The 121044-nt window shown below is 42.0% G+C and overlaps 3 protein-coding genes across 4 annotated transcripts; 2 read left to right on the forward strand and 1 right to left on the reverse strand.

The window, feature by feature from the left end:
* Positions 1–4997: 4997 nt before the first annotated feature.
* Positions 4998–5668, reverse strand: H2AJ (H2A.J histone). 2 transcript variants are annotated; one of them, XM_068970662.1, is made up of 2 exons: positions 5465–5668; positions 4998–5359 (listed from the first exon to the last, which is right to left on the reverse strand). In XM_068970662.1, exons 1-2 carry the CDS (start codon positions 5543–5545, stop codon positions 5156–5158), a joined length of 285 nt encoding a protein of 94 aa, XP_068826763.1. In that variant the 5' UTR covers positions 5546–5668; the 3' UTR covers positions 4998–5155. The 2 variants fall into 2 exon arrangements, with proteins under 2 accessions (XP_068826763.1, XP_068826762.1); XM_068970661.1 differs by having other exon boundaries at positions 4998–5659.
* A 2034-nt stretch (positions 5669–7702) lies between these two features.
* On the forward strand, positions 7703–8014 carry H4C16 (H4 histone 16). The gene has a single exon (XM_068971612.1). It carries the CDS (start codon positions 7703–7705, stop codon positions 8012–8014), a length of 312 nt encoding a protein of 103 aa, XP_068827713.1.
* A 32602-nt stretch (positions 8015–40616) lies between these two features.
* On the forward strand, positions 40617–106820 carry GUCY2C (guanylate cyclase 2C). Its single transcript, XM_068971041.1, has 27 exons — positions 40617–40833; positions 44972–45084; positions 46777–46841; positions 50225–50437; positions 51965–52086; positions 54537–54633; positions 57781–57898; positions 59907–60042; positions 64319–64404; positions 65754–65865; positions 73190–73271; positions 74276–74381; positions 78716–78778; positions 79406–79477; positions 79940–80044; positions 83087–83173; positions 84327–84459; positions 87084–87221; positions 88470–88558; positions 91731–91822; positions 96062–96220; positions 98033–98225; positions 99833–100007; positions 102162–102260; positions 103254–103348; positions 104854–104930; positions 106240–106820. The coding sequence occupies exons 1-27, from the start codon at positions 40617–40619 to the stop codon at positions 106412–106414; spliced, it is 3219 nt and encodes a 1072-aa protein (XP_068827142.1). The 3' UTR covers positions 106415–106820.
* The last annotated feature ends 14224 nt before the right edge of the window (positions 106821–121044 follow it).

A 121044-nucleotide genomic window follows, 5' to 3' on the forward strand; every position in this document is an offset into this window, starting at 1 on the left:
CAGGAGGAGCAGGGGACGACAGAGGATGAGATGGCTGGATGGCATCACCAACTCAATGGACATGAGTTTGAGTGAACCCTGGGAGATGGTGACGGACAGGGAGGCCTGGCGTGCTGTGAATCATGGGGTCGCAAAGAGTCGGACACAATTGAGCGACTGAATTGAACTAAGCTAGTTTTTATGGTGAGATATCTGAAAAATCACAGAATTACTAGAATACCAGATGTTTACTAACTTCAATAGGTCCCATCACAACTGCCACTTGCTCTAAATCCAGTTTCACATACTGTTACTTAGTATTCGTTGAGTGCATTTCTATATGACAAATTCAGTGCCTTCGTTCACATTAGCTCTAATCTTCCTCCAAACTCACCGATGTAACTCTACTATTATGCCCAGTTAATAGATGAAACTGACATTTAAAAAAATTGAGTAGCATTTCCAAAATCATTCAGCTACTGAGAAGATGAGTGGATTTGAAGCTAAATCTCATTCCCAGAGAGTAAGTTCTTAAATGTTGTTGTATATGACCTTTCAACCATTGGAAAGAAATTTGTGAAGAGTTTGCATATAGTCATCACCAATTATGGGGCCAGACTAAACCTTTTGATTCCAGGCAGATAAAACTAAGCAGACCAGTTCTCAGAGACACAAAGACTGGTCCTGCAGGAAAAACAAAGAAGGAACAAATCCTGGCCAAGTCACAACGTGCCACACTGAATGGCTTATCTCCATGGGAAAGCAAATGTGTGTCTACATACACGGCTATGGATTAGAAAACTACTAAAGACCAGAATTCAGGTCTCACCAGTTTCTATCCTAAATCTTTTTCCACTGGGTCTCATGCTTGAAAAAAACATGGGCCTTTTAAGTTAATAATCACACGCTGGCAAGAACTGTTGGTGCATAGAAGATTCACAAGCTGAATTGATTTGGCAAGGGGTATCCTCCTCAGAGGATGAGATGGCTGGATGGCATCACTAATGAAATGGACATGAACCTGGCCAAGCTCCAGGAGATGGTGAGGGACAGGGAGGCCTGGCGCACATCAGTCCATGGGTCCAAAAGAGCCAGACATGACTGGGCAACTGAAGAACAACAACAAATGCATTTTTAACAGCTAATAAAGTATTCAGGTTTAAAAAGCTCTCAAAAACAGAAATGGTGAGGTTAAAATGGACTAACTGAATCTTGCCACAGGGGAAGTATCTGAGGGGAGCCTATGAATCTCTGGGACAGTGGTGGTTGAGATAGGGTGAGAATGGGGTCGTCAGTGTACTGACATCTGTGAATATTGCCTGTTTTTATCTTCAGGTAACAGGGTTAGACTCCTGTGAAACTTTAGAGAGAAAAGCTTTTGTTTTTTTTCATAAATGCCATACCCTTATTTCTTTACCATTTGGTTTTAATTTTCAAGATGCCTCAAATTTTTTAGGAAATTAAGACGTAAATGTCAAAACCAGCAACCCATACTCTTTTTTATTCTCCACTGCTCATCATGCCACAAGGCAGTAATAACGAGAACAATTCCCAACAACTGGACATTAAAAATAACGAAATATTCATTAGTTACCTCTGCTTTAACCTATAAAGCCCATATCCCTGAAGATACTGGTACTTCTATTTATTGAGCATACAATAGCTGGCATCGAAAAAGCAAGAGAGTTCCAGAAAAACATCTATTTCTGATTTATTGACTATTCCAAAGCCTTTGACTGTGTGGATCACAATAAACTATGGAAAATTCTGAAAGAGATGGGAATACCAGACCACTTGACCTGCCTCTTGAGAAACCTGTATGCAGGTCAGGAAGCAACAGTTAAAACGGGACAGTGAACAACACACTGGTTCCAAATAGGTAAAGCAGTTTGTCAAGGCTGTATACTGTCAGCCTGCTTATTTAACTTATATGCAGAGTACATCATGAGAACCACTGGGCTGGATGAAGCACAAGCTGGAATCAAGATTGCCAGGAGAAATATCAATAACCTCAGATATGCAGATGACACCACCCTTATGGCAGAAAGTGAAGAACTAAAGACCCTCTTGATGAAAGTGAAAGCGGAGAGTGTAAAAGTTGGCTTAAAGCTCAACATTCAGGAATCTAAGATCATGGCATCTGGTCCCATCACTTCATGGCAAATAGAAACAGTGGAAACAGTGGCTGACTTTATTCTTCTGGGCTCCAAAATCACTGCAGATGGTGACTGCAGCCATGAAATTAAGACGCTTACTTCTTGGAAGGAAAGTTAGGACCAACCTAGACAGCATATTCAAAAGCAGAGACATTACTTTGCCAACAAAGATCTATCTAGCTAAGGCTATGGTTTTTCCAGTGGTCATGTATGGATGTGAGAGTTGGATTATAAAGAAAGCTGAGCACAGAAGAATTGATTCTTTTGAAGTGTGGTGTTGGAGAAGACTCTTGAGAGTCCCTTGGACTGCTAGGAGATCCAACCAGTCCATCCTAAAGGAGATCAGTCCTGGGTGTTCATTGGAAGGACTGATGTTGAAGCTGAAACTCCAATAGTTTGGCCACCTGATGCGAAGAGCTGACTCATTGGAAAAGACCCTGATGCTGGGAAAGATTAAGGGCAGGAGGAGAAGGGGACGACAGAGGATGAGATGGTTGGATGGCATCACCGACTCAATGGACATGGTTTGGGTAGATTCCAGGAGTGGGTGATGGACAGGGAGGCCTGGTGTGCTGTGGTTCATGGGGGTTGCAAAGAGTCGGACACGACTGACCGACTGAACTGAACAATAGCTGGCATGGAATAAAGGAACAATCTCGGTCATCAAAATAGCTATTGTGACTATTTTACACAAGGAAGTCTGAAGAGGCGGGAAGTGGAATGAACAGTTGGACGTCTTGGAAACTGCCCAAGGTATGTACCCTTGGGGTCTATTCTCTTTAGGACACAGGGGGCAATAATCTGCCTCCTAAAAGGGGTACGTGTGGCCTGACCTTTGTATATACTTCAAACTTGATCACATGGGAGAAGTAATCCCAACATCCATTCCACAAGCAATAGAGACACAAGTAGTAGCAGAAGCTGAAAGGGAATCCTTTCTTTGATGGTCACTTATTTGGTTATTGTCCAGTTTTCAGTTACCCAGAAAAAAAAAGTGAGCTTCAGGAGTGGAAATTTAGTTGGTCTCATAGACCAGGGTATCCTCATCACCTGCTGCAGGGGTTAATAGCCACCTACTGCTCTGGCTAAGCCATGAGAAAATCACCATGGGAAAAGAATAAAAGCAAAATATAGCAATGCAGCATAACCTAAATAAAGGTACATCGGGTTGATCAGCTGGGGTTGTCATGCCCTGCTAAGCTAAGGAAAAACATAGTGTGGACCTTGGAACACTGGGTCAGCGCGAGTTCAGAACGCTGCTTGTGCACACACTAAGATGTTTTCCCAAGGCATACACGGGTCTATGACCTCCAGCTAGGTGACAGCCCTTGTACAAGAAAATAACAAAGATAGTTTAAAGTAATCAATAAAATGGGAGACATGACTGGGGACACAGGAGGCTGACTTCATCGTAGCACAACAGATACTTTCTGCTTGCCAAGACACTAAATAAAAGTGATGTGGCTCTGAGGAACAGGGTTCTTGACCCAAGAAGTCTTGAGTCCCCTGGTCCTATTTTTAAAACTTTAACTCTGTCTCTAGTTTCTTTTTCCCAAACTGTGCAGTTGACCACTTTCGATCCCTACTTGCTGTGCTGGCTGCAGCAACCCATTACGCAGTACTGTGCATAGCGTAGAGAGGTTCTCAGTAAATACTGGGGAAGAAATAAAAGTCCATGCCAAGAAAACAGGCCAACTACTACCACTGATGGTGGAAGACATCTCCTTTTCTTTTCCCCAGAACGACACCAACTCTGACTTAAGGAAAAGATGAATCCAAATATGTGAAATCTAAATAAATGATCTTTTTTGTAGGCCAAGAAGAAGCTTGTAGAAAAGGGGGAAATGGAAGGGTCAATCTAGGACAGACCAGGGTTGTTACTGTGTAACTTTTAAATGTAAATTCCCGAGCAGAAATGTTTCTCTCCATACCATCTGTCCTTGTCTTTTCTCACATTTCACATATTTATGAAAGCCTTACTGTGCCATTAAGCAACACAAACACAACAGGTGTTGTTGGAATGAGGTCATTACGTCAGGCCCAGTGGTAAAACATAAGGGACCTTAAGAGGGGGATTTGTTGTTATAAAGCAAAATCAAATCAATTACCTTTCCAAAGGGATATGATATTGTGGAGATAAGACCACTATGAAGCTAGAAACTTGAGAAAGTCATTTAAAAAGCTCCACAAGTATAGGTAACTCATGACTTAAGGCGCTGCACTATTACACAACAGGAGTGTTAGAGTAACAAATTTCCAACTTCATGACTCAGGCTTCTGCACTACACGTATTACTGGATGGTTCCTTCATTTTAAAGAAATGTGAACATAAGCGTGCACACAAAAATATCTGACACCCCAAACAAGAAAACACAACAGCTGTCAGGCCCAGAAAAATCTGTTAAATTGACACTGTGTCGTCAAAGCTACTCTTCCAAGATCCAAAGTTATTCTCCCTTCTGAAAAGTGTGGCCGGACAGACAACCTCCTTCCCAAGACCACATCTTCATCACTCTCTCTTTCCTAGAACTGGTTCCGGAACTGCCCTAACAGGGAGCACAGGCCTTGGGAGGCGGATGTAAAAACAACTGGCCCAGCCTCATCTGCACCTACTCGGCGTCGCCTCTGCCTCCGGGCGAGCAGGGAAAGCCCCCAACTCTGCCCACCTCCACGCCAGTGGGTCCCTTCTGGTCTCCCTTGATCCGCCCGTAGCGCCTCGAGGGTGGCTGCGGAACAAAGCTGCCCAGAAAGTGGCTCAAGCCGACCCACCAGTACCTCTTCCAAAGGTCTCCCGGTCGCCCCTGGGTCTCCCGGCAGGGCCCCGCGACTACACAGCTCTCTCGACCAGACGATTTTCACCGACTTTATTGGGCCCCCGACCCAGTTGGTCTCGCCGCCCACCTCCCCACTAGATGGCTCCGGCTCTCCATAACATCAAGCATATTCAAAAACACTGCGGGCGGGGCGACTCTGGAGAGAGCCCTTGCTGGGAAGCCGGCTCCCCTGTGGCGGCATCAGGGTCACTTGCTCTTCGTCTTCTGACTCTCCGTCTTCTTGGGCAGCAGCACGGCCTGGATGTTGGGCAGGACGCCGCCCTGAGCGATGGTCACTTTCCCCAGAAGCTTGTTTAGCTCTTCGTCGTTGCGGATGGCGAGCTGCAGGTGGCGAGGGATTATCCTGGTCTTCTTGTTGTCCCGCGCGGCGTTGCCAGCCAATTCCAGGATCTCCGCCGTCAGGTATTCCAACACCGCAGCCAGGTACACCGGCGCCCCGGCGCCCACTCGCTCCGCGTAATTACCCTTGCGCAGCAGTCTGTGGACTCGGCCCACTGGGAACTGCAGGCCCGCGCGAGAGGACCTGGACTTGGCCTTTGCCCGCACTTTGCCGCCCTGCTTTCCGCGACCGGACATATTTGTCTCTCGCCTAAAACTCCAGCGAGAGGAAAAAACCCAGCGATCCGGTTCCTAGTACAAAAATGCAACGTACCACACCGGAACTGCCTCTACCAACACTTTGCTGACACTAGGCAGCGCCTTCCCATTGGGCTCAGCAGCTTCCTTGGCTCCGGTGACCAATGACAGGCAGGCTCTGCTCCCAATTAGGACGCTGGCAGAAGGACCACCTTCTCCACCTTTCTCCAATCAAAAGAGCAAACTGCTCAGTCCTCATTTACATAACCGCTGATATAAATACCTAGGTCCGCTTGCTCCACGGTTGGGGTTCCATTGAATTTATTGAGTTTGGCTGAATTTAGCGGATTCTGAGGTTTCAACCTCCTCCGTCGCTCTCAGGAAAAGAATGTCTTAAAAATTAAGGAACCGTGGTAAGAAACAGAAAAATCAGGAAGGAGAGTTACTCCTTAGTTAACTTAGTCAACAAATACTAAGCACTCAAGCAAGAAATGCCTCTAGCAGTTCGGGCTGAGTATGCCCGCAATTTTTGACACATTACCTTTATTATTATTGACACTGAAAAAAAATCCTTGTAAGCAAAAGAGATCTCTAACTTGAAAATGTTCTAAGCTTGATTTTTTAGTAAATACTAAAAACAAAACAAAACAACAACAACAAAAAAACCCCCTTTGTTGCCATTACAAGAATCCTGACTCTGCCAAACTTTTCCTTCTTTTGAATCAAGCATTAAAATCATGCTGTTCAATTTGACTATTTAGGACTCCCCACCCCACCCCCACCCCCCAGCCATCCAGTGTTCTGAGGGTTCTTTTATTTCTGCTGTAACAACAATAACACTATATTTTTTGTGCTACAGAGATGGGTGAGGATAGGTACATAATAAGCAAATATTTGCCATAAAGCTTTCCTACTGGAAAGGCTTATTCGTCAGGACTAGGTACACGGAGCACAATTTACCAAAATATTCATTCCTCATGGTGTTAAGTCCTGGGAAAGAGTTATGAATCATACTTAAATACTGCTGCCTTTTTTCACAGTATGAGCCTTTTGGGAAAACAGTCCTGTCTCCTAGAGTGGTGACACTACTCAAAGTTCCGTTTTTCTCAAGGGATTTCTTAAGAAATGAGAACCTCCTGATTTAAAGCCATGATCATGGCATCCACTATTTCGCAAGAACGTCGAGTTTTAATGAAATAAGAGCGTTACATTATTTTAGCTAATCACAGAAACTGTCATTTGACTGGGAATCAAAACCCCGTGCTTGGGCTGGGGGTGGGGAACGGAGGAAGCAGTAAAAGCTGCAAATTGTGCAGAAGCAGCTGCAAGAGAAAAGTCGGCGGTGGGGGTGGGGAGGAAAGGGTAAGGTTAGACTTCTTCGGAAAAGATTTTAATTTTTTCTGCAGGGGGCCACAAAAGAGAAAACGATTGAAAGATTTCCTCTACCCCAACTGATGACTTTAAAAGACCCACAGGTGTAAAGCAACTGCTTTGGGTAGTGGCTCAGACGGTGAAGCGTCTGCCCACAATGCGGGTGACCTGGGTTCAATCCCTGGGCTGGGAAGATCCCCTGGAGAAGGAAATGGCAACCCACTCCAGTATTCTTGCCTGGAAAATCCCATGGATGGAAGAGCCTGGTAGGCTACAGTCCATGGGGTAGCAAAGAGTCGGACACAACTGAGCGAATTCACTCACTCAAAGCATTCCCAGTTCCTACTGAGTTTCAAATTAGTCTAAGAATAGTATTATAAAAGTGTGCGTTTCCTTTGAAAACTATAAAATTAGAATTCCCGCGCGCTAGAGATAGGCGGGGGCATACGAGGTGGAGGAAAGAGACAAGGGAAACCCAGCGCTCACTGGATCTGGCCTACCGTTTTTTAAGTATGGAGAAACGGCAATATAATTCCTGCCGACTCTTTCCTCAATTTCACGGCAAAAATAACAAAAACTTTTCCCAACTAAGCAACCGAAAAATTTTGTAGAGAAGGGATTTTTAAAAAAAACAAAACGAAACAAAAACCTCTTGAAGACTTAGCTCCGCCCACTATCTTGAGGTTTTCAACTAGGTCCGCTATAAGGATATATTAGCCCAGGTTCTTCGTTCTCCGAACTGTTGCGAGCTTGTTTTATGCGATTGTGGTTGGTTTCGTGTTGAAAATGTCTGGCAGGGGCAAAGGGGGGAAAGGGCTGGGTAAAGGAGGTGCGAAGCGTCACCGGAAGGTCTTACGGGACAACATCCAGGGCATTACGAAGCCCGCAATTCGCCGTCTTGCCCGCCGTGGTGGTGTCAAGCGCATCTCAGGGCTCATCTACGAGGAGACCCGTGGAGTGCTCAAAGTGTTCTTGGAAAACGTGATCCGCGATGCAGTGACGTACACGGAACACGCCAAGCGCAAGACGGTCACGGCCATGGATGTGGTGTATGCACTGAAACGCCAGGGCCGCACCCTCTACGGTTTCGGTGGCTGAGCTGTGCTTGCGGCTTATCAGATTCCAAAAGGCCCTTTTTAGGGCCACCAAAACCTCAAAAAAAGGGTTGATAATGCTTATGTTCCCTAGTGACTGTGCTAATAGGTGCTTCAGAAGCTTTACGATTGCAGTTGTTCGGACGGATGTTTCGGGGTTAGGCTTGAGGCTGGGGGAGGTGTGAGCAGCAAAGCTCGAAGTGGGGGGCCCGGGGCCCGCGCTAGGGACGTAGCCTCGGAAATGCATCGCAGGGCAGTAAGTGATCTTCCCCTTTGTTTCAGACGCTGAAGTGCTGAGTTTGGACTCCGTTTGGCAAACAGGTATCGTCAACTTAGAAATAGGTGTTTTGGGAACGAATGCCTCGGGATCTGAGCTTATGTAGAGTAACTTGTATGCAAATAAGGCAAGTGCGGCTCTCTGCCTGCGATTGGACGGGAGGTATCAGGGAGTGGTTCTCACCGATGGGGCCGGCCCCAACCTCTGAGACCTATTGTAGTGTCCAATAGGAAAGCGCGAGGTGCAGGCCTAGAATTGCGCCCAGGGGTCCTGCCAAACATTAATATTTTATATATTGACGGACTGTTTGAGTGAGAGGTAATCCAACTCCGAGGCGGAATGCAGGGCGGCCGCTTGTGGGCGAAGTGCAAGGCCGGGCCTAAACCGTCGGCCCCTGCGCTACTCGTGGGTCAGCTGCACAAAGGTGGTCGCGCCGAGCAGGTGAGCATCCCAACCCCCGACTGCCCAGCGGCGGTGCTCAAGCCCCGGGGCGTGAGAATCCAGGAGTTAGCCGGCAGCGCTGCCGGGGCGCAGGCAGTACTGTTGCCCGGGAGAGAGAGGGTCTTGTGACCCGGTCTCACCTAGGAGATAAACCCTGGCTTTCTAAGTGACCGTCCTGTTCAGAACCGTCCGGCCCGGGGCTGCGGGAAGGAGTGGGGCGGCTGGTTGTAGTCTAAAGAGTTCGGTGAAAATGATGTAGCGAGATAGCTGTATAGTCGTGGAGTCCTACCCATTTGTCCTGCCCGGGAGACCGAGTAAGGAGGGCCGGTTTGCGGGCGCTTCCTGGGGTCAAAGGCGGGAACTGAAGACCGGGCTCCGCCTGCGTGCTGCCGGCAAGGACGAGGCTGAAACTGAAGTCCTTTAAGGGCTTTGCTCGACTTCTGGCTGTGTCCTTCCTCACCAACTTGTCTGTGTGTTGGAAATTGGGAAGGGGCTTAGAACCCTAAAATGCAGTGTGATCTCATGCACCTTGACTAATCTCCCCTAGCTCTGGCTTGTCTGGACATCGTGAAATCACTTAGCTTCCTGGACTGGTTGTCTGGATTGGCTGTGGGGTAGTTTCCCAGCCTTGACAGTGATATATGTACATTTCATTTTAAGCCATGTATATCCGAGATGTACTCTAGCCAGGAAAACATTTTCCTTGTTCCCATAGCAGAGGCTGGCATCATACCGTTTAATGAATATCAGCCACTTTGGAACACATTGTATTCCATTTTTGCATTCGATTCTCCAGCAAATCTATGAATTATTTATTATTAATTACCATTTTACAGACGAGATAACGGATACAGGGGGAAAGTACTGGAATCAGGATTTGCCAGCCGGGTTCTTAACCCCTTTGTGCCACTGCCGCTTCCATGGAGCCCCCAGCCCCCATTTGCTGGCATTTCACTTAGTACTTTCTTCTCCATACTCAAACGCATCTGTGGTGCTGGTTATGTATTAAATTTCTAGGCAGTGAGACGGTTCCAGAACCTCAACTTTCTTTACTTCAAGTGAAGAAAACCCCTAAGTTACTTAAATAGAAGCATCCGGGTATGGCACACTTGAGTATGTTTATATTTGTTGAGGGAGTGAATGAGTGAATTTGAGTAGATAGTTAATGTACCTATTAAACGCCCAATTTAGTGTGAATCAGGTTATTGAGGATGAAGGTGGGACTGCAGTGGAGCATGAAAATAAGTATTCATATGATAATTTAAAATATCTATTTCTTAAGTATTTAAGTTACTTGGGATTATTTTTTGTTTATAATTTTGATGGTAGCCTCAATATTTTTTGAACCTGTCTAGTAGAACTTTTGAACTGTGGTGTTGGAGAAGGCCCTTGAGAGTCCGTTGGACTGCAAGGAGATCCAACCAGTCCATTCTAAAGGAGATCAGTCCTGGGTGTTCTTTGGAAGGACTGATGATAAAGCTGAAACTCCAGTACTTTGGCCACCTCATGTGAAGAGTTGACTCACTGGAAAAGACCCTGATGCTGGGAGGAATTGGGGGCAGGAGGAGAAGGGGACGACAGAGGATGAGATGGCTGGATGGCATCACTGACTCGATGGACGTGAGTCTGAGTGAACTCCGGGAGATGGTGATGGACAGGGATGCCTGGCTGCTGCGATTCATGGGGTCGCAAAGAGTCGGACATGACCGAGTGACTGAACTGAACTGAATAGAACTTAATTTTCCCTTGTTGCACAGCATACTGTTGTTCATGTTTTATGTACTTTATAAAATAATACCAATTATTTGAACATGAGAAGTCTGTTTCTGTTTGAGTCCCATGGTAGTATCCGGTCCTGAAGAAATGATTTTCCAAACCAAAAGGGTGTCACATAGTTTGAGAACACAAGTTATCTGAAATTACAACTGAGATTTTCGGGAGTTAACTTCAGAAAATGTAGAATGCATTATTACACATTTGTTAAATAAAGAATTTAAAGCGCTTCCAAAATGCTTTTCTTGCAATGTGGAATGAAGTCCTGTTGAAATTAGATCCTGTAGAAACTAGATCTCTTCTAGTTTGAACATTTACCTCTTTTATCCCAAGATCTGTTAACTTTTGAAGATTCAGAGATAAATAAGCCATCAGTTGACTTCAGTTGCTCAGTTATGTCTGACTCTTCACAACCCCATGGACTGCAGCATGCCAGGCCTCCCTGTCCATCACCAACTCCCGGAATTTACTGAAATTCATGTCAGGCGGTGATGCCATCCAACCATCTCATCCTCTGTTGTCCCCTTCTCCCTCCTTCAGTCTTTCCCAGCATCAAGGTCTTTTCAAATGAGTCAGTTCTTCGCATCAGGTGGCCAAAGTATTGGAGTTTCAGTTTCAACATCAGACCTTCTGATGAATATTCAGGACTGTTTTCCTTTAGGATGTACTGCTTGGATCTCTTTGCAGTCCAAGGGACTCTCAAGAGTCTTCTCCAACACCACAGTTCAAAAGCATCAATTCTTCGGCGCTCAGCTTTCTTTATAGTCCAACTCTCACATCCATACATGACTACTGAAAAAACCATAGCCTTGATGAGACGGACCTTTGTTGGCAAAGTAGTGTCTCTGCTTTTTAATATACTGTCTAGTTTGGTCATAACTTTCCTTCCTAGGAGTAAGCCTCTTTTAATTTCATGGCTGCAGTCACCATCTGCAGTGATTTTGGAGCCCCAAAAAATAAAGTCAGCCACTGTTTCCACTGTTTCCCCATCTATTTCCCATGAAGTGATGGGACCGGATACCATGATATTAGTTTTTTGAACGTTGAGCTTTAAGCCAACTTTTTCGCTCTCCTCTTTCACTTTCATCAAGAGGCTCTTTAGTGCTTTACTTTCTGCCATAAGGGTGGTGTCATCTGCATATCTGAGGTTATTGATACTTCTCCCAGTAATCTTGATTCCAGCTTGTGCTTCCTCCAGCTCAGCATTTCCCATGTTGTACTCTTCATATAAGTTAAACAAACAGGGTAACAATATACAGCCTTGTTGTACTCCTTTCCTTATTTGGAACCAGTCTGTTGTTCCAGGTCCAGTTCCAGCTGTTGCTTCTTGACCTGCATACAGATTTCTCAAGAGACATGTCAGGTGGTCTGGTATTCCCATCTCTTGAAGAAGTTTCCACAGTATGTTGTGATCCATACAGTCAAAGGCTTTGGCATAGTCAACAAAGCAGAAATAGATGTTTTTCTGGAACTCTCTTGCTTTTTCCATGATCCAGCGGATGTTGGCAATTTGATCTCTGGTTCCTCTGTCTTTTCTAAAACCAGCTTGAACATCTGGAAGTTCATGGTTCACGTATTGCTGAAGCCTGGCTTGAAGAATTTTGAGCATTACTTTACTAGCGTGTGAGATGAGTGCAATTGTTCGGTAGTTTGAGCATTCTTTGGCATTGCCTTTCTTTGGGATTGGAATGAAAACTGACCTTTTCCAGTCCTGAGGCCACTGCTGAGTTTTCCAAATTTGCTGGCATGTTGAGTGCAGCACTTTTCACAGCATCATCTTTGAGGATTTGAAATAGCTTAACTGTAACTCTATCACCTCCACTAGCTTTGTTCATAGTGATGCTTCGTAAGGCCCACTTGATTTCATATTCCAGGATGTCTGGCTCTAGGTGAGTGATCATACCATCATGATTATCTGGGTTGGGAAGATCTTTTTTGTATAGTTCTTCTGTGTATTCTTGCCACCTCTTCTTAACATCTTCTGCTGCTTTTAGGTCGATACCTTTCTGTCCTTAATTGTGCCCATCTTTGCATGAAATGTTTCCTTATCTCAATTTCTTGAGATCTCTTGTCTTTCCCAGTCTATTATTTTCCTCTATTTCTTTTCACTGATCACTGAGGAAAGCTTTCTGATTTCTCCTTGTTATTCTTTGGAACTGTGCATTCAAATGGGTATATCTTTCCTTTTCTCCTTTGCCTTTAGCTTCTCTTCTTTTCTCAGCTATTTGTAAAGTGAAAGAGTGAAAGTGAAGTCGCTCAGTCGTGTCCAACTCTTTGCAACTTCATGGACTATAGCCCACCAGGCTCCTCTGTCCGTGGGATTCTCCAGGCTCGAATACTGGAGTGGGTTGCCATTTCCTTTTCCAGGGGATCTTCCCGACCCAGGGATTGAACCCAGGTCTTCTGCATTGCAAGTAGACACTTTAACCTCTGAGCCACCAGGGAAGCCCCAACTATTTGTAAGGGCTCCTCAGATAATCATTTTGCCTTTTTGCATTTGTTTTCCTTGGGGATGATCTTGATCACTGCCTCCTGTATAATGTCATGAACCTCTCTCCATAGATTTTCAGGCACATTATCAGATCTAATCCCTTGAATCTATTTGTCACTTCCACTGTATAATTGTAAGGGATTTGATTTAGGTCATATATGAATGATCTAGTGGTTTTCCCTACTTTCTTCAATTTAAGTCTGAATTTGGCAATAAGGAGTTCATGATCTGAGCCACAGTCAGCTCCCGGTCTTGTTTTTGCTGACTGTATAGAGCTTCTCCATCTTTGGCTGCAAAGAATATAATCAATCTGATTTTCCTGTTGACCATCTGGTGATGTCCACGTGTAGAGTCTTCTCTTGTGTTGTTGGAAGAGGGTGTTTGCTATGACGAGTGCTTTCTCTAAGCAAAACTCTATTAGTCTTTGACCTGCTTCATTTTGTATTCCGAGGCCAAATTTCCCTGTTACTCCAGGTATCTCTTGATTTCCTACTTTTGGATTCCAGTCTCCTATAATGAAGAGGACATCTTTTTTTGGCATTAGCTCTAGAAGGTCTTGTAGGTCTTCATAGAGGCGTTCAATTTTAGCTTCTTCAGCATTACTGGTCGTGACATAGACTTGGATTACTGTGATATTGCATGGTTTGCCTTGGAAATGAACAGAGATCATTCTGTCGTTTTTGAGCTTGCATCCAAGTACTGCATTTCAGACTCTTGTTGACTGTGATGGCTACTTCACTTCTTCTAAGGGATTCCTGCCCACAGTAGTAGATATAATGGTCATCTGAGTTAAATTCACCCATTCCAGTTCGTTTTAGTTCACTGATTCCTAAAATGTCAACGTTCACTCTTGCCATCTCCTGTTTGACCTCCCAATTTGCCTTGATTTGTGGACCTAACATTCCAGGTTCCTATGCAATACTGCTCTTTACAGCATCAGACTTTACTTCCATCACTGTCATATCTACAACTGGGTGTTGTTTTTGCTTTGGCTCCATCTCTTCAGTCTTTCTGGAGTTATTTCTCCACTCTTTCACAGTAGCATATTGGGCACCTACCAACCTGGGGAGTTCATCTTTCAGTGTGATATCTTTTTGCCTTTTCATACTGTTCATGGGGTTCTCAAGGCAAGAATACTTTCCTCCCACTGAGACCAAAAGTCTATTATGTCTCCTTTGCTGCCCTGTATGTAAAGTTGTCAGTACCATCTTTCTAGATTCCATATATATGCATTAATATATGATATTTGTCTTTCTCTTTCTGACTTATCTGTATAACAAGCTCTAGGGCCATCGACCTCGTTAGAACTGACTCAAATGGGTTTGTTTTTGTTGCTGAGTAATATTCCATTGTGTATAGGTACCACAACTTCCTTATCCATTCATCTGTCAATGGCCATCTAGGTTTCTTCCATGTCCTAGCTGTTGTAACTAGCTCTGAAGTGGACCTTAAGTTACATGTGTCTTCCCAAGATAATGGAGGAATAGGCAGGGAGACCACTTCATTTTAAAGTCAACACATTCATGTTAGAATCAACACATTGACTTTGTGTTATCTTTTTTCTGATATTTTTCAGAAATCTGTTTATTGTTATCTTCAAAAATAATTTATCTTTTTAAAAACTTTAAACGGCTTTTACTTATATTATGTTTTATCTTATAATTTCCTTAATATCATTTTTTACCACTTCTCCAAAACCTGTTATCCCCAGTGCATTTTAGATTTTTTATTTTTAAAATAAAGGTGTAAGTTATGACTTTGGATTTATTTCTGTTACAGCTTTGGACAAATATCAAACTTTTGAAATGTTATAGTGTATTTTATTATTTGTCATAATAATAAAGTTTTACTTTTATTTCATCTCATCCTAACCTAATTATTAAAGAGGTTAAAATTTTACCCATAGTTGTAATGTTTTCTTGTTTTAGTTATCAATATTAATTTCTAGTTATTAATTTGGGCTAGAAATTTTTGAGCTCTATAATTTCTTCTTTTTGGAAATTATTGAAATTTCATATATGACCAGTTTTGAAAATGTCTTCTGGATCTTGGATAAGGAGGCATAACATGTGGTTTAAAATATGACAACTCAATTTATATCTATTTATTCAATATTGCTAATTACTGTATTTTCAAAATAGACTCTATCGCTGTTTTTATCTACTCAATACATATTGCTCCTGATAGTATCTTGTTGTTAACCTATGTTTCTGTTTCTGTCAGTTTATCCTCATATTTTGAATAGTATTTATTTTACAGAATTCTTTTTTCTGATTTGGTATTTAAACTTCATGACTGCCCTACCTTCTTTATAGGTTGTTACCTTTTATCACTCTGAGTAACTCTTTTGGTTTAATTTTATTTTTTTGGCCTTTGGGTATCCATTAACTTGAATTCCATTTATTTATTATTATTTTGCCTCCTCTGATGTGCTGTTTTGTCACCTGCAATTCTTAATACACCAGCGACCTAGTTTCTTTTTCTAGGTTCTTGAGCTTTCAAGTTAGGTTGTTGACTTGAGATATTGCTTTTCTTTTAATGTAAGCATATTGCCATGATCTTCATTCAAGCTTTTCCTTCTTGTTTCTGATCATTCACTTGTCTTTTTATTTTTGTTAAAAATTATACCAGCCTGTTCTGTGTGTTAGTTGCTCAGTTGTGCCTGACTCTTTGCAACCCCACGAACTGTAGCCCACCAGGATCCTCTCTCCATGGGATTCTCCAGGCAAAAATACTGAAGTGGGCTACGGTGTTCTCCACCAGGGGATCTTCCCCACCCAAGGATCGTCTCCTGCATTGCAGTCAGATTCTTTACCAGTGAACCACTGAGGAAGCCCTTTCTCAAATTTGAGTGAAGGGAAAACTGTCTTACGGACTTCTTGTATTAGTTTAAGACGTTTTGATTTTTATGTTACTTAAACGTCAAAGTAGAGCAGGTGCTTACTCTTTATGCTTACAGTTCATATTAAAAATACTGTGAAAGCAGACTGTATAAATTACTTGAAGTGAAGTGAAGTCGCTCAGTCATGTCCGACTCTTTGCAACCCCATGGACTGTAGCCTACCAGGCTTCTCCGTCCATGGGATTTTCCAGGCAAGAATACTGGAGTGGGTTACCATTTCCTTTTCCAGGGGATCTTCCTGACCCAGGGATCGAACCTGGGTCTGCCGCATTGGAGGCAGGCACTTTAACCTCTGAGCCACCAGAAAACTATAAATCAATGTTATTATAAAACCTAATATAATTGATAATGATGTTTTGCTTAAACTATGTCTTAAAAAGCAAAAGTATATTTTGCTTATTGTTAACTATTTGGCTTTCCTTGAAACATTTTTTGAGTCATTATCATTGTTATCTTCCTTTTTTAAATTATGAACTTGTTTTTAACACAGATCCATTAGTTTGGCAAGCCAGTTAATTTACTAGTACACTTCAAAATGATCTAAAATACCGTCTTCGTTTATTGTGTTTATGTATCAGTCACTCAGTCATGTCTGACTCTTTGTGACCCCATGAACTGCAGTCCACCAGATTCCTCCATCCATAGGATTTTCCAGACAAGAATACTGGAGTGGGTTTCCATTCCCTTCTCCAGGGCATCTTCCCAATCCAGGGATAGAACCCAGGTCTCCTGCATTGCAGGCAGATTTTTTACCATCTGAGCCACCGGAGAAACCTATATATACGTGTCATTTATGTGTATATGACACTACTACGGCTAGGTAACTTGAGTATTTTTTGTTTTATGCAAAGGTAGCATCCATCTAACACATCTGCTTGCCACGTAAATATGCTATCAGGGCTTTAGATATGATATTGTTCCTTCTGGGAAGAAAAGTTTCTTGGCATAATTAGATGAAAAGAAATTAAAGGTAGAAAAGGGAAATAAGGACAATAGGAAACATATAAATATAAAAAGGTCTGAAAGAATTAAACTGCCAGTCATTATTTTGGGAGAGCAGTGTTAGGAGTAAAACATGCACAAAAGTCATTTTTACTTTTTAATCCATAAATGCTGTGTTTTTATAATAATTTTAATTTAAAATTATGGAAAGTTTAAAAAATTAATTAACTCATTTTTGTCTTACTTGCATGAAAGGTCTCACTTCTTTTCCTAGCAAGATCCAAACCTCTCATCTGGTAATTGACTTCTTTTGTCTCTTCCATTTCTTATTCCTAGAGATCCAAAATTGTTTTAGGATTAAAAAAAAATACTCAGTGAAGTAACTTCCTTTTTAACGTAATAATTTTGTTCCTTTCACTAAATTAAATAATCTTTGATTTTGTGGTAGAGATCAGAAAAAATATATGTGAGGAAGATGACAGCAATAAAGATTACACAAAACATCCTCTTTTTCTCCTTTGCTTATGCTATAGCTATAAATAGGACACAGTCAAAAGCAGTGAAAATAACCATTAAAATTGTCATTCATTCCAGACCATATCCTGACAACAGAATTAATTTAAAACTTGGAACCTAAATGTGAATCATTACAGATTGACTCTTTTGCATGAAGCCATTTGTAGAGAATCAGCAGGCAATTGGTGGTTTGAATTCTTAATAGTAAAATGGTACATTTTAGCTATTTAGTACTTAGCTATTTAGTAGATATGAGATGTAGTTTTTATATAAACACTTCAAGGAATGAGAAAACTTTCTCTACTACTGCCCATAAAAAATCAGCTTCCCATTCTGCACTTTGTTTTGCCCAGCTCACTTTGACCATCGTTTAATTTGGTGTTTCAGGTCAGGTACTGTTCAGGAGAAAAACATCCACATGATCACATGATCCAATATCCATGATCTGATATGTCCTGACTGAGATACCAATGGATCTTTAGTGAAGGACTTTGATAAAGACTTTTGTATTCAACCCCCCAAAGGTAATGACCCCTTGTGAATCATGGATCTGGGTTACCCATGGACTGTGGATGTTGTTATGTCACCAACCGACCAAGAAGACTGTTGTCATGCACAGATAGATGGAGCTGTGGTTCTGACTGGGTACTTATCTGCTCAGGGTGGCAAGACAAATACCAGGTGAGGACTGAAACTTTTAGCTTTAAAAACAACTGCTAAATAACTCATTAAGCTTTTATATTTTTTATATTTCTTTTTTATATTAAGCCTTTATATTAAGCTAATATATTTCTTTTATATTTCTTTGCCCCAGTGTGATCATTGCTATCTCCATTTTAGTTGTATAATTAACTGTAGACAATTTCTTGATATTTATATCATCTAGACATGTAGATGGACATGAGTTTTGAGTAAACTCTGGGAGTTGGTAATGGACAGGGAGGCCTGGTGTGCTGCAGTCCATGGGGTCACAAAGAGTCGGACACAACTGAGTGACTGAACTGAACTGAGACATGTAGAAATACTTCTTTTATTCTCAGATGAACATTTAATATGTTTATCAAGTTGGTCTTTTAATTTGCTAAAATGGAACCTACTCTTTGCAGTGAAACAATCAAGTTAACATGGGCATTTAAAAAAATGTACTGGTAATTTGATTTAAATAATTAATCAATTCAGTCAAAATCATCTTGCAGTTGATACCCTGCTATTAAATAATGTATCTTTTTCTGAAATTATGAAATAAATATGTAATACCAGCTGTAGGTGTAAGCTATATATTGACAACTCCATTTAGTTTTATCAACCATAGAATTTACCTTTTCATGTATCTTGGACTCTGTAACAGTGTCTAGTCTAATAGGAATGTGTTGTTGTTGTATAGTCGCTAAGTTGTGTCCAACTCTTTTGTGACCCCATGGACTGTAGCCTGCTAGGCTCCACTGTCCATGGGATTTCCCAGGCAAGAATACTGGAATGGGTTGCCATTCCTTCTCCAGGGGATCTTCCTGACTCAGAGGATCGAGCAGATTCTTTACCTCTGAGTTACCAGGAAAGCCTTTATAAGAATGTAGCTAATTAAAATTATTTTCATAAGGTAGATGGTTTCATGAGACATGAAGAGCAAACCTAGATTCTTATGCTAGTAACAAGGCAGGCTGTTTTTGCTTTGTCTTTGCAGAGTAGAAAGTAAATGTTAGCAATCTGGCAATAAAACTTTTACACTGTTGGAGTGAAAGATACGCAGGAACCATAGAGGCCATGATAGAAGCAATAATATTCAAACTTACAAAACAAGGAGTCAGACTTAAAATTTCCTATGCGAAGTGAGGCTGACATATCTGTAGGGACATGATAAGATTTTTTTTCTATTTGATTTGATATCATACACTTATATTACTTTTTAAACTTATTTTAAAGATTCATTTTGAGAAACAGCAGTTGATAATTTGAGTGAGATTAATATTGTAATTACCCTGAAGCATTAACATCTCCCTTTTATTGTCTGTAAACTGTTGACAAGGAATTGTAATTTCTTCTTGGTCATTTAATTATGTCTACCAGTGCATATTAATATTTCAGTATCCTTGTGTCTCAGCTGGTAAAGAATCTGCTGCAATGCAGGAGACCTGGGTTCAGTCCCTGGGTTGGAAAGATCCCCTGAAGAAGGGAGCAGCTATCCACCCCAGTATTCTGACCTGGAGAATTCCATGGACTGTGTACTCCATGGGGTCACAAAGAGTTGGACATGACTGAGCAACTTTCCCATTTTATCTCCAGTGGGAGAGACACAACCCAGTACAGAAACTTCAGTCTGTTTAAATCTTTTCAGAAAGCCCTTGTCTCTGGTTAAGCCATATTTATTCAGACCCACACTAATTCCTGGTGTATGGTAGGTTTGGGATTTTTAGTAAAATTTGTTGTCGTCACCAACCAAAGAGTTTGTTGCCAGGAAAAATCAATGGAGCTATGGTTGTAGTTGGAGGTTAATTTCAAAATCATACCACACTAAATCCCAAGTATAAATCATGTACAGATTACCCACTGGAGCAATATTTGTAGCCAAGGATTGGGAAAAATTCATGTTCAATAAAATAAGACTGCCTAAATAAACAATAGAAAACAGCTGCATGATGAAATATTGTGCAGCTATTTGAAAAATAAGAATGAAGATCTCTGTACAGATGTGAGCATAGTTCTAGGGACTTTGCCTTTAAATGATGTCAGTAGGCAAGAAAGAAGGTAAGAAAATATATATTCCTCTATACTTTTAAAAAGCTGGAATGATTTAAAGTGAAATTAATAAGAACTGTTACCTACGTATGGTTGGGAGAACAGGATACAGGAGACAGTGATTAGAATGAAATTACATGCATCATTTTTACATTTGATTGTTTCTTACTGACTTGTAGATGTCTTACTGTAATATGTGCATATTAACCCTTTGGTGTTGTTCATACTACAAGTTTCTCTTTGTTGTATTTTCACTCCTTCTAGTGCACTTGATAAATAGAAGTTCGTAATTCTAATGTAGGAGAAAAAAAACCTAGCTATTCCTTTGTGATTTTCACTTTTTCTCATTCTCTTAAAACATCTCACCCTCCCTGAATATTCAGCAGATTATTCTAATCTTATACAAACTCTTCCAAAGAATAGAAAAAAGAAACAATGCTCCCCAACATATATTATGAGATTGGCATAACCTTGACCCCAAAACCTGACATAGGCAGTACTTTCTCATGGTATAAATGTACATGACAGATAAATATCACTCAAGACATAGATGTACAAGTCCAAATAAAATAATAGCAAACCAAATCTAGCAATGTATACATAAGAAAGTAAGTATATATCATGACCAAGTGGAGTTTATTTCAGGATGCAACTATTCTAGCAATAGTTCAGTATGACAAATAAATTGATATCATTTCCTCATGAAAAAATAAAAGTAGAAAAAACATTTGATCATATCAATAGGTAGAGAAAACAATACAACTAAAACATTGTTTATGTTTAGAAACTTGGAACCTACAAATAGAAGCAAATGTCATTAACATGATAAAATAATCTGAAAAAATAGAAACTGAATTCCTACAGTGAATTTCATGGTGAAATGTTAAATATCATTATCTTTAAAATAGGAAATACAGCAAGATATATACTGTTAGGTGAAAGCAGTACGTTAGAAAGGAGGGAAAATAAGGATATCAAAACAATCTTACCAACCCATCTAGGCAGATTAAGATGCGTAGTCTCCTGATTTCTATTTGGAGCAATATAATGAAAAAAAAATCATTTAGTAAATGATGTGCTTTTATATACCAAAAACCTTTCATTTACCAATTATTAGTATGCAGTAAAAGAGCTTAGCAAGATTTCCAGATACAAGATCAATACAAAAAGTTTTGAATTTTTATACATAAACAGTAAGATTTTAAAAGTACAACTTACAATTGACTTACAATAACAACAAAAGTATATAATACATAGTAGTTATGAATAATTCTAATAAATAATACACAGTATACTTATATAGAAAATAGTAAAACCCCGTTTAGATGCATCAATAAAGACATGAGTAAAGGGACAGAACATGTTCCTGAATAAGAAAACTCAAAATACCAAAGATGTCAAATATCCCAGATTGATCATGCTCATAAATGTTAACCTTTACATACACTATACTCTAAAAATAGATTAGAAAAAATTACTTTTTTTTAAGTAGAAGGATATTTTACGTGCCTTTCCAGCTTTGTCTATGCCTTAAAGTATTTTACATTCCATCCAAGTGTAGTAATGGGAAATGGAAAACAGAACAATGCAAGTTCTATACTGGTGTGGAGAGAATATTAAAGTTGATTATAAACAATGAAAAAAATGTCATGAGATAGTAGTCCTTGGAAGATTAATACTGAAAACTGTAATAAACTGCCTTATTAGGCTTTGTGCTTTTCAAATTGCTGCAGTATCTGCTTTTTCTTTTAATTCCTCAAGGTGTTTTAAAATATTTATTGAATTTTGACTGCACTCTTCTAGGAGCTGGAGGTACAAAAATGAGTAAGACAACTCAATTCCTTGAATTACCACACTTAAATTCTAATAGGGGAGGCATATTAATTAACAAACAAGATAGTATCAAATGATGATAACTTTCATAAAGAAAGTAATGTGAAGTAACATAATAGAGAGTGACTAGGGGAGAGAGGTGTTCTTTAAACTGGTTAAGCACAACAGGTGTCTCTAGGAGGTGCCATTGAGTTGAAATCTGATAACAATAAAGATACCACTGGCAGAGAGTTCCCAGCCAAGGGAGCAGTTCATGCAAACATCCTTAAGTGAGTGCAGTTTAGCAAGGCAGAGAAGAATAGGTGAGGAGACCTACAACGTGATAAGATAACCACCATGTAAAGTAGTGGTTCTCAAAGCATGGTCTGTAGACTCCTTGGGTGAAGGTCCTCAAGACACTTTAGAGGGTCAGCAGAGTTAAACTATTTTCAGAATACCAACATGATATTTGCCTTTACAAATAGATGAGAAAAGAGAAGCAAAAGTCAAGGGAGAAAGGGAAAAATATACCTGACTGAATGCAAAGTTCCAGAGAATAGCGAGGAGAGATAAGACAGCCTTCTTACTTGAACAACACAAAGAATAGAGGAATGGGAAAGACTACAAATCTCTTCAAGAAAATTGTAGATATTAAGGGAACATTTCGTGCAAAGATGGACATGATAAAGGACAAAATGGTAAGGACCTAACAGAAGCAGGGGCATCCCTTGTGGCTCAGATGGTAAAGAAAGTGGAAAAGTGAAAGTCACTCAGTCGTGTCCAACTCTTTGCAACCCCGTGGACTATACAGTCCATGGAATTCTCCAGGCCAGAATACTGGAGTGGGTAGCCTTTCCCTTCTCCAGGGAATCTTCCCAACCCAGGGATTGAACCTAGGTCAACCTCAGTGCAGGCAGATTCTTTACCAGCTGAGCCTCAAGGGAAGCTCCAGAAGGTAAAGAATCTGCCTGCAATGCAGGAGACATTGGTTTGATCCCTGGGTCGGGAAGATCCCGTGGAAAAGGGAGTGACTACCCACTCTAATATTTTTGCCTGGAATATTCCATGGATAGATGAGCGTGGCAGGCTACAGTCCATGAGGTTGCAAAGAGTCAGACATGACTGAGTGACTATGTGTGTATAACAGAAGCAGAAGAGATTAAGAAAGAGGTGGCAAGAAAACACAGAACTATACAAAAAAAGGTCTTAATGACCTGGAAAACCACGATAATGTGGTTGGTCACTCACCTAAAGCCAGACATTTTTGGAGTGTGAAGTCAAGTGGGCCTTAGGAACCATCACTACAAAGGTAATGGAGGTGATGGAGTTCCAGCTGACCTTTTTCAAATCCTAAAAGATGATGCTGTGAAAGTGCTGCACTCAATATGTCAGCAAATTTGGAAAACTCAGCAGTGGTCACAGGACTGGAAAAGGTCAGTTTTCATTCCATTCCCAAAGAAGGGCAATGCTGAAGAATGTTGAGGATTTTTGCATCTATATTCATCAGTGATATTGTCATGTAGTTTTCTTTTTTTGTGCTTTCTTTGTCTGATTTTGGTATCTGGGTGATGGTGGCCTCATAGAATCAGTTTGGAAGTGTTCCTTCCTGTTCAATTTTTTGAAAGAGTTTTAGAAGGACAGACATTCAGTTCAGTTCAGCTCAGTTCAGTTCATTCGCTCAGTCGTGTCCAACTCTTTGCAACCCCATGGACTGCAGCATGCCAGGCCTCCCTGTCCATCGCCAGCTCATAGAGTTTACCCAAACTCATATCCATTGAGTCAGTGATGCCATCCAGCCATCTCATCCTCTGTTGTCCCCTTCTCCTCCTGCCTTCAATATTTCCCAGCATCAGGGTCTTTTCAAATGAGTCAGCTCTTCGCATCAGGTGGCCAAAGTATCGGAGTTCCAGCTTCAGCATCAGTCCTTCCAATGAACACTCAGGACTGATCTCCTTTAGGATGGACTGGTTGGATCTCCTTGCAGTCCAAGGGACTCTCAAAAGTCTTCTCCAACACCACAGTTCAAAAGCATCAATTCTTTGGTGCTCAGCTTTCTTCACAGTCCAACTCTCACATCCATTCATGACTACTGGAAAAACCATAGCTTTGACTAGATGGACCTTTGTTGGCAAAGTAATGTCTCTGCTTTTGAATATGCTGTCTAGGTTGGTCATAATTTTCTTTCCAAGGAGTAAGCATCTTTTGATTTCATGGCTGCAGTCACCATCTGCAGTGATTTTGGAGCCCCCAAAATAAAGTCTTCCATTGTTTCCCCATCTATTTGCCTTGAAATGATGGGAGTGGATGCCATGATCTTCGTTTTCTGAATGTTGACCTTTAAGCCAACTTTCTCATCTCCTCTTTCACTTTCATCAAGAGGCTCTTTAAGTTTTCTTCACTTTCTGCCATAAGGGCGGTGTCTTCTGCATATCTGAGGTTATTGTTCTCCCAGTAATCTTGATTCCAGCTTGTGCTTCATCCAGCCCAGTGGTTCTCATGATGTACTCTGCATATAAGTTAACTAAGCAGGGTGACAATATACAGCCTTGGTGTACTCCTTTTCCTATTTGGAAACAGTCTGTTCCATGTCCAGTTCTAACTGTTGCTTCTTGACCTGCATACAGGTTTCTCAAGAGGCAGGTCTGGTGGTCTGGTACTCCCATCTCTTTCAGAATTTTCCACAGTTTATTGTGATCCACACAGTCAAAGGCTTTGGCATAGTCAGTAAGGCAGAAATAGATGTTTTTCTGGAATTCTCTTGCTTTTTTGATGATCCAGCAGATGTTGGCAATTTGATCTCTGGTTTCTCTGTCTTTTCTAAAACCAGCTTGAACATCTGGAATTTCACGGTTCACATTTTGCTGGAGGATAGACATTAGCTCTTCTCTAAATATTTGATAGAATTCTCCTATGAAGCCCTCAGGTCCTGGGTTTTAGTTTTTTGGGAGTTTTTTGATTGCAGTTTCAATTTCAGTGCTTGTAATGGGGTTGTTCATAATTTCTATTTTTTCCTGATTCCGTCTTGGAAGATTGAACTTTTCTATGAATCTGTCCAATTCTTTCAGGTTATCTATTTTATTGTCATGTAGTTCATAATAGTATCTTATAATCCTTTGTATTTCTGCATTGTCTGTTGTAACCTCTTCTTTTTTATTTCTAATTTTGTTGATTTGATTCTTCTCTCTTTTTTTCTTGATGGGTCTGGCTAAAGGCTTGTCGATTTTGTTTATATTCTCAAAGAACCAGCTTTTAGTTTTATTAATCTTTACTATTGTTTCTTTCATTTCTTTTTCATTTATCTCTGCTCTGATGTTTATGATTTCTTTCCTTCTACTAATTTTGGGGGTTTTTTGTTCTCTTTTTCCAGCTGTTTCATGTGTAAAGTTAGGTTGTCTATTCAATGTTTTTTTTGTTTCTTGAGGTAGGATCGTATTGGTATAAACTTACCTCTAAGAACTGCTTTTGCTGCATTGCATAGGTTTTGAGTTGTCGTGTTTTCATTGTCATTTGTTTCTAGAAATTTTTTGATTTCCCTTTTGATTTCTTCAGTAACCTGTTGGTTATTTAGAAATGTATTGTTTAATCTCCATGTGTTTGTGTTTTTTGCAGTTTTTTTCTTGTAGTTGATATCTAGTCTTATAGCATTGTGGTCAGAGAAGATGCTTGATATGATTTCAATTTTGTTAAATTTACTAAGGTTTTATTTGTGACCCAAGATGTGGTCTATCCTGGAGAATATTCCATGTTTACTTGAGAAAAAGGTATATTCTTCTGCATTTGGATGGAATGTCCTGAAGATATCAATGAGATCTCTCTCATCTAGTGTATCATTTAAGACTTGTGTTTCCTTATTAACTTTCTGTTTTGATGATCTTTCCATTGGTGTGAGTGGGTTGTTAAAGTCCCCTACTATTATTGTGTTGCTATCCATTTCTCCTTTTATGTCTGTTAGCATTTGTCTTATGAAATGAGGTGTTCTTATGTTGGGTGCATAGATATTTACAATTGTTATGTCTTCCTCTTGGACTCATCCCTTGCTCATTATGTAGTGTCCTTCCTTATCTCTTGTAATATTCTTTATTTTAAGGTCTATTTTGTCTGATATGAGGATTGCTACTCCAGCTTTCTTTTGCTTCCCATTTGCATGGAATATACTTTTCCATCCTCTCACTTTCAGTCTCTATGTGTCTTTAGGTCTGAAGTGGATTTCTTGTAGACAGCATATATGGTACTTTTTTTTTTTTTTTTAATCCATTCAGTCAGTGTGTGTCTTTTGGGTGGAACATTTAATCCATGTACATTTAAAGTAATTATTGATACACATGTTCTAATTGCTATTTTCTTAATTGTTTGGAGTTGATTTTGTAGATCTTTTTTCTTCTCTTGTATTTCTTGACTATATAAGTCCCTTTACCATCTGTTATAAAGCTGGTTTGGTGGTACTGAATTCTCTTAACTTTTGCTTGTCTGAAATGCTTTTTATTTCTCCATCAATTTTGAATGAGATCCTTATCAGGTACAGTAATCTTGGTTATAGATTTTTCCCTTTCAGTACTTTAAATATATCCTTCCACTCCCCTCTGGCCTGCAGAGTTTCTGCTGAAAGATCAGCTGTTAAGCATATGGGGTTTCGCTTGTATGTTACTTGTTGCTTTTCCCTTGCTACTTTTAATATTCTTTCTTTGTGTTTAGTCTTTGTTAGTTTGAATAGTATGTGTCTTGGCGTGTTTCTTCTTGGGTTTATCCTGTATGGGATGCTTTGCACCTCTTGGACTTGATTGACTATTTCCTTTTCCATGTTGGGGAAATTTTCAACTATAATCTCTTCAAAAATTTTCTCATACCCTTTATTTTTCTCTTCCTCTTCTGGGACCCCTATAATTCGAATGTTGGTGCATTTGATATTGTCCCAGAGGTCTCTGAGACTATCCTCAGCTCTTTTCATTTTTACTTTTTTCTGATCGTCAGAAGTTATCTGTATCTTCCATTGTATCTTCCAGCTCACTGATTCATTCCTCTGTTTCAGATATTCTGCTATTGATTCCTTCTAGAGGATTTTTAATTTCAGTAACTGTGTTGTTTTTATGTTTATTCTTTAATTCTTCTAAGTCTTTAATTTATTCTTGCATTTTCTCCATTTTGTTTTCAGTGTTTTTAATCATCTTTACTATCATTATTCTGATTTTTTTTCATGTAGTTTAACTATTTCCTGTTCATTGATTTTGATTTTTGTGTTTCTAGTTTGTTCCTTCATTTGTACAGTATTTCTCTGCCTTAAAAAAATTTTTTTTAACTTATTGTGTTTGAGGTCACCTTTCCCCAGGCTTCAAGGCTGAAATATACCTTCCTTTCTGCCCTCCTAAGTTTAGTCCAGTGGTTTGTATAAGTTTCCTATAGGGTGAGATTTGTGCTGAGTTTTTTGTTTGTTTGTTTTCCCTCTGATGGGCAAGGCTGAGTGAGGTGGTAATCCTGTCTGCTGATGATTTGGTTTGCATTTTTGTTTCGTTTATTTTTTAGATGAGGCATCCTGTACAGGGTGCTACTGGTGGTTGGGTGATGCCCGGTCTTGTATTCATGTGGTTTCCTTTTTGTGAGTTCTCACTATTTGATACTTCCTGAGGTTAGTTCTCTGGTAGTCTAGGGTCTTGGAGTCAGTGCTCCCACTCCAAAGGCTCAGGGCTTGATCTCTGGAACAAGCAAACCTTGACACTGGTAAGAGGAATTCAGCTGGAACTGTGCATGAACTGTCAAAGCCAAACATAGGCTGGCAATATGTAGAGTCCTTTGGCCCATTTGGAAGGGACCTCTCAGGACCAAGAGGAGAGTCATGCCGACTTTTTTGCAGCATCTCTTGGCAATCTTGATTCCAGCTTGTGAGTCATCCAGTCCAGCATTTCTCATGATGTACTCTGCATGTGAGCTAAGTAGTAAGCAGGGTGAAAATACACAACCTTGTCCAACTCCTTTCCCAGTTTTGAACCAGTCTATTGTTCCTTGCTTCTTGCATGTTCTGATTAGGGATTGTTTTCTCTTCATCTGAGGATACCTTTTCTAGAAGTCCTCCACTTGAAAGAGGGAATTTGAAATTTATCTCAATTTTTGTCTACTTTGTCCTACTTTCTTCAACTTAAAACCAAGCTGTGAAAATGTTTTGTTATTCCTAACCATCTGTCTTAACCATCCATCTTTCAGGAGGAAACACATAGCCTGTTTTTTTTGTTTGTTTGTTTGTTTGTTTTTTAAGCCTCTAGTTCTTCTTTAGTCATGCAGAGATTCTCCATCAGTAGCACTGTATACCCTGAGTAGCAACCATAAACTGCAGGAGGAAATGGCAACCCACTCCAGTATTCTTGCCTGGAGAACCCCATGGACAGAGGAGCCTGGCAGGCTACACAGTCTGTGGGGTCGCAAAGGTTGGACACGACTGAGTGACTAAGCATGCATAGCAACCATACACAAGAAATCTGATACCAGGACTTTCTTGATCCAACTTCCTCCATTTTTTCATGATAAAGCTGTAACATAGCAGGACCCTATGGAGCCATCCAGGGACGGACCCCTTCCCCAGGTCCTCTGCTCTAGCTCCTCTGTGAAGTACCTAGCTAACAGTATCTGATGCACATTTCCTGAGTTGTTTTACAGAAGCTAAAATCCCCACCAAATGGAAGAAATGAACTATTTGATGACCATGAGCTGTTGGACATAGGGGAGCCTGAGCCTTGATGGTGTTAACCCCTGTGATACTGCACTGTCACCTCATCACCAGCCAATTAGAGGACTGCAGGAGCTGGTCACATACCCTGGGACTCCTCTGCCTCACTTGGTCTTTAAGAATGCCTCCCTGAAACCCATTGGGAATCTGGGTTTTTAGAGCCTTAGCTGTCCCAAACTTTTTGTCTGGTGCTTGTAATAAAAACTGCACTTTCCTTCATCACAACCCAGTCAGTGGCCTTATGTGGGGGTGGGTGGACCCGAGTTTGGTTCAATAGCAAAATTCAAACCTCTGGCATCATTATCATTCCTGCTGATTTCACGTTTGTGTCTCAGACTGCTCATGGAGCTTGCTCTTGAAACTTATGCCAGAAATTCTTACTCCTCCCTACAGTCACATCCTCATATAACTATATTTTCTTCCCTGACAGATTTACAGTTTTGTACTCTGTCTTGTTGGCTCTTGGCCTCCATTTCTCTGACAAACACCTTAATTTAAATACTGTCCTTCTATTTCACAGGGATGTTATGCGTGCCAGCTGTAAATGGGTTTGGTTTCTTTCTCACAGTCTGTTTTTACATCCTTACTTGTTAGGGACAGTCTATCACTGTCTAGATCTCAAAAGTCTGTAAAAGTGTTTGAGACCTAAAAGAAAGAAGTCTTGGCTCCAAATACAAAAAAAAAAAAAAAAACAAAACACAAAAAATAAAAAACTGGTATATTATTCCAACTTGTCGCCGTTTAGTTGCTAATTTATCTGACCTTTTGCGACCCCATGGACTACAGTACATGCCAGGCTCCTCTGTCCTCCACTATCTCCCAGAGTTTGCTCAAATCCAGTAGCAAAACTGTAAGACTCCTTTTAATTTTTACAGACTTTTTTTTTTAAACAGAATGTATTAAATGTAGCCATGTCTGATACATTTGATATGATATGTCTTTAGGCAACCAGTTTCTTCAGTCTTGAAGGATTAATAAGTTTTCTCCCTTTGACTTTCTTATCCCTTTACATCTAATCCTGATTCACCAGGCACTTGCTCCTTCTTCAAATAATTTTGCCAAGTTTTAAACATTCGACAGATTTGCTTTTCCTAATCTGATACATAACATGAAAAGGAATATCTGCCATTCTACATTTCAGAATTTCTGTTCTTTCTCTCAAATATATCCTGCTAATGCAGTGTAAATATATTTCAAATAATAAAAAAGTTTATCTAAATAAACGTAGTTTAAACTTTTGTTCCTATGGTAGATTCCAAGTATTTGTTTTTGGGATAATGTTTTAATCACATCTAGTTACACAGTTGGAGAAGGCAATGGCAACCCACTCCAGTACTCTTGCCTAGAAAATCCCATGGATGGAGGAGCCTGGTAGGCTGCAGTCCATGGGGTCACGAAGAGTCGGACATGACTGAGCGACTTCCCTTTCACTTTTCACTTTCATGCATTGGAGAAGGAAATGGCAACCCACTCCAGTGTTCTTGCCTGGAGAATCCCAGGGATGGGGGAGCGTGGTGGGCTGCCTGTCTATGGGGTCGCACAGAGTCAGACATGACTGAAGCAACTTAGCAGCAGCAGCAGCAGCAGCAATTACACAGTTATTTCTTGAATGCAACTGAAATTTCTTTCCACTACCACTCTTTTCTAATAAAGTGAAGTTGTCATATACTTAGCTTTTTCAGTTCAGTTAAATTCAGTTAAAATTAGAGAAGATATACCTACTATACACAAAATAGCACAAAGGAAGAAGCAGTTGATCCTGCCGTTTAGAGAATGGCATCCAGGAATACCAACCACTAACTAGGTTACCCTCTGAGTCATAGGGAGGCTCAAGAATACTGGAGTGGGTAGCCTATCCCTTCTCCAGGGAACCTTCCCAACCCAGGAACTGAACTGGGGTCTCCTGCACTGCAGGCAGATTCCTGACCAGCTGAGCCACCAGGGAAGCCAACGAGGTGCCAAGAACTTCATAACATCATTTTCTGCTTTAGTTAAACCAAACTTCCCCATACAAGACTCTGCAAAGTTCATAATAACACTAGTTACTAGAAACTTAACAGAATAGTTAGTAGAAACTTAATTTTCATTTGTTGGAGCTCTTGTGAGTATTTCTGGAACTTGCCAGGCATGTCCTGAATATTGTCCAGTAAGTCTGTTTGTCCTATGGACATGAGGGTCTGCAGCGGATTCTGCCCTTGTGGCTACAGTCTGCTCATGCACTGAAGTCCCCCAGTGGGTGCAGCAACAGCTCCCATAACTCCAGGCATTTGGTGAGGACTCTCAAAGCTCCGGAACAGGCTGCCAACTTTTGATCAAGTGAAGAACAACATTCCTCTGCTTTGTGTGAGGGAGCCTGTTAGAGAGCCCCTGGGCAGTTATATCTGTGACTCAGTATTCTACTGAGCTGTGTATCAGGTGGTTTTAGTTTTTTATTCCAGGTCTTTTTCTCTTCTGAACTAAGGTCTGCATGTATGGACTGGATTGGAGATGGGCCTGAATAATCTGGCAACTGTTGTTTGGCTGTTTCCCTGAGAATGAATCACCTATGGTGTGACTGTTGAACTCCAGGTGAGTGAATATTGTCTGGACAAATCCCATCCATCACCTGGCACACCTATCCACGTCCAGACGCCACCAAGGGTCACAGCTCATCCTTCTTGGCTAGAATAGAAATTAAATTTACCTTATAATAAAACTGAAGATCAGCAAATGTAGGTAATCTGCCCAAGTTCATATGCTTAACAAAGGTCTGAGACATGATTCAAATCCAGCTTCAAGTTTTGTGGGTTTGGTTTTTTTGTTTAAGAATATCAGACTGCCTCCTGAGACTCAAAGAAGCTCTTCTTTACCTCTAGATACACAATTCTGTTGTTTAAATGCTTGCCTGACATTTCCTACTACCTAGAGAAGCATCAGTAAACAAAACTGGCAATTACTCTATTTGTAAGAAGTTTACACTTCAAGGAACTGATCAGTTTTTTTTTTTCCCTTCTTTCCCAAGCTATTATTTTAACCCATATAATTATGAGGAAGTAATTCTTCAGCTGCCCTTGAAGGGAGGGAATAGGGGGTGGGTAGGGGTGGGGAAGAGTAACCTCTGACTTCTCTACAGGAGAATACAGAGTTCCTTTTTCAGAATTGACTTGTCAACCCAATATCCACTCTTTGGCAGCCTAGGGTCTGTTTCCTTCCGTGTGTTGGAGGTAAGAGAAAACAAACAAAGTTATTTCCAGAGCACGGGGATCTTTATGACAATTGAGATGCATTACTGCTGTCTCCAACGCATATTTCCCTTAGTATGTAAACATAGCCACCTGGACCCAGGAGGTAATGCAAGAGTCGCTAGGAAACTGAACAGAATTCCAGCTGCCCCTGCAAGTATATAACAGCCATCTACTCCAGCCTTTCCTGAGCACATAAGAAGACTATACAAAATGGGCTGGGGAAGGAGGGAAAAGAAGACTGTGTGTGCTAAGTCGCTCAGTCGTGTCTGACTCTTTGTGACCCTGTGGACTGTAGCCCACCAGGCTCCTCTGTCCCTGGGATTCTCCAGGCAAGAATACTGGAGAGGGTTGCCATGCCCTCCTCCAGGAGATCTTCCCGACCCAGGGATGGAACTAGCGTCTCTTACGTCTGCCTGCAATTGGCAGATGGGCACTTTACCACTAGCACCACCTGGGAAGCCCCGAAGGAAAACATTGCTCAAGGATTAAATAGCGTTCCTTTTGGAATGGGAACCAGGAAAAGAAACAAACTTGTCAGCCTGAAGCGCCCAGGTGCTGGTGCTGAATCTAGCTATTCAGCCCTAGTGTACAGTAGTGATTCGAGTGTCAGTTGGGTTACCTGACCTGGAAATCTACATAAGATGACTTTGACTCTTATCTCCTCCTTGTAGAAAGTCCAAAAACACTCCCCAGTATTTCATCAAGCCCTGAAGACTTAAACTACCATGTTCATCTCTGACTTGAGACTACTACTTCTGAGAATCATTTAGCCATCCCATTCCTGTTCTTGCCCCATCCATCTAGACACAGATGTGAGCACTTGTCCATAATTCCCAGAGGTTAGGCAAGTGGTGTCTGCCACAGATTTGACTGAAGGTTTGGGAAGAGTTACACAGTGGGCTTGCCTGGTGGCTCAGATGGTAAAGAATCTGCCTACAGTGTGGGAGACCTGAGTTCGATCCCTGGGTTGGGAAGTCCCCTGGAAGAGGGCATGGCAAACCACTCCAGTATTCTTGCCTGGAAAATCCCACGGACAGAGAAGCCTGGCAGGCTACAGCCCGTGGGGTTCCAAAGAGTCAGACACAACTGAGGAACTTTCACCCAGTTTTACCAGTTTTATTTTATTTTTTATTTGTTTTAATTGGAGGCTAATTACTTTACAATATTGTAGTGGTTTTTGCTATACATTGACATGAATCAGCCATGGGTGTACATGTGTTCCCAATCCTGAACCCCCCTCCCACCTTCCTCCCCATCCCATTCCTCAGGGTCATCCCAGTGCACCAGCCCTGAGCACCCTGTCTCATGCTTACCAGTTTTAAATTCCCGCTAGAATACAATTATCATGAAGGCAGAAAGGGGTTCATTTGTGTAACTCCAATGCTGAGACGGTTTAGGGGGCTCAATAAATAATCTATTGTATGGATGGAGTTAAGCATCTTTTCCTTAAGGAAAAGACAAGCAACCTGCAACCTCTTATGTATTTTATATATCCTCGTTCTCAAGAGTCTTCAGTCCCATCACGTTGGCCATTTCTTTCTATTGGGTTGACCAAAAATTTCGTTCAGATTTTTCTGTACAGTGTTACTTAAAACCCAAACGAACTTTTTGGCCAACCCAATACATAACTCCGTTTCTTTCATTTTAACTTTGCATCTCTCCTCATTCCCTTGTTCCTGGGTTAGCCCTGGGAACTTCACATTCCCTCATATTATATCAAGCCGTTTACGTTTCTCTGTGCCTAACTCAGAAGGTTTGCATAACCAAGCACACTTAAGTGAAAATGTTAGTCTCTCTATCATGTCCGACTCTTTTCGACCCCATGAACTGTAGCCTGTCAAGCTCCTCTGTCCATGGAATTCTCCAGGCAAGAATACTGGAGTGGGTTGCCATTCCCTTCTCCAAGGTATCTTATGAAACCAGGGATCAAACCCAGGTCTCCTGCACTGCAGGCAGATCCTTTACCATCTGAGCTATCTTAACTCTTGAGTGCTCAACAAAACCATGTAGACTTTTAGTTACCTGAACCCATCCGGCATCACGTTATCCTGTGTGAATAGGACCAGTAAGTATTTCCTCCACAGGAAAAGACAGTAAAGTAGAAATCATTTAAAATTTTTTATTTATACCTTAAAAGTTGTTGTTTTTTAAATCTCAAAACGTATTCATGTTTGTTTATTCTCTTACTGGTTGATATCAGGCCAGGTAATTTTCTTTGAACCATAGTCCTTAGATTGAACCTCTGTATCAGCTTTCTTTCTTCTTTTTTTTAATTAAAGTATAGTTTCTTTGCAGAAAAGTGATTCAGTTATGTGTGTGAATATATATCTTTTTCAGATTCTTTTCCATTATGTTATTGTAAGATATTGAGTATAGTTCCCTGTTCTATACAGTAGGTCCTTGTTGTTTTATTTCATATATAATAGTATGTATCTGTTAATCTCAAATTCCCAATTTTTCCCTCCCCGCTATATCAGATTTCTTAAGCAAAATGCATCTTAATACTACTTTTGGTATTACATGTTTTAAGGTAATTGACAAGCTCTTCGAGGACAAAGTGTTTGTTAGGTTTCTTTGTTATTTTCCTGTGTTTTATAAGCAGTCTTTCCACAGCTATTTTCTTAGTAATTTGCCTTTGTTTAAAATTTTCAACAGTTTTTAAATTGTTTTATCAGGTTTGTTGTTGTCGATAGGTCACATCCCACTGTTTTGCAACCCCATGGACTGTAACCTGCCAGGCTCCTCTGTCCGTGGGATTTCCCAGGCAAGAATACTGGAGTGGGTTGCCATTTCCTACTCCAGGAGATCTTCCTGACCCAGGGATCGAACCCGTGTCTCCTTCATTAGCAGGGGGAGTCTTTATCACTTTGGCAAATTTGGGCACGGACACAACAGACCCTTGGTAAACAAATGACTTGATTGGAGGAAGCAGAAGTACTCACATCCAGTGGGTTGCAGGCATTCAGGGTGTATTTCAGCTAATCTGGTGAGTCTATTAAATCATAGGTTCAGAAGTACTCACGGCTGACACTGCTGTATTGATGGAAGGCTGTTAAGAGAGTAAATTCTAAGGGTTCTCATCACAAGGAGAATGTTTTCATTTTTTCCCTCTTTTCATTGTCTGTATATGACAAGATGGGTATTAGTTGAACCTATGATAATCATTTCACAACAAACATAAAGCAAACCATCATGCTGTATGCCTTAAACTTACAGAGTGATGTATGTGAAATATTTCTCAATAACACTGGAAAAAAGAGAAGTATTTTACTATAGCCAGTTTTCCTCAACAAGTTCAAATCAGAATGTTTACCTTTATGCTTATTTTTAAAAAGCTTTCATGTTTTAGTTTCATCAGTTACATTAGTTCATAAAATCCTTTTTGAACAACTCACTTTCGCATCTCCACTTCAATAAGGGACAGAGGAAGCCTAGGACTGCTACGGAATGTAGAGATGCTAAGGGTTTCAATAGTGAGCTGGGGATCTTAATGGGAAACATACAAAAGAGACCCAAAGTGTTGTCGGAAATGAAAGAGTGGCACATGCAGGTGACCTGCTCAGCTGCTCTTTCCCACGTGAAATAGTTTCCCTTTTTTTTTTTTCTTCTCATATCTTTAGGGCTTTTGTGTTTTATTGTAAAGTGCACCTCATAAATCTGCCAACTCGGTGTTCAATATTTGCTTTTGACCCTTGAAACTTTCCCAGCAGAACCTCCCTCCCTTTAATCATGATCTACATGCCAATAGTTTTGCAATGTAAAGAAGATGTATGATTTTTACCTTAAAGGATCCAGGAAGAAATGTTATCTTGTTCCTTCCCTGTTGAGAATGTTTTCCTGGTTTCATGCTCTAATCAGAGGATTCCCAGAACTGCATCTGCCTTTTGTCTTCACATCTGAATTAAAAGCACCTGACAGTTACTATTTCCTCCATCCCTTGACATGACTTTTTTTCGTATTTGCAGTTTGCGGATGAAATAGAAAAAAACAGTCTACTTTTTCTCCTACCCCAGGAAATGGGAATAGCGACATATTAACAGTTAGACAACCAGGTTTGAGTCCATGCTTGGCCACCCAATGTGCAACACATAAAATTGTTACCTGTAGCAAAGGTTAATCAGCCTTGTGATGGCCATGTGCCTCTCTGCAGCCTCCTGTTCCATTCTTCCTGATGTCCACTAAAAGTCTCCAGGGGTGCCTACTCCTAACCACTGTCAGTCACTCATTACCACCTACTCCACCCACCTTGTAAAATAACCCCAGTGCCTTCCTTCTGAATCAAAGCTGACTCCTCTGAAGTCTGAGCATCTGCCATTCTCCCTCCAGGAGACGCTAGGATTGAACCCACCTTATTCCACATCAGTCATCCCCTCAAACGTGGACACCTGGTGTTGCATCTTAACTTTCATGTGTTTAGTTATTTTGGCTGCACTGGGTCTTCGTTGCTGCATGCAGGCTTCCTCTAGTTGCAGCAAGCGGGGGCTTCTCACTGCGGTGGCCTCTCTTGTTAAAGAGCACGGGCTCTAAGCACTCGGGCTTCAGTACTTGCACACGTGGGCTCAGATGCAGGATCTTCCAGGACCAGGAATAGAACCAGGGTCCCTTGCATTGCAAGGCAGACTCGTAACCACTGGACCACCAGGGAAGCCCTCGTGTCCTACCTCCTAGCATTTTGTCTTCCCCATATTGCTACACCATAATCAATAAGCGCCTCAGTACCCTTTATCGCTTCATAAACTCTTCTGTACACGTCCAGGCTAGATTGAGAGAAGGAGGGTAATGTGTTAGGAATGGGGTGCAGAGTGGTACAAAGACTCTAGTAATGTTTTATAGGCTATAATGTATATAAGTGAGTGTTCATTTTATTGTTCTTTTAATTGGTGTATGTTTATTGCAGATATGCCTTAACGTGTATGATATACCTCATAATTTAAAATTAAAAAAAATAAAACCTACCTCTGTTCCCTTGAGGCCCGTATCATCAGCCATAATACACACTCTCCCTTTTTGTCAACCACTGTCATTACTGAAGTCCTGGTTGTTCTCCCTAGAGGATTCCTCTCCAGTAAGGGCCTGCCATCAGTCTGGTTGATTTTCATACCCAGGAGGTGACTGTCTAACAGGCTGGACTCTGAGTTCCTTGAGCTCCTCTGTTTAGAGACATTTTCCCTCCCTGCTCTCAGCCACCTTGAACTGCTCAAATCAGTAATGCAGAAAGCCCACTGTTTAATGTAGAAAATCCGCCCTTTAATGGCAGACTGTACCCTTCCAGATGTTTGTTTGTTTCAGTTGTCCCCTTTCCACCTGTTCTGCCTCACTACTGTACCCTTCAAGCCCCTTCTCTCTCTCTCTCTCTCTGTTGCTGGTTTTTTTTTTTTTTTTTTTTGGCTTTGCCTCATGGCATGCCAGAGAAGGCGCTAGCACCCCACTCCAGTACTCTTGCCTGGAGAATCCCATGGATTGAGGAGCCTGGTGGGCTGCCGTCTATGGGGTTGCACAGAGTCAGACATGACTGAAGCGACTTAGCAGCAGCAGCAGCATGGCATGCGGGATCTTAGTTCCCTGACCAAGAATTGAGCGCTCCCTCCCTGTAGTGAAAGCCCTAACCACTGGATCACCAGGGAATTCCCTCAAGCCTCTTCTTTCTGGCTTTCCCTCACTCCCCTCCTGCATGCACTTCAGTCTTTAAATTCAGTTTACGTCTTGTAGTCCATCTCCCCACTATTTTGCCTTTCTTCATTTCTTTTTTAATCCCTTTATTCTTTCACTGCACGTCCCTAGAAAAACTGCAGGTTAAGCCCCGCCTTTCCCTTTGCTATACCTGTTCTAGAGCAGCTCAGAATGCCTGGAGAAAATCATAAATCAAGGCTGAGTAGGACCACCATAGATTTGGTCACTCATCTCCTTGTCTCCCTACTCACCACCACCAAACAACCTTAGGACACACCTCTTATCAGTCCCTTCTCTCACTCATCGTGGTAGCTTTTCAAGTCCCTCCCTTCTCAAGCCTCGGACTAGCCCAGCTCTCCTTTCATTCTCAGCCGATGAGTCACCTCCTTCAGAATTATTAAACAATCATACATAAACAATCTCATCTTCCAGACACAAGTCTAGAAATATACTTGTATATATGAATCTGAGCAGAGCCCTGCAGCGCCTTCCTCATTGCAGACCCTTCTGTGTTCCCCTTTCCTCCCTTTAGGAAAAAAAAAAAAAAACAACCTTAGTTTCCCTGGCCTGTTTCAGAAAACAGACTCAAGCAACTAATCATTGAAGAAGGGGAGAAACGGGAACTAAGAAGAATCAGTCAAGCGAGGAAGGTGATAACAACTTGAGCAATAAGTAAAACTGAAGCATGGAATCATAAAGTCCTAGTTCTCCTCGAGAAAAACATATAACAGTGTCTGACACACGTCCTTAAGTTATTTTTTAGAGAAACCAGACCACCCCCCGACTTAGGTGGAAACTGCTGGCCCTAAACATGTAGATCCTAGCCTGGTTGGAGCTGGAAAATGCGTGATTGAGATTCCTGAAATGCCACCATGTCAACCTTCTACCCGTCAGAAAAGTGTCCATGAGCTAATCACACACCCTGCGACCCTCACCCCAACACTGTCGTTAAAATCCTTTCCCGGAAGACCATCGGGAAGTTTTGGTCTTTGAGCATTAGCTGCTTGTTGTTCTTGCCTGGCGCCTGTAATAAACACTGTATTTCCCTTCACCACAACCCACTGTCTGTAGACTGGCTTTGCTGCCTGTCTTCCCTCCTTGGTATCCATATGTTTGTTTTCTACGTCTGGGTCTGTTTCTCCTTTGCAAATAAGTTCATCTGTATTGTTTTTCTCAAGCTTCCCAGGTGGAGTTACTGGTAAAGAACCCGCCTGCCAATGCAGGAAATGCAAGAGATTAGAGTTTGTGCCCTGGGTCAGGAAGATCCCCTGGAGGAAGAAATGGCAACCCACTCCAGTATTCTTGCCTGGAGAATCCCATGGACAGAGGAGCCTGGTGGGCTACAGTCCATAGGGTCACAAAGAGTTGGACACGGCTGAAACAACTGAGTACATACCATTTTTCTAGATTCTGCATGTATGCATTAATATATGATATTTGTGTTTCTCTTTCTGACTTACTTCACTCTGTATGACAGACTCTGGGTTCATCCATGTTTCTGCAAATGGAACAATTTCATTTCTTTTTATGGCTGAGTAACATTCCATTGTGTATATGTACCACCTCTTTTTTATCCATTCCCTTGTTGATTAAAGTTCCAAAGTCTTAATGATTTATAGAAAACTCCCCGGCTTACCCTTGCTTACTCCTCTGGCATTCCTTATTGCATGGGACTAGCTTTCTTCACTCCAGTCATACTGTATTTCTTTCAGTTCCTCAAACATCCATGCCACATCTTGCTTCTGGGTCTTTGTACAAGCTCTGCCCCTGCCCACATTCTCTCCTTCTCTTGCATTCAGCTAACTCCTGTTCATCCTTCAAGGCTCAGCTCAAAGGACACCTCCTCAGGGAAGCATGCTTGACTCTCCAGAATAGGTTAGGTTAATCTGTCATGCAGCCATGAAATTAAAAGATGCTCCTTGGAAGGAAACCTATGACAAACCTAGACAGTGTATTAAAAGCAGAGATATCACTTTGCCAACAAAGGTCCATCCAGTCAAAGCTATGGTTTTTCCAGTAGTCTTGTACTACTTGTGAGAGTTGGACCATAAAGAAGGCTGAGCACCAAGGAATTGATGCTTTCAAACTGAATCTTCTTCAAGAGAAGATTCTTGAGAGTCCTTTGGACACCAGGGAGATCAATCAAGTAATCCTAAAGGAAATCAACCATGAATATTGATTGGAGGGACTGATGCTGAAGCTGAAGCTCAGTACTTTGACCACCTGATTCAAAGAGCTGACTCATTGGAAGACTCCGATGCTGGGAAAGATTGAGGTCAGGAGGAGAAGGGTGTGACAGAAGATGAGTTGGTTGGGTGGCATCACCAACTCAATGGACATGAGTTTGAGCAAACTCCAGGATATAGTGAAGGACAGGGAAGCCTGGCAGGGGGATGGAAAAAGTCAGACAGGACTTAGGGACTGAATAACATCAACAACAACTGGTCATGTGCTCCCGTGGCACTCTGCACTGTTTTTGATTATTGAGTTTAGTTATTCATAATGACTTGTTTAATCTTTGTCTTCCCCACCAGAATGCAGGTTCCATGAAGACATTAATGTATCCATATCATTCATGGCTGCCAATGCCTCACAGAGAGTCAGGTCTCAATAATAGTTGCTGACTTGGGTGACTGAAACACAGATCGTCCTAGTTTGGTTTCAGTGTGCAGCTGTAAGCTAAAAGCTAATAACCCTTCATATTTGTGCTTGCCTTAAACACTTTGACCTTTATTTTCCATTTCCAAAGCGTTTCTGGTGTGTGCAATACCGCCCTCTTCCTCTTTTCCCCTTTTCTCAGTGATGTGTCACCAATTGATGTTTTTTAATTGGGTGAGGCACAGGTAATCTCCCTGTTTATAACTCTGACCTTTCTGTGAGCAAACACACAGAGTGAACTTTGGTTTATCTCCCACTATAATGTAGCTGCTGATTGCCGGCAGGCGGGCTGTCTCCTATGGTCCACGTGACTGGTGGGGTGACCAGAGAGAAGCGTGGGGAAGAGTGGACTGAGGGACCCAGCGACAGGCTGTCGGGCTGGAGCTCCTGCCTCCTTGAGAGCCCCGAGTGAAGCCAGCGAGCCCGAGGAGCATGGTGCTGAGGTGAGGGAGGTCATGAAGACGCCACTGTTGGCCTTGGCTTTGTGGTCACTGCTCCTCCGGCCGGGGCTGCCGTTCTGGACCTCCCACGTGAGTCGGAACTGCCAGGATGGCAGCTACGAGATCAGCGTCCTGATGATGAACAACTCGGCCTTCCCAGAGTCCCTGGGCAGCTTGGAAGAGGTGGTGAAGGAGGGAGTGAAAATCGTGAGGCAGCGTCTGCTTGAAGCCGGTAAGAATACGGTAACAGAACTCTCCCTGTTACCTCCTCTGGAGACAGAGTGCTACTAAGTGAAGACCTCGCGTTCTTGGCCTGATCACCCAGCCTCCTCTAAGGGCCCTTCTCTCTTTCAAGGCAGTAGATCTTCAGAAAGAAGGATTTGAGCCCTACCTCAGTGAGTTCACTCATGACACACTCTGCTCTAATAATGGGTCCAACCCAGGTGTTTGCAGCAGTGAAATGCCCCCAAATAAAACTGGATTTACTACTGAGTGTCAGGGCCTTGTGATTCCTTCTGCATCATCTCAGAGACAGGATTTGGTCTGGACTTGAGATTTCACAGGGTTGTCTGTCAAGAAGATGAATCAAGTAAAATTCCTACAGATGCTGAGTCTTTGATGAAGATTTTTAATTCATCTATTCTCTCTTTGCATCTCTGGTGGTGATTCTTATAAGATGCAGTTGATGTGATAAATTTACAATCAAAGTCAGTATATGCATGGCTAAATCCCTTCAGTTGTGTCTGACTGGTGTGACCCCATGGACTGTAGCCTTCCAGGCTCCTCTGTCCATGGGGATTCTCCAGGCAAGAATACTGAAGTGGGTTTCCAGGCCCTTCTCCAGGGGATCTTCCCCACCCAGGGACTGAAGCTGTCTCCTGCATTGTAGGCATATTCTTTATTATCTGAGCCACCAGGGAAGCCCCAAATTCAGTGTAGCAGTCCTTTATTTTACTCCTGTTTTAGGGGGATGTGAAAATTATTTTTTATGTTTTATTGAAGTATAATTGACTTACAGTGTTGTATTAATTTCTGGTGTACAGCAGAATGATTCAGTTGTTTATATATATATTTTTTTTCTCCTCTTCTTTTCCGTTGTGGTTTGTCAGAGCATATTGAATATAGTTCCTTGTGCTTACAGCAGGACCTTGTCATTAATCCATCCTATCTATACTAGTTTGTGTATATCTCTTAATTATTAAAATAAATTATAACATTAGGTAAAACATGTATGATAAAGAGAAAGTTATCACCCCTGATAATTTCCAGTCACCTGGATATTTCCAGATTCTTTTCATGTGCTTCCAAGTTTCTTGTTGTTAAGAACATCACTGGAGTCACTAGAGCACAGAAACACTTTTCTGACCTTCTTCATTTCACATTATCCTACAAGTGGCTTTCTTGGAGTTGCTTAATCTTCATCATGTGAATGGATGTCCTGTATCTCTTAGATACCCTTCCAGATCATCTGGTGATTCCCTACAGTGGAATATTCCCTTGTTTTTCAGTTTCTCGTGATTATTTAAAAGCTGCTGCAATAACTTCCCAGGTGGCTCAGTGGTAAAGAAACCACCTGCCAATGCAGGAGATGTAAGAGATGCGGGTTCAATCCCTGGGTCGGGAGGATCCCCTGGAGGAAGGCATGGCAATGCACTCCAGTTGGAGAATTCCACAGACCAAGGAGCCTGGCGGGCTGCAGTCCATAAGGTCACACAGAGTTGGACACAGCTGAAGCAACTTAGCACCCACAACAATAAACATTTTCACATACATTGTTTCACCATCCTCCCATGCTTTGAGAGGAGGTTGCCATAATTGTGATTACTGAAACAGTTACTGTTTCATACAACTTAATAGTTATTTATGGATGAGGATACATCCTCTAAGGAGAGAATGTCTCAATTTTCTTTATTTAAAATTCTGTGTCAATAGCAGCAGTAGTTGTCATGCATCATGGATGTGTGATAACTGTCTTCTGTACAATACACACTTCTTCAACCCTGTCTGAGACCAGATTCAGATGTAAACAGATGGATCTGATCTAGAGCCGTAACGTAACTAGGAGGTCACTCAATAAAACCCCCTTCTATGGGCAGTGTGGTGTAGTAGAAAGAACATTTGATCTGAAGTCCGAGGACCCAAATTGGTGTCCGTTTTCCAGAGCTTTCTCTCTTTGTGCCCTATTTCTCTTGATCTAGCTGAGCTCGGTGTTCTTGTTTTTTGAGTACCTGTCAGGTGCTTGGTGGGGCTTCCCAGGTGGCTCTAGTGGTAAAGAACCCGTCTGCCAAAGCAGGAGATGTAAGAGATGTGGGTTCGATCCCTGGGTCGGGAGGATCCCCGGAGGAGGGCATCCAGCGCACGCCAATATTCTTGCCTGGAGAATTCCACGGACAGAGGAGCCTGGCGGGCTACAGTCCATGGGGTCTCAAAGAGTCAGACAGGACTGAAGCAACTTAGCACACACACACGGGTGCTAGGTAAGATATATCTTCTCTTGACTCACCACAGCTCTGTGCAGTCAGCATTGCTGACACTGTTTCACAGCAGAGGCTTAATAACTTTCCTGAAGTCATACAAGTTGTCTCTTTGAAGTAGGAGTCAAATCTATCTGTCTGATTCCACAGAGTGTATCGTGTCACCACTGTAAGAGCTTTACCCACCATGAACTAACTCGCTCATTAAAATAAAGTGGTGGAACATTGTGGTTAGAAGCAGAGGTTTGGAGTCAGACAGAGGCTGATCACGTTCCAGCCTTTTATCCAACCGTTTATCACCTGTGACCTTGAGCAAGTTATACTTAAATTTTCCGAGCTTCAATTCCTTCACCTATAAAATCATAGTAAATAGTTTCCTCCGGTGAGTATGGTGTGAATTAAATGAGGAGATTCACGTAAAGTACTTAATTCGCCGACTGATCCGTACTGTGTACTCACTAAATGGCTGTTGTTTTTATTGTGGGCACTCTTACTGTTGTTCTTGTCAAGGACGTTGAATGATGTTGTTGCTGCGCTCTTGCTGCTGTTAGCAGAACAAGTTACCCTGCACATAAAATAAACAGCGCAGTGTGTTGCTCAGATATTGACCTCTGAACTCACATTACCCGAATTTGCACTCTGCTCCATCATTTACTAGTTGAGTGACACCGAGCGAGTCGTTGATTGTAAGTTCAGTCATCTCATTTGTAAAATAGAGTTAATAATGGTGAGAGGCCTTTGCATGGACTCAGTAAGAGGAGGATCAGAAGGTGGGGGCGGTGAAAGAGTAAACTGAGGCCCAGATTTCTGCATCTGATGATGCATTGTCAGATGGATGGTCATGCATAGTAAACTCAAGAAATGCAGCTTGTGAAGGAAAGATGGATTCATGGTCTAAGCTTATTAAGTGCTGATGTTCAGGAAAATTTAAGACCATATACTTAAGGGCTAACTTGAGCAATAGAAAGAGTTCACATGTTGGTGATGTCCAAGTGGAAGAGAGCAATATTTTCCCCGAGTACTTAGGAAAGCTTTGTGGGTTTGGAAGAATACACAGGACTTGGTGGAAAACTTTAAAACAAGATTCCTTCAGTCTTAGGAAATCAACTTCCCAAGGTTGTATGTGCCATGGCCTCAACCTGGTCCATACCCCCCACCTGGTCCATACCCCCCACCTGGTCCATACCCCCCACCTGGTCCATACCCTCCACCTGGTCCATACCCCCCACCTGATCCATACCCCCCACCTGATCCATACCCTCCACCTGGTCCATACCCTCCACATGCTCTCATGTGCTGAGAGGGTCCCTTTCCTAGACTCCAGAGCCCATATCCAAATACACTTTGGTCCCATCCCATCCTCAAAGCTCTCTATAGAAGAGAAAGCATCTGGTATCACCCTGTATTCTATAACATCCCCCTCACCCTCCCAGCACTGAGATCTCATGGTATGGTGTGCAGATGGCAAGCAGGATAGGGTTGAAACGACACCTGAGGAACTGCTTATAAGTTAAGCTTTAATTTGAAGTCCCCATCCCATTGTCTAAAAAGTGTTCATTGGAGGCCTCCCTTGTGGTCCATGGTTAAAGGCTCCACACTTCCACTGAAGGGGGTGTAAGTTCGATCCTTGGTCAGGGTACTAAGATCCCACATGTTACACAGCGTGGCCCCAAAATAAAAATAAAAACAATATGCTAAAGTCATTAAAGTAATAATAAGAAAGAAGTGACAGGGAGTGACATAAGAACTCAGAACTCAAATATTTCTAGGCTTAAAACTGGATATACAATTCCACCCCCCTCCCCATATCAGTTGGCAAAAGATAAATCTCACAGCCAGGATAAACTTACTGAGAAATAACACTAGTCTTCTCTTTTCCCTCACTCTGCATAACAGGCCTCAATGTGACCGTGAATGCTTCCTTCGTCTATTCAGAAGGTGTGATTTATAAGTCCAGTGACTGCCGGAGCAGTACCTGTGAAGGCCTCGACCTCCTCAGGACTATTTCAGTGAGTGCCTGCCTCTGTGGGGTCAGCTTTCACCCTCCTGCCCTGGGGGAATGGTGGCTGGGCTCTCTGACCTGTCTGCCAGCATCCCACCTGTCCGCCAGCATCCCACCTGTCCACCAGCTTCTCCGCTGTCCAACAGCATCTCCCCTGTCCACAGGCATCTCCCCTGTCCGCCAGCATCCCACCTGTCCGCCGGCATCCCACCTGTCCGCCGGCATCCCACCTGTCCACCGGCATCTCCCTTGCCCACCAGCATCTCCCCCGTTGCCTCCAGCTACCCAGCTGAGTGATTTGGAGATGGGGTGCTCTGACTCTCTCCCCATCTATTTTCCAAGTGAGAGGGCCCTCCAGGAACCCAGGAGGGTAGGGCGCACCTTAGCTATGTTGTCTGTACACAGTCAGTGGTATGGAGGGGGATTATTTTGTTTTCAGTTGTTTATAAAAGTTTAAAAAAAATTTAAGTGTTGGTATTAACTGATCTGCCTTTGTGTCCCCTCAAGAAATACCCGAGGTGCCCTGTTACAAAAATATGTTCCAAAGCCCTATGTGCATGTGTCCCCAGTCATGTCCAACTCTCTGGGGCCCTGTGGGATTCTCCAGACAAGAATACTGGACTGGGTTGCCGTGCCCTCCTCCAGGGGATCTTCCCAACCCAGGGACTGAACATGTGGCTCCTGCCTTGCAAGCGAATTCTTTACTGCTGAGCGACTGGGGAGGCCCCCAAAACTCTACACCAGAGACCTATTGCAAGTCATCACCGTATACATGGTCACAGGTTGATTAAGAGCAGAATCTGAAACCTAACTTTAAAGTAGTAACTGTAATGTCAAAACCTAGAAATAGGAAGAGAGAGATCCTTGCCTACTTCCTCCTCCCAACCCCAGCCCTAACCCCAACCAGAGCTTTACGGAGCTGAAGAGTGTTCCAAGCTCTCTAGAGGCAAGAAGGCTGTGAGATGCCCCTCTACGACAGAAACTTAAGGAAAAGCCCTTCATAAAGCAGAGTGCTGGGCACAGAGCATGGCTCTGAAGCTCTAATTAATAACATAGAATCAACCTGATAGGCCACACTCATGTCAGGAGGCGTGGTTCATTACAGTCGCCGTTTTAAATCGTGGAGGGTGCGGAGTGAGCAAGAATTGAATACATTCCACTTTGCAGTTCTGCGAAGGTGTGTCTCCTCTTTGTACCTCTCCAGAGGTAGATGTAACCTGGTTCTCCAACACCGTCGATGGAATATTCCTAGTCGAGTGCCCCTTGAGAAAGGGTGGATTATGAGATCCATAGTCTTCAAAGCAGTTACACTGCATTTTGTTCTCTGCAGCCCTGCTTGTCGCTTCCCCTAAAACCGGAACTTGCCCTCTCTCTCCACAGCCCCTCCAAATCTAGTCTGTTCACCACGTGGCCTACAGACACTGCTGATGTTACAGCTGCCTGTGCCTCTTTAGCCACTGGACGTCCTCCCCTTGATAAAGAGAGTCCAGGTTCATGTTTGGACAGCACAGCTTCAGCAGAATTCTCTTCCCTCCTTCCACAGCCTCTCCCAGCTCAGACATCTCGGAGATGTTAGAATGAGAGAGAAAAGCCCACTTTCCAGCTTTCTCAGAGCCTCCCCCTTGCCCGCTTCTTTCCTGTACACTGATTCATGTTTTATTTTTAGGGATTAGTTGTTCCTTTGTTTTTTCTCCTACAGAGTAAAAAACAGATGGGCTGTGTCCTCATGGGGCCCTCGTGTACCTATTCCACCTTCCAAATGTAGTAAGTAGCTTGGTTTGTTGTTGTTTTCACACCCCTGTGACTTGAAGTCAGGACGAAATCATCAATATTTAAGTGATTTATCAAACAGCAGTCTAGTTCAGGAGTCAGCAGTGCAGGGCCCTTATATTCTGCAGCCTCTCTAATAACTGTCATGCCCTCATCCAGGTAACTCTGCCCTTGTTCAGTGTGGGGTGAGTGACAGTGGCTGTTCCAGTTCAGTTACTAACATCTGAGCATGAGAAGCAAAATGAAGAGTAGGGATGAAGTTGCAGCGTCCCTGGTGGCTCAGTCTGTAAAGAATCTGCCTGCAGTGCAGGAGACCTGGGTTTGATCCCTGGGTCGGGAAGATCCCCGGGAGAAGGACATGGCAACCCGCTCCAGTGTTCTTGCCTGGAGAAGCCCACAAGCAGAGGAGCCTAGAGTCCATGGGGTCGCAAAGAGGCATACTGAACTGACTTAGCACGAGAGATGAAGTCAGACTCCTGGCAAAATTCAGGGAAGATAGTGAACTTGGATAATTTGAAAATCGAATAAATGACATATGAAGTGTCATTTATTGCACTGTGTCCGACTCTTTGCGACCCCGTGGACTGTAGCCTACCAGGCTCCTCTGTCCATGGGATTTTCCAGGCAATAGTCCTGGAGTGGATTGCCATTTCCTTCTCCAGGGGATTTTCCCAACCCAGGGATTGAACCCGGGTCTCCCGCATTGTAGACAGACGCTTTACCATCTGAGCCACCAGGGAAGTCTTCCCAGACACAAACACAAAGGAAAGCACCCTAGGGCCTTGGCAGGGCACTGTTCCATCCTTAGGTCTGTAACAATAGGAACAGTGGTAGGATTCTTACTTCATAGTGCTATTTGAGGATTATATGAATAACATACTAAAGTACTTTACACAGTGCCCATATCAACTTAGAAGGAAAAATCTTCCAGTATGTTTTAGAGGGAAAATACTTCTCTGGCTTCGGGAAAATCGCCCCCATCCCTCTTGTGTGTCTCATGCAGTGTAATTCTCACTACCACAAAATACTTCGTTCTGCCAGATTACCCTTCCCCAATAGAAGTCCCTCCCACGTGCCTTTCTTTCGGTTCCATCTCTCCCTGAATCAAGATCACTCTTTGTCTACACAGAGAAAACCTTTAATAGACCACCAAAGGTGGAAGGGGATGTTGATTTCCTTTCTCAAATACATATTAAACATCTTCATATGAACTTGGCAGCCCAGAGATACTGAGGTGAACGAGCCAGGTGTGATCCTCACCTTCATGGTGCTTGCAGTCTAGTGGAGGAGACAGAGATTAAACAGATTCTCTTTCAAATGATTGCCTGGTGTCAGGTATCAAAGAAAGTTCTCCTGATGGATAAAGAGATTTAATCTAGGACCTGATGGATCAGTAAGAATCAACCAGACAAAGAGGCAGGGGACAGCAGTTCTGGCATTTGTAAAGACCCTGATAGAAAATAAAGCTTGATATGTTTAAGGCATGACTGCAGCCATGAAATTAAAAGACGCTTGCTCCTTGGAAGAAAAGCTATGACCAACCTAGACAGCATATTAAAAGGCAGAGACATTACTTTGCCAATAAAGGTCCATCTAGTCAAGGCTATGGTTTTTCCAGTAGTCATGAATGGATGTGAGAGTTGGGCCGTAAAGAAAGTTGAGCACTGAAGAATTGATGCTTTTGAACTGTGGTGTTGGAGAAGACTCTTGAGAGTCCTTTGGAGTCCAAGGAAATCCAACCAGTACAGCCTAAAGGAGATCAGTCCTGAATGTTCACTGGAAGGACTGATGTTGAAGCTGAAACTCCAATACTTTGGCCACCTGATGCGAAGAGCTAACTCATTTGAAAAGACCCTGATGCTGGGAAAGATTGAGGGCAGGAGGAAAAGGGGATGACCTAGGATCAGATGGTTGAATGGCATCACCAACTCAATGGAGATGAGTTTGGGTGGACGCCGGGAGTTGGTGATGGACAGGGAGGCCTGGTGTGCTGCAGTCAATGGGGTCCCAAGGAATCAGACACGACTGAGTGACTGAACTGAACTGACTTGATATTTAAGGAACCACAAGTAGATCCATGTGCCGAACAGGAGAAGGAAAACCGTAAAGTCCTCAGGTGATGCCTGTCTCAAAGGTAGTCTGAAGCACCTGTGTGCTCAGTTGCTAAGTTGTGTCCAACTTTTTGGGACCCAGTGGACTGTGGCCCACCAGGCTCCTCTGTGCATGGGATTTTTCCAGGCAGGATTACTGGAGTGGGTATAAGAGCTGAAAATAAAGCAGTGCATGGAGGGAAATTTCAGGGACATCGTTTCGGCTTCACAACATTTGTAATAGCTGTGGTGGCCCATTTTCTGTTTTTCTTAACCCTACGCCCCAAAGTCCATATGTCCTAGCCTAGATGTTAGGACAGCCCGATGAAACTCATCCTAGAATAAATCAAAGTAACCAAGCCACGTGTGTGTGTGCCTGTGCGTGCTAAGTCACTTCAGTCATGTCTGACTCTGCATTTCTATGAACTGTAGCCCACCAGCCTCCTCTGTCCATGGGATTCTCCAGGCAAGAATTCTGAAGTGGGTTACCACACCCTCCAGGAGATCTTCTGACCCAGGGATCTCACCTCGTCTCCTTCATTGCAGATAGATTCTTTACCATCTGAGCCACCAGTGAAGCCCAGAGAAGGCAGTGCGTGTGTGCAGGCTAAGTCGCTTCAGTCGTGTCTGACTCGTTGCAAGCCTATGGAGTGTAGCCCACCAGGCTCCTCTGTCCATGGGATTCTCTAGGCAAGAATTCTGGAGTGGGTTGCCATGCCCTCCTCCAGGGACCAGGGATGGAACCCACGTCTCTCATGTCTCCTGCATTGGGAGGTGACCACTAGCACCACCTGGAAACCAAGCCACGAGTATGCTTAGAATGTAGTATATGTTCAGTGCTGCTGCTGCTGCTAAGTTGCTTCAGTCGTGTCCGACTTTGTGCGACCCCATAGATGGCAGCCCACCAGGCTCCCCTGTCCCTGAGATTCTCCAAGCAAGAACACTGGAGTGGGTTGCCATTTCCTTCTCCAATGCATGAAAGTGAAAAGTGAAAGTGAAGTCGCTCAGTCGTGTCCGACCCTCAGCGACCCCATGGACTGCAGCCCACCAGGCTCCTCCGTCCATGGGATTTTCCAGGCAAGAGTACTGGAGTGGGTTGCCATGTTCAATAAATATTCTTTAAATTCACTTGAGTGAGAGGGACCTATGTAAGTCGAATACCTGCTTGAATGACCCTATTTCATTCTTGTCATTTCCACCCACATGCTGAAACAGCTTAAAGAAGGATCTTACTTGTGCTACTTAAGTTAATCCTGATATTGGTTTATTTCTCACCTCTTGGCACAGCCTCGACACAGATTTAAACTATCCCATGATTTCAGCTGGGAGTTTTGGATTGTCATGTGACTACAAAGAAACTTTAACCAGGATGATGTCTCCAGCTCGGAAGCTGATGTACTTTTTGGTTGACTTTTGGAAGGGCAATTTTCAATTCAAACCTTTTGCCTGGAACACTGCGTATGTTTTCAAGAATAGTACAGAGACTGAGGACTGTTTCTGGTAAGCAAGACCGTTAATATCCTTCTGACATTTAGCCATAAACCATGGAGACAAACCATAAACTCTCAGCAGACCCCTAGTTATTATCAGATGCTCGTTCCATGAAGTAACAGCATGGGAATGGAAACCAACCCACTTTCTTACATGCAACTGGTACATAGTTTACGTTTAACTGATTTCATTCTTAAGCTGTAAATAGATTTAGATAAGGCTGTTTGTTACACCTATTTGAACCAGATCTATTAAACACAGTTCTCTGAAGTAGGTACCCCTTAACTTCAGGTCAAATTGAAATTTCACTTAGAAGCATATGACACTTGCTCTGATTTCATGATCTAAATCAATAGCAATGGCTAATGTTTCGTATTAATAAAAAGGAATCATATGGAGCATGTTATATGTCTTGAGAACTCGAAAAGATGTTTTTTGAACATATTTTCAAAAAGTTACCTTTTCTTATAGAGTCTGTTAGTTAACAATGATCTGTTTTCCTTGCCTCAGTGTGATTGACACCAAGTGTCTATGTAATGGTAAATACATTGACTATTTTTCTAATTCTTTCCAAATGGCATAAGTGAAGTAGCAATAAATATAGCTTTGATGAAAACTTTGGTTCCACTAAAAGTGGTTAGAAGTGAATAAATAAGTAAAAGCAAAGGGGCCGAAAGGAACGTGATGTCATTAATATAATCCTCATTCATTGCATGTGTGACACTCTTTGCAGTTTTAAAAGTACTTTCACGTTAGTTTTGTCAATTCCCCACAGTAAACCCTCTGTAGAAAAGAGGACAAGTACCATGATCTCTGTTTAAGGAGCATGGAAATCAGACATGAGAGCAGAGAACATGCTTTCTGCCTGTCCTACACAACAAGTTAGAAATCATTTCTCTCACAGCTTTTCAGAGGAATCAGACTGTTGGAGAGAACAGAGCATTGGGCACCGTTGCTAAAATGAAACTACAGAGCTCACACAACTCCGGCAAAGGTGGCAGAAAGAATGACTTGAAGGAACCTGAAGTCTCTCTCCACCAAAGCTCGCAGAGGACTACAATAGGGTTCCCCTTAGAACACACATCTAGGGAACTGTAAGAATCGACACTAAGACATCATCTTAGAAACTTTGGGCTGAACAAAAGTCAGTTTCATACAGAAGGAAAAGTTACTCTTATCAGCTCTGAATTTTTGTACTATAGATTCAAAAGTTTCAATTTCTGTGTGATAATGAGATGAGAACAGAGTAGCCTTCCTTCAGCAAATAGCAAGAAGCGTTTAGAAGGGAGCTGGGAAATACCTTCTGTTTGTATGAATACACGAAGATCCCCTGAAACTGTCCCTATACTCCCCCTAAATTAGACATTCATCCTAACCCTTGGGATTGTGGTGTGTATTGCCCATTGTGTTAACAGTGGCCATGGATTTTAGATGAACAAGTCCCTTGAAGAGATCTGTAAGCAGTAAGCAAACGACATGGAAAGCCATGAAGAAACTAAGCTGATTACTTAGACTTTCTCTTCGTTTCTATTCTAGGTACCTCAATGCTCTGGAGGCTGGAGTTTCCTATTTTTCTCAGAAACTAAGCTTCAAGGAGATGTTGAGAGGAGATACTGAGTTTCAGGACATCTTAATGGATCAGAACAGGAAAAGCAATGGTAAGAGGACATGAAGCAAGATCGTTTTTTTGCCGCTTCTTCCTCACAACCATCACCTCCCTATGAGTGATTTGGACAAATCTACCCCCAGAGCTGTCATCATTACTGACTATTTTGTGTGTTTGGGAAGATCTGTAGCTGCATGCAACTCCATTATATGGTTCCTTTTGCAGATTCAAACCTTATCCTCAAAGAAATTAGCAAAGTAGTATATTAACATGGGACTGCCTTGGCGGTCCAGTAGTTGGTTCTGCCTGCTAAAACAGGAGACACGGGTTCGATCCCTGGTCCAGGAAGATTCCACATGCTGTGGGGCAGCTAAGCCCAAGCACCACAGCTGCTGAAGCCTACGCTTCCTAGAGCCTGGGCTCTGCAACAAAAGAAGCTGCCAGAATGAGAAGCCCTTGCACCGCAACCAGAGAAAGCCCATGTGGAACCCCGTGCAGCCATAAATAAACAAAATAAATTTTTAAAGTATATCAGCGTCATGAAAGTAATGATAAGGCTAAAAGCCAGCTTTTATGAACCAAAATGATATCACAATCCCCACAATCAGTGAACTGCTTTTTAAAAATACATTCATTTATTTTGCCATGCCCAGTCTCAGTTGTGGCATTTGAAATCTAGTTCCCTGAGCAGGGATCAAACCCAGGGCCCCTGCATTGGGAGCATGGAGTCTTAGCCACTGGACCACCAGGGAAGTCCCAATAAACTGCTTTTTAAGTTCGCCACAATCTAGTATACTGTTGAGTCTGTATACTTCTGAATCCTGTTTCCCCAGTGACCAAGAGGACGTATTTATTGATATCTAGCCTTAGGCAAAATTACAAGATAAGCCAAGATTGTTTCACTTGGCTCTATTCTCTCTTTATTTCACCTGCTCAGTGATCTTTCATTTATAGACCAAGTATGAAAAGTGAATGGTATAAAATCATTCTCACCAAGTAATTCAGTGATTTATTTCACCCTCCACAGAAATCTTTTTACAAATAAGAATATATCAGAATACTTATGTATTAAGGACTCTTTTTACAAATAAGGATATATCAGGAATCAACTGCCAAATTTTCTACCAGCAAAGGTTCTTGCTTGGCAGGATTTCCTGGTATCCCTCAAAACATCACTTGCTTTTCATTATCAAGCATTTGCCATATTAAGAACCTACCATTTGCAAAACATTGAACGAGATATGGGAAAAAAGAAATATAAAATGATTCATGTCCCTAAAATGTTTTCAATTCAACTGGACAACACAGTGTAGGAAAAGATCTAATGAAGCGTCTCCCAGCTCCCTCATCTTTCTCATCAAGCCGTGCATTTCGGAAATCTGGTTACAATGCATTGGAGAGCTTAGAGAGTCAGATTGGAACCCTGTCACTGAGTTCTGAGTTAAGAGGCTGCAAGCAAAACCCAAGGAAAGGTGCTTAGGAAGATTTTATTAATGCTCACATTAAGTTATATATTTTGCAACAACTTTACATGTGGGTGAAAGTGAAGTCGCTCAGTCATGTCTGACTCTTTGCGATCCCATGGACTGTAGCTCACCAGGCTCCTCCATCCATGGGATTCTCCAGGCAAGAATACTGGACTGGGTTGCCCCTTTTCCAGGGGGTCTTCCCGACCCAGGGATCAAACCCTGGTCTCCCGCATTGGAGGCAGACGCTTTAACCTCTGAGCCACCAGAGAAACCCTACATGTGGGTAGTGCATTTCATTTATTAATGAAAATAGTTTCTGTAACTACTCCAGCCTTATGTAATGGAGTAAGCACTAAACCGATGCAAATACTTATCAGAGCTGTTTCTGTCATCTACCAGTTTTTTTTATCTCATTGGCACCTTGGCTATAGTTTCCTTAAATCAGTAAAATTAAGGAAATGGACTAGATGATTCTTTCTTAAAGCTGTATGTATTAATATTTGTTTATTTTGTTGTTTGGCTGTCTTGGGTCTTCACTGCTGTCCATGGGCTTTCTCTAGTTGGGGCAAGCAGGAGCTACTCCCTCGTTGCCATGCACAGGCTTCTCATTGCGGTGATTCCTTTTGTTGCAGAGTGCGGGCTGTAGGCACTTAGTCTTCAGTAGTGTGGCTCACAGCCCCTGGGGGCACTGGCTCAGGGGTTGTAACACTCTGGCTTAGTTGCCTTGCAGCATGTGGGATCTTCCCAGAGCAGGGATCAAACCTGTGTCCCCTGAGTTGGCAGACAGATTTTTCACCACTGGACCACCAAGGAAGCCTGGGCTAGACGATCCTTTTTAAGATCCCATGCAGCTCTACTCTGACTCCGTTAAAAAAAGAATGTGGAGGGGGAATAAATTTGAGAAATTGGTGTTAATCTTAAAACATGAATGGTGCATAGACTTACTGGGTTCAGATTCAATCATGTGGTTTCCTTCTTGCTTGGGAACAGATTATTGTATATTTTTCTCTCTGTCTTGCTCTCTCTCCTGCAGTGATTGTTATGTGTGGTAGACCGGAAACCATCCGCAACCTCAGGGGTGACCGGGCAGTGGCTGAAGACATCGTCATTATTCTCGTGGATTTATTCAAGTAGGTATAATATTTGGAAGAACTCTCCTTTCAGAAAGAAAATAAGGATTTCCAAAAGATATTCTCTTTTCTCATGTTTTTCATAGCCTTAAATGGGATTCAGTATAAAGATAATATTGTAACCAGGGTTTAATTTCTTCTTTAGCATTCTTATTTAATTAATTATAGTTAGCAGAGATGTATACCTTTGATATCACTATCATGTCTAAGGACCATATGAAAGGTTTCTACTGTGTGGTACAGGAAACTGCTCAATATTATGTAACAACCTACATGGGAAAAGAATTTGAAGAAGAATAGATACATGTATGGGCTTCCCAGGTGGTGCAGTGGTAAAGAATCCACCTGCCAAGGCAGGAGACACAAGAGACTGTTTCAATCCCTGGGTCGAGAAGATCCCCGGGAGGAGGAAATGGCAGCCCACTCCAGTATTCTTGTCTGAAAAAATTCCATGGACAGAGGAGCCTGGTGGGCTGCAGTCTTGGGATCACAAAAGAGTCTTACAGGACTGAGCACAGATACATGTATATGTATAACTGAAACCCTTTGCTATACCCCTGAAACTAATGCAACATTGTTATCAACTATGCTCCAATATAAAATTTTAAAAACTAAAAAACAAGTGAATAAATACAAAAGTTTTATTTAAAAAGAAAAAAACATTCAACCCACATGCCCATTCAACCCACATGCCCATTCAACAAAGATCCTGGTCTCCAGCCTGATCATAAGGTCTTTTTCCCAGGCAGTAATAAATCAGTTAATACCCCAGTCATATTTCTGAGAACACGAGCTGTATCTGCGCCTTCGATCACTAGTGGCCTTTGGTCCTAGATTATTTTCCTTCAGCCACCTTTGGTAAGAGGAAAGTTCCCATTAAGTGAATTTGATTGACACGATTATTCTTTGCCCTCTGCAGTGTAGTCACTGGGTGGTAATTTTCCCCTGCACTTCACTGGCACTAAGGGGAGAAAATTCTGGAGAACAGAAACCATCTTTTATCACATCCCCGCTTTTTTACCACTCATCTTCTAATGCAGTTACAGTTTTATGGAGAACCCATAAAAAAAAAAAAAAAGCCAAGGTAATATCTGAGTCAGGTTAAGCTTTAAACAGGTGTTGCTGGTACATCTTGTGTCTCTTGCTCCATCAACTGAATCATATGACTTCACTTATCTGCCTGGATCATTGATCATTTGCTGTCTGTATTCAGAGCAGAAGCTGTTACCGCAGTGTATCATATCTGATTAGTCATTTCAGACACCTTGAATGTACTTGTCCCAGTGTTGAGAAAAATGAAGCATGGGAACTGCAGGCATATCTAGTTTCTGAAGATAATATAGTCAGCTGAGCCTTATTAGCTGCAGAGTACAAGAAAGAGGGCAGAATTATCAACAGTTTATTCCTGCAACCACATTGATAGCCACTTTCAGTGACTGCAGTGGAACCAGTTTGGTGTAACTTTATTTTTAGAAACTCCTCATCTACTGCCAAAGTGTTGGCCTCCTTTTATCACTATTCCCTAAGGACACCTGGCTGTGTTTTGGGAAGATCATGAGATTCATTTGAAACTAGACATAACTTGGGATTTCAAATTATAATTCTGACACTTTCAGTTCATTTGCCTCTTGGGTATTACTTAGCATCTTGAGATTAAGTCTTCTCATTTATTAAGTGAGAATAAAAATATCTATAAGGGTCCTTTAGGATGAGGTATGGTAATATAAACAAACTCTTCAACACAGCCCTCAGCACATAGATATATTCATCTGCTGTTTGAATATTAAATGATGGTCATCCTGGCTAACAGCAGTTCAAGTGTGTTATAAAACATTAAAATGATTAGCAAGTACTTCCCTGGTGGTCCAGTGGTTAAGAATCCACCTTGAAATACCAGGGAGACAAGTTCGATCTCTGATCTGAGAACTAAGATCCCACATACCTCAGACCAGCTAAACCAGTGCTTCACAGCAAGAGATCCCATGTGATGCAATGAGGATCCGTCATGCTTCAACTAAGACCCAACGCAGCCAAATAAATAAATATCTTAAAAATAAATAGATGTAGTATCAAGGGTCCTCAATCTGCCAAATGTGTCTAGGAATTGAGGATGTGTACTGCTACATTGCTTCAGTCATGTCCAACTCTTTATGACCCCATAGACTGGAGCCTGCCAGGCTCCTCTGTTCATGAGATTCTCCAGGCAAGAATACTGGAGTGGGTTGCCAGAGCTCCAGGGGATCTTCCAGACCCAAACAGCGAAAGTGAAGGTGAAAGTCGCTCAGTTGTGTCCAACTCTTTGCAACGCCATGGACTATACAGTCCATGGAATTCTCCAGGCCAGAATACTAGAGTGGGTAGCCTTTCCCTTCTTCAGCAGATCTTCACAACCCAGGGATCAAACCCAGGTCTCCCACATTGCAAGAGCACGTCTCTTATGTCTCCTGCATTGGCAAGTGGCTTCTTTACCACTAGTGCCAACTGGTAAGCCCAGGAATTGAGAATACAAGGACCAGTTAGCTAATGTTAAGAAGTATACAGTGTTAGAGAAAATGCTTCATTTTTTTCCATGTTTATGTTTCACCATCTGGAGAGTAAACGGAACTCATAAACTTTCTCTCTATCCTATCCCTAAATCTCTAAAGCATTATGAGCACTTAAGGAAAAGAAAGTTTCCAGGTATCAGCCAAGAGTCATTAAACCTTGAAAAGAAGCTTACATATCCAGGGCTCCCCAAAAATCTTCTTTCTTTTTAAAGAATTATCTGCAGTGAATTGCTAGAGAAACAAATGAACCTCTGTTTGTTAGTATATTCTAGATCCTTCATGTTTATTTTAAGTTCAGAATAACCTATCAAAATATTTATTTTAAAAATATTAAAATTCATATAAACTTTATAAAAAAACAAGTATCTGTATTCTGATCTTCCGTGTCCATTTGTGTTTGTTAATCACAGCATCTAAGTTCTGCTATTCAAGGTAGCAGGTTTAGAAAAAAATAAACTTATCTGGGGAAAGTAGAAAGTTTTGCAGAGGGAAAAAAAGTGTTTTAAACTATCTCAAAGCTGATGTACGAATTGGTAGGAGTTCCATTTCCATTTTTTGCAGCAATCTGATTTTCATGAGAAACTTGTGCTTTTTATTCCAGTGACCAGTACTTCATGGACAATGTCACAGCCCCTGACTACATGAAAAATGTTCTTGTTCTGACCCTGCCTCCAGAAAACTCCGTCTCAAATAGTTCCTCCTCCAATAATTTATCACTGGTAAACTGCATAGACATATATACTCTTATTCTTCTGGCAAGGGTAAGATACCATTCTTCCATTTAGGACCCAGATTCTCAAATGAGCAAGTCTTCCCCCCACTGGTTCCAGTTTACTCGGCAAATGTTAACTGAGCCAATTATGTGTAATAGCAGGATTCTTGCTATTAAAACTCCAGGACTTCCCGGTGGTCCAGTGGTTAAGAATCTGGCCACCAGTGCAGGAGACACGGGTTCAGCCCCTGCTCCAGGATAACTCCACATGCCATGGGGGAAGCTAAGCAGGTGCACCACAGCTACTGAGCCGGCAATTCTAGAGCCCGTGCTCAGAAGCCACCGCAGCGGAAAGCCCACACACAGCCAGCAGAGAGTAGCTCCCGCGTGTCAGAACTAGAGAAAGCCCATACACAGCAATGAAGACCCAGCACAGCCAAAAATAAATCAATAAATTTGCAAAAAATCAAACTCTTTCTATATGTCACTGTGCTAGGCTGCAGTCCAGCACCACACTACAGGCTGCTATAACATCCAAACAGAAGCGACATTGCAGGATGATCAGAAGAAGCCCTGCTAACGTAGGGGAGCTACATATTAGACAATGTAGAATAGATGAAGCTCCTTACATCCCTGGCCCTGGTATGAGAGTTCCTCTAAAGATACATATTCCCAGGTTAAGACACAGTCCTTTATTTTCATTAGGTTGATTATCATCCGAATTTGTACAGGAGAGGCCTGGTTTATTCCTTTTATTCCAGCATCCCACCTGGTTTAACATTTGTCCCAGAAGAAGAGCCTCCAATTAGACATTAAATCATTAATGTCTTGATTAAATGCAAAACCCCATTCTCTAATACCGCATTGGATTTTGATGGTCACTGTACCTTAACCCAGCTAAAGTAACCGGATGTTTTCTGGCCTCACACACGGTTGAGAGCACGTTTGGAGAAGGGAGGGGGTAAGGGGCGGTCAGTCCTGAAGCCCCCAAACAACTTTAGGATGACAAGACCCAAAGAGCAGTAAGGAAAGTTGGGGACCTTTGAGAGAATCACCATTTTGCCTAGACTGGCAGTTCTAAGCCCTCTGTTTTGCAACCTGCCAAAATTTGGGGCTCTAACCCCTTCAGGGGCTGGGTCTTAACTGATGCTTTTCATCTCATGAAAAGATGATTTCAGCAAAAGACACTGAAGCCAATGAGAGATGTTTTCGTTTTTCCCTTTTCATGGTTTTTAGCAAATATACTTCTGGGTGTCATATTCAGATTTCACTTGCACAGCTTCTAGGCTCAGGCAAAAGTGTGATTCTTTACAGGTAGGTGGGCCAAACTGTCTGAGCTGACTGAGCTCATTCGGTCTCAGGGGCACTGAGCTTTCAATCCAGCCCTGTAAAGACCACCACACAACTGTCACAGAGGCAGAGAAAATTTACATATTTTCTATCTTGTTATTCTATTCATTGGAGAAAGTGGACCCCTTCTTATGTTCGCCAGGGCAGACATTTGTGTCTGCCCTTAACACCCAACCAGGACTCTCTCCAAAGCAAATACAGTGGTATCATCCAATCAAAACTCTTCCTATTGCATCACACTACTCAAAGGCAGTGGGGTTGTTTTTGTTGCTGTTCTCTTTTATTTTCAAATGAAAATATTATTTCTGTATAAAACCTTATGAGAACTGAAAATGCTGTATGTTGTTCTTCCTGGTTGAAATAAAATATTTTATCATCATGGGAAGGAGGAAGCACAGCTGCTTTTAGTTCTTTCCCTAAAGGCAGTGTTCATAGTTAATTGATCCCAAGGGAAGACAGAATTGTGATGTGGGGGTGAGAAAGAGCCCTGGTCCAAGGAAAGTTTTTCCAAAATTTCCTTTAATCCCATCCCCGCAATTCCATTAATATTCTTTTACCTTTCAAGTTACCCTGCTTGACCCCAACAATGTTTTTTCCAGGTTCAAGACCAGAATCTTGGTTTTTTTCCTTTGAACTCATTTTAGGATTTTTCCTTTCTAATTTAGGCAAAAAATGATTTTGCTGCTGCCTACCTGGATGGAGTCTTGCTTTTTGGACATATGCTGAAGATATTTCTTGAAAATGGAGAAGATGTTACCACCTCTAAATTTGCTCATGCTTTCAGGAACATCACTTTTGAAGGTACCAGGTGCCTAAGAGCAAACTACACTTACAGTTTCTCCAGATGCGCTCCCTGTGGACAGTAAAGAGAGGGTGTGGCAATAGATGGGTCAACAGTTAAATACCTTTAACTTAACTGGAGGCAACAAATGTGCAAAAGTTCAGTTGTTGGGTAGAATGTTCTATATTGGTCTGTTACGTCTAGTTGGTTTCTTTTATGTTCAAGTCCTCTATTTTTTTTACAAATTTTTTATCTTGTTATTCTGTTCATTAGAGAAAGTAGAGTGTTAAAATCTCCAACTATTGTTGTATAAAAGAGTGCATGTGTGGTCAGTTGTGTCTAACTCTTTCCTCTCCCATGGACTGTAGCCCACCAGGTTCCTCTGTCCATGGAATTTTCTAGGCAAGAATACTGGAGTGGGTTGCCATTTCCTACTCTGAGGGCTCTTCCCAACCCGGGGATCAAACCTGGGCCTCTTGCATCTCTTGCATTGACAGGCAGATTCTCTACTGGCACACTGTTGTAGAATAGTTTATTTTGTGCCAATTTTTGCTTCATATATTTTGTTGGTCTGTTATTAGGTACATAAATGTTTATACTTATTTATATATTTTTTCCCTATTGTTTTATTAATATAATTAAAGTCTTTGTTTCTTATCAACTTTTTTGATTAAAAGTCTGATCAGTTTTATCTGATGTCAGTATATCCACCTCTGCTCTCTTGGTTAATACTTGCACGGAATATCCTTTTCTATCCTTTTGCTTTCGAACTATTTGTGTCTTGGGATCAAAAGTGAATCTCTTTATAGACATCAAATAGTTGGATCACTTTTTAATCTAATTTTCCAATTTCTATCTTTGATTGGAGAATTTAATCCATTTACATTGAAGTAATTACTGATCAGTTTAGTTCAGTGACTCAGTCTGATTCTTTGTGACCCCATGGACAGCAGCACACCAGGCCTCTCTGTCCATCACCAACTACCAGAATTTACTCAAGCTCATGTCCTTAAGTGGGTGATGGCTTCCAACCATCTCATCTTCTGTCGTCCCCTTCCCCTCCCACCTTCAGTCTTTCCCAGCATCAGGGTCTTTTCCAATGAGTCAGCTCTTCACATCAGGTGGCCAAAGTATTGGAGTTTCAGCTTCAGTGTCAGTCCTTCCAATGAATATTCAGGACTGATTTCCTTTAGGATGGACTGGTTGGATCTCTTTGCTGATAAAGAGAGATTTTTTTCTATTATTTTGCTATTTGTTTTTTATATAGCTTTTTCATCCCCATTTTATCCATTACTGTCTTCTTTTGTATTTATTTCTTTACACTGAAATGTTTAAATTTTTTTCATGTGTATTCTTTAGCTGTTTTCTTTGTGGTTACCATGGGGATTAGATCCTAAAATTATAACCCTCTAATTTGAATTTATACTGGCTTAACCTCAGTAAATACAAAACTCTGCTCCTTTAACAGCTCCATTTCCATCCCTCTCAGACATTGGTTTTGCAGAACTATATCCTTATACTTTGTGTCCAAATAGTAAACTAATTATTTTTTAAGCATTAGTCTCCTAAATTGTCAAAAACAAAAGGTGGAGTTACAAATCAAAGTTACAATAATAGAAGTTTCAGACTAATTTGTTTACTATATTCATTTCTTAAGTAATATAGAAAAGAAAAAGTGGAATAACACATTGTTTTTATAATAATGCTAGTTTTTGTAACTGCTTGCTTATTTACCTTTACTGAAATGTTTATTTCTTCGTATGGCTTCAAGCTACTGTCTAGTGTTCTTTCCTTTTAACCTCCTAGACTCCCTTGAGAATTTCTTGCAGGGAAGATTGGTTGGTAAAAATCTCTCAGCTTTTATTTATTTCAGAATATCTTACTCTACTCTCACTTTTGAAAGACAGCTTTGTTGAATAACAGATCCTTAGTTGATATTTTTTTCTTTTAGCATTTTGAATATATCAGCCCACTGCCTTCTAACCTTCAGAGTATATAGTGAGAAATCTGCTTTATAATCTTATTGAATATCTCTTATATGTGATCAATTACTTCTCTCCCTGCTGCTTTCAAAATTCTATGTCTTTGGCTGTGGACGATTTGATTATAATGTGTCTTGGCATGGATGTCTTTAAATTTATTCTACTTGGCATTTGTTGAGCTTCTTGGATGTTTATATTCGTATCTTTCATCAGATTTGGTACATTTTCAGCCACTGTTTCTTCAAATATTCTCTCTCTTTCTCTTCTCCCTCTGGGGCTTCCACAATGCATGTGTTGGTCTGCTTAGTGGTATTCCGCAGGTCCTTTAAGGTCTGTCCACTTTTCTGCAGTCTTTTTAATTTATTTTCCTCAGTTTTGGTGATTTCCATTGTCCTTTCTTCTAGTTCCAGCTCCCCTGGGGCTCAGACAGCAAAGCAGCTGCCCACAATAAGGGAGACCTAGATTCAGTCACTGGGTTGGAAAGATCCCTGGAGAAAGGACTGGCTACCCATTTCAGTATTTCAACCTGGAGAATTCCATGGACAGAGGAGCCTGTTGGGCTATAGTCCATGGGGTCATACAGAGTCGGACACAATTGAGTGACTAACACTTTCACTTTCTTTTTCATCTTCAAGTTCACTAATTATTCTGCCTGCTCAAATATGCCTTTGAATTTTTTGTTTTAGCCTCTATGCTTTTCAGTTCCAGAATTTTTTTTTATGATTTCTATCTTTTTGCTAATATTTCCATTTTGTTCATACATCACTGCCTTGACTTTACCCATGTCTTTAGGTCTTTGAGCATCTTTAAGGTAGTTGTTTTAAAGCCTTTGTCTAGTAGACCCACCATCGCTTTCTCAGGGATGGCTTCCACTGGTTTATTTATTTTTTTCTATTGAATAAATCATATTTTCCTGTTTCTTCATATGACTTATAATTTTGGTTGAAAACTGGACATTAAAATCTAATAATGTGGTAATCCTGAAAATCATCTGGGGCATGGTGAATTTTCTCCTTCTCAGGGTTTGCTGTTACTTGCTTTTGCTTTTTGTTTTTATTGTTGCAGGCCATCTCTGCTAAGGATCAGCCTGAGATGGAAACTTGAGGTCTTCTCAGGTTTTCTGAGTCCCTGCCTTCCCCTTGGCATGTGTAGTCACTTTCTAGTTTTCCCCATACGTGAAGTTGCTTGAATGTCGTAGTCTTCAAAGCCTGGCTCTCAAGGGGGAAAAGAGAGAAACAAAGGAAGCACCAACCCTTTACATTCCTAGAAAGTCACATTGGCAGTGGGGGAAAGTCATATCAGCAGTTGACGGAGGGGGAGAAGATGCAGACAGTGGCCCCCACCTTTTTACTTGCGCCTCTGTGATCAGAAGTGGTACTTAGCCACCTGCTAGCTGTACCTATAACCTGGAACAATTAAATAATATCTCTGACCTCAGAGTTCTCATCAGTAAAATGGAGATAATAACAGTTTGTGTGTCATGGTGTTCCAGGAGGATTAAAATGATAAGTGCATATAAGGCACTTAGTACTGAGCCTGATACAGTAAACAATACTAGCTCTTATTTTGAACCATGTGAAATTGTTGATACTTGGTAATTTTTTTTAACCTAACCAGCCATTTCATAGACTCATGCTATTTGGCTAAAATTTCATAGATGAGAAAATTGAAGCTCCAAGAACTTAATTTTCTCAGCGTGTTCAGCTAATAAGTGATAGTGAAGGGATTTTGACCTTTTGGCAATCTACTTTAGGTTATGCAATGACTTAAACACACTGTGAAAGTGAAGTCACTCAGTCTTGTCTGACTCTTTGCGACCCCCATGGACTGTAGCCTACCAGGCTCCTCTGTCCATGGGATTTTCCAGGCAATAGTACTGGAGTGGGGTGCCATTGCCTTCTCCAGGGGATCTTCCCGACCCAGGGATTGAACCCGGGTCTCCTGCATTTTAGACAGACGCTTTACTGTCTGAGCCACCAGGGAAGTCTTAAACGCACTGTGCCACTAGTTAATACTCTCAGCAAAAATGTGTCTCGATTCATCAGGAGAAATCTCCTGGCTAATTACATTTAGTGTCATCATCCTACATGCAGTGAAAGAGAGTTCTCCTTCTCTCTAAATAGTGTCTCTCGTAGAAATATCCTTCAGCGATCTCAGAGCCAAGAACCAATGCCTTCTATTACATCATTAAGGTCAACCATTTTTCAGTAAAATAGAGCAATCTGAATCTGCTTTATGCCCCGTGTCAGGATGTAACTGGTCTTTCAGTCAGGAAGTCACTGATGGTCTCTAATTGTTTCTGATTTTGCCCTAGGGCATGTGGGTCCTGTGACTCTGGATGCCTGTGGGGATATTGACAATACCATGTACCTTCTGTACACCTCTGTGGACACCAGCAAAGTATGTTCTTATCAAGAACTTGGGATTAGGTGACTGGGTGAGGACGGTTATCCTGAAAGGCAAGTCATAGAGAAGGACTAGGAGAAGTTATGTTTAGAATCCACAAGTTAATTTCAGATTTACAGTTATGCCCCTCTTGGGGCCATATTCCTTAGACATTTTCTCCATAGAACTTCTTATTCAGAATATCCACTCTATTTACTGTATAAAATATACCCACCCAGAAAACACTGATATGAAGACCAGACTATTGATGGGATACCAATGAGAAAATGACAGGTTTTCTTTTTGGTCATTTTTTTTTTTTTTTTTAAGAATTGTTTATTCATTTCCAAAACTAAAAATTTCGATGAAACATTCCCTGTTCTCTCCCTCTGCAATCTCATGAGCATCATGAATTGTTTGATCCCTCAGGCACATAAAAATAGCCCTGTAATGTTATGCTTTATATTCACACACTATATATACACATGGTATAGTATTGTGTGCGAATATAATACATATTATTATATTACTATGTAATATTAGCTTATATTCTGCTGTCAAGTTAGGAGTATAGTTTTGAGAATGTAAAACTTTGGTTCAGCATGTTTTGAGGGAGCGGTGGTGAATTTTAGAAGGATGATCATTTTGGAGAAGTCTCTTACAAAACTGACTCAATATATGCAGCAGTAATTTAAGGATATATTAATATTTCTATTGGCACATTGCTTCAAAAAGAAACTTTTTATAAGAAAGCACATTAGAGCATAGAGATAGAAGAGATTCAAAAATCATGTAATTGATAGAACTTAAGGAATGTAGAATTCTCTAGCAGCCCCTTGACGTGTATAAATATAGATAATGAATTTTAACTATGGTGTATTTTCTCAAGCCATCATTTTTAATAGCAGTTTAATATTGTGGAAATATTTAATATTTAATATTGTGCCTCCCTTGTCATGTGACTTAGAGCTAGCCATTTAATTTTTCTTGCCTCTGTTTTCATATTTGTAAAATGAAAGACTTGAATTCTCTAAAGATGCGGAGAATATTTATTGGGCAGGCATGATGTATGGTCATTAAAAACAGAAAACTATTCGGTCTAATAGTGTTCATGATGAGCACCAAGTAGATCCTAACTAGTTCCCAGCTGTGTATCATTTGCCTTGCTTCACTGAGAAATATATATGGCAGATTCACTGTGCTGTAGAGTAGAAGCTAACACGGCATTGTAAAGCAACTATGCTCCAATAAAAAATAATTTTAAAAAATTCAAATGTCATTGGGAAGGACGGTGAGTCTCATCAGAAGTCATTCTAAAGTGTCTTTTTCTGTTCACCCATCTTCTCTTTCATGCCCTGACACAGTACAAGGTTCTTCTGACCTATGACACCCGTGTGAACCAGACTAGCCCTGTGGATAAGAGCCCCACATTCATCTGGAAGAACCACAAACTTCCTAATGATATTCCAGGCCGGGGTAAGAGATCCTTCATGAATTTCCTTTCCCTGAAGTTGTTTTGGAGGAGAGTACATTCTATGGTTTATGCAATTAGCTTGTGGTTTTGTTTTGTTTTACTTATTGTCTGAATAAGATGTGCCAGATTTGTAAATACGGACTTTACTTCTCTGCCCAATGAATGATACTACAGTTCTGATAAAACACTGAAAATATCCCATTCTAATTTAGCTATACCTATCTTTAATATGTGTTTTATCCACCCTTTGACATAACTTTTCCTATAGAAAACTAGGTTTGGCAATTGGCAAAATGAACACAGAGACAATAGGCTCATTCCATTTACATTTTACTATAGGAAACTCAAGGAATGTATTCAGTGTGTTTCAAGCAAGGAATACTTGATGTCATCAGGCTGAGGGGTGGGCAGTGAGCTTGACCTCTAAATTCTCCCCTTTTGCCTTAGAGCACACATGCTTGGGTCATAACAATGGTTACCTACCTACCTGAGCTGAGGTCCCATCATGGCATGAAAGCCCTGACACGGCCAGACCTTCATCCGTGCAACTTGAACTACAACTGTGTATAACACTGACTGTCACTAGACAGGCCAGCCAAGTGTCTCCTGAGCAGCAAGGTCTCAGGATGCTCTGCCCTCGGCTGGCTTGGCCAAGGCTTTCCGCAGTGAATAGTAAGCAATTCCACATCACTACAGGACTGGAAAAGATCGGTTTTCATTCCAGTCCCAAAGAAAGGCAATGCCAAAGAATGCTCAAACTACTGCACAATTGCACTCATCTCACACGCTAGTAAAGTAATGCTCAAAATTCTCCAAGCCAGGCTTCAGCAATATGTGAACCATGAACTTCCAGATGTTCAAGCTGGTTTTAGAAAAGACAGAGGAACCAGAGCTCAAATTGCCAACATCCGCTGGATCATGGAAAAAGCCAGAGAGTTCCAGAAAAATATCTATTTCTGCTTTATTGACTATGCCAAAGCCTGTGACTGTGTGGATCACAATAAACTGTGGAAAATTCTGAAAGAGATGGGAATACCAGACCACCTTACCTGCCTCTTGAGAAACCTATATGCAGGTTAGAACAGTTAGAACTGGACATGGAACAACAGACTGGTTCCAAATAGGAAAAGGAGTTCATCAAGGCTGAATATTGTCACCCTGCTTATTTAACTTATACGCAGAGAAAATCATGAGAAATGCTGGACTGGAAGAAACACAAGCTGGAATCAAGATTGCTGGGAGAAATATCAATAACCTCAGATATGCAGAGGACACCACCCTTATGGCAGAAAGTGAAGAGGAACTAAAAAGCCTCTTGATAAAAGTGAAAGTGGAAAGTGAAAAAGTTGGCTTAAAGCTCAACATTCAGAAAACGAAGATCATGGCATCTGGTCCCATCACTTCATGGGAAATAGATGGGGAAACAGTGGAAACAGTGTCAGACTTTATTTTGGGGGGCTCCAAAATCACTGCAGATGGTGACTGCAGCCATGAAATTAAAAGACGCTTACTCCTTGGAAGAAAAGTTGGGACCAACCTAGATAGCATATTGAAAAGAGAGACATTACTTTGCCAACAAAGATCCGTCTAGTCAAGGCTATGGTTTTTCCAGTAGTCATGTATGAATGTGAGAGTTGGACTGTGAAGAAAGCTGAGCACTGAAGAGTTGATGCTTTTGAACTGTGGTGTTGGAGAAGACTCTTGAGAGTCCCTTGGACTGCAAGGAGATCCAACCAGTCCATTCTGAAGGAGATCAGCCCTGGGATTTCTTTGGAAGGACTGATGCTAGAGCTGAAACTCCAGTACTTTCGCCACCTCATGCGAAGAGTTGACTCATTGGAAAAGACTCTGATGCTGGGAGGGATTGGGGGCAGGAGGAGAAGGGGACGACAGAGGATGAGATGGCTGGATGGCATCACAGACTCGATGGACGTGAGTTTGAGTGAACTCCGGGAATTGGTGATGGACAGGGATGCCTGGCGTGCTGGGATTCATAGGGTTGCAAAGAGACAAGACTGAGCGACTGAACTGAACTGAATCAATTTTTAGGGAAAAAATTTTAAATTTGAATGAATATTTATGTCCAAAGATGCAAAAAAAAAAGTTGTAAACACTAAATGATTTTTTTCATTTTATTTTTATCATAGAAAAATTCATGCACATGATTTTAAAATCTGAGAATAGAAATATTCATAACAGAAAGTGAGGGCACCTAGTCCCGCCTCTGAGCATCCTTGGTCTGGTCCTTTCTGCTTAATTTTTTGCATATTTCTAAATTATATGCATGTATTTCTTGATTTATCAGATATAAATGTTATCTTTCTTGTATTGGTAAGTTAAAATTTGGTTCATTTTCATTAGGCATACTTTTCTCTAAGGTCATCTCAATATAGTTCTTTTTGTCAATACATTTAGTGTTTATAATTTTACATTTGTAATTTTAATTAATATGCATAAGCCTGGAGTTCTATCAAACATGCATAAAGCTTCTTGCTTCCTGCAGATGTAAGATGAAGATGTTCATGTCTCTATGCTTCCTTCTACCTCCTTCTCACGTCCCAAATTCTCCTGTATTTTTCTTTTATTTGTCAGGGCTGATAATATTTATTTGCTAGCCATAAGAAGACTTCTGTCATTTACCTGTAGGTTGATTCTTTAAATTGAAAATCATTAAATATTTTCAGTATTATTATTTTTATAAGGCCCAATAGCGTGTCAGAATAACATTTCTCTGTATAGCTCCAATGTCTCTCATGGATTTTTTAAATGCCATATTCTCAAAATATTTTACAGTTTTATTTTTAGACGACACCTTCCGTGAACATTTATCCTTAGAATTTGACTCTCTCTCATATTTTTGCTGTAAGAAAAATACCTGTCTTCTTCACCATATTGCTATTATCGTCTAGCTTCTTATACACTATCTGTTGCTTGGAGTCCATCCCATTTCTTCTTCTTGAACCCTCTACCTTCTGAATAGAACAGGAAGTTAGCGGATTCAAGAGGCAGCCTGTGAGGCATGTGTGAACAATGACCTTCTTGTACAGTTTCATTATTGTTGCCCTTCTCACTCTAGTCCTCCGCCCATGCAGAGCTCAGCTTCAATGCTTCGTTGGGTTGAATCCACATTTTCCTAAATTTACTTACCCTTCTGTGAATCTCTCAAACTCCTCCATCTATACAGCTTCACCTACATACTGAAAAGTCAAATTCCTTACACTTCCCATTGACTCCCCTCAATGACGTGGTTGAGCGTGGAAAGGACCAGTGGGCAACACTATCATTTACTGTGCATTCCACACTGACCTGCTTTACCTCTGATCTGTTCTCTGAATGGAAAACCAGTTGTCAGTTTCTTCTTTATGAATCCTCCTTAAGGGTATCAGTTTCAAAGACGTCAGATAGTCTTCCCATCCAGATTCTGTTCTGGATCTAACATTCGATGATTCCCATAAGAAAGTGTCAGTCACTCAGCGGTTCCAACTCTGCGACCCCATGGACTGTAGCCCACCAGGCTCCTCTGTCCCTGGCATTCTCCAGGCAAGAATACTAGAGTGGGTTGCCATTCCCATCTCCAGTAGTTCTTCCTGACCCAGGGATCAAACCCTGGTCTCCTGCATTACAGGAAGATTCTTTACCATCTGAGCCACCAGTGAAGCGCTCCCATAAGAAAAAAGATGTATAAACTATAAGGGTAACTGAAATAATACCACTTTGGAGGCACATTCCAAACAATTTTCTTCAGAGAACAAAAACGCAGCATCTCTATTACCAGTGAAGAGATTAAAAAAGAAGGATATCTTTTCCAAATTTAATTTTTTAAATTAATTTTCATTTTTCACTGAGTTCAGTTCAGTTGCTCAGTTGTGTCTGACTCTTTGTGACCCCATGGATTGCAGCATGCCAGGCTTCCCTGTCCATGACCAACTCCCCGAGCTTACTCAAACTCATGTCCATCAAGTCAGTGATGCCATCCAACCTTCTCACCCTCTGTTGTCCCCTTCTCCTCCCACCTTTAGTCTTTCCCAGCATCAGGGTCTTTTCAAGTGAGTTAGTTCTTCACATCAAGTGGCCAAATTATTGGAGTTTCAGCTTTAGCATAAGTCCTTCCAATGAATAGTCAGGACTGATTTCCTTTAGTATGGACTGGTTGGATCTCCTTGCAGTCCAAGGGACTCTCAAGAGTCTTTTCTAACACCACAGTTCAAAAACATCAATTCTTTGGAGCTCAGCTTTCTTTATAGTCCAACTCTTATATCCATGCATGACTATTGGAAAAACCATAGCTTTGACTAGACGGACATTTGTTGCAAAGTAATGTCTCTGCTTTTTAATATGCTGTTAGGTTGGTCATAGCTTTTGTTCCAAGGAGCAAGCATCTTTTAATTTTATGGCTGCAATCACCATCTGCAGCGATTTTGGAGCCCAAGAAAATAAAGTCAGCCACTGTTTCCATTGTTTCCCCATCTGTTTGCCAGGAAGTGATGGGACCGGATGCCATGATCTTAGTTTTCTGAATGTTGAGTTTTAAGCCAGCTTTTTCACTCTCCTCTTTCACTTTCATCAAGAGGCTCTTTAGTTCTTCTTCACTTTCTGCCGTAAGGGTGGTGTCATCTGCATTTCTGAGGTTATTGATACTTCTCCATTCTATCTTGATTCCAGCTTGTACTTCATTCAGCCTGGCATTTCACATATGTACTCTGAGTATAAGTTAAATAAGCAGGGTGACAATATACAGCCTTGACCTACTCCTTTCCCAATGTGGAACCAGTCTGTTGTTCCATGTCCAGTTTTAATTGTTGCTTCTTGACATGCATACAGATTTCTCAGGAGGCAGGTCAGGTGGTCTGGTATTCCCATCTCTTTCAGAATTTTCTATTTTGTTGTGATCCACATAGTCAAGGCTTTGGCATAGTCAATAAAGCAGAAGTAGATATTTTTCTGGAACTCTCTTGCTTTTTTGATGATTCAGCAGAAGTTGGCAATGTGATCTCCAGTTCCTCTGCCTTTTCTAAATCCAACTTGAACACCTGGAAGTTCAAGTACTGTTGAAGCCTGGCTTGGAGAATTTTGAGCATCACTTTGCTAGCATGTGAGATGAGTCCAATTGTGCAATAGTTTGAGCATTACCTTTCTTTGGAATTGGAATGAACACTGACCTTTTCCAGGCCTGTGACCACTGCTGAGTTTTCCAAATTTGCTGGCATATTGAGTGCAGCACTTTCACAGCATCATCTTTTAGGATTTGAAATAGCTCAACTGGAATTCCATCACCTCCACTAGCTTTGTTCATGGTGATGCTTCCTAAGGCCCACTTGACTTCACATTCCAGGATGTCTGGCTCTAGGTGAGTGATCACACCATCATGGTTATCTGGGTCATGAAGATCTTTTTTGTACAGTTCTTCGGTGTATTCTTGCCACCTCTTCTTAATATCTTCTGCTTCTGTTAGGTCCATACCATTTCTGTCCTTTATTGAGCCCATCTTTGCATGAAATGTTCCCTTGGTATCTCTAATTTTCTTGAAGAGATCTGTAGTCTTTCCCATTCTATTGTTTTCCTCTATTTCTTTACGTTGATCGTTGAAGAAGGTTTTCTTATCTCTCCTTGCTATTCTTTGCAACTCTGCATTCAAACGGGTATATCTTTCCTTTTCTCTTTTGCCTTTAGCTTCTCTTCTTTTCTTAGCTATTTGTAAGAGCTCCTCAGGCAACCATTTTGTTTTTTTGCATTTCTTTTTCTTGGGGATGGTCTTGATTCCTGCCTCAATGTCACAAACCTCCGTCCACAGTTCTTCAGGCACTCTATCAGACCTAATCCCTTGAATCTATTTGTCACTTCCAGTGTATGATTGTAAGGGATTTGATTTAGTTCATACCAGAATGGGGGCTTCCCTCATAGCTCAGTTGGTAAAGAGTCTGACTGCAATGCAGGGGACCTGGGTTCGATCCGTGGGTTGGGAAGATCCTCTGGAGAAGGAAATGGCAACCCACTCCAGTATTCTTGCCTGGAGAATCCCATGGACAGAGGAGCCTGGCAGGCTACCTTCTATAGGGTCGCAAGAGTCAGACACAACTGAGTGATGAACTGTGCAGCTTGCGTAGCTGAATGGTCTAGTGGTTTTCCCTACTTTCTTTAAGTCTGAATTTGGCAATAAGGAGTTCCTGACCTGAGAGCCACAGTCCACTCCTGGTCTTGTTTTTGCTGACTGTATAGAGCTTCTTCATCTTTGGCTGCAAAGAATATAATCAGCCTGATTTCGGTGTTGACCATCTGGTGATGTCCATGTGTAGAGTCTTCTCTTGTGCTGTTAGAAGAGGGTGTTTGCCGTGACCAGTGCATTCTCTTGGCAAAACTCTGTTAGCCTTTGACTTTCTTCATTTTGTACTCCCAGGCCAAATTTGCCTATTACTCCAGGTATGTCTTGACTTCCTACTTTTGAAGTATTTCCTACTCTTCAAAACTTTTCATTCTTAACTGGAGGATAATCTCTTCACAATGCTGAATTGGTTTCTGCCACACAACAAAGTGAATCAGCCATAAGCACACATATGTCCCGTCCCTCTTGAACCTGCTCCTCACCCCCGACCCCAACCCACCCCTAAAGTTAATTTTTATTTTGTACTGGAATATAGTTGACTTGCAATATTGTGTTATTTTCAGGTGTATGGTAAGATGATTCAGCTTACATATACATATATCCATTCTTCTTCAGATTCTTCACCCTAGTAGGTTATTACAGAACACTGAGTAGAGTTCCCTGTGGTACACAGTAGGTCCTTGTTGATTGTCTGTTTTATATGTAGTATTGTGTATATGTTCATTCTCATTTATCCTCCCTCCCACCTTTCCCCTTTGGTAACTGTAAGTTTGCTTTCTAGGTCTGTGAGTCTGTTTCTAGTTTGTAAATAAGTTCATTTGTATCATTAAAAATTTTTTTTTCTCAAGATCTTATTGATGTGGACCATTTTTAAAGTCTTTACTGAATTTTTTAATATATGACTTCAGTTCTATGTTTTGGTTTTTTGGCCACGAGGCATATGGGATCTTAGCTCTCCGACCAGGGATCAAACCCACAACCCCTATATTGGAAGGTGAAGTCTTCCATTTCACCACTGAGTCCATGTATCATTTTGTTTTTTTTTAGATTACAAATACAAGTGTTAACATATGACATTTGCTTTTCTCTAAGAAACAGATATCTTAAAAGATCTCTCCTTTTCCACTTGCTGAAATTATCGTATACAACTAGAATCTTGTGAAATGCATTTGTTCTCTTTTCAGGGATCCTTCCTAGTATAGTTTTCACTGTCTTTTCTGCCACAGGCCCTCAAATCCTGATGATTGCCGTCTTCACGCTCGCGGGAACGGTGGTCCTGCTGCTTCTCATTGCTCTCCTGGTGCTCAGGTACCTGCCGGCTAACCTGCGGTGCTCATCTCTCAGGTGGAGGGCTGGGTGATGCTTGTTGGTAGGATACATTCACAGGAAGGTCTCTGGACAGAGCTAAGATTATAAAGGCATTCTGCATCAAAAAGTCTGTCTAGGGCAGAATACTACTGAGTGGATGAGTTAGAGCTTGCCATCAGAGACATGCATGTGTGTGTGCTAAGTTGCTTCAGTCATGTCTGACTCTTTGCGTGCCTATGGACTGTAGCTCACCAGGCTCCTCTGTCCGTGGGTTTCTCCAGGCAGGCATACTGGAGTGGGTCGCCATGCCCTCCTCCAGGGAGTCTTCCTGAGACACATGAACTCAAATCTCATAATCTCAAATCTCTGAGACTAACCAGTTGTGTGATCTTAACTGTGTTATTAGCAATTTAAACATGTTACTTGGCTTCAGTATCCTCATCTGAACTGTTGTGGGGAATTGAAATAAAGTCTGTAAAATGACCATAGAATTGGCATTCTGTAGGTGGAAATAGCTATTTCTGCTCTTTTATTAATACATTATGGAAAATTCCAAAGCTGCTCTATTACATCCTTTCAGGCTGAAGAGGCTTTGTTGTTTAGTTAAGTATTGTTGTCTTTGTTAAGTATTTAAATATTGTTGTTGTTGTTAAGCATTTGGTTAAGTATTACATACTTTCAGGCTGAAGAGGCTTTGTTGTTAAGTCCTGACTGAATCTGTTTGCAACCCCGTGGACTGTAGTCCACCAGGCTCCTCTGGCCGTGGGACTTTCCAGGCGAGAATACTGGAGTAGGTTGCATGTTCTCTTCCAGGGGATCTTCCCAACCCAGGAATCAAACCTGAGTCTCCCATATTTCCTGCATTGCAGGCAGATTCTTTATCTGCTGGGCCATCAGGGAAGCCCCACGATCAGAGCTCTAGATGTCAACTAATGGTCAGACATGGAATGGCATAATGAAAGAGCATAATAAAAGCCTGTGGGCTGGTTGTGTTCCTTTCACAGAAAATATAAGAGAGAACACGCGCTTCGTCAGAAGAAGTGGTCCCACATTCCTCCTGAAGACATCTTTCCTCTGGAGTCCAACGAGACCAACCACATTAGCCTAAAGGTAAGGTGTTCCTGACCTGGGGAAGAATGTGTGGGCTCGCGCACCTCCCCAGGGATCTGAGGAGACTTTGGTCCATGGTACGGAACGTGCCAGGCAGGGTCATTCGTTTCAGAATCCAAGACCTAGATGTTAGAATTCTCAGCTTCCTGCCTTTCCCTTGATTCTTCATGGTGCTACTTGATCCAGTGAACACTTTGGTGGAGGCTGTGGTACAGAGAAGGCAATGGCACCCCACTCCAGTACTCTTGCCTGAAAAATCCCATGGATGGAGGAGCCTGGTGGGCTGCAGTCTATGGGGTTGCCAAGAGTCAGGCACGACTGAGCGACTTCACTTTCACTTTTCACTTTCATGCATTGGAGAAGGAAATGGCAACCCACTCCAGTGTTCTTGCCTGGAGAATCCCAGGGACAGGGGAGCCTGGTGGGCTGCCGTCTATGGGGTCACACAGAGTTGGACACGACTGAAGCGACTTAGCAGCAGCAGCAGCAGCAGCAGCAGTGGTATGGTGTGTTACTCATTTTTTGCATGTGACCCAGAAGAGGAGTGCAGAGAGGGAGGATTTGTCATGGAAGGGATGTAGGAATGGGTAGGGCATCTGAGTTCCCCTAAATCTGGGGGAACTACTCTCTCACACTCAGGACATGGGACTTACTTTCTCACTGCTGAAGAAAGAATCCTTTGCCCACACTTTTGCGCTCAGCCAGGAAGGCTCAGCAGCCACCAGTAATACTGCCTCCCATGGGCCGCAGTTAATTCAGGACCCGTGTGGCCTTATCTCCTCCTCACCAGGACCTCAGGAGATGAACTTTATCATCCTAACTTTGCTGATGAGGAAAATGAAGGACAAAGAGTCGAGCAGCGGGTCCGGGTCACACACACTAGTGAGTCAGGTTCCTGCAGATGTAACCTGCCAGCTCTTCTGAGCATTTCTCATGTGCCCGATGCCTGGACCTGTTTCATTGTTTCTGAGCTCTTTGAGGCAATGGGGCTAGAATTTCAAGAACTGGCCACAGTCTGAACCCACCCTGTGTAAGAGTGATACTAACACTTAACCATCAGAGGTTTTTTGGGTTTTTATCGGATTTTAATTTATTTTTGACTGCCCTGGGTCTTCGTTGCTGCTTGCAGGCAATGAAGCCCGTGATTCATTGCAGCGAGCGAGGGCTACCTTCTAGTTGTGGTGCTCCGGCTTCTCGCTGCGGTGGCTTCTCTTGTTACCGAGCACAGGCTCTCAGGCACAGGCTCAGCAGTTGGGGCACCCAGGCTTAGTCGCTCCATGGCGTGTGAGATCCTCCCAGACCAGGCATCAAACCCCTGTTCCCTGCATTGGCAGGGCAGATTCTCAACTACCGGACCACCAGGGAAATCCCAGAGGTTTTATACCAAAGCAAGCTAGGGGGAGGTGGAGTCCCAGAACCTCCACATGAAGGAATGAGCGGGGTCCCTCGGAATAGGGCCAAGCCGACAGGGCAGTGTGACTTGAGACACCTCCCTCCTTAGAATCAGCAAAAATGAAATTGCCGCATGAGTCAGGTTTGTGTTTAGAGCCTTTCCACCACCTCTCTGGGCATCCCACCCCAAGTCCTGCACACGGCACTCTAGTGGCTCAGATCCCCTCATGGCTGAGCGAGGACTAGGCCTCCCTTTCCTCCAGAAATGGTCTATGCACCAAAGTAACACTCCTGTTACATCCTGAGCCACAGAAATAAAAATGCTATTGACCAAGACCAGGAACTTCCCCAGCAGTCCAGCGGCTGGGACTCCACACTTCCACTGCAGTGGGCACAGGTTTGGGTCCTGGTCAGGAAACTAAGATTCCCCCATGCTTTGCAGCGTGACCAAAAAAATAAATGACTTTTTTTAAATTTTAAAATTAAGAAAAGATCAATCTATCTCTGGCATGTGTCAGGAAGAAATCAATGAATACTCTTTTTGAAACTCCAATAATCTTACAGTCATTTACATTTCACATTGCATCTTTCCATTTGATTCTCATCAAAACCTATGACTGTAATTGTAAACGATTGTAAGATCATTAGATTTTCAGAGAGAGAATTTATCGACCTGAATGACTTAGTGACAGTACCCTAGGAAGGGAGGAGGAGACCTCTAGAAGGAGAGAGCGGGCCCCGTCTCTGGTGTGACTCCAGTTTGGGCTCCCACCCACTTCTGCCCAGGTCCCACCACGGCTCCACCCCTCACTAGCCTCCCCCACCGCCTCAGAACCCTGTACTACACTTTGTTCTTTTGAGTTAAGCCTAAAACATCGTGTTCCTGTGTGTTTTGTTAAAATGTAAATACTCCTAAAAGTATAACTTATCTACCACTTGTTGTAAATGACAGAATTTTTATGAGTTAATTCATCATTAGCCGCTCACCTGGTTAAGGAGGAGGTCTTTGGGACAAGTCGCCATGAGGAGGAAGGTTAGAAGTGATTCAGAGCATGGGGAGTCGCTGTTATGCCGAGTTACAGACCAGCTGGGGAGCAGGCGACCAGGGATTAGCTGTAAGAAGAGGTTTTCCCCTGCTGAGAATCAGACAGGACCAGAAGAAGACCCACAGGGATCGACCAGAGTCAGTGAGAGGGGAAAATGCCACGTGACTGGACAGGCAATGGTTCAAGCTCTGGGTAAGGAAGCAAGACTCAGGCGAGAGGATGGAGAACGTATCCAAGGCTAGAATGGAGAGGGTCAGCAAACCAAGGCAGCCAGAGGGAGAGATGTCAGCAAAGTTCGAGGGGAGGGCAGCAGACAGAAAATAATGATCAAGAGGATTCATTTGAGGATAAAACACCTTTGCTTGTAAGAAAGTGTCACCACCTTGATCTCATTTGATCCCTAAGTATCCCTGTAAGTTCAGTTCAGTTCAGTTCAGTCGCTCAGTCGTGTCTGACTCTTTGCGACCCCATGAATTGCAGCACGCCAGGCCTCCCTGTCCATCACCAACTCCCGGAGTTCACTCAGACTCACGTCCATTGAGTCTGTGATGCCATCCCGCCATCTCATCCTTGGTCATCCCCTTCTCCTCCTGCCCCCAATCCCTCCCAGCATCAGAGTCTTTTCCAATGAGTCAAGTCTTCACATGAGGTGGCCAAAGTACTGGAGTTTCAGCTTTAACATCATTCCTTCCAAAGAAATCCCAGGGCTGATCTCCTTCAGAATGGACTGGTTGGATATCCTTGCAGTCCAAGGGACTCTCAAGAGTCTTCCTTTTAGGATTGCCCAAATAAGGGACTAAGGTTCAAATGGTTTAAATGACGCAATCAAGGCTTGAGAGGGTAAAAAGAACACTAGAAGAGAAGTCACACTCAGGTTCCGTAGATTCTCGGGCACCCATGGCGCCATGTAACCCTTTGTACCCCACAAATAAAATGAGAAACAGAAGGGCAGACAAGTGACGTTTATTAATCTGCGCTGTGCCAGGTGTCATGCATGGAATTGGATATTACTTATTTCACTCACATTGTCAAAACGTCCCTATGAGGTAACTTTTAACAAATAAAATACATCACAGGTTTTTATAAGAATTGAGTGGAAAGATGCAATGGTTCATAATCTTTTCTGCCTTTCGAGTAGCAGACCAAGAGCCATATCTAGCCTGCAAGGGTGTGTGTGTGTGTGTGTGTGTGTGTGTGTGTTTTGTGTTTCGGTCAATATTTAACTTCTTTTAAAATTAATTACTGGGATTTCCTTGATGGTCCAGAGGCTAAGACTCCGCACTCCCAATACAAGGGGCCCAGGTTCAATACCCGGCCAGAGAGCTAGATCCCACAGGCCACACCTAGAACTAGACCCCACATGCTGCAACTAAGACCCAGCACCGCCAAATAAATTACTGGCTTCTATTGACAAACCAGCTGATCTTGCAACTGCAGGCTGAACCCCGAGCTGATGCGGCTGCCTCCTTAAGCCCCAGCAAGAAGTCCTCACTTGCACTGCTACTTGGGCCCTGAGGCATGAGTTCACAATTCAGATGCCAAACATGATTCCCTGAGAGCATCTGTCTGTAGCTACAGGCGATGGTTCCCAATAGTCTGGGGGGCTGGGCGGGAAGGAAGCAAAGGAAGTCTCTGGCTGAAACAGGCTACAAGAAGAAGCGGGGAGAAAACCCAGAATTAAGTGTGTGGCTGGTGGATACTTGGAAAGAAGGTACCATTGGAGGGGGGAGGTGAGCATGAGAGGGGACACAGGACAATAATAACTGCTTTTCTGAGCCTGCCTGGCATGCTGTGAACCAACTGCAGTAGGCTCAGGCAGAGTCTCTCAGCCTTTGACCGGCAGGTGGGGAGCCAAGACGTGGAGCCTCTGGAATAATTAGCTTGTTCTTGTGCCAGATCGATGAGGACAAGAGGCGAGACACAATCCAGAGACTGCGACAGTGCAAATACGACAAAAAGGTGACTAGTCTCCTCTGCTTTTCTGAACTCTCAATCAGGGATACGTGCTGGGCCTTCTGACTCATCGTGGCCCCAGCTCTGATGTCGGCGGTGTGATGGCCCGGATTCCGGGGCTGACCCAAGGGATGCTGTTAGAGCCTTTCACAGGGCTGGGCAGGGCTCTGCTTCACCACTTACAATATTCACAAGTGCTGGGTCTACTGAAGAAAAAATAAAATTTTTAAGAGGGGGAGAGTGTAGGAAGGGAAAGGAAAAATAATAGATTCAGAGCAGTCCAGGCCACCCTGTATTGTATTTTGAATCACTGCAGTGGGGATGTGACAATCCCATAGCAAAGTTTCGTATCTTCCTTTCTTCCTTCTTTCCTTCCTTTCTCCCCTCCTTCCTCCTCCCCTCCTTTCTTTCCTTCCTTCCTCCTTTTTTCACTTAATCATTTTAAAGCAACATTCTCATATGAGCCTGCCACATCCCAGGCACTAGGCACCAAGGATATAAACAGCAGTAAAAGAATGTTACCGCTTTCAAAAGCTTACAGTAGAGTGGGAAGATAGTCATGTGAGCAGATGATTATAACATGCATTTGGCGGTCATGCTACACTATCTCCTTAACTCAATTGATCTTTGCAGCGAGTGATTCTAAAGGATCTCAAGCACAATGATGGCAACTTCACTGAGAAACAGAAGATAGAGTTGAACAAGGTATGCTTACTTAAGACCTTTAAGTGAGAAATAACTTTACTCCATTTTCCCCAAGCATTGAGGTCCCTGGTGGAGCAAGGTGTTATTAGGGAGTCCTGACAGAGAAACCCGCAGACCAGGAATGGGTGACCATACTTCTTGTTGAAAATTCTCCCCCCAAATTTTGTCAAAGATGTTTGATGGTACAGAACATGCTGGCATGTCCTAGAAAGTGGTCCTGATGTGATGGGAGAGTAGTCAAAGGTTTGTATTCAGGTCCTCTTGCAGACAAAAGAAAGCCCATGAGGTCAGATTAATGCCAAGTGCAGAAGGAGACACGTTGATGCTTCATTGTATCAAGAGCAGTAGTATATCTTCCCAGAGATCTGAGACACTGGCATGTTTTATTAGTATATTGTTAGTTTTTAATCAGGTGCTCTTTTCTGCCTGAGCTGCTTTGTAAATGAGTGTGTTATGTCTTAGTTGCTTCAGATTGATTATTACAACCTAACCAAGTTCTACGGCACGGTGAAGCTTGATTCCATGATCTTTGGGGTGATTGAGTACTGCGAGAGAGGATCCCTCCGGGTAAGGAACCAGAATCATTTCCAATTTCCTAACCAGCCAACCATATACCAAAAAAAAAAAAAAAAAAAATGTGTAGTAGAAATTTTAAATACTCACTCAGTGAAATAATAACAGCAGAGAGTTATTAGGAAAAATGTATGGGCCCATAAGCTTATCAAACTAGATCACTCAGATTTTGTCCATTTATCCCTATTATATCATTATAAGTGAAATGAAAGTCACTCAGTCATGTCCAACTCTTTGGGACCCTATGGACTGTAGTCTGCCAGGCTCCTCTGTCCATGGAATTCTCTAGGCCAGAATACTGGAGTGGGTAGCTGTTCCCTTATCCAGGGGATCTTCCCAACCTAGGGATCGAACCCAGGACTCTCACACTGCAGGCGGATTCTTTACCAGCTGAGCTACCAGGGAAGCCCAAGAATGCCTATCCCTTCTCCAGGGCATCTTCTTGACCCAGGAATTGAACTGGGGTCTCCTGCATTGCAGGCGGATTCTTTACCAGCTGAGCTAACTAGCTAAAAAATATTCAGGAGTGTAGACTTGAAAAAACTGCTGCACTTCAGAAAATGCTGACATTCTACCTCACTGTGAATGAGTAGTCTAAATCCCCCATCTACCATGGATTAAAACATTCATGTTGGTAAAACGTTGGTAAGAGTGAGACTACTCATATGTTTAGAATGTAAATTTTTTTGAATGCAATCATCAACAGGTGAGACTTTGAAATATATTCTTTTATAAAAGAAATAAAAAAGGTTTCCTTTCTTAATTTTATAGTTTGATTATTATATGAAGATGTGTTTTTGCTCTTTTGTGAGATTATTTAAATCATGTTTCCCCTTTTGATTTTTTTTCACCATATTCACTAAGTTCTCTATACGAAATTTGGCACTTTAGAGTGTTCTTTTTCTCACAAAAAATTTAATAAAATTCTGTGTATGTAAAAAAAAAAGAAAAACAAAGAACAAATGCGGAAATGTGGAAAAGTGATTGCCTCTCCATTCATTTTATTTTATTTGCATATTTGCTTCTGTATTAAGAGAAAACTGGATGGTTATTAGAAAAAAAATGTAGATTTAAAAATGTATATATGGCATAAACTCAAATGTATCCTCAAGGAAAAAAAAATCATAGCCCTAAATGCTGTTCTCTCTTTTAAAAAACAATCTAAATATTCAATGCAAAGTTTAGAATAACTATGGCCTAAAGGAAAGGAAACCACAATTCAACTGTTATAAAACTGATAAAATTTTAAAGTGCATTCTTGAGTTGTTTATTTTTTAAAAACTATAAAATACACAAGCCTCTTATACTTCTAATTAAATCTTTAAAGCAAGCATAAAAATAAAATGAAAATTAAAAAGCTATGAAAAAGATGCTTTCAATTATGAAAGAATATATCATGACTATTAAATTATAAAGTCTAAAAAAGGGACAAATTTCAGAAACAATATAATTATGAAAACTTGACTCAAGAAGTAAAAACTTAAGGAAGTCAATAATGGTAGAAGACATTAACATTTTCATTACAAAGAAAACCAGATTCAGTTTAATATTTCTAAACTTCAATGAATAATTCTCATTGTCTATATAAACTCTGCTCTAAAGTTAAAGAAAAACATGAACATCTTCTAAATTCATTTAACATTCAACAAGGCTAACATAAAGTTGATACTAAAATGTGATTAAATACTAATGTCATTTATCAATATAAATGGAAAAATTATAAACGCAATACAGGTAACTCTAAGCCAAATCATATATGAAAAGCATAATACAGTTAGATATGGTTAGTTTTATGAATGGAAAAAATATTATTCTAATGCATCATATCAAATGGTCTTTGGAGAAAGGCTATATATAAGATCATTTTAATTGGTGCTGAAAATGTTCATTTAAATTGCTGCTGATACAATAAAATAAACACACATTCCTAATAATAATAATTTCAAGTCTCTCAAAGTTAGAAATACTTTCCATATGAGGGCTAGACCATATCTGAATCATTTGGTTTCAACGTGACAAAAAATTTAGATACACCAGTAAGTGAAGATTATCACAGAGGACATTTTCATAGGGAGAAGAGATAATAAATAAACAAAAGCCACATATCAGGTGCTAAGGGAAGAGTCTGTCTGCTCATAACTCCCCTCCCTTAAACTGGTTACCCACCGCTTCAGCAACCTCATCTGAAACAACCAGTGACTTTGGGCCCTTTGTTGGAAATTACTGGTACAGTACCTAAGTTAAAACTGGGCTTTTTCCCCAGACAAGAAATTGTTGTTAGGTTTTCAGTTAGGGTCCTCTTTAGAGTTTTACTGTGAAGAATTAGCTTAGTTTAAATACCCTGTATCTTGATAGAACCATCATCACGTTAATACTATGAGTTCAAAACTCTAGGTCATACAGTTAACGCAAAAATTCAAGAGCTCTGTCTTAATGACAGAGGACTTAATAAACGGACGGAACACTTAGAGCTATTAAACCAATTGATGCAATTGGTCTTGTAAGTAAAAATGAAATCCTAGCTAAAGGGATTTCCTGATAGCAATTCCTTGTTGGAAAACACTAGTGTAATTTTGATGATACAGAGCCTGCAAGCCAGGCACTTGTGAATCAGGCTCACCAGCCCACTCTCCTGGCAGGTACCTGCTCATTCCTTTACCTCTGTCTGATGAAGAACCAGGATTTGGGATCTGTGGGCATCTCGTGCTCATCTCCTTGTGATAAAGAACCACCCAGTGTTTCTTAGAGAGAAAAGAAACATGTTCAAGAAAACCAGGACAGTGGAGTTCCAGCTTGTTCCTGAGCCCAAGGACTCATTATTGGAACTTCCCTGGTGGTCCAGTATTAATACTTCACGCTTCTACCACAGGGGGCGTGGGTTCAATCCCTGGTTGGGCAACTAAGATCCCACATGCCTCGGGGTGTGATCAACATGTTAAAAAATAAAAAACAAAAGATCATTATTTGCCTGTTAGAATCTCTCCACAGTGGTATCCTTTAGACAACTCGTCTTCCTTTTCTTTTTCTCCTGCTCAGGAAGTTTTAAATGACACAATTTCTTACCCTGATGGAACATTCATGGACTGGGAGTTTAAGATCTCTGTCTTGTATGACATTGCTAAGGTAAGAGACCCACAGACATGAAAGATATTTATGAAAGTTAAATCTGGAAAACAGACCTAGCCAGCTATCACATTGGTTTCTTCATCTGTAAAATGATAACAAAAGAGTACCTACCTGTGTCATAGGATTTTTGTGAAGATTTTACGAAACAATACATGGGCTTTGTATAAGGCCTGACAAGCAAGTATTCAGTATATATATTGACTTATTATTTTTATTATTAAATTCTTTCTACACTGGGTTGCAGGCACACATTTTCATAGATTTGCTGGAAGTAAAAAAAAAAAAAATCACATAAAGTTTCAGGGAAGATAACTGAATCTTCACCTTAATGTAAGAGAAAATGTAAGGGCAGGCATTCATCTTGCATGAGGCAATAAAAAATTTGGACATGTATATTTCCTAGACATGCTATGAAAAGGAAGTGGATACCAGTAACTAGGGCCCCATTCAAGAATGAAGAAAAACCAGTCCCAAGAGTGAGCTATTTGATACAGTCTTAAATCACCTGAAAGACACATAGCATCAGAATCAGTTGGGGAAAAAAAAGTAGTACATTATCTTATTTGCCTCAGTTCACTCCCAGGACCAAGGCTGAACGCTAGTGTCTGCAGTACCACCACCTCTGGCCGCCAGGGGGAGACACAGCAGCCGAAAAAGGACTTCTTTCAAAACCGAATGAAACATTCTGTTTCAAAATAGATCGAAAGCAATTAGATTTTAAGAAATAATCTAGCCTAACCTCTCCCTTCAGGAAGGCAAAGCCTTATTATTCGTATTATTTTCACATTCATATTGAGGTAGCAGAGAACCAAAGACATACCCAAGGTCACAGGCTGAATAAGTGGTAAACAAAAACACTAAAAAATAGGATCAATCTTTGCTTCATATTGTCTACAGCTACTTAACCAGAGTCTTTAGACAGTTGCCTTTTACTGTGTCACCTAAATAACCTTCAAAACTGGATGCAGTACTTAGGCAAATATTAGGGCTTTAACAATATTTTATAAAGTTAATGGAGTTAAATTTAAAACTCGACGGTGATTCTATCCACATGCCGAAATGATTTCACCAAGTCACCTCTTTCCTGCAAAGGACAGAGCAGCTGAGGAGTGTCATATCTCTTTGTTTTCCTGTATCTGAAAAACTACAGGGAATGTCATATCTGCACTCCAGTAAGACAGAAGTCCACGGCCGTCTAAAATCGACCAACTGCGTGGTGGACAGTAGAATGGTGGTGAAGATCACCGATTTTGGCTGCAATTCCATTTTGCCTCCAAGGAAAGGTCTGTCGTGAATGAAATTTTCACTAGTTTCCCACTTAAACACTTTTCTTTTTTAATTTTTGCACAAGTCCATGTTAAGTGCTCAGGAAACGGTGATACTGACCAGAAAAAACACTTCCGTAAGAGGCAGTAGCTGGCTCACTCCCCAGCATTGCCCCCTTCTCAGTGTTCAGTGTGTGCTTGTCAAGTTGAACAGATCTCCTCTGTGGGTTTCCTTCATCTGTGTGTCCCTTGATTCAAAGGAGAAATCATGAAGGAGCTATAGGCTTGTGGAGGCAGGACTGTGTGAAAAAATACAGAAAGTTAGAGCCGTAGGAGACCTCAGAAATCCCCTTATTGAACCCTCCTGTTTTATAGAAGACAGAACTAAAGCTCAGAAAGGCTAAGAGAATTGCCCAAAAAGATAGAGTATAAGACTGAAGACCCCTTTCCAAATTCTAGACATCATTCGTTTATCTGTGATAATGATAAGAAATGATGATGCTTAGAAAACCTAAGTCTTATCGGTAAAATATATTCTTATGTATCTCTTTCAAGAGTGGTGATGGGAGTCAAAAAAAGTGATTTATAAAGTATCAAGGGCTTTTCATGTTGAACGTTTGCCAGTTCTTTATTAGAACTCAGGGTTAAACAGCCTCAGAGGGCTAGGACCCATATATGCCTCAAAATACCACTAAATTTCTCAAAAACTAAATTCTACCTCTAATTCTATTTTTGCACTTCTTTTAGTTTTCCATAATGGACGAAAAATTACAATCCCACACCCACTTCTTTAGCTATGTCAAGGATGCTAAGACATTGGACTAAATCCGGTTAGTGCTTATTGAGAACCTGCTGTGTGCCCAGGTTCATCGTGGAGTGAGCAGAGCCCCTTCATGAAATGACTCACCACGACACAAGATCAGATGAATTGCAGATCCAAGCCTACCCTCCCGAACATGCAGTTATATGAGCCTGTGTGTGGGGTCAGTTACCTGAAATCTTAGCATAAGTAGATTTACTTCCCTCTCCTACAAGCCCAACCATTAGGATCCATTTTTAATGAATCACTAGCCACATAAATTCACAAGACCTAAATCTGAAAATGCAGTGAACACTTGGATGGAAAGCCAAATGGGGAAAGTGTGCTTTATCATAAGCATCTCACTATACCTAAACACACGAATCTGTTGATTTACGTAATTGAAACTGCCGAAGGTAGAAATCTCAAGAAGTCTACAGGGAGCTAGGTGATCCTTAAAAACTCCCAAGGGATGTTGGAGAAAAATTAATTGTATGCCCCCATTATTAAAAATAAGATATGTAGTGGGGGTCCCAAACCCAAGTGACTATAAGAGCCAGACACAGGAGTGCTTCACTCTTGAAATGAACTTGATGGGAAGCACTAGTAATAGCTTGTATGCTAGTAAAATGTGAGTAAATCGTATGCTTTTTTTTTTTTAAAGAATACCACAGGAACCAAAGAAAGCACATCTGTGTATTAGCTGACCTCATGGCTGCTACTATATCACATCTGGAAACTATCAGTGACTGTCTCTCTGTTTCAATGTGCTGTCTTTATTTTCTTTTAGTAAAAATACTGTTGTGGGTTGCCATTCCCTTCTCCAGGGGATCTTTCCTACCCAGGGATTGAACCGGTGTCTCCTGCATTGCAGGCAGATTCATTACCGTCTGAACTGCGGGAAGGCCCATTATTTCCTTTTAGTAAATATACATAGATGGAGATTCACTGGTGGCTCAGTCAGTGAAGAATTCACCTGGAATGCAGGAGGCTCAGGTTCAATCCCCTGGAGAAGGGAATGGCTACCCACTCCAGTATTCTTGGCTGGAGAATCCCATGGACAGAGGAGCCTGGTGGGCTACAGTCCATTACATTGCAAAAGGGTCAGACATGACTTAGGGCCTAAACCACCACCACCAAACATATATATAGTAAATATATTTACTAAAAGAAATGTGTTTTATATTACATAAAATTTGTAAGTATATATTTATTAAATCTTTATATACATGTAGTGTTTTATATGGGCTTCCCAGGTGGCTTAGTGATAAAGAATCTGCCTGCAGTGCTAGAGACCTGGGTTTGATTTCTGGGTCAGGAAGATCCCCTGGACAAGGAAATGGCAACCCATGCCGGTACCCTTGCCTGGGAGAGCCCATGGACAGAGGAGCCTGGTGGCCAGCAGTCCATGGGGGTCCCAAAGACTCAGACATGACTGAGTGACTGAGCATGCATACAATGTTTTATATTACATTAAATATATAATTTTAAAATATTTATAAAGGCTTTCATAGGTTTATGCTGCATGTTCCATAAACTATTAAATCCTCGGCCTCTTACATTCTACTGAATTCACCCCACAAATATTTACTGAGCACTCCCTGTACCCTAGGCGCTGTTCTAGGTAGACCTTGAGGGTTTTCAGGACTATGACCCAGGCAGTTTTAGGGAAGGCATTCCATGTTTCCTACCCAGATCCTGGCATTACCTAGTCAGCTCGGAAGGCAAGTGTCTATTCTGCCCCCATCGCCAGCATTAGTGTGGTGGAGGGACTTAATAGTGCGTCGGGGATCTCTGGGCTACTCACCCCCTCAACGTTAAAGTCTCACTGCTGAACACACAGACTTGTGGACGGCCCCAGAGCATCTCCGCGTAGCCAGTGTTTCGCAGAAAGGAGATGTGTACAGCTACGGCATCATCGCCCAGGAGATCATCCAGCGGAGAGAAACCTTCTACACGCTCAGCTGTCGGGACCAGAAAGGTGAGGACCTTCTCTGGGAGCCAGCAGGAATTCTAGGACGACCGAGACCCCGAGGTTTCTGTGACCACATCTCAGTCCCCTTGTCACCAAGACCAGTGTCACTCCCGTGCTCTACACCGTGGCACAGGGTGGTTGGAGGGATTCAATGACAGTATGAAATGTCAGAGGGCTCTGAAAAGCACAGGACAATACCCTACTGCCAGCCGCCGCCACTGTCAGCAATACTGAGTTAAAGAGCTGTGCCTTGAAATTTCCTGCTTCCCTTCTGATTCCATTAAGAAATATGCGTCTTTAACACCTGAACTAGATCACTAACAGGACCACATGCATCCTTGAAGTCTTACTAAGAGAATGCAGTAGTTTTGTCACATGTCCTCTTTTGATGTGTGTGTGTAGGGGGGGTTGTTGCTGTCGCTCAGTTGCTGTCATGTCTGACTCTTTGTGCCCCCCATGGACTGCTGCACAAGCTTTCCCCATCCTCTACTGTCTCCCGGAGTTTGCTCAAGTTCATGTCCATTGAGTCGGTGATGCTATCCATCTCATGTGTGTATGTATGTGTGTGTGTTGGGGGGGGGTAGCATAGTTTATTAAATTCTAGAAAGTTGATTTGGAGGTTATACTGACTCCCCATGGAATATTAAACTTGACTATTCTTTTTTAAATTATTAAACCTTGTGTTTTGTATTGGAGTACAGCCGATTAACAACATTGTGATAGTGTTAGGTGGACAGCAAAGTGACTAAGCCATGCATATCCATGTGTTCTCCCCCAGACGCCCCTCCCATCCAGGCTGCCACGTAACACTGAGCAGAGTTCCCTGTGCTCTACAGCAGGTTCTCGTTAAGGGGAAGTGTTTCATTCCGTTCGTCCAATTCTTGATTCACTGAGTGCTTCGTGTGCACCAGCTCTTACCAGTATGGAGGATGAAGGTAGCTGAAGGGTGTAGGGAGGACAGGCTAGCATCTCGGTCAGAAGAAACCTCCCTAAGACAGTGCTCTTTGAGTTAAGTTTTAAAGGGCTTGTAGCTTTAACTGAAGTACTCCCTGGGTGTAAGAGGGCCTAAGCCCCCTTGCCCTGGTGGCCCATCCATTCATTCACATCTGATTGTTGAGTGCTAGCCTAGGCTTTGCCCCATTCCCACCGGCTCCCCATCCAGGTCTGGGAACCCATTCAAAGTCTGGAGGCTGCTGCTAAAATTTCTTCACACTGCATTCTTTCTTGTAATTCGAATGGTTCTCGTCCCATCAGAGAAGATTTTCAGAGTGGAGAATTCCAACGGAGTGAAACCCTTCCGCCCCGATCTGTTCCTGGAAACAGCAGAGGAAAAAGAGCTGGAAGTGAGTATGTCTCCCGCATGAGTTTCTTTGGGGTTGCAGCAGCAAAGGAGCACAGACTCGGTGGATGAACACCAAGGAAATGTATCCACTTACTTACAGTTCTGGAGGCCAGAAGTCTGAAATGAGTTGTCAGAGGCCGTGCCTCCTCCAGAGGCTCTACGGGAGAATCCTTTCCTCACTTCTCCCAGGAGCTACTGGCGGCTCTTGACATGCCTTGGCTTGTGGCCACAAGACTCTAATCTCTGCCTCCAGGCCACATTCTCCATTTCTGTCTAATCTCCTACTTCTCTCCTGTATGAGGATACATGTGACTGTTGCTGTTACGTAGTTGCTGAGTCATGTCCAGTTCTTTGCGACCCCATGGACTGCAGAATGCCAGGCTTCCCTGTCCTTCACTACTGTCTCCTGAAGTTTGCTGAAACTCATTCATGCCCATTGAGTCAGTGATACGACCTAACCATCTCATCCTCTGCCACGCTCTTCTTTTGTCCTCACTCTTTCCCAGAATCGGGGTCTTTTCCGATGAGCTGGCTCTTCCCATCGGGTGGCCAAAGTACTGAAGTTTCAGTCCAGGGACTTCCCTGGTGGTTCGTTGTTTAAGACTACGTATTTCCAATGCAGGAGGCCTGGTTCAGTCCCTTTTCAGGGAACTAAGATAACCACATACCATGTAGCCAAAAAGTTTTTAAAAATAAAATAAAATTGGGTTTTTAAAAAACCTTTTTGAAAAAGGATAATTCAGAATTATCTTCCCATTGCAAGATTCTTAATCACACCTGCAAAGACCCTTTTTCCAAGTAAGGTAGCATTCACTGGTTCCAGGGGTTGGGACACATCCTTGGGAGCCATTATCAGCCTGTCATCCTCCCAACTCACAAAAGAGCTCCTCCAGCACACATCACATTCTCAGAATTTAGGAGCTAGAAGAGCAGATGTCAGTGTGATACAGTTATTAGGCTTATAAAACTGCCTCCTGATTATAAAATAAATATGCCAGTATCTAGAAACAATAAAGAAATATACATTCACTCTTTCTATCCGTCCTCTGAAGAAAATGGAGACGCTCTGTATTTGCTTAATTGTTTTATAATCCCTCACAAAGGCCTTTAAGGACTGTGGAGGAAAAAAAAAATCCTAATTTTTTCTTTAGAATTTTATCTGAGTGATTATAATCCAGCATATGGTAAGTAAATGTTAAAAAAAAAAAATTTATGGCTGTTGAAGAAAATTTTTTTAAACTTTTGTTCTTTGCAGGATAAAGATAAAAACATTTTGCTTCAGTTTGCAAGTGACCTGCTAGATGAGGTTTATGGTCAGACTCTACCGAGCATGAATGGGCCTTTTTTTATTTCTTTCTGTTTTTCAACAGGACAGGCAGGTTGTACCCCAAGGTGTTCTGAGCTACATCCACTCCTATTTTGCCTTCTCCTCATCCCTTCCCTTCCTGCTGCTTTTCTGGATCCTGGAATTTCTCTTCACACATCAGCATCTCTCCTCTCAAACCCTCCTTTCTAGTCTGAGTATATCCTCCTGTTTAAAACAGCTTTCACCAAAGCCGCCTCCTTGTCCATTGACTTGTGCGGCTGGGTGGTTCTGGAATAGGAAATGAGGAATTGTCTTCTAGTAGCTGGTTCCAATAGAATACAGGTCTGAAACTCCCAGACTTGGCCTGAAGAGCATGTGCTGTTGACCGAGGAGCCTGGTGGGCTACGGTCCATGGGATTGCAGAGACGGACTGGGCACGCATGCGCGCTGCATCAGCTCACTTGACGCTTCTGTCCCTTCCTCTAAGGCAGTCAGCCAGCGGATCGTTTTCCCGGGCAGGGGTACCACCTAGTGGTGAATACGGGCAACTACAGTTCTATACCGTGGTCCTCTCTCCCTCCCCAGGGACTCTTCGTTAAAGCAAACGAATGCAGACAGGGACTGTAAGTAGTACCATTTGTGATCCTGTTTGTGTTGAGAGTGAAGAGCAAACTTAATTCAAAGCAGATCGTCTTCAGCATGCTTTTTGATCCCACAAAAGCTGCAAACAAGCGGAATCAAATCAGATGATGGCTCCATGGGCTTCCTGTCCTCTCCCTCTCCCTCTGTACGCACCCCCCCCCAACACACCCTCCCATCCCTCCCATCCTCCCACCTCCCCTCCCCGCCTCCCCCACCCCCACCCCCACCGCCTGCCTCGTTTCTCTTCACTGCAGCTGGGAAACTTACAAACGTACATACATTAATGTCCTCTGCCCATGTCATACCTGGGACATATTTGTGCTAAGGAAATTATTAATTTCTTAATCTGAAATTCAAGTTTAACTGGGTGTCCTGTATTTGTATTTGCTATCTCTGAGAACCCTAACAAGGTCCCTTCACAAACCAATTAATTCCGAAGCTCCTGAAGTCCTAAGAAATTTTGTGAATGCTCCCCAGACAATCCCATGGTCAGGCACAGCTGAAAACTAATGTCATAGAGCTTCACTCTCATTTTAGAGTTGCCTGGTACTCACCAAGCCCAGTTATTTATCCCCCTCCCCAGCACAGACCCAGCAAATGTCCGTAAGGCGTTCTGTCTCTCCCATCCCACCTGGTCCAAATCAGTATTGCCGTTTTTCCTTAGCCTAGGATCGAAAGGAAGGGTGAGGCAAAGTAGTGCAGGCAGTGATGACCACAGGGAACTGGGCCATTTCATACTCGTTGTGAGAGTTGAGATGTTTTAAAAATATTCCCTGCTTCAGTTGCTTACATCACGGAACAGAATAGGATATCACCCTCTAAGCTAATCCACCTCTTATTTATTTATTTGAAGTACAGCTGATTTGCAATCTTGTGCCAATCTCTGCTGTACAGCAAAGTGACTCATTTATACATTCTTTTTCATTTTCTTTTCCATTATAGTTTATCCCAAGGGGATTGGCTATAGTTCCCTGTGCTATCTATAGTAAGACCTTGTTTTTATCTATTTTAAAGGTAGTAGTTTGCATCTACCAACCCCACACTCCCAGCCCTTCTGTCTCCCTGCTCCTCTGACAACCACAGCTGTGTTCTCTAAGCCTGTGAGTCTGTTTCTCTTCCACAGAGAGGTTCATTTGTGCCATATTTTAGACTTCACATATAAGTGATACCATATGGCATTTGTCTTTTTCTGAGTTACTTCAGTTCGCCCTCTTCTTTCTTCCAGGTCTATCTACTTGTCAAAAACTGCTGGGAGGAAGATCCAGAAAAAAGGCCAGATTTCAAGAAAATTGAGAATACCCTGGCCAAGATATTTGGGTATGGCGGACATTTTTACTTTTCCCCACTAGCTTCAGTTTTTTCTAATAGTTGACATTCAGTGGTAGCTAAGTATGAGAATGCCTTTTCTAATGAAAAATCACAGATTGTAATACCTGTCTCCAAAAAATTAAAATGATATGGAGATGAACAGACCATTTTCTCGAGAAATAATCACTTGAAAAGCTAAGTACTATGTTCAAGGGCAAAACGAGCCTGATTAGAAAATAGATTCTGACTGATCATGATTATATCTGTTAAAAAAATACAGTTCCCTTACCCTTCTGCAGATAATTAGGATTTAGAAGTCTAGTAGAATCCTGAGGATCTTAAAACCCCTGGATAATTCTTAGCATCAGCAAGTTCCTTAGAGTTTTAAAAATCGTAAGATCAGGAACTTTGACTGAATCAGAGTATAATTCAGGATCAAGAGAAAAGTAACATACAGTTATCCAGTAAGACTGAATTCTAGATTTCCCATGTTTGGAGACAGGTACAATGCAGGGAGAAAAATAGCCCTAGGAGATCCAGTTTCTAGGCTAGGATCTGATAATAGCTAGTCATGGTTACCAATTCTGTTGCTCGTAAAATTGAAATGAATTTTCTGTAGATGATTCCTGCAGTTCCTTCTAGCTCTTTATGTAGTTTCGTTAAGTCAAAGACTCAGACACTTAGTGAAGCTAAATAAAGCCCAGGACTGAGATGGGGTGGAGTAGTGGTCCCAAACCCCCCACACACCAGGCCACACAGCAGGAGGTGAGGCGGGGTTGGGGGGCAGCTAGCAAAGCTTCATCTGTATTTACAGCCATTTCTCCTTGCTCACGTTACCACCCAAGTTCTGCCTCCTTTCAAATCAGCAGCAGCATTCAATTCTCATAGAAGCGTGAACCCTAACCCTAAAGTCAGGGCAGAGTATCCTGAGATTGCCACAAAATAGAAATGTAGTGCACAGCAAATGTAACGTCGTTGAATCATTTCGAAACCATACCCTCCCCACCCCCACCGCTGCCCAGTCCATGGAAAAGTTGTCTTCCATGAAACCAGTCCCTGGCGCCAAAAATGTTGGGGACCTCTGGGGTAGAGTGAAGACAATGAAAGTGTGGCCATTGATTGCTTGATCTGAACCACCCAATGTGGGGAAAGAGCAGGAAATAATAAATGATTTCAATCTTGCCCTTTTTCATTCCTTCCCAGATCTATTACTAAGAGCAGATGAAACTGTATGTGTGACAGATGAAATGTGAGCTCATGAAGATAGAACTAGACCCCTGGTATTTAGCCTTTAATGTGGTGGTTCTCTACTTGGCTGCACATTGAAATCACCTGGGGATATTTGCAAACTACTGATGCCGGAGTCCTACCCAAGAGAGTCTGATGTAATTGATCTGGGTGCAGGGTATCGTCAGGAGTTTAAATAAGCTCATCAGGTGATTAAAATACACAGCCAAGGTTGAGGAAACGGTTTTAATTGAATCAATTCATCATGAAATCAGATTATCCATCTTCATCCTTTCCACCTGCTCCCTCATTCTTTCTACCCAGCTAGATTTCTTTATGGTTTCTGGTGAGAATCTCCTGGGGACCTTGTTAAAAGCTTCTCTTCTTCCCAAACCTAGCAGTTTCCAGTTGTAACAGATCTGTGATAGAATTCAGAAATGTACGAATTTTTTTCTCTTTCTTTTTTAATTTTTAAATTATGAAAGTATGATAACACATTTACAGGAGACTTGGAAAATACAGACCAAAGTTACATATAGTTCCACTATATAGTACAATTTTTAAGTATTTTATAGTACAAGTATTTTTTAATTATTTTATAGTACAATTATTTTTAAGTATCTTATAATTTAAGATAAATTAAGATTTTTAGTTGGAGTTTCAATGTCAAACTCTCAAAAGTTAATAGAATGAATATAGAGAAAAGTAGAAGGATATAGTAGACCTGAAAAGCACCATGAACCAATTCAGTATAATTAAGATTTATACAATTTTCATACAACAGTAGTATACAAATTCTATTCAGGTTCCCATCAACTATAAACTAGGAGTCTCTGAAACATATCCAGGGACATGAAATAAGGTGCAAACATTGCATGGTCTGCTGCTGCTGCTAAGTCGCTTCAGTCGTGTCTGACTCTGTGCGACCCCATAGATGGCAGCCCACCAGGCTCCTCTGTTCCTAGGATTCTCCAGGCAAGAATACTGGAGTGGGTTGCCACTTCCTTCTCCAATGCATGAAAGTGAAAAGTGAAAGTGAAGTCGCTCAGTCGTGACCAACTCTTTGAGACCCCACGGACTGTAGCCTACCAGGCTTCTCCATCCATGGGACTCTCCAGGCAAGAGTACTAGAGTGGGTAGCTATTGCCTTCTCCTTTCATGATTTAAAGGTATGGAAATCATACAAAGTATGTTTTCTTATCACTGTGAGATTATGTTAGAAATCAATATCAAAAGATACTTGAAGATACCCACATATTTTCAAGTCCAAATGTGGCATTTACCAAGAGAGACCTAGCCCTTGAAAGCCTCAATAAAGTCAGAAAAATGAAAAAACACGGTGATTGCAGAGAAGAAAGCATTTAAATGAGAAATTAAAATCAAAGATATTTTAAAAACCCCATGTACTTGGAAATTAAATGTCCACTTTTAAATGATAGGTGTATCTAAGAAGGTATAACAAAGAAAATTAGAGAATGCTTAGAATAAAAACAAGAGAGAATTTACCAGAATTTGCTGCATGCAGCTGAAGCTGCTCAGTGCAGCTAAATACAATGTGAAATCTTAAATAAGGTATAAAAACAAATAATGGATACTAGCATAAAATTTTGTGAGATTTGAACAAAATCTATACATTAGTTAATAATACTGTGGTGGTGGTGGTGCTTTAGTCGCTCAGCTGTGTCCAATTCCTGCAGCCCCAAGGACTGTAGGTTCATGGGATTCTCCAGGCAAGAATACCGGAGTGGGTTGCCGTTTCCTTCTCCAGGGGATCTTCCTGACCCAGGAATCAAACTTGGGTGTCCTGCATTGCAGGTTGATTCTTTACCGACTGAGCTACAAGTGAAGTCCACATGTTAATTTTCTGTTTGGGGTTTTTTTTTTTTTTTTTTTAACATAGTAAGAAACGTATTAAATTTTTAACAAACATCCCACCCCGTACCAAGGGGATTACAACATAGTCTGTCTTTTGGAGCACAGAAATGACAAGTTTAATTATTGTTATGATGATGAAACAGTAGAATTTATTCATCCCTTGGGTTGTGTCATGAACATTGTCTCCAGTTCTCACAACAGCTATAATTTCCGACTGGGGTCTGCACCCAGGTGGGTCACGGGGTCACGAAGAGCTGGCATCTCATCTAAGTCATCTCAATCTAACAAAATAGACTTAGGGCTTTCGCTTTAGGTCCCTGACTCTCTATTCTGAGGGGTAATATAAGGCTCAGATTTGCTTTACTTGGTTCTTTCCTTTTTTTTTTAATTTATTTTTTAATTGAAGGAAAATTGCTCTATAATGTTGTGATGCTTTCTGCCGTATGAGGTTCTTTTCTTATATTTCCTTTTATTGCAAGTTGTTCCTTATTCAAACTTTTAAAAATATGAAGCAAACAAGAAAGAAAAAAAATCACCTATTTTTCAACAGGTAATGACCAGTTTTCAAAAATTAAAAATGAGACGATAATGTTTGCTGTTATATAAACTGGCTTCTTTCACTTAAGTAATGTAAAAGAAGTTTCCTTCTGTGTACTTCACAATTTTAATTTGTATTTGATAATCCATCATTTCATAATAATTTAATTACTTTTTATTACACATTTAGGGTAACTTTTAAATGATTGTTTGTGAGGAATAACTGCTACTTTCTTTATAGTTCACTTTCAGCACATTCATGATAGTTTCCTTCGGATAATTCTAAGTAGAATTGAGAGGCTGGTTGACATAAGCATTCTTAAGATTTATGACACATTTTACCATATTTCCCTCTAGGAAAACTATAATATATATTTTTCCTCCATCTTACTTACATTGATTGCCATTGTGCTAACATTTGTTTTTCTTTTTTTTTTCTAATGTCTCTTCTATTTCTTTGATCCTTCCCGAGATTAAATTTTTTGCCATATTTGTTGGCCATTTTTATTCTTTCTTTAATTACCTGTTCATAATATCTGCCTATTGCTTTAATGATTATTTATGTTTTCTTAATAATATGGAGAGCTCTTTATCTGTCTCTACCTATAGCCTTTTCCATGACCAAAAAAATGAAAGTTACATGGATACCTTGATCCGACGTCTACAGCTGTATTCCCGGAACCTGGAACATCTGGTGGAGGAAAGGACACAGCTGTACAAGGCAGAGAGGGACAGGGCTGACCAACTTAATTTCATGTTGCTCCCAAGGTAAGGAAGTCCTTCCACGGATGTGACTGTACAGGACTCCAGAGTTGTGCCTTAGCCCTTAAGGTGGAAAGCCAAAGCATGCTTGTCTAGTGTTGGTTTCCTCTGTGCTTTTCTTCCTCTATTTATTTTTATGTATTAGTTTGGCTGTGCTGGATCTTAGTTGCGGCACACAGGATCTTTATTGGCAGCATGTGAAATTTTAGTTAGGACATGTGGTATCTAGTTCCCAGAGCAGGAATCAAACCTGGGTCCCCTGCATTGGGAGTGCAGAGTCTTAGTCGTGGACCACAAGGGAAGTCCCTTCTCTACATTTATATAGGATTGTTGCTGCTTGCATTTTCTTCATCAGATCATTGTGTTTAAAGATGCACGTTCTTGCTAATGTCCCAGTTTGCATTGTCTAAATTGCTAAAAGAAAGAGATTGTTTTCCAGTGCCATGGAAGAAGCATGGATGGCAGAGTTAGAGCGATCTAGGTTCCAACACTGGAGAAGGAAGTGGCAACCCACTCCAGTGTTCTTGCCTAGAGAATCCGAGGGACGGGGCAGCCTGGTGGGCTGCCGTCTATGGAGTCGCACGGAGTTGGACATGACTGATGCGACTTAGCAGCAGCAGCATGTTCCAACACCTGTTGGCCACTGTTACTGAGTCTGAGACCTTAGGCCAGTCACTGTCTCTCCTTCATATAAAAATGAAAATTAAAGCATTAATCTCTTTGCCATCTTCTTTCAGCCTCATAGTAGAGGCCATATTACAAGAAATGGTATGGATGAGCTTATTTGCAAAGCAGAAACAGAGACAAAGATGTAGAAAACAAATGTATGGACACCGAGTGGGAAACGGGTGGATGGGAGAAATAGGGAGATTGGGATTGGCAGATTCGCACTGTTGATACTATATGTAAAATAGATGCTGGGGCTTCCCTGGTGATTCAGATGGTAAAGAATCTGCCTGCAATGCAGGAGACCCAGGTTTGATCCCTGCATTGGGAAGATGCCCTAGGGAAGGGAATTGCTACTGACTCCAGCATTCCTCCCTGGGAAATGCCATGGACAGAAGAGTTTGTTGGGCTGCAGTCCACTGTGTCACAGAAGAGTCAGACACAACTTAACGACTAACACGTACACACACACGTAAAATAGGTAACTAATGAGAATCGACTGAATAGCACAGGGAACTCTACTCACTGCTCTGTGGTGGCCTAAACTGGAAGGAAGTCCAGAGTGGAGGGGATATATGTGTATGTACAGCTGATTTATTTTGCTATACAGTAGAAGCTAACACATTATATTTACTAATAAAGCCACTGTGCTCCAGTAAAAATTAATTAAAAATAAAATAGGAGCCATCTTTAGTGCAGGAAGGCTTCCCTGGTAGCTCAGATGGTAAAGAATCCACCTGCAATGTGGGAGACCGGATTCAATCCCTGGGTGGGGAAGATCCCCTGGAGGAGGAAATAGCTACCCACTCCAGTATTCTTGCCTGGAAAACTCCATGGACAGAGGAGCCTGGCAGGCTGCAGTCCATGAGGTCCCATACAGTTGGACACGACTCACATTTATTAGAGTTATAATCAGGTATTAAATTACTACTGAACCTCCTATTCGTCTGAGGCCACATACATGTGCTCTGTGTGTGTATATGTTCCTAGACCTGGTATTTGCAAACTGTCTTTGGTTCCTCACCACACTACTCACTGGAAATCCTCAGTTCTAGAATTCCTGGTGAACAGTTAGTACTGTCTCAAAGATTTCCGTAGAGGAAGAAGGAATTTACTGAAATTGAAGGCCCTGTTCTTTCCTTCCTCATCTAGGCTGGTGGTCAAGTCTCTGAAGGAGAAAGGCTTCGTGGAGCCTGAGCTGTACGAGGAAGTCACAGTCTACTTCAGTGACATTGTAGGGTTCACCACCATCTGCAAGTACAGTACCCCCATGGAAGTGGTGGACATGCTCAATGACATCTATAAGAACTTTGACCACATTCTGGACCACCACGACGTGTACAAGGTAACCGCTCCACCTAACAGGCTGAATGATGGTTTGGCCCCAGGTCAGCAGAGCCAGACTTGGCTGTTCTTGTTACTACAGTTTTCCTTTGCTACCCCTAGCACCTTTGCCTCGGGATGCTTCAAGGATTGTCATGGATCCCCGAATCCCCAGGTGCTCAAGTCCCTGGCGTAAAATAACATAGTATTTGCATACAACCTACATACCCATGTACTCTTAACTTAAATCATTTCTAGATTACTTATAATATCTAATACAATGTAAATGCTATGTAAAATAGTTGCTGGAGTTGTGGCAAATTCAAATTTTACTTTTTGGAACTTTCTACAGTTTTGTTTAAATATTTTTGAATCATGATTCATTGAATCCACAGTGTGGAACCTATAGATTCAGAGAGCTGACTTTACTCAGGTCTTTGCCTTTGTCATTTAAGAGTTAGTAAATTAGTGGTTGAGTCTGACGTGGAAGAATAAGAGTGGTCAGAAGTTGAAATCCTCACCCTGTGTAGATCAGAAGGTCTTACTAACAGGAGTTCTGGTTGAATAGTGATTATGCATTTTAGAGATATTCAGAAAGAAGAAATTAACTAACCAACACATATGAACCATGCATATGATTATGAAAGTGAAATTAAAAGGGAGAATATCAAAGAGTAATGTTAATAGAAGTCTACTTCCTATTACAAGAAAAGTGTTCGGAAGCATCTGGTACAAGAATGTGTATTATGTCTTTAGTGAACTGAAAATGAAAGTCACTCAGTCGTATCCCACTCTTTGCCACCCTGTGGACTGTAGTCTCCCAGGCTCCTCTGTCCATGGGACTCTCCAGGCAAGAATACTGGAGTGGCTTGCCATGCCCTTCTCCAGGAGATCTTCCCAACCCAGGGATCGAACCCAGGTCTTCTGCCTTGCAGGCAGATTTTTTACCACCTGAGCCACCAGGGAAGCCCTTTTATGTCTTAGAGGAACCTACAATTATCTTTTTATCAAATAGTTTTTGAAAAGTAAAGCACTAAACATGACTTTTCTGATAATTAGAGATGGTTTCCTAAAATTACATAAAGCCATTCAAATTGTTTCAACACTATAGAACTGTCTCACCACATCTGCATGACTTGCATTATTATAAAGTACTTCATTCAATTAAAATCCTTTATAGTTGTTTTATCAACTTTTTAAGTAGGCTATGGCTTTCTAGGTGGTGAAGTGGTAAAGAATCTGCCTGCCAATGCAGGAGACGCAGTGATGCGGGTTTGATCCCTGGGTCGCGAAGATCCTCTAGAGAAGGAAGTGACAACCTGCTCCAGTATTCTTGCTTGGAAAATTTCATGGAAAATTTCAACCACACAGCCTGGCAGGCTACAGTCCATAGGGCCACAGAGAGTTGGACATGGCTGAGCATGCATACGCCACATCCTAACTAAGCTATAAAAACCCTGAAGAAATTAGCATAATACTAGTCTTGAACTAGTCCCAGAATAAGTGTACAGGGCTATGCTCATATGAGTTGTCGAACACTTCTGAATTTGATGTGCAATAAACTGCTTCTGTTTACTTTCTGGTGCCTTTAGAAGGGACCAATTCACTGATGAGAAACTGCTTCCGCAGGTGGAAACCATTGGTGATGCCTACATGGTGGCCAGCGGTTTGCCTAAGAGAAATGGCAACCGGCATGCAATAGACATTGCCAAGATGGCCTTGGACCTCCTCAGCTTCGTGGGGACCTTTGAGCTGGAGCATCTTCCTGGCCTCCCAATATGGATTCGCATTGGAATTCACTCCGGTAGGCAGCTGAGCACTGTAGCAGTCGGGAACCGTGTGTACCTCTGCACACCAACTAAATTAGAAAGGTTGAAGGATCCTCAGAGGAGATCAGTTTTCACATGAGGCTTACTCTTGAATCTGCCTGCCAAATACGAGGTCCAGTTACATATCCTGACATAATTAGACCTGTAATAAGTGTCTGGAGAGTTCTAGGAAACAGCAGTCACGACAGCACTCATGGAATGATAAACACCAACCACCAACTAAAATAACAGGCTCCAGACCTCCTGTTTAAGTCACCCTATTCCCTGGTGGCTCAGATGGTAAAGAATCCGCCTGCAATGCAGTGCAGTGCTTCCATCCCTGAGTTGGGAAGATCCCCTGGAGGAGGGCATGGCAACCCACTCCAGTATGCTTGCCTGGAGAATCCCCATGGACAGAGGAGCCTGGCAGGCTACACTCTATGTGGTAGCAAAGAGTTGGACACGAATGACCGACTAAGCGCAGCACAGCACGTTTACTATTTATCTCTTCCCCATTCCCTCCCTCTCCCCATCTCTGACTTCTGTAAATTTTTTTTTCAGTAAAATATTACAGTATCTTAAGTGGATTTTATTATCTTTCTGATGTGATTGAGAAGTTTGAGAGACCTTTTTTTTTTTAATTGGAGTATAGCTGACTTACGATATTGTGTTAGTTTCTGGTGCACAGCAAAGTGATTTGGTTATACGTATATATAATATAGCTTGCATCTGCTAATCTCAAACTCCCGATCCATCCCTCCCCTGCCCCTTGATAACCACAAGTCTTTTCTCTATGTCTGTGAATCTGTTTCATGGATAAGTTTATCTGTCGTATTCTAGCTTCCTCAGAGATCTAATCAAGTAGCTGCTGCTGCTACTGTTTGTTTTTGTTTTGTATTTTGGCATTGAGTCTAACAGGGAAGATTCAGTACTTAGTATTTTTTTTTCAAGTGTACATAAGCAATGCACAACTTAATGTTCTGTTTTTTTCAGTGTCTGTAAACACAGTGTTCAAAGGACAAATCTATAAAGAAACTCATATAGATCAAAACCTGATAAACAAACCAGAAAATCAATAGTTGCCTCTATCCAAAACCTGGTTTTGCAGTTTCTGAGTTTAATCTTTAACTTCTACAAATTTTAACTCCTGGCATTCAGTCTTTCTACACAAATACTTGCTTGAGCAGCCCTCCTTGCCTATCTGATATGCCCCTGTGCATCATCTGGCCTTGACTTTTGTTCTGCCTTTAGGGGTATCCTTGTGTTGTAGGCTCCCCCTTCCTGCTGCATTCACGTGGTACATGAAAAGTGCAGGGAAGAAGATTCCAAGTCCTTGTCATCTGGGTCTTCCATCATCAGGCCACCAATCCCTAAAATGCTGTGCTGTGCCATGCTTAGTCACTCAGTCATGTGGGACTCTTTGCAACCTCATGGACTGCAGTTTGCCAAAGTCCTCTGTCTATGGGGATTCTCCAGGCAAGAATACTGGAGGGGTTGCCATACCTTCCTCCAGGAGATCGTCCCAACCCAGGGTTGAACCCAGGTCTCCCACATTGCAGACAGATTCTTTACTGTCTGAGCCACCAGGGAAGCCCAAGAATACTGGAGAGGGTAGCCTATCCCTTCTTCAGGGGTTCTTCTCGACCCAGAAATCGAACTGGGGGTCTCCTGCATTGCAGGTGGATTCTTTATCAGCTGAGCTACCAAGGAAGCCCAAAAATAAAACAGACGGGCCATTGAGCCTTCAAGTGCACTGTGCCCACCAGTGATTCAGAGCTCTGGGCTGTGTGGCTGGCACAGCGAGAAGGTGGTGAGATGGTCTCCGTCCTTCTTGAGAGCCTTCTGTGTAATATACTAAGGAGCATTTTCCACCTTTGCGTGCTGATCTCAAAATGTCTTCTTGTTTCTCGAAAATGTGCTTTTCTATGCTAGAGCAAAACACTTCCTGAAAGCATGATTTGGATAATGATGCTATCCCCTAACCAATGCATTCATTTGGAACCAAGGTCACAGCTCACAATTTACCCCTTAAACCACTTCTCCCGTCTAATGAGGCATTGAGCGTTGTGATCTTGAGAAGAGGCTCACCCACCTGAACACCACTCTGTGACTTCCGTGGCCTCCACCTTCTTGCCTTCTGTCCCTCACAGGTCCCTGTGCCGCTGGAGTCGTGGGGATCAAGATGCCTCGTTATTGCCTGTTCGGAGATACAGTCAACACAGCCTCTCGGATGGAATCCACTGGCCTCCGTAAGAAAGGAGAGGACTTTTCTTAGAGGACAAAGATTCTGTCTCCCAACCAAGGGGAACTGTAGGGTGAAAATGCATAATACGGCCAGTGAGGTGAAGAATGACTCTTCACGTTGACTGACTGTGAGCCTGAGTCAGTCCAGTCCTTGCTACATATTGCCGCTTACTGATCATAATTTTTTTCTTCCTTTATGGCTCAGTTTGACTGTTCTTATTAGTCTGGGTTCATTTGCAGTGCATTCAGGCATGCCGTACCTGGAATACTTTTGAACGTGAACGTGAAGTCGCTCAGTCGTGTCCGACTCTTTGCAACCCCATGGACTGTAGCCTACCAGGCTCCTCTGTCCATGGGATTTTCCAGGCAATAGTACTGGAGTGGATTGCCATTTCCTTCTCTAAGGGATCTTCCCAACCCAGGGATCAAACCTGGGTCTCCTGCATTGTAGACAGATGCTTTACTGTCTGAGCCACCCGGGAAGTCCTTAGATCCATGTAATACTCTTAGATCCGTGTAAAAGAGAAAGTGTTAGCTGCTTAGTCATGTCCAACTCTTTGCAACCCCACGGACTATAGCCCACCAGGCTCCTCGGTCCGTGGAATTCTCCAGGCAAGAATACTGGAGTGGGTTGCCATTTACATGGAGACCCCAAACCAAATTTCAGCTTTTTAGCTCAGCACCACAAAGTAAAATCCAAACCCAGGCCCAGGGGCTCCCCTCTCTGAGCTGTAATGAGAAGCTCCAGGGCTCAATCTAGAGAGCTTCCTCACTCAGGACCCTGAAAACCAGCACCAGACCCTCTCCCCGTGTCTGATAATAGTTCTCATCTCACTGATGCTGTTCTAAAGTGTTTTGTTTTGTTTTTTGTTTAATGACAATATCTAAGCCGTCAACAGCACTCATAGTAAATATTCTGGCTCAAGGGGAAACAAACGGGGCCCTATGATAGCATTGAAAATGGACGCGGTTTTCATTGATCTATTTTGCATTTCCAGCCTTGAGAATCCATGTCAGCGGCTCCACCATAGCCATCCTGAAGAGGACAGAGTGCCAGTTCCTCTATGAAGTAAGAGGAGAAACCTACTTAAAGGTAAGGAACCCATCGAGATATATACCTAATAGCGCCACCGGGTGGCGCTAGTGGTAAAGAACCTGCCTGCCAAAGCACGGGACATAAGACACGTGGGTTCAATTCCTGGGTTGGGAAGATCCCCTGGAGAAGAGCATGGCAACCCACTCTAGTATTCTTGCCTGGAGAATCCCATGGACAGAGGAGCTTGGTGGGCTACAGTTCACGGGATCACAAAGAGTCAGACATGACTTAGCAATTAAACACGGACGCCCCATCAGACCTGCTGAGTACAGCTCTCTTTGGGTATAGATCAGAGATCTGTATTTTAATCAAGTGACTGTGAGGCATAGAGAAGAGTGGGAATCCCTGTTCTAGACACGCCTTGCTGTCCCACACATTTAGAGCAACCACCTTTCAGAGCCACCAGGTGGCCCACAGGCTGTCTGTTGAAGGTTGATCAGACTCACAACTGATCTGAAGCCAGTGATCGGCTCCGAACATCTGCCTCCACCAGCCGTAGCAGCATCAGCCCCTACACTGACGGCAACTTGGAAGAGCCTCCTTTAGGTAGTTGTGTTCGAACAACACACTGGCTATTTTAATTCTCTGTAAACACGTTCTCTGCAGTGTTCCCCCCAAAATAGAAGTGGTATGTGGATTATTACAGTGCAAGTGGTTAGGTGTATGCGCTCAGTGGTGTCTGACTCTGCGATGCCGTGACTGTAACCCACCAGGTTCCTCTGTCCGTGGGATTTTTTAGGGAAGCATACTGGAGTGGGTTGCCATTTCCTACTTCTGGGGATTGAACCCAAGTCTCTTGCATATCCTGCACTGGCAAGCAGGTTCTTTACCATTGGCAACACTTGGGAAGTTCAAATATTACAGTCCAAACACAGCCCCAAATCACTAGTTTTTTTTTTTGAATGAGTGGTTTTTAAAAATACAACTATCTAGTCTGCTTTTCAAACACAACCTCCAGCCAAAAACAATTTCCTGTTGCTTCCATTTATTTTGCAGCCTGCAGATGTACCCAGCTAATGTCAGTTAGTGCATGTTTATCATGAGGCATGTGTGTTTGTAATTTACACACTTCAGGTGGGGAAACTGTGGCAAAAGTTTTGTGGCAAAAACAGCCAGAATAAAATGTGGATGACAGAAACCAGTTGGATTCATTGGAGTAGCAGGATCATAGATGAATTTTCTTCCTTCTTCATTTAGAGTTTTTGTGCTGTTGCTAAGGTGATATTTGGAAATGTCTTTTGGGGAATAAAAGAAAATTCTAGTTTGAAAAAAAAAAAAACATGCCTGGTGGATGAGAGATACTTTTTTAAAGGTGCTTAGAAATAAAGATTGGTCTGGAGATAACACAAATCATACCAGGAACACGTGCTGTATTGAAATATAGGCTGTGATGACAAACTCAGAGGGGAAATGTCTCTTGGAAGCTGATGCTCGTCAGAACGGTGGGTTACAGCCGACTGCCTTGTTGGCCTCCATGGTCCACACCTTTCTTGTCTCTCTAGGGGAGAGGAACTGAGACCACCTACTGGCTGACCGGGGTGAAGGACCAGGAGTACAACCTGCCGACCCCTCCAACCGCGTAAGCTGCTGGCTGGGTGGGGAGGAGCCGGGAAGTCGAGGTCTTGGCTTTGTATCTTGTACTGTGTGCAGGCAGTTGAACTGTTGGCGAGTGCTTTGCCAGTGGCAATGAGGCATTGAATCCAAGATGAGAGATGACACACATTGAAAAGGCTTGGAAACCCCCCTTCTCTGGCTGCTGGAGTGTTTCAGGCTCTCTCAGGAGACCAGAGGACAGTTTAGGGCTCACCCCCTGCACATGTGGTCAAGAGTAGAGCACACTAGGGACAGGAGACCAGTGCATTTCCACCCCTGCGTACAGCTCTCTGCTGAGTCACCTGATGGAACAGGAACTCCCCAGCTTCAGGACTGTGGTTTGGGGCCTTCACATGGAGTGTGTGTTCTCCCTGAGATGAGGAAAACAGGCTGCAGGTCTAATTAACCGGTTTCAGTTTCCCTAAAGGTGACTCAAATGGTCTTCCAGTTGCATTTGGGCCACTGCAGTGAGTCATGTGGCTATTGGAACAGCTTTTGCTGTGGTAGAGAAACCCTGTCATGCAGACGCCTGGATGCAGGACCCAGACAGATGGCAACACCATAGAGATGCCAAAACAATGCAGACCATGTGTATGGCATGGGAGGACCTGGCCCCTTACTAAGAGCACCCCAGGTCCATTCTGATCTCTTAAAACCCTCCACTCATTCAGAGCCCTCCCCAGACAAGACCCACATTCCTAGGAAAGTGTGGGACCAACACGTTTTCAGAGTTTTGTGGTGACTGGTGGCTCAGACAGTAAAGAATCTGCCTGCAATGCAGGAGACCCAGGTTTGATCCCTGGGTCGGAAAGCTCTCTTGGAGAAGGGAATGGCAATCCACTCCAGTATTCTTGCCTGGAGAATTCCAGGGACAGAGGACCCTGGCAGGCTATAGTCCATGGGGTCGCAAAGAGTCGGACACAACAAGCTACGTAGCACACACACTAGGGCTTAGCACCCTCTTGGCTTCTCTTCCTCTCGCTCCAGTGGTATGTGTAAACCTAACCTCACCTCTTAATTCCACATTGTGTTGTCTTACTTTGAAATCGAAATGTAATTTCCTGCTTGAAATATATTCTGCTTTCCCTACAACTACACAGAGCAAGGGTGACAGTTCTTTAGGCTCATTGGTTGAAGCCAAGGGTCGTTCTGTGTTCTCTGGACTTCCTGCATGCAGCACAGAGTAGGCATTCAACAAGGAATCAGTGAATGAAACAGGCGGTTCTGGAGCTGAGGGTTAGTCTGTTTGAATGGATGAGAAGTTCCCTTTCCCCTCCATACTCTTGTCTCTCCAGGGAGAATCAACAGCGGTTGCAAGCTGAGTTCGCCGACATGATCGCCAGCTCTTTACAGAAAAGACAGGCCTTGGGGATAAGGAACCGAAAACCAACCCGGGTGGCCAGCTACAAGAAGGGCACCCTGGAATATTTGCAGCTGAACACGACAGACAGTGAGAGCACCCATTTTTAAACCTTGGTAAGAGCTAAGAACTCAGGAAAAACTAAGTCCAGCCACACCTGGGGCAGTGACCACAAGTGTCCTGAAGCTTCTGCTTCTCTGAGACCTCAGTAAAGCAGAAGAAGACTTAGATGCAGTCTCCAGTAGCCTCGGCTTCCCTGTCTGGGACGTAGGCTTGCTTCCATGAATCACGTACACTCTCAGTGCAATAATTACCTTCTCCTCTGCAGCCTGATCTCAATAGCTGCTCCAGGGAACTTCAACCTGGGAAAGAGGAGAAATGAATATGTACTATCTCAAAGTTGGAGAGATTTTGTTCTTATTTCACCTGTTTCAGCTTTGTTTTGTTTACTGGCTCTTTTTCTTTCTGTATTCACGATAACATTTTTTTTTAATTGTCCCAATGATATTTTCAGTATTTTATCTCCATTAAATTATATTTAACTCCTAATTTTGGCAGACAGTATGCTGTATATGAGGCAGGAATAAAAGTTAATCATTTCCTGAATCTGTGGATATGTTTCTCTCTGTTGCACCCATTTCCCTGGAATGCACCAGGCATTGCCTTGTGCTGGTTGAAAAACTGACTTAATACCCCTGCACTGAAGAAGGGCAAAGCTAGCATCGTTGCTCAGAGGTCCAAACCTTGATGTTCAGCATCCCCTGTGTGCATGGGGGGATTTTGTGTCTAGTTTTCTACCATAGGGGCTGTTCAGGTGCTAAATTCACATCCTGTCTATCTGTAAAGATACCTTACTCCAGACTCTGCAAATATCCCCGCTCACATCCAGCAGTCATCTCCTTCCCCTTTTAATGGCAGCCAAGCATGATTCATTTGCTTGAAATCTCCGGAAAAGGACAGAGCCAGGTTGAGTAGACTAATATCAGCACAGGCAAGAATGGGCATGTAACACTCCGGCATTGACCTTCACAACTGAAACAATTGCTCCAACCACAGTATGCCTCCCCAGGCCTCTGCCACTTAAACCACTCTAGAGGTTAAGAAATAGGTTACATCTCCATCACCTAGAAAAGCAGACCATCAAGCAATAATAAATGATCTTCTGGTGTACAGGCTGAGCACTTAATGTGCAGCAAGAGTCCTTTCTTGGTGCTGGAGCTTTAGGATCTGTTTGTGCCTCTGTGTCCACCACAAGGAGACTTGACACTCAGGGATGAGGTTGTGATGTGGATGTTTTTGGTCATTCATTCGGGAAACACATTTGAGCTTCTCTTCTTATTCCAGGAGCTGGGCTTAGTGTACATGGTATAGATATGGTCCCTACTAAGCCTTGAATCTTACAGGAGAGAGAGAAACGTAAAGTGATAAATGGGTGTGAAGACCAAACATCTACCTTAACAAACAGGCAAACTTAGCAACTCTAACACCGACCAGAAAATCTGTCTTTTAAGGCTCATGAAATGAAGTGAAAGCCGCTCAGTCGTGCCGGACTCTTTGCGACCCCATGGACTATACAGTCCAAGGAATTCTCCAGGCCAGAATACTGGAGTGGGTAGCTGTTCCCTTCTCCAGGGAATCTTCCCAACCCAGGGGTCAAACCCAGGTCTCCTGCATTCCAGGTGGATTCTTTACCAGCTGAGCCACCAGGGAACAGCATTGATGAAAAGCTTCTCTGCTGAAGGTGCCAATGTTTGTGTTCTTTTATAGACTCTACATGCTTGTGAAATATTTCTTGACCTTTAAACAGATGTGTGGCCTTGGCTTGTCCACTTAACAATGTGAATATGTCATATCAGTGACAACAGTGACTAAGGACAGTACCAGGCAAATTCTTTCTCTGCTCTTTCCTAGCTATAAATTAATTAATGTCTCCAAGCCTCTAATGTTTCATTAATAAATCAGCCTTCATAATATCCACCTCAAGGAGTTGTTACAGTGATTTTTTTAGTTGAAGTATAGTTGATTTACAATGTGGTGTTAGTTTCAGGTATACAGCAAAGTGATTATGTATCATGTATATATATGTATTCTTTTTCAGATCTTTGCCATTATAGGTTACTACAAGATACTGAATATGGTTCCCTGTACCATAGATCCTTGTCATTTATCTATTTTGTATATAGTAGTATACATCGGTTTATCTCAAACTACTTATTTATTCTTCTCCCGTACTAGCCAGTTGACAAACAGTTTCTGTGAAGGACCAGAGAGTAAATAGTTGACATTGTGCAGGCTGCCCTATCTCCACTGCAGCTACTCATCTCTGCTGTCGTATCAGGAAAGCATCCATAGTCAATGGCAGTGGGTAGAATGTGTTCCAGTCAAAGTTTATTTTTATTTGTGGCTATTTTTTGCTTCCCTGGTGACTCAGATAGTAAAGAATCCACCTGCAGTGCAGGAGACCTGGTGTCAATCCCTTGGTTGGGAAGATCCCCTGGAGGAGGGTATGGTAACCTACTCCAGTATTCCTGCCTGGAGAATCACCATGGACAGAGAAGCCTGGCAGGCTACAGTCCATGGGGTTGCAAAGAATCAGACATGACTGAGTGACTAAGCACATGTTTTGTTTTGTTTTTTTTTTTTGCTTACCCCTGTTCTAGCAAGTAAGAATTTTTTTTTATTTAATGAATTTTTAAAAACATAACTAAAATACCCTTATATCCAATGAAATGAATGATAATTCCTTAATATTAACTAATAATAGCTTAAATTTATTAAATGATTTCCCTGATTGTTTCAAATAAATTTTTTTAATTAGTTTGTTCAAAGCTGGATCCAAAAAGGTCCACATTCGCATGTGCTTGAAATGCCCCCCTAGTCTCTTCACCTACACTGCTTCACCCACACACACTTTTTTCCTATGACATTGATTTGTTGAAATTGAGTCATTTTTCCTACATAACTCCTCAATGAATTTAGCTGATTGATTGCACATGGTTTTATTTAATTTGTTGTAGTTTCCATATTTCTTGGAATTTGGTAGTTAGAGCCAGAAGATAATTAGAGGCAGGTTTTATACTTTCCCAAGATAATTTATGTAGCCAGTCTGCTAAAGGAGAATTTAGATGTGGAGAATAATACACTGAGACCCAGCTCCAATGATCAATACTGATCTGATTATAATCAGACTAGATTATAATGCCACATTTGGTGCAAGTTTTAATCACCCACTCCCACCTCATGCCCCCAAAATGACAGAAAAATTTTATATAAAGAATTGGGAAACGGGAAAGAATATCCTTAGTGAAATAGAAATTACGAGTCAGTTATGAAAGAAAACAAATGGGATCTGACTAAACAAGGGAAGAGTAGCCCAAAGCAGTTGTAAAAGAGGACTGCTGGACGCTGGAAAAGGGTAGAATGGGTCCTGGGGGAGCTCCAAGCTCAGAAGGAGCAGACAGAGTGGGAAGAGAGGGTCTTAGAGCTAACCAGCACTAGGGTGGAGGCTGCCATTGCCACGAGCATGCACACACTTAGGGGAACGGAGCCAGCGTGGTCCCTGCCTCTGCCTCTGACGGAGACTGAGGCAGCCACTGTCAGCACGCGCGTCCCTGCCCACACCTGGGAGGAGTGCAGTTAGCTCCGGGGTGGAGACCACCACAACTAATGAGAGCAAAACCAGCTGAGTAGTGTGGCAACAGCCCCTCTGACCCCGATCCAGCCTCTAACCACATCACGTATACCAGGGAAAAGGTGAAACCAGCACAAAAGTGAAGCACCAGGCAAGCCCTCAGGCCCTGGCTGTGATGCACATCAAGGTAGAAACCACCATCATGACCATCACGTATCAGGGAGAAACGACTCCCTCAGGCCTCCTGCCACAGCCTCTTGGGCCCCATCTCCACCTCTGTCAGGGTGATAACAGCCATTGATCATAGGAGAAGCTCCAGTTTGTCCCTGGCTCCGGCTTAAGCGGCTCCAGCTCTGGCCTCACCTCCCACCGAGGTGGGGGCTGCCAGCACACCCAGGGGAAGACATGCTCGCTTCAGATCCAGCTCTCCCACCAGAACCACGGGGCGCCGCAGACTGCTCAGGATGCTTTACACAAAGACAGGCCTTCAAGACCGTAAAAGGTAACTGTTTCACCTAATTTCATGGGGCAGAGAAAGTTAAACAAATTGAGAAGACAGAGGAATTTGTTTAAAATGAAAGAACAAGGAAAAAAAAAAAAAGAAACCCAAATGAAGCAGAGATAAATAAGTTGCTAGATAAAGAGTTTAAAGCATCAGTAATAAGAATGCTAACTGAAACCCGGGGAAAGAATAGATAAATAGAGTGAAGTTTTTGACAAGGAACTGAAAAATATAAAAAGGAACCAGTCATTGCTGAAGATTACAATAGCTAAAATGAAAAATACACCGGAAGGAATTAACAGCAGATTAGTTGATACAGAAGAACACATAAGTGACCTAGAAGATTGAATAATGGAAATCATCCACTCAGAATACAAAAAGAAAAACAAATTTAAAAAGAGGATAGATAAGAATAGCCTCAGTACTTCTAGGACAACATCAATCTTACTAACATTAGCAATATAGGGGCCCCAGAAGGAGAGACGAGTGAGCAAGAGATAGAAGGTGTACTTAATAAAATTGTGGCTGAAAACTCTCTCTGAACCTGAGGAAGGACATAGATTTCCAGGTACAGGAAAAAGAGTCACCAAGCAAAATGAGCCCAAAGAGACCCTACAGAGACATCTCTTAATTAAAATGACAAAAGTTAAAGAGAATTTTAAAGGCAGCAAGAGAAAGAGTCATGTGTAAGGTAGCCCCATAAGGCTAACAATTGATTTTTCTGCAGAGACTTCACAGGCCAGAAGGGAGTGGCATGACATAGTTAAAGTTTTAAAAGAGAATATGTACAACTTGAGGTTATCATTCAGAATTGAAAGAGAGAGAAGGAATTTCTCTGAAAAGCAGAAACTGAAAGAGTTCATTAGTACTAAACCAACCTCACAAGAAGCATTAAAGGGTCTTCTTTAAGTGAAAAAGGAAAAAGCTACAATAAGAAATAAGAAATTATGGAAAAGGAAAAATCCACTGGTAAAGGCAAGTATATAATAGAGTCTGTGGATCAACCACTTAAATAAGCTAGTATGAAGGTTAAAAAAATTTTTAATCAACTATAACTACAAGAAATAAGGGGTAAACATGAAAATGTAAAATCCTAGAGGAGGAAATGGCAACACACTCCAGTATTCTTGCCAGGAGAATCCCATGAACAGGGAAGGCTTGGAGCACTGCAGTCCATGGGGTCACGGAGTGGGACATGACTTAGCGACCCAGCACACAAACATGAAAATGTGAAATATGATACCAAAAACACATAACACGGGCAGAGGAAGTTAAAAATGTATCTCTATTAAAATGTGTTTGAACTTAAATGCCTACCATTTTACAACTAGTAGATAGTTCAATGTATATGAACACCACAGACACCACAAATTAAAAACCTATAATAGATACAGGAACACAAGCAGAACACTGAAGAGAATCAACAAACCACAAAGGAAGAAACTAAAAGAAGAGGAAAACAGAGAACTGAAAAACAATGAGAAAACAAGCAACAAAATGGCTAAGTACATTCCTATCAAAAATTATTTTAAATGTTAACAGACTATATGCTCTAATCAAAAGATATAAGGTGGCTAATTGGATTTTAAAAAATGGACCCATCTATATGCTGCCTACAGGAGACTCAGTTCAGAGCTAAAGATACATACAGACTGAAATTGAGAGGATTAAAAAAATATATTCCGTAAAAATGGAAATGAAAAGAAAGTTGGGGGCAGATACTCATATCAAAGTGGACTCTGAAACAGGATAGATAGAAAGACATAAATGTACATGTCTTTATACGAAACCACTAGTAGGGATTAGAAGTCATGACACCCGAATAGCAATGAGCAGAACTAGTGTCCAGATCATGGCTTCTAAATACCATTGTCAAAAGGGCTGAGGACTCTGCAGAAGTGATTGACTTTAGGACTAGGGAAGGGAAAATACAAAATAAATCTGGAGCATCTTGTGTTCACAGAAAGTAATGAAGTACTCAAAAACAAGCAAAAAAAAAATATATATATATATGTATGGGAACATGTCAAAATGACACAAAAGCCAACTAGAAAGAACTCTCAACGGTTTCAGCTGGAAGAAAATTACCAATAAATAATAAAATTATCCATGATTCCATAAAAAGGAGGTGTAATTAAATATATGAATAAATAGTGGAGGTGAGACAACACTTCCATATAGAATAATCTAATTTAGAAATGTGGAAAAAAATGAAGGAAAAAGAAATTGGCTATGGGAACACCAGACTAATAATTTTTCAGGCAATGTCCACTCAGTTGAGTTCAGTCACTCAGCTGTGTCCAGCTCTTTGTGATCCCAGCATGCCAGGCCTCGCTGTCGATTACTAACTCCTGGAGTTAACCCAAACTCATGTCCATTGAGTCCGTGATGCCATCTAACCATCTCATCCTCTGTCATCCCCTTCTCCTCCTGCCTTCAATCTTTCCCAACAACAGGGTCTTTTCAAATAAGCAGCTCTTCACATCAGTTGGCCAAAATATTGGAGTTTCAGCTTCAACATCAGTCCTTCCAATGAACACCCAGGACTGATCTCCTTTAAGATGGACTGGTTGGATCTTCTTGCAGTCCAAGGGACTCTCAAGAGACTTCTCCAACACCACAGTTCAAAAGCATCAATTCTTCAGTGCTCAGCTTTCTTTATGGTCCAACTCTCACATCCGTACATGACTACTGGCAAAAGTATAGCCTTGACTAGGTGGGCCTTTGTTGACAAAGTAATGTCTCTGCTTTTCAATATGCTGTCTAGGTTGGTCATAACTTTTCTTCCAAGGAGTAAGCGTCTTTTAATTTCATGGCTGCAGTCACCATCTGCAGTGATTTTGGAGCCCCAAAAAATAAAATCTGACACTCTTTCCAGTGTTTCCCCATCTATTTGCCTTGAAGTGATGGGACCAGATGCCATGATCTTAGTTTTCTGAATGGTGAGCTTTAAGCCAACTTTTTCACTCTCCTCTCTCACTTTCTCAACAGGCTCTTTAGTTCTTCTTCACTTTCTGCCATAAGGGTGATGTCATCTGCATATCTGAGGTTATTGGGGTTTCTCCCAGCATCTTGATTCCAGCTTGTGCTTCTTCCATCCAGGATTTCTCATGATGTTAAATAAGCAGGGTGACAATATACAGCCTTGACATACTCCTTTTCCTATTTGGAACCAGTCTGTTGTTCCATGTCCAGTTCTAACTGTTGCTTCCTGACCTGCATACACATTTATCAAGAGGCAGGTCAGGTGGTCTGGTATTCCCATCTCTTGAAGAATTTTCCACAGTTTATTGTGATCCACACAGTCAAAGGCTTTGGCATAGTCAACAGAGCAGAAATAGATGTTTTTTCTGGAACTCCCTTGCTTTCCTGATGATCCAGAGGATATTGGCAATTTGATCTCTGGTTCCTCTGCCTTTTCTAAAACCAGCTTGAATATCTGGAAATTCATGGTTCACGTATTGGTGAATTCTGGCTTGGAGAATTTTGAGCATTACTTTACTAGCATGTGAGATGAGTGCAATTGTGCGGTAGTTTGAACATTCTTTAGCTTTGGGATTGGAATGAAAAATGACCTTTTCTAGTCCTGTGGCCACTGCTGAGTTTTCCAAATTTGCTGACATAGTGAGTGCAGCACTTTCACAGCATCATCTTTTAGGATTTGAAATATCTCAACTGGAATTCCATCACCTCCACTAGCTTTGTTCATAGTGATGCTTTCTAAAGCCCACTTGACTTCACATTCCAGGATGTCTGGCTCGAGGTGAGTGATCACACCATCGTGATTATCTGGGTCATGAAGATCTTTTGTACAGTTCTTCTGTGTATTCTTGTCACCTCTTGTTAATATCTTCTGCTTCTGTTAGGTCCATACCATTTCTGTCCTTTACTGTGCCCATCTTTGCATGAAATGTTCCCTTGGTATCTCTAATTTTCTTGAAGAGACCTCTAATCTTTCCCATTCTACTGTTTTCCTCTATTTCTTTGCATTGATCACTGAGGAAGGCTTTCTTATCTCTTCTTGCTATTCTTTGGAACTCTGCATTCAAATAGGTATATCTTTCCTTTTGTTCTTTGCTTTTCACCTCTCTTCTTTTCTTAGCTATTTGTAAGTCCTCCCTAGACAGTCATTTTGCTTTTTTGCATTTCTTTTTCTTGGGGATGGTCCTGCTCCCTGTCTCCTGTACAATGTCACAAACCTCTGTCCATAGTTCATCAGGCACTCTGTCTATCAGATCTAGTCCCTTAAATGTATTTCTCACTTCCACTGTGTAATCATAACAGATTTGATTTAGGTCATACCTGAATGGTCTAGTGGTTTTCCCCACTTTCTTCAATTAGATTATTTAAAAAAATAAATAACAGCATGGGGCAACATAGGGGCAAAGGACTGAGATGTGAACTATTAGATGTGAACTATATTTTGGGAATATAACTAATATTTTATAATAACTATAATTGGAGTGTAACCTTTAAAAATGGTAAATCCCTATATTGTACACCTGTGACATATAATGTTATATACCAACTATTTCAACAAAACATAAATTTTAAAAAATGCAAACATAAATAACAGTATTCCATAAAAATTTGAACTCCTATGTTTTTAAAAGATTCAGAATAAAACTTATTTAAAATTTGGACATTTCCTGTGCATGGGAAATGAGGTTCAATAAAACAGGGAAAAAATAATTCATGCAATTTTTTTTTCAGAAACCTACCTTTTGCACAAAATGAAGTTCAAGTGTCTTTCTGAGAGCATCTTTCAAATGATCATATAGCCTTTGTTTTTGTAACTGAGAGAAGAATGAGAACTGAAATGATGTAGAAAATTGCTCCTTTTGTGCCTGAGTCTTGTGAATTTTTATTCAGCCAGCAGATGGTAGACCAGATGTTGGATGATGTGTTCTGAAAATGACCTTGTTCTATTAAGTGGTTATAAGTTAACCATTATAGAAATAGAAGACTTAGCCTAGAATTCTCATGGACACTTTGTATTTGAAGCAACAGCACACTGTTTTCATGTTTGCTAAAAATGCCATTATCTTTTTTTCTGTATTTTTATAGAATGTAAAACTTTGTGCATATGTTTATACATATATTGCACAAGGCAACCCCTGTTAAAACACATCTTATCTAGCACCTTTAATTGCAATTTAACCTCGTGTAGATTATTCCACCAAATTGTTTAATGCATTAATCTGACCACAGGGAAATAGAGCTCCCAGCAGAGAAACCAGTGCCACACTCCTGGTTTGCATTCTAATATTGGACAGATCATGACTCAGAGTTCACATTTGTTACAAAAAAACATGAGTTATCACTTCCAGTTCTGTATTTCTTTTGAAATAAATAATCAGATTTTGTGATTTGTGATAAGATGGGTGTTTTGTAAGAGGGAATTGCACAAGAACCTTCTGCAGCTTCTAAGGAGATCCTAGATTACTTAGTCATCCTTTCTGCACAGAAACAAAAATTGTATAGAGCAGTATTTTTCACTCTGTGATTCTGTGATTGAAGATTTTATTTTTTTCATTTTAACGTGATCTCAGAGTGGTACTTGTATAAACACAGAAGTCTATGCTTAGATGTTGTTGCAACAGTTCAGCTGCCATTGCAAGCCAGGACTGGCCTGCAGAGCCCCTGAAGTGCAGATTTCAGGCTCAGCTTTGCCACAGGCTAATCCAAGAGCCTTTGGACTAGTCACTTAACCTCACAGGGCTGCTGCAAGGACCAAAGTTTTTATAGACACAAAGCTTTGTAAAGAGCAGAGAACCATAATCATATTGAAGTGAAGTGAAGTCGCTCAGTCATGTCCAACTTTTTGCGACCCCATGGACTATAGCCTACCAGGCTCTTCTGTCCTCTGTCCATTTTCCAGGCAAGAGTACTGGAGTGGGTTGCCATTTCCTTTTCCAGGGGATCTTCCCAACCCAGGGATTGAACCCGAGCCTCACAAATTGCAGGCAGATGCTCTACCATCTGAGCCACCAGGGAAGCCCCTATAACCATATTAGTTATCTTCTTAAGCTCTCTGGACCTCAGTTTTAATGTGACTCAGAGTTGGAGATGATCTTTAGAGTACTTTAAATTTTAACCATTCTGTGTACTGATGCATTTGTTTAAATAAAGCAAGAGGTGTGGACAGTCTATTGATACAGTGTAGTATCTCACTGGGTAAAGAATCTGCCTGACAATGCAGGAGATGCAGGTTCATTCCCTGGGTCAAGAAGATACCCTGGAGGAAGGCATGGCAATCCACTTCAGTCTTCTTGCCTGGAGAATCCCATGAATAGAGTGGACTTGCAGGCTACAGTCCATAGGTTCACAAAGAGTTGGACACAACTGAAGCGACTGAGCATAAACATAGAGTAGATTGTACAGGACCCATCTTTTATCCTGACTCTTGGCCCCGCTCCCTGAGGTCTATGGTGACCGATGAAAACAAAGGCTGCTCTTAGAAACTTACAGGTTCCACTTGGAAGAGAACATATATCCTGAGCAGCAAGTTGGGGACAGGACTCAGTGTTACCATGGGAACAAGAAGTCCACGTTCCACCACCTAGTCCCCTCCATTAGGTCCTCCATTTCCTCCAAAAGCACAGTTTCCTGTCTTGATTCTGCCTTGTTGCTTGAACACTTCTTCCCCAGTTCAGTTCAGTTGCTCAGTCGTGTCTGACTCTTTGCAACCCCATGGACTGCAGCATGCCAGGCTTCCCTGTCCATCACCAACTCCCGGAGCTTGCTCAAATTCATGTCCATCGAGTCAGTGATGCCATCCAACCATCTCATCCTCTGCCATCCCCTTCTCCTCCTGCCTGCAATCTTTCCCAGCATCAGGGTCTTTTCCACTTTGCATCAGGTGGCCAAAGTATTGGAGCTTCAACTTCAGCATCAGTCCTTCCAATGAATATTCAGAACTGATTTCCTTTACGATTGACTGGTTTGATCTCCTTGCAGTCCAAGGGACTCTCAAGAGTCTTCTCCAACACCACAGTTCAAAAGCATCAGTTCTTTTGTGCTCAGCTTTCGTTATAGTCCAATTTTCACATCCATACATGACTACTGGAAAGACCATAACTTTGACTAGACAGACCTTTGTCTTCCCCAGTAAGAAGGCCTTTACCCAGCTACAGACAAGAAAGTCAGCTCCAGCTAGTTCAAAAGTAAGGAGTTTATCAGAAAATGGCAACCCACTCCAGTACTCTTGCCTCGAAAATTCCATGGATGGAGGAGCCTGATAGGGGTCAAAATGGGTTGGACATGACCAAGCAACATCACTTTCACTTTTCACAGGTCAAGGGCTCAGTCTCACAAGACTGCCTCCTCTGCAGAGGGAGTCTCAAGTCCCAGAAGGCCACCCATACATCTGACCGAATGGCTACAATCCAGAGGTTCCCATGGCCCTCTCCTCAGGATCAATAATTTGCTAGGACAATTCACAGAAATTGAGAAAACACTTACGTTTTGTTCTTATTGTTGTGGTTCAGTCATGTCTGACTCTTTGTGACACCATGGACTGCAGCATGCCAGGCTTCCCTGTTCCTCACCAACTCCCTGAGTTTACCCAAACTCATGTCCATTGAGTCAGTGATGCCATCCAACCATCTCACTCTCTGTTGTCCCCTTCTCCTCCTGCCCTCAATCTTTCCCAGCATCAGGGTCTTTTCAAATGAGTTAGCTCTTCCCATCAGTTGGCCAAAGTATTGGAGTTTCAGCTTCAACATCAGTCCTTCCAATGAACACCCAGGACTGATCTCCTTTAGAATGGACTGGTTGGATCTCCTTGCAGTCCAAGGGACTCTCAAGAGTCCTCTCCAACACCACAGTTCAAAAGCATCAATTCTTCAGTGCTCAACTTTCTTTATAGTCCAACTCTCACATCCATACATGACTACTGGAAAATCCATAGCCTTGACTAGACAGACCTTTGTTGACAAAGTAATGTCTCTGCTTTTAAATATGCTGTCTAGGTTGGTCATAACTTTCCTTCCAAGGAGTAAGCGTCTTTTAATTTCATGGCTTTAATCACCATCTGCAGTGGTTTTGGAGCCCAAATAATAAAGTCAGCAACTGTTTCCACTGTTTCCCCATCTATTTCCCATGAAGTGATAGGACCAGATGCCATGATCTTTGTTTTCTGAATGTTGAGCTTTAAGCCAACCTTTTCACTCTCCACTTTCACTTTCATCAAGAGGCTTTTTAGTTCCTCTTCACTTTCTGCCATAAGGATAGTGTCATCTGCATATCTGAGGTTATTGATATTTCTCCTGGCAATCTTGATTCCAGCTTGTGCTTCATCCAGCCCAGCACTTCTCATGATGTATTCTGCATATAAGTTAAATAAGCAGGGTGACAATATACAGCCTTGATGTACTCCTTTTTCTATTTGGAACCAATCTGTTGTTTCATGTCCAGTTCTAACTGTTGCTTCCTGACCTGCATACATGTTTCTCAAGAAGCAGGTCAGGTGGTCTGGTATTCCCATCTCTTGCAGAATTTTCCACAGTTTATTGTTATCTGCACAGTCAAAGGCTTTGGCATAGTCAACAGAGCAGAAATAGATGTTTTTTCTGGAACTCTCTTGTGTTTTTGATGATCCAGCAGATGTTGGCAGTTTGATCTCTGATTCCTCTGCCTTTCCTAAAACCAGCTTGAATATCTGGAAGTTCACGGTTCATGTATTACTGAAGCCTGGCTTGGAGAATTTTGAGCATTACTTTAGTAGTGTGTGGGATGAGTGCAATTGTGTGGTAGTTTGAGTCAAGGCTATGGTTTTTCCTGTGGTCATGTATGGATGTGAGAGTTGGACTGTGAAGAAGGCTGCAAAAGCGAAAGCAAAAGTCACTCAGTTGTGTCCGACTCTTTGTGACCCCATGGACTGTATAGTCCATGGAATTCTCTAGGCCAGAATACTGGAGTGGGTAGCCTTTCCCTTCTCCAGGGGATCTTCCCAACCCAGGGATCGAACCCAGGTCTCCCACATTGCGGGCAGACTCTTTACCAGCTGAGCCACAAGGGAAGCCCAAGGGAAGAAGGCTGAGCGCCAAAGAATTGATGCTTTTGAACTGTGGTGTTGGAGAAGACTCTTGAGAGTCCCTTGGACTGCAAGGAGATCCAACCAATCCATTCTGAAGGAGATCAGCCCTGGGATTTCTTTGGAAAGAATGATGCTAAAGCTGAAACTCCAGTACTTTGGCCACTTCATGTGAAGAGTTGACTCATTGGAAAAGACTCTGATGCTGGGAGGGATTAGGGGCAGGAGGAGAAGGGGATGACAGAGGATGAGATGGCTGGATGGCATCACTGACTCGATGGACGTGAGTCTGAGTGAACTCTGGGAGCTGGTGATGGACAGGGAGGCCTGGCATGCTGCGATTCATGGGGTCACAAAGAGTCGGACATGACTAAGTGACTGAACTGAACTGAACTTGAGCATTCTTTGGCATTGCCTTTCTTTGCAATTGGAATTATAAGTGACTGTTTCCAGTCTTGTGGCCACTGCTGGGTTTTCCAAATTTGCTGACATATTGAGTACAACACTTTCACAGCGTCATCTTTTAGGATTTGAAATATCTCAACTGGAATTCCATCACCTTCACTAGCTTTGTTCGTAGTGATGCTTTCTAAGGCCCACTTGACTTCACATTCTAGGATGTCTGGCTCTAGGTGAGTGATCACACCATAGTGACTGTCTGGGTCGTGAAGATCTTTTTTGTACAGTTCTTCTGTGTAGTCTTGCCACTTCTTAATGTATTCTGCTTCTGTTCAGTCTATAATACTTCTGTCCTTTATTGACCCCATCTTTGCATGAAATGTTCCCTTGGTATCTCTAATTTTCTTGAAGAGATCTCTAATCTTTCCCATTCTGCTGTTTTCCTCTATTTCTTTGCATTGATTGCTGAGGAAGGCTTTCTATTCTCTCCTTCCTATTCAAAAATGACAGAATGGTCTCTGTTCATTTCCAAGGCAAACCATTCAATATCACAGTAATCCAAGTGTATGCCCCGACCAGTAATGCTGAAGAAGCTGAAGTTGAACCATTCTATGAAGACCTACAAGACCTTCTAGAACTAACACCCAGAAAAGATGTCCTTTTCATTATAGGGTACTGGAATGCAAAAGTAGGAAGTCAAGAGATACCTGGAGCAACAGGTAAATTTGGCCTTGGAGTACAGAATGAATCAGGGCAAAGGCTAATAGAGTTTTGCCAAGAGAATGCACTGGTCTTAGCCAACACCCTCTTCCAACAACACAAGAGAAAACTCTACACATGGACATCACCAGATGGCCAACACCGAAATCAGATTGATTATATTCTTTGCAGCCAAAGATGGAGAAACTCTATACAGTCAGCAAAAACAAGACTGGGAGCTGACTGTGGCTCATGGACTCATGATCAGTAAGGATCATGAACTCCTTATTGCCAAATTCAGACTTAAATTGAAGAAAGTGGGGGAAACCACTAGACCATTTAGGTATGACCTAAATCAAATCCCTTATGATTATACAGTGGAAGTAGGGATAAATCTGATAGATACAGTGCCTGATAACTATGGATGGAGGTTCATGACATTGTACAGCACACAGGGATCAAGACCATCCCC

The sequence above is a fragment of the Capricornis sumatraensis genome, chromosome 4, assembly GCF_032405125.1.
Source record: "Capricornis sumatraensis isolate serow.1 chromosome 4, serow.2, whole genome shotgun sequence".
In the NCBI taxonomy this organism is placed as follows: Eukaryota; Metazoa; Chordata; class Mammalia; order Artiodactyla; family Bovidae; genus Capricornis; species Capricornis sumatraensis.

What these genes read in the sequence shown, in the direction of transcription:
- H2AJ (XM_068970661.1), bottom strand. Translation starts at nt 5,545, where the DNA reads ATGTCCGGTCGCGGAAAGCAGGGCGGCAAAGTGCGGGCAAAGGCCAAG.
- H4C16 (XM_068971612.1), top strand. Translation starts at nt 7,703, where the DNA reads ATGTCTGGCAGGGGCAAAGGGGGGAAAGGGCTGGGTAAAGGAGGTGCG.
- GUCY2C (XM_068971041.1), top strand. Translation starts at nt 40,617, where the DNA reads ATGAAGACGCCACTGTTGGCCTTGGCTTTGTGGTCACTGCTCCTCCGG. An exon ending in CCTCTGTGGACACCAGCAAA is followed by an intron (nt 64,405 to 65,753) that starts GTATGTTCTTAT and finishes GCCCTGACACAG; the next exon opens with TACAAGGTTCTTCTGACCTA. An exon ending in TAATGATATTCCAGGCCGGG is followed by an intron (nt 65,866 to 73,189) that starts GTAAGAGATCCT and finishes TTTCTGCCACAG; the next exon opens with GCCCTCAAATCCTGATGATT.